This window comes from Dendropsophus ebraccatus, chromosome 14 (assembly GCF_027789765.1).
Source record: "Dendropsophus ebraccatus isolate aDenEbr1 chromosome 14, aDenEbr1.pat, whole genome shotgun sequence".
Taxonomy (NCBI): Eukaryota; Metazoa; Chordata; class Amphibia; order Anura; family Hylidae; genus Dendropsophus; species Dendropsophus ebraccatus.
In genome coordinates, this window is record NC_091467.1 from 4835221 (window position 1) to 4952545 (window position 117325).

Consider the following 117325-nt stretch of genomic DNA (forward strand, 5'->3'; position numbering starts at 1 on the left):
ACAACTCCCATCATACCCAGAGTGTAAAGATTAGTGTGATCTTTTTCAGCTGTTGCACTACAACTCCCATCATGCCCTGACATGGTTTGGCCACAGGTTGGAGGACACATGAAGTTCTGCCAATTTCTTACAGACGTAGTATCAGTTCTTCCCCCGGTCCCAGCTCTCCACTGCTGTCGCTGGTCACATGACCTTGGTGCCCTGACACTGTAGCTGTGAGGTGACAGCAGGCAGAAAGCTGCAGGACCTTAGAGGGGATGCTGGGGGTCGTCCTCCTCCCCCGGGGGCTGCTGGGTGTGAACGAGAACAGAGGCTGGGGTACAATATATAACTTTTTATTCCGGCATTGGATGCAAAATATAAGAAATTCACAAAATCTAAAAAAGTCTCTGTAAGAAATCTCTGTAGAAAAGTCCGGGCTTGCAGCAGATTGCGTCACTGTCCGCCCGCTCAGGGGCAACTATTGCATCATCTGCCCCCTGGAGGGGCAACTATTGCGTCACAAATCCAATAATATTATTAATAATATAATAACAATCAGTGAGAAGGTGCAGAGTGCAAAGATCAGCGGCCGACTGCGACTACCTGCCCGCCAGGTGCAGCGCCTACATTCTACCTGCTCCAGGGGGCCCCGGATAAGTGCACAATCCATGGGGGGAAGCAGTCTGTAAGTGCCCGGTCTATGGGGGGCCCGCAGTCTGTCAGTGTCCATGGGGGGGCCCCAGATAAGTGCACAATCCATGGGGGGCCCGCAGTCTGTAAGTGTTTATGGGGGGCCCCGCTGTAAGTGCCCGGTCCATGGGGGGGCCCTGCTGTAAGCGCCCGGTCCATGGGGGGGCCCCGCTGTAAGTGCCCGGTCCATGGGGGGGCCCTGCTGTAAGTGCCCGGTCCATGGGGGGGCCCGCAGTGTGTAAGTGTCTATGGGGGGCCCTGCTGTAAGTGCCCGGTCCATGGGGGGGCCCCGCTGTAAGCGCCCGGTCCATGGGGGGGCCCCGCTGTAAGCGCCCGGTCCATGGTGGGGGGCCCCGCTGTAAGCGCCCAGTCCATTGGGGGGCCCCGCTGTAAGCACCCGGTCCATGGTGGGGCCCCGCAGTGTGTAAGTGCCCATAGGGGGCCCCGCTGTAAGCGCCCGGTCCATGGGGGGGGCCCCGCAGTGTGTAAGTGTCCATAGGGGGCCCCGCTGTAAGTGCCCGGTCCATGGGGGCCCCGGTCTCTCTAGCACCTCCCCGTGGCCTCCGGCGGCAGCTGCTTGAAGAAATTCCGCAGGGTGTAAGTGTACGGTCCATGGGGGGGGGCCCCGCAGTGTGTAAGTGTCCATGGGGGGCCCCGCTGTAAGCGCCCGGTCCATGGGGGGGCCCCGCAGTGTGTAATTGTCTATGGGGGCCCCCGGTCTCTCTAGCACCTCCCCGTGGCCTCGGGCGGCAGCTGCTTGAAGAGGTTCCGCAGGGTCCCCAGCTCCCGGCTCAGCTGCTCCACCCGCTTCTGCAGCCGCTCGTTTTCCGCCGTCAGCTCGAGCACCTTGTGCTGCGTCTCCATGTTGCGGATTTTCGCCTTGTCGCGGCTTTTCCGCACGGCGATGTTGTTGCGCTCCCGCCGCTGCTTGTACTCGTCGCTGTGCTTGTCCAGCTGCTTCTTGTGCTTTCCGCCGGTGCCGGGGTGTGAGGAGCGGGGCGCCGGGCTCGGGGTCCCCGGGGGGCTGCACGAGGACGCGCTGCTCAGGTTGCCGCTGCTCCCGGACGGGACGGCATGGAAGGCGAGGAAGGAGCGCATGGCGGGGGGGTCGTCCTTGCCCGGGGGGTCCCGGTAGGTGTCCAGCGGGTGCAGCTCGGCTTTGGGCTCCCCGGGGTAGCGGTAGTGAGCGGCCCCCAGCTCGCACAGCAGCTCCCCGCACTCCGCCTCCAGGTACGGGCTGAAGTCTATGGCGCGCTCGTGCTCGGGCAGGGGCCCCCGGCGCTGCGCTTTGGCCCCCGGGCTCTCGTCGTAGTAGAAGTTGGCCGCATCCATGACTCTAATGGCCGCGCATCCCGGCGGGTCCCAGGGTGGCAGCAGGCGGTGCATCAGGCGGCAGGACGGCTGCTCCTCTCCCCGGCTGCTCGGGTCTGAGCGAGCGGCCGCCCGGAGCCGCCTTTATAGCTGACGTCCGGGAGTGTTAGCGGCCGGTTACCTGGCAACGTGACGTCACCGCCCAGCCGGCTGCAGAGGGAGGAAACCGCGGGGACACCACTACTGTCACTGCTCCTCCTCCTCCCGGGGGGCTGTGCTGCTACTACTACTCCTATCACCACTACTATTACTGCTCCTCCTCCTCCCGGGGGGCTGTGCTGCTGCTACTACTCCTATCACTGCTCCTCCTCCTCCCGGGGAGCTGTGCTGCTACTACTACTCCTATCACTGCTCCTCCTCCTGGGGGGCAGTGCTGCTACTACTACTCCTATCACTGCTCCTCCTCCTGGGGGGCTGTGCTGCTACTACTACTCCTATCAATGCTCCTCCTCCTCCTGGGGGGCTGTGCTGTTACTACTACTACTATCACTGCTCCTCCTCCTGGGGGGCAGTGCTGCTACTACTCCTATCACTGCTCCTCCTCCTCCCGGGGAGCTGTGCTGCTACTACTACTCCTATCACCACTACTATTACTGCTCCTCCTCCTCCCGGGGGGCTGTGCTGCTACTACTACTCCTATCACTGCTCCTCCTCCTCCCGGGGGGCTGTGCTGCTACTACTACTCCTATCACCACTACTATTACTGCTCCTCCTCCTCCCGGGGGGCTGTGCTGCTACTACTACTCCTATCACTGCTCCTCCTCCCGGGGAGCTGTGCTGCTACTACTACTCCTATCACTGCTCCTCCTCCTGGGGGGCTGTGCTGCTACTACTACTCCTATCACTGCTCCTCCTCCTGGGGGGCTGTGCTGCTACTACTACTCCTATCACTGCTCCTCCTCCCGGGGGGCTGTGCTGCTACTACTACTCCTATCACTGCTCCTCCTCCTGGGGGGCTGTGCTGCTACTACTACTCCTATCACTGCTCCTCCTCCTGGGGGGCTGTGCTGCTACTACTACTCCTATCACTGCTCCTCCTCCTCCTGGGGGGCTGTGCTGTTACTACTACTACTATCACTGCTCCTCCTCCTGGGGGGCAGTGCTGCTACTACTACTACTCCTATTACTGCTCCTCCTCCTCCTGGGGGGCAGTGCTGCTACTACTACTCCTATCACTGCTCCTCCTCCTCCCAGGGGGCTGTGCTGCTACTACTACTCCTATCACTGCTCCTCCTCCTGGGGGGCTGTGCTGCTACTACTACTCCTATCACTGCTCCTCCTCCTGGGGGGCAGTGCTGCTACTACTACTCCTATCACTGCTCCTCCTCCTGGGGGGGCTGTGCTGCTACTACTACTCCTATCACTGCTCCTCCTCCTCCCGGGGGGCTGTGCTGCTACTACTACTCCTATCACTGCTCCTCCTCCTCCTCCTGGGGGGCAGTGCTGCTACTACTCCTATCACTGCTCCTCCTCCTCCCGGGGGGCTGTGCTGCTACTACTCCTATCACTGCTCCTCCTCCTCCTGGGGGGCTGTGCTGCTACTACTCCTATCACTGCTCCTCCTCCTCCTGGGGGGCTGTGCTGCTACTACTACTCCTATCACCACTACTATCACTGCTCCTCCTCCTCCCGGGGGGGCTGTGCTGCTACTACTACTCCTATCACTGCTCCTCTTCCTGGGGGGCAGTGCTGCTATTACTCCTATCACTGCTCCTCCTCCTCCCGGGGGGCTGTGCTACTACTACTCATATCACTGCTCCTCCTCCTCCCGGGGGGCTGTGCTACTACTACTACTCCTATCACTGCTCCTCCTCCTGGGGGGCAGTGCTGCTACTACTCCTATCACTGCTCCTCCTCCTGGGGGGCAGTGCTGCTACTACTCATATCACTGCTCCTCCTCCTCCCGGGGGGCTGTGCTACTACTACTACTCCTATCACTGCTACTATAACTCCTCCCGGGGGGCTGTGCTACTACTACCCCTATCACTGCTCCTTCTCCCGGGGGGCTGTGCTACTACTACTCCTATCACTGCTCCTCCTCCTCCTCCCGGGGGGCTGTGCTACTACTACTACTCCTATCACTGCTACTATAACTCCTCCCGGGGGGCTGTGCTACTACTTCTACTCCTATCACTGCTCCTCCTCCTGGGGGGCTGTGCTGCTTCTACTACTACTATCACTGCGCCTCCTCCTCCTGGGGGGCTATGCTGCTAATACTACTCCTATCACTGCTCCTCCTCCTGGGGGGCAGTGCTGCTACTACTCCTATCACTGCTCCTCCTCCTGGGGGGCTGTGCTGCTACTACTACTCCTATCACTGCTCCTCCTCCTGGGGGGCTGTGCTGCTACTACTACTCCTATCACTGCTCCTCCTCCTCCTGGGGGGCTGTGCTGTTACTACTACTACTATCACTGCTCCTCCTCCTGGGGGGCAGTGCTGCTACTACTACTCCTTTCACTGCTCCTCCTCCTCCTGGGGGGCTGTGATACTACTACTACTAATACTCCTTTCACTGCTCCTCTTCCTCCCGGGGGGCTGTGATACTAATACTACTCCTATCACCACTACTATTACTGCTCCTCCTCCTCCTCCTCCCAGGGGGCTGTGCTGCTACTGCTACTCCTACCACTGCTCCTCCTCCTCCTCCCGGGGGGCTGTGCTGCTACTACTACTCCTATCACTGCTACTATAACTCCTCCTCCCGGGGGGCTGTGCTGCTACTACTACTACTATCACTACTACTCCTAGTGGGCTGTGATACTACTACTACTACTCCTAGCGGGCTGTGATACTACTACTACTCCTATCACTACTACTACTCCTCCTAGCGGGCTGTGATACTACTACTCCTATCACTGCTACTCCTCCTCCTAGCAGGCTGTGATACTACTACTACTCCTATCACTGCTACTATAACTACTACCCTTAGAGGGCTGTGATATTACTACTCCTCCTACTAGCGGGCTGTGATACTACTACTACTCCGCCTATCACTACTACTCCTAGCGGGCTGTGATACTACTACTACTACTCCTATCGGGCTGTGATACTACTACTACTCCGCCTATCACTACTACTCCTAGCGGGCTGTGATACTACTACTACTACTCCTATTGGGCTGTGATACTACTACTACTCCGCCTATCACTACTACTCCTAGCAGGCTGTGATACTACTACTACTACTCCTATCGGGCTGTGATACTACTACTACTCCGCCTATCACTACTACTCCTAGCGGGCTGTGATACTAGAAGCTCCAGCAGACTATTACACTACTACTCCCAGCGGGCTGTAATATTCAGGCTCTGTCCAAACAGATAAGAAACCCCCGAGCACCGTCACATCCTCCTTTCTGGAGAAGAAGAGATCTGTCTGATCATGTGTATAATGTCAGGAGAGAGACGATTCCAGGATCCACAGCGCAGGCAGTATACAGGTGGTCGAGGGGCAGAAGAGGAGAGCAGCAGAGGAGGCGAGGGGCAGAAGAGGCAGGCAGCAGAGAAGGTAAGGGGCAGCAGAGGAGACGAGGGGCAGAGGAGGCGGACAGCAGAGGAGGCGAGGGGCAGAAGAGGCGGGCAGCAGAGGTGGTGAGGGGCAGAAGAGGCGGACAGCAGAGGAGGCGAGGGGCAGAAGAGGCAGACAGCATAGGAGGAGAGGGGCAGAAGAGGCGGACAGCAGAGGAGGCGAGGGGCAGAAGAGGCGGACAGCAGAGGAGGCGAGGGGCAGAAGAGGCGGACAGCAGAGGAGGCGAGGGGCAGAAGAGGAGGGAAGCAGAGGTGGTGAGGGGCAGAAGAGGCGGGCAGCAGAGGAGGCGAGGGGCAGAAGAGGCGGACAGCAGAGGAGGCGAGGAGTAGAAGAGGCGGACAGCAGAGGAGGCGAGGGGCAGAAAAGGCGGACAGCAGAGGAGGCAGGCAGCGGAGAAGGCGAGAGGTAGAGGAAGCGAGGGGCAGAATAGGTGGGCAGGAACTTTCTTCCCTCTTCAGAATACATGTGTTCAGCGCTGAGCGTTCATATGTATAGGGGGGGGGGGGAGAGTATGGCTGATCACCATCTTAGGCCGGGTTCACACTGTTTGGGACATTTGTGTGCATCAGTTTTGATCAGTTTTTCCGTTAACTTCCACTATAAAAAAAAAAAAAAAAAGATCTGTGCATGCTCTGTCTATATTACCGGGGCTCAGGATGCACAAACTCTGCACCACAATAATAATAATAATAGTAATAAAAACCACTTCAGCTCTGCTACATAGAGAACTTAGTGTAGTTCTTGGTAGTACTGCAAATATCTCCTGAGCAATGCTGCCACCTGGTGGCTGACTGCAGTTGCTGCATGGTCTGGGGTTAGCTGTTGAGATTAGCGTATACTTTAACCCCTTCAGGACCCCGCCGCACGTGTTGACATTCAGATGTTTTTACCTAAGTGAATCCGTTTATTGGTGACAATTTGTTTTTTGTTTTATTCCATACATTATAGAGTGGAGGGGCCAAGTGGTCTTTTTCTGCAGTCTTCTATGATGGAGAAACCTCGTTCTCTCCTCTTTTTTTAGGATTTAGGATGAAGGTTAGCTGCAAATTCTGAGATGAACTTTCTGGCCTGTGTACCTCATATTATAAACCTACTTTGTAAAAAAACAAAACAAAAACCTGCACCCCATAAAGGATTCACAGCAGCGTGTAGGAACCTTTTTCACTCTTTAGGCTAAAGCAAGGCAGAGGTTGATAATTAAAAAAAAAAATCTGTAAGCACCTGGGCCCTCCCTGAGGTGCTGACAGTGTGCTGTAGCTGGCAGTCCCCTGGGGGCCCTACCTGAGGTGCTGACAGTGTGCTGTAGTCGGCAGCCCCCTAGTGTTACCTTTCGGGTAATTTTTCAGTGCAGTGGAATCTCAAGTCTCCTACTGTAATGAAGAGTCAATGAGGAGCTGTGGCTCAGCAAATGTGCTGCACTCTGGCACCACTCACTACTGCTTCCTCCTCCCTCTTCATCATGAATTATGTCTGCTGCTCGACGACCTTCTGCTCGCTCAGCTGTCAGCCAATGTCTCTGATTGCAGATCAGTCCTCTGTAGGCAGTTTATGTCTGAAAGAATCTCTCAGATATAGTAGAATCTCTTAGTGTTGGAGCCGTGGTCTAGGGGTAAATCACCTGTGTAGAGACCAACAACAGTTATCCCCCTTGGTTCAGTTTAGAAGGAAGCAGTGGTGAGATGTTCCAAAGTGTACCACAAATGCTGAACCACAGCTCCTCATTGACTCTTCATTACAGTAGGAGACGTGAGATTCCACTGCACTGAAAAATTACCGAAAGGTAACACTAGGGGGCTGGCAGCTACAGCACACTGTCAGCACCTCAGGGAGGGCCCGCAGGGGACTGCCAGCTACAACACACTGTCAGCACCTCAGGGATGGCCCGCAGGGGACTGCCAGCTACAACACACTGTCAGCACCTCAGGGATGGCCCGCAGGGGACTGCCAGCTACAACACACTGTCAGCACCTCAGGGAGGGCCAGGGAGCTGACAGATTCACTTTAACTCCTGTGGGGCCAGACGCTAAGCAGCAATCCGCTGTCTGACGGGGTAAAAGAAGAAGGAGACTAGCTGCTATGATGTCTCCATACACTATATACACAGAAGAGGGGGTCCTGCTCCCCTATATCTCTATAATACACCCTCAGAAGCAGGAGACTAGCTGCTATGTCTCCATACACTGTATATACAGAAGAGGGGGTCCTGCTCCCCTATATCTCTATAGTACACCCTCAGAAGCAGGAGACTAGCTGCTATGTCTCCATATACTGTATATACACAGAAGAGAGGGTCCTGCTCCCCTATATCTCTATAATACACCCTCAGAAGCAGGAGACTAGCTGCTATGTCTCCATACACTGTATATACAGAAGAGGGGGTCCTGCTCCCCTATATCTCTATAGTACACCCTCAGAAGCAGGAGACTAGCTGCTATGTCTCCATATACTGTATATACAGAAGAGGGGGTCCTGCTCCCCTATATCTCTATAGTACACCCTCAGAAGCAGGAGACTAGCTGCTATGTCTCCATACACTGTATACACAGAAGAGGGGGTCCTGCTCCCCTATATCTCTATAGTACACCCTCAGAAGCAGGAGACTAGCTGTTATGGTGTCTCCATACACTGTATATACACAGAAGAGGGGGTCCTGCCCCCCTATATCTCTATAGTACACCCTCAGAAGCAGGAGACTAGCTGTTATGGTGTCTCCATACACTGTATATACAGAAGAGGGGGTCCTGCTCCCCTATATCTCTGTAGCACATGCTGAGGCCATTATAGAGCATTACCGGGCAGTGTTACTTTCCCATTAGATGTACTTGTTCTGTAACAGGATAACAGAATCTGCATCTGTCCCGCCACCTGTCATCTACCAATAGTCATCGGGGAGCTGCCGCAGAGGGACTGGTCCCACAGACAGGAGGCGCACTAACAGCGAGTGACCACGCCACAGTTTGGGGATCATAGAATATTTTCCAGGAGTTGTTATAGAGGACCCGAGCCTCTTCCTTTAATGATGTAACATCAGAATACAACCAGGAATCGTGACAAGGTCACATGACCATAACAAACCAATCAGAGGAAGCCTTGTACACTGTCCAACTGCAGGGACCCGGACAGGACCTCGATGGCCTCCGTCTTGGATTTTGTTTTGGAGGAATAAACCACGAGATGCAGGGAGCTCTGAGACTCGGAGGTTCCTGCAGGACCCTTTACCAGACAGTGGTGCGCCGGCTGATTGGCATCTGTGGAATCCAAGGTACAGCATTGCTGGAAACTACTGCTACACCCAAAGGCGTCCACACAGCCCCGAGACGCGGAGAGCTTGGTCTGGTCTCTGGCATCACCCTGCACTCTCTTTTCCGACCTCTGGCAGCTGCAGCACCGCAACACGCACAACGCCCGGAACACGGACAAGTCCTTGGTTATTACAGTCAGGAAGTTCGGTTTCAGCAGCAAATACACCACAGGGTTGTAGAGGGTAGAGGACTTGGCAAAAGCCGCTGCCATGGCAAAAGCTACAGGCGGCACATCCCTGGCATCACCAAAGGCTGCCAACATGGCAACCACAGCGTACGGCGTCCAAGCCAAGAGGAAGCCGATGCAGACGGCAATGCTGAGCTGTGGAGAAAAGAGCAACGTGTTAGTGTCTGCAATATGGTGATCACATGACCGCAGGGAAGAGCTCAAAAAGTCAATGCAGACAGTGAACAAGCAGGGAAGAGCTCATAGAGTCCATAAAGACAATGAACAAGCAGAGAATAGCTCATAGAATCCATGCAGACACTGAACAAGCAGGAAAGAGCTCAGAGAGCAAGTGGAAACACTGAACAAGCAGGGAAAAGCTTAAAGAATACATGCAGACAATGAACAAGCAGGGAAGAGCTCATAGAATCCATAAAGACACTGAACAAACAGGGGAAAGCTCATAGAATCCGTGCAGGCACTGAACAAGCAGGGGAGCGCTCACAGAATTCATAAAGACACTGAACAAGCAGGGAAGAGCTTACAAAGTAAGCGCAGACAATGAACAAGCAGGGAAGAGCTGATAATACATATTACAGCTCTGGAGAATAATACAGGATGTAACTTAGGATCAGTACAGGATCAATAATCTAATGTATGTACACAGTGACCCCACCAGCAGAATAGTGAGTGCAGCTCTGGGGTATAATAAGGATGTAACTCAGAATCAGTAATATATATACACAGTGACCTCACCATCAGAATTGTGAGTGCAGCTCTGGAGTATAACCTAGGATAAGTTAATAGTAGCGCTGCTGATGATTTATCTTGTGTTCCGCGTCTCCTCAGTTTGACTCCTTTGTAACTTATAATTGAACGGCCGGTGATTATAACGCTCGCTTCACCGTCCAGATATCATTACAATTACAGCCAATATAATTATCCGTACAATGGTGTCTGCGATCTGCGTCCAGGAGATGTAACGGCCGTGCAGACAATTATAGGTTCTGCATTATGTCATGGAGGCGACAGCCGAGAAGCGGTCACAGTATTATATCCCCGGACGATTTAAGACAATCTTCACTCAGCCTTATGGGTCCTTCACTATTTAAGATCTCTGCTTGTCATTCAGTCACCTACTACATGGTTCCTGCTGCATTTGGACAGTACATGGACCATATTATATATATATATATATATATATATATATATATATATATATATATATATATATATATATATACACACACACACACACACACGCACACAGAGCTGCACTCACTATTCTGCTGGTGGGGTCACTGTGTACATACATTACATTACTGATCCTGTACTGATCCTGAGTTACATCCTGTATTATACTCCAGAGCTGCACTCACTGTTCTGCTGGTGGGGTCACTGTGTACATACATTACATTACTGATCCTATACTGATCCTGAGTTACATCCTGTATTATACTCCAGAGCTGCACTCACTATTCTGCTGGTGGGGTCACTGTGTACATATATTACTGATCCTGAGTTACATCCTGTATTATACTCCAGAGCTGCACTCACTATTCTGCTGGTGGGGTCACTGTGTACATACATTACATTACTAATCCTGTACTGATCCTGAGTTATATCCTGTAATATACTCCAGAGCTGCACTCACTATTCTGCTGGTGGGGTCACTGTGTACATAATTACATTATTGATCCTGTACTGATCCTGAGTTATATCCTGTAATATACTCCAGAGCTGCACTCACTATTCTGCTGGTGGGGTCACTGTGTACATACATTACTGATCCTGAGTTACATCCTGTATTATACTCAAGAGCTGCACTCACTATTCTGCTGGTGGGGTCACTGTGTACATACATTACTTATCCTGTTATACCCCAGAGCTGCGCTCAGTGTTCTGTTCTTTATAGCCCTGTTTTACCTTTATTATTAGGCTGTGGACGGCGCCCCCCTTGCTCTGCGGGGACAGGTGCTGCTGTACGGCTTTTCTCGCCCCATTCACGGTGAGGAGGATGAGGGTGTAGGAGATGAGGATCAGGGTGCAGGGGATGATGTAGCAGAACACAAAGAGTGAGACGATGTAGGAGACGGCCCGGTGCTCCTGATTGGCCGCCCTCCAGTCTATACAGCAGGCAGTCCCATACGGCTCTGGACCGTAACTCCCCCAGTCCGCCAGGGGCGCTGTGGCGAACACAAAGGCGTAAGCCCAGGTGCAGAGCAGCAGGACGCGGGAATGGGAGGAAGAGAATTTATTACCTGCAAACAGAGAAGGGAGAGATGTAGTCTGATCCCAGACGCCTCACAGCTGAGGGTTTGGTACCATTGTATCCAGTCCGGCCGGGACTCCAGACTAACACACTGTACCAAACCATCAGCAGAGACGTGCTGTCCATGTATATAGACTGGATACAATTGTAATAAATTGAGTATAGACGCCTCCCCCTGCGCCGTCACTTACCGTACAGTGGGTAACAGACCTTCATGCAGCAGACGGAGCTCAGCACGGTCAGGTTGGTCAGACTGCAAAGACCAAACAGGACTCCACAAAAGGCGTAATATTTACAGGTCAACCGGTCAAAGAGCCACCTGCGGAGAGGAAGAAGAGACTGTCAGGAGATGGGGAAGAAGAGACTGTGAGGAGAGGAGAAAGAGACTGTCAGAAAAGAACAAGGAAGAGACAGGCAGGAGGGGGAGAAAGAGAATGGTAAGAGAGGAGGAAGAAGAGACTGTGAGAAGAGGAAAAAGAGACTGTTAAGGGAAAAGGAAGATGGGACTGGCAGAAGAGGAAAAAGAGACTGTTAGGAGAGGAGAAAGAGACTGTTAGGAGAAGAGGAGATGGGCAGGTGAAGGTAGACCTCTAGTGGTGGCGAGAGGAGGAAGAGACTATCAGGAGAGGAGGAGGAAGAGACTGGCCAAAGAGGTGGAGGAAAAGATGGATAGGAGAGGAGGAAGAGACAGGCAGGTGAGGGGGACCTCTAGTGGTAGGGACAGGAGGACGAGACTGTCAGGAGAGGAGGAAGAAGAGATGGGTAGAAGAGGAGGAAGAGGCAGGCAGGTGAGGGGACCTCTAGTATTGGGCCAAGGAGGAAGAAACTGGTAGGAGAGGAGAAAGAGACAGGCCAGAAAGGAGGAAGAGGCTGGAGAGGAGGAAAAGACTTTCTCCCCTAGGTGGTGGAGCTGCCCCCGACTACTGACCTGTGAGCAAACAGTGAGGGGATGGCCAGAGGGAAGAGCGTGCCCGTCATGCCCAGGTCACTGATCGCCAGGTTTACAATGAAGAACTCGGCCGGTTTAAGGATGGAGCGCCTCCGATAGGCCACCAGCAGCAGCATGGAGTTCCCAGAGATCGAGAAGAGTCCTAGGAAGAGGAGACATGAGAGTCATTCATGCCCCTGCACATCACATGACTTAAAGGGATTGTATAGGAGAAAACCACGGCACTCGATGTTGCAAGAATAAGTGAGGGTTTTTATTAAGCAAATAGATACAAGGTATTTACTCCGACCGTACATAAGAAGTGTAAGAGATGAGACCAATAACATATAGTGCGACGTTTCGGTCCGCTATGGACCTTCCTCAGGCAATGGGGTCTCTCATGTGCTGTATGCAGGGAGAAGGGTCGGTGGAGTGACCTAGGGTTACAGAATTGTAGGGTTACAGAAAACATGGCTGTTAGAAATAGTGCCCACACATAACCTGAGAACAGGCGTGGCACTGTTTTTGGAGGTAAGCGGCCATATTTTTCCACTCTTGTGTAGCCCCTTAAAGTCCAGCTTTTAAGTCATGAATCCTTCACTTTTTGCTCCAGTCACCTCCAGAGCTGCAGTCACATATCCGTGTCCTGTTCTGTTTCTCTACTCCAGTCCTCATGGCCACCAACAGATGATATAATTATACTCCGCGTGTTCATCAGGTATTATCACAGGTGTTCTGCAGTAACCAGGGGCTGCTAGGTGTTTGTATTAGCAGTGGGCTAGGTGTTGGAGTGTACCAACCAGGCACTTGTAACAGTGACCAGAAGTGGTATGCTTACCCCCGGGTATACTGACCTACAACATTGAGGTATATACAGGCGGAGGTGTGTAACCGAGTATTCATAATGTCCAAGGTCTCAAACGGGTCAGAAGTTCTTTAGTACAATACCCCAAAATAGTGTCCGGAAATAAGGGGCAAAAATATCTATAAAACAATAGTCCTTTCTCCTGATGGACAACACGGACGGCTTAGACTGGGTACTTGAGGTATATACTGTGACTAAGAAATTCCCTGTGTACAAGCCGCTTTAGGGAATTAGGTGGAAGTGTAGGGAGACTTGACTCGTTATACTACACAGAACGTGATTTGTCTGACTGACTACTATACGTACAGACTGAAACGAGACGGAGTAGCTTGGTTGATGAAGCCATCACGGTGTAGAATTGATTGATTGGTACTATACGATATCTCTGGTTACAGCTAATAGACCGACTAAGGTTCTGGACTGTACTAGACAATTTCGACATAGGGAAAGAACATTAAATTTGGAAATATCTGTAAATATTGGTAAAGGTGTTACCTCAATAAATACTCCTCATTTAAGCATATCCTATCTTTGTTATTTTTGTCTGTAGTGCTAGGATTCTTGGCATCATATGGTACTTAGTGTTGCATACCACACTATTTGATATATTTTGAGGAGAGGGGTCTCCAGGCGGCTGGGGGGCCAGAAGGGGGTGTCACCGGGTGAGAACCAGACTAAATATTCTCTTCCAGTTTCCCAGATCTACATTCATCAGATGTGACAGGAGATCCTCTACACAAGAGGAGCCAATCACTGAGATACCTGATGCTTTTCCTGAAGATTGATCCCTAAAATAGTTTGGTCCTGATGGTCCCAGGATCAGGACAAAAACCGTGCATCCCTTTTGATCTGTATTTCCAATAATCAAAACATCAATTTTTTTAGCGTACACAAAATCATGGCTAAAAAAAGTATATGTTTTGATCCGTTGTTTGATCCTTTTTTTATAATCGACGTCAATGGAAAAACAGCTGAAAACTAAGGCACACAAATGCATAAAACAGAGGAAAAAACTAATTGCAAAAACGCTGTGTGAACCCGGCCTATTAGTTTAAAACAAAAAAAAAAGTTGTATAGTTTTGGTTTTTGAATCTGACGTCTCAGGTAGGACGTGCGCCTGCTTTTATGTTAGGGCTGGCTGTACTGTTCCCCAATAGTCGGTGACCTGCCGGGTTGTGATAGGTCTCTTGGGCTCCTGTCATGGTTGTCCAGAGTGGGGAGATGACCCACCCGGACTGTCGATACCACTACCCACAGAAAGGGGAAAATGACCCAAGGAGAATATAGTTTGTCATGGGAGTCCCAACCCAGGGTAGTAGTGTGCTCTGGTGAAACCTTGGAAAGAAGAATACTTGAGAGATACTTGAGAAATACTTGTGCCCGTGTTTCAATTGTACTGTCGCTGAACCACCTTCTGCCCTGAAGTGTCGGGGTACCCGTCCTATCAGGGGGACACAAGCCGCAGTCTTGGTTACTGCGAAATAGAGTACGTAGACCTTCGTTACGGTATCTTTGCTCTATCCGGGTCAGTACTAGGATACCACCCTGCACGGCGTGGGCTGGGATGACCTCCAACTTGTCCTCCTTTTGGGGTCAAACACTGCATAGTGTATTGAGTTATTTTATTTTTTTTTTCACAGCATTGCACACCTTTGGCATTCTAGCTATTAATCTGTTGGGGTAAGCTGGAGAAATTGCCCCCCACGCTTCTAGAAGCAGCTCCCACAAGTTGGATTGGTTGGATGGGCACTTCTGGCGTACCATACGGTCAAGCTGCTCCCACAACATCTCAATGGGGTTCAGATCTGGTGACTGCGCTGGCCACTCCATTACCTATGATAGAATACCAGCTGCTGCTTCTGCTGGAAATAGTTCTTGCACAATTTGGAGGTGTTTAGGGTCATTGTCCTGTTGTAGGATGAAATTGGCTCCAACCAAGCGCTGTCCACTGGGTATGGCATGGCGGTGCAGAGTGATGGCCTTCCTTATTCACAATCCCTTTTACCCTGTACAAATCTCCCACCTTACCAGCACCAACCCCAGACCATCACATGACCTCCACCATGTATAACAGATGGCGTCAGGAATTCTTCCAGCATCTTCTCATTTCTTCTGCGTCTCACAAACGTTCTTCTTTGTCATCCAAACACCTCAAACTTGGATTCATCCATCGTCCACAACACTTTTTTCCAGTCTTCCTCTGTCCAATGTCTGTGTTCTTTTGCCCATCTTAACCTTTTTTTTTTATTGGCCAGTCTCAGATATGGCTTTTTCTTTGCCACTCTGCCCTGAAGCCCAAAATCCGGCAGCCGCCTCTTCACTGTAGATGGTGACACTGGTGTTTTGCGGGTCCTTTTTAATGAAGATGCCAGTTGGGGACCTGTGAGGCGTCTGTTTCTCAAACTAGAGACTCTAATGTGCTTATCTTCTTGCTTAGTTGTGCAACGCGGCCTCCCACTTCTTTTTCTACTCTGGTTAGAGCCTGTTTGTGCTGTCCTCTGAAGGGAGTAGTACACACTGTTGTAGGAAATCTTCAATTTCTTAGCAATTTCTCGCATGGAATAGCCTTCATTTCTAAGAACAAGAATAGACTGTCGAGTTTCAGATGAAAGTTCTCTTTTTCTGGCCATTTTGAGCGTTTAATTGACCCCACAAATGTGATGCTCCAGAAACACAATCTGCTCAAAGGAAGGTCAGTTTTTTAGCTTCTGTAACGAGCTAGACTGTTTCCAGATGTGTGAACATGATTGCACAAGGGTTTTCTAATCATCAATTAGCCTTCTGAGCCAATGAGCAAACACATTGTACTATTAGAACACTGGAGTGATAGTTGCTGGAAATGGGCCTCTATACACCTATGTAGATATTGCACCAAAAACCAGACATTTGCAGCTAGAATCGTCATTTACCACATTAGCAATGTATAGAGGGGATTTGTTTAAAGTTAGGACTAGTTTAAAGTTATTTTCATTGAAAAGTACAGTGCTTTTCCTTAAAAAATAAGGACATTTCAATGTGACCCCAAACTTTTGAACGGTAGTGTGTGTATATATATATATATATACTTGCACTTCTTTGTATGTAACGATTTTATGAAACAATACCGGATTTTATTGAACTGCTGGAATATGTTTTTGTTTATCCATACTGCATAGTGTATATAGTTGTACTATAAGAAGTGAAAGCCTATGGTTGCTCCATACACGTGTGTCTTTACTCCACTAACACAGCTGGACTGTCCCAGACTAACCTACTGGCTTACTTCAGCAGGGATGCCTGGTCTGTGTGTGTCCCCCTCCCCAGCGAATCAGAAGGGAACTGACACTACACTTTCTCCCACCAAGTGACTACTTCCTACCAGGGTGTGTAAGAGCCCCTGTGAGTGGTGAAGTGTGTGCAAAGAAAGAAGTATACAGATAGGTATAAAGAAAAACGAAGTATCTCCATTTGTCCACAAGATCACATAAGATAAGAAAACAGTAACCCTGTGTTCACTACAGCTGCGCTACATATACACAGGCTCACATACAAAATACTGACATCTGGTGGTGAAACCACTAAAAATCTTCATCACCTCCTTACTTTTAAGCTGAGGGCTTTTGCAACAGGTGCCATAAAAGGAACACCCATGGTGGAATACCACAGCCACGATTGTAAGCTATAATTACATGTGACACAGGGGGTATGTGTGGACATTCCCTTAAAGTGACAGATAACGTGCTCTGTCCAAGTAATGGGTAATGGTTTGAGGTCTCAGCAGCTGGACCTCCACTAATCACAAGTGATGACACAGAAGCTTCCGGAACGTTTCCCAGCCTGCAGCTGTCAGGGTGTGCTGGTAGTTGTAGTTCTGCACCAGCTGGATTGCTGCAGGTTGGGGTATAGGGTCCAAAATAATAACTGAGCAGGGAATAAAGGGATGGGATACTGTACCGAACAGCGAGTACACCACTCCAAGGATGACGTCACTGGTTTTCGATATTGAGGAATGAAAGTCAGAGGCGTCGGATCCATTTTCCATCTGTAAAGAGAAGAATCCGATTAATCCTCATAATGTAAGGAGATGAGTGCGGGTGAGGAGACTGGATACAGGGCCAAAGCGGCGGATTACAGGAGAAAATCTGCTCCCCGCAGCAGTCGACTGACTGTATGATGTGTACTGATCACGTATAAGGACTTACTAAGGTGCATAGGACTACACCAGTGGAGGGACACCACATACTGATCACATATGAGGAGCGGGGCCCTGGCTGTGTGTACCGATAACATATGAGGAGCGGGGCCCCGGCTGTGTGTACCGATCACATATGAGGAGCGGGGCACCGGCTTAGTGTACTCATTACATATGAGAAGCGGGGCCCCGGGCTGTGTGTACTGATCGCGTATGAGGAGCAGGGCCCCGGCCCATGTGTACTGATCACGTATAAGGAGCGGGGCCCCCGGCTGTGTGTGTGAGTGCAGGTAGACAAGACAGAGTCTCGTGCGTTTAGTATAAAAATAGAACAGTTTACTGAACAAGGCTGGAGGTGAACAGTACACAGGTAGTACAATACAGGTAGTGCAAATCTTGACATTGAAAAGTAGTTGCTGACAGTAAGGTAAGAACAGTAGTAGGTGCTTTGTAGAAGTAAGTGCTTTGTTGAGGTAGGTGCTTTGCAAAGAGAAGGAAGAGTTGCCAGAGGAGCCCTGCCCAATGTAGTATATGTGCTCTGCCAGAACAAGAGTGTAAAAAAGATAAGTGTTACTTGTACTCATGTATAGACTGCCTTCTGCCACCTAGTTGCGTAGAACCCGCCCTTGGTGGATAGCATGAGCCCCAGTCGTCGTTATCTGGGTGTAGCAGGTTCCCGAGACTGCTAAGTCGTCCTGCGCTGCACAGTAGGCTACATAGACCTATTCCGGTAGCTTTGTCCTACTGGGGTCAGTTCCTCTAGTATCCGGAGACTGCCCTGCACGTTTTAGAAGGGTTCTTGGCGTGGGCTAGGGTTATCCTAGGTGGTTTCTCTCCCGTAAGGTGAGCTTAGCAATGCATAGTCAAAGTAGTTGCTTGCATAAAAGAAAGTCTGTTGTACAGAGCTAGTCTCTCACACATCTATCCACTTGGACCTCGACTACTAACTCCTGCACTTCCTTCCACAGGGAACTAACTCCTCCTACAGGGGTAAATCTAAACCCTCCTGTGAGTGGTGGGGCTGAGTGTGGGTGAGAGAGAAGGATAGGATAAGAAGGAAGAGCACCTGTGACTGGTCAGCATATAGCAGGTAATACAAAACAATTAACCCTAAACTCTACAGCTGTCCATATAAGACATAAAAACATAAAAAGTCGTGACACCTAGTGGGGACACTATGGTACTACATCTCCCACTTTGTTAACCTGAGAGAACGACTTACAAAGGTGCATAGGACTACACCAATGGAGGGACACCACATACCGATCACATATGAGGAGCGAGGCCCCGGCTGTGTGTACCGATCACATATGCGGAGCGGGCCCCTGGCTGCGTACTGATTACATATGAGGAGTGGGACCCTGGTTTGTGCAGTCAGTGCAGTGTGACAGCGTATGGCTCCACACACGACAATCATTGACCAGCGTCTGTTCTTACACTACACCCCACATTAACCCTTTCCTCTCCGGAGCTCACAGGATCAGTGCCATATTCGAGGTAATTTCCTGATTAACCTCTCGCTGACCGATCACTCCTCCTGATGACTTATTGATCTGCTCCCAACACCAATAAAACTGATCAGAACGTCCGGAGTGCAGGGCGCGACCTCTAACACCAAAGACAGAGGAAAGACAAAGCTCCCGAGGTCTGTCACCTTCCAGGAGCAGCCGCAGAGTGGGGCCAGAGAACACTACTGCCCAGCATTAGTGCCCTATAACAGTAATCCCCGGCATCAGTGCCCCCATAACACTAATCCTCAGCATTAATGCCCCCATAACACTACTTCCCAGCATCAGTGCCCCATAACACTACTCCTCAGCATTAGTGCCCCCATAACACTACTCCCCAGCATCAGTGCCCCCATAACACTACTTCCCAGCATCAGTGCCCCCATAACACTACTCCCCAGCATCAGTACCCCCATAACAGTACTCCTCAGCATTAGTGCCCCCATAACAGTACTCCTCAGCATTAGTGCCCCCATAACACTACTCCTCAGCATCAATGCCCCCATAACACTACTCCCCAGCATCAGTGCCCCCATAACACTACTCCTCAGCATTAGTGCCCCCATAACACTACTCCTCAGCATTAGTGCCCCATAACACTACTCCCCAGCATCAGTGCCCCCATAACACTACTCCCCAGCATCAGTACCCCCATAACAGTACTCCTCAGCATTAGTGCCCCATAACACTACTCCCCAGCATCAGTGCCCCCATAACACTACTCCCCAGCATCAGTGCCCCCATAACACTACTCCCCAGCATCAGTGCCCCCATAACACTACTCCTCAGCATTAGTGCCCCCATAACACTACTTCCCAGCATCAGTGCCCCCATAACAGTACTCCTCAGCATTAGTGCCCCCATAACACTACTCCTCAGCATCAATGCCCCCATAACACTACTCCCCAGCATCAGTGCCCTATAACACTACTCCCCAGCATCAGTGCCCCCATAACACTACTCCCCAGCATCAGTGCCCCCATAACACTACTCCCCAGCATTAGTGCCCCCATAACACTACTCCCCGGCATTGGTGTCCCCATAACACTACTTCTTGGCATCGGTGCCCCCATAACACTACTTCTTGGCATCGGTGCCCTCATAAAAAGACTTCTCGGCATCGGTGCCCCCATAACACTACTCCCCGGCATCAGTGCCCCTATAACACTATTCCCCCCCCCCCCCGGCATCAGTGCCCCCATAATGCAACCCCCCCCCCCACATCATGTATACCACCACATACAGACCTCTCCCTTGTGATGACTGATCTATAAGCTCTGTTATCTGCCGGAGAGCGCATGGTCCCCCCCATCACCCAGTGAGACCCCCTGACGGCGGAGGTGGAGGAGTCTTGCTGCTGCTGAGCATTGAGGCTATCTCCCCCCTTGTATAGCGGTGGATCAGCTGACAGCTGCAGCTCCCCCTTCCCCTCTGGTTTGGGATGGAGGGGTGCAGAGGCTTTGGGACCCCCCCTCGTCCCTGCAGGGTATAAATGGCCGTGACACATAACTGCTATGGAGGAGTCGCCATGCTCGGTGAAGGTGACCGCCGCTCACCACAAACAATAGTATCCCGGAGTTACCTTCTGGGGTGGTGGGAGCCGCAGCCTCACAACTTTAAGCCTCCATGGAGGAGCGGAGAGGGCTCGTCTGAGTGCGTCAGCGGCTGCGGGGGGAGGCGATGCTGCTCTTCATAGGGAGATCTGCAGCAGATCAGCACTGGGAGCCTCATCCTCCGCCGCTCCCGAGAACATCCATCCCCACCGTCAGCTGCTCATCCAGGAGGGAGGGGCTGCTGCAGAACCTCTTCCACATCCACCGACTGGACACAGGATGGAATCATCTACTGAAGATGTGATACAATGTAACAAGTTATATGGAGTGATGACTGCTGATCGGCTACAGTGTGATACTCCAGGCTCCACCCCACAACTCACAGCTGTATGGACAACCATGAAGGATGATCGGACACTCTCCGGGCATGCTGGGAGTTGTAGTTTTGCAAGAGCTGAGAAGCTGGAGGTTGTAGATCCCCACTTTATATGATATCCCCTTAAGGGTGCGTTCACACATACAGGATCTACAGCTTCAAATCTGTGAACGCAGCTTAAAGGAACAATCCATAACCCAGGACAATATAAAGGGAATCCAGGGATCAGCTGCACAATCTGTCCCAGCTCTATCAGATACCATACAGATGGCAGAGTGTATCACACACTGTATCTAAGGAATCTATGTGCAGTAGACTATAATGGATATCAATGATGCTAATGGTAACTAATAGGGGGAGGAGCCATCAGGAGTGCAGTCAGCAGGGAGGAGCCATCTGTACAGACAAGGGGGAGAAGCCACCAGGAGTGCAGACAGCAGGGAGGAGCCATAAGGGGTGCAGTCAGCAGGGAGGAGCCATTAGGAGTGCAGTCAGCAGGGAGGAGCCATCAGTACAGACAAGGTAGAGGAGCCATTAGGAGTGCAGACAGCAGGGAGGAGGCATCAGTACAGACAACGGGGAGGAGCCACCAGGAGTGCAGACAGCAGGGAGGAGGCATCAGCACAGACAACGGGGAGGAGCCACCAGGAGTGCAGACAGCAGGCATCAGTACAGACAGCAGGGAGGAGCCATCAGTACAGACAAGGTAGAGGAGCCATTAGGAGTGCAGACAGCCCAATAGAGAGGCCGGGGAGAGGAATGATACAGCTGTTTACATAACCAGGAAAAGTATTTTCCTGGGTTCTGTTATGTAATGAGATGTGTAATGACCTTCTCTGGCCCCGCCTCTCTGACTTGGTTGACAGCTCTGATGGTCTCCTAATAGGATGCAAAAGCTGTCAACCATAGCTGATGGGGCTCAATACAAGGAGCTCCAGCCCAGAACCAGAAGAGCCGCCTCCTGGACACTTGCTGTAGCAATTGCCTATACATTATGCAACATTATGTGACATCAGAAAATGGCAGCTCCCTGTGGAATGACCTCTTCAAAGGTCACAGAGCGCGCTCAGTAATGCTGCATATTCATCTCAAGGGGACAGTGCCTGTCTATTGCCGTCTATGTCCAGGCGTCTTGCTCTAACTTGCTGTCACTAAATATGACAATATGGCCGCCCTCATAACAACGTACAAAAAGTGACGTAGGAAAAAATTAAAGTTAGAAAACAGATTAGCATAAAAGAACAAGTTTTAGTGTCTGAATAGTGTCTATAGCACCTATACTGTAAACCAGAATATCATCATATCGTATACATTTACCACCACCATACACCGTACCAATAAATGATGTCACCATACAATACGTAATGTTACCATATGGCATACAGACATACAACCATCTGATTAGCAGTACTGCCATATAGCATACACATCCAGCCATCTAATACACATATAAATAATGCCGCCATACATCATACACAGACATATAACTTACTGAGGATCCCCGCTCAGCCCCTGACAGGAGGAACAGACTGAGGATTAATGCTCAGCCCCTGACAGGAGGAACAGACTGAGGATTAATGCTCAGCCCCTGACAGGAGGAACAGACTGAGGATCACCGCTCAGCCCCTGACTGGAGGAACTGACTGAGGATCACCGCTCAGCCCCTGACAGGAGGAACAGACTGAGAATTAATGCTCAGCCCCTGACAGGAGGAACAGACTGAGGATCATCGCTCAGCCCCTGACAGGAGGAACAGACTGAGGATCATCGCTCAGCCCCTGACAGGAGGAACAGACTGAGGATCACCGCTCAGCTCCTGACAGGAGGAACAGACTGAGAATTAATGCTCAGCCCCTGACAGGAGGAACAGACTGAGAATTAATGCTCAGCCCCTGACAGGAATAACAGACTGAGAAACACCGCTCAGCCCCTGACAGGAGGAACAGACTGAGGATCACCGCTAAGCTCCTGACAGGAGGAACAGACTGAGGATCACCGCTCAGCCCCTGACAGGAGGAACAGACTGAGGATCACCGCTCAGCTCCTGACAGGAGGAACAGACTGAGGATCACCGCTCAGCTCTTGACAGGAGGAACAGACTGAGGATGACAGCTCAGCTCCTGACAGGAGGAACAGACTGAGGATCACCGCTCAGCCCCTGACAGGAGGAACAGACTGAGGATCACCACTCAGCCCCTGACAGGAGGAACAGACTGAGGATCACCGCTCAGCCCCTGACAGGAGGAACAGACTGAGGATCATCGCTCAGCCCCTGACAGGAGGAACAGACTGAGGATCATCGCTCAGCCCCTGACAGGAGGAACAGACTGAGGATCATCGCTCAGCCCCTGACAGGAGGAACAGACTGAGAATTAATGCTCAGCCCCTGACAGGAGGAACAGACTGAGGATCACCGCTCAGCCCCTGACAGGAGGAACAGACTGAGGATCACCGCTAAGCTCCTGACAGGAGGAACAGACTGAGGATCACCGCTCAGCCCCTGACAGGAGGAACAGACTGAGGATCACCGATCAGCCCCTGACAGGAGGAACAGACTGAGGATCACCGCTCAGCCCCTGACAGGAGGAACAGACTGAGGATCACCGCTCAGCCCCTGACAGGAGGAACAGACTGAGGATCATCGCTCAGCCCCTGACAGGAGGAACAGACTGAGGATTAATGCTCAGCCCCTGACAGGAGGAACAGACTGAGAATTAATGCTCAGCCCCTGACAGGAGGAACAGACTGAGGATCACCGCTCAGCCCCTGACAGGAGGAACAGACTGAGGATTAATGCTCAGCCCCTGACAGGAGGAACAGACTGAGGATCACCGCTCAGCCCCTGACAGGAGGAACAGACTGAGGATTAATGCTCAGCCCCTGACAGGAGGAACAGACTGAGGATCACCGCTCAGCCCCTGACAGGAGGAACAGACTGAGGATCACCACTCAGCTCCTGACAGGAGGAACAGACTGAGGATCACCGCTCAGTACCTGACAGGAGGAACAGACTGAGGATCCCCGCTCAGCCCCTGACAGGAGGAACAGACTAAGGATCACCGCTCAGCCCCTGACAGGAGGAACAGACTGAGGATCACCGCTCAGCCCCTGACAGGAGGAACAGACTGAGGATCCCCGCTCAGCCCCTGACAGGAGGAACAGACTAAGGATCACCGCTCAGCCCCTGACAGGAGGAACAGACTGAGGATCACCGCTCAGCCCCTGACAGGAGGAACAGACTGAGGATCACCGATCAGCCCCTGACAGGAGGAACAGACTGAGGATCACCGCTCAGCCCCTGACAGGAGGAACAGACTGAGGATCATCGCTCAGCCCCTGACAGGAGGAACAGACTGAGGATTAATGCTCAGCCCCTGACAGGAGGAACAGACTGAGAATTAATGCTCAGCCCCTGACAGGAGGAACAGACTGAGAATTAATGCTCAGCCCCTGACAGGAGGAACAGACTGAGGATCACCGCTAAGCTCCTGACAGGAGGAACAGACTGAGAATTAATGCTCAGCCCCTGACAGTAGGAACAGAAGGAGGATCACCGCTCAGTACCTGACAGGAGGAACAGACTGAGGATTAATGCTCAGCCCCTGACAGGAGGAACAGACTGAGGATCACCACTCAGCCCCTGACAGGAGGAACAGACTGAGGATCACCGCTCAGCCCCTGACAGGAGGAACAGACTGAGGATCACCGCTCAGCCCCTGACAGGAGGAACAGACTGAGGATCACCGCTAAGCTCCTGACAGGAGGAACAGACTGAGGATCACCACTCAGTACCTGACAGGAGGAACAGACTGAGGATCACCGCTCAGCCCCTGACAGGAGGAACAGACTGAGGATCACTGCTCAGCACAGGGTCTACGGATCAGCACAGAGGTGATGGCCGTTGTAACCAGCTCGTGATCTGCAGACAAGGCATCAGTCATGCGGACGTTCCCAGTGACCGCTCTGCAGGATAATAGCAGGGATCACTCCGGTGACGTACCCCCTGTATTACCCGGCTGCACCCACTGCCAGCCCACCCCCGGGGGTCCTCACCATCCTAGGGGGGGGGGGCACATATGAAGTCATGGAAATCTGAGTTTTGTCTTTGAAGATTATTAAATTTTGAACAAACATCTGGATCCCCGCGGAGACGAGATCGCTGCCAGAATCTGATCCCTTCATCTATTATTATCCCGAACCGCTGATCCAGACAATAACAGGAACATCACTGCAACCCTGGGATTCTACTGCTACATTGTGTGTACAGAGAGGTAGTCACAGCCCCGCCCCTGCATATCATGTGTATAGAGAGATAGTCACAGCCCCGCCCCCTGTATATCATGTGTATTGGGAGGTAATCAAAGCCCCACCCCATGTATATCATGTGTATAGAGAGGTAGTCACAGCCCCGCCCCTGCATATCATGTGTATAGAGAGATAGTCACAGCCCCGCCCCCTGTATATCATGTGTATAGAGAGGTAGTCACAGCCCTGCCCCCTGTATACCTGTGTATAGAGAGATAGTCACAGCCCCGCCCCCTGTATATCATGTGTATAGAGAGGTAGTCACAGCCCTGCCCCCTGTATACCTGTGTATAGAGAAGTAGTCACAGCTCCGCCCCCTGTATATCCTGTGTATAGAGAGGTAGTAACTGCCCGGCCCCCAGTATATCTTGTGTATAGAGGTAGTCACAGCCCCGCCCCCTGTATATCCTGTGTATAGAGGTAGTCACAGCCCCGCCCCCAGTATATCTTGTGTATAGAGGTAGTCACAGCCCCGCCCCCTGTATATTATGTGTATAGAGAGGTAGTCACAGCCCCGCCCCCTGTATATCATGTGTATAGAGAGGTAGTCACAGCCTCGCCCCCTGTATATCCTGTGTATAGGGAGGTAGTCAAAGCCCCGTCCCCGGTATATCCTGTGTATAGAGAGGTAGTCAAAGCCCCGCCCCCTGTGTATCCTGTGTATAGATAGGTAGTCACAGCCCCGCCCCCTGTATATCCTGTGTATAGAGAGGTAGTCACAGCCCCGCCCCTGTATATCCTGTGCATAAAGAGGTAGTCACAGCCCCGCCCCCTGTATATCCTGTGTATAGAGAGGTAGACACAGCCCCACCCCCTGTATATCCTGTGTATAGAGAGGTAGTCACAGCCCCGCCCCCTGTATATCCTGTGTATAGAGGTAGTCACAGCCCCGCCCCCTGGATTCATGGTACAGTGTAGTATTTGTGTGTCAGATATAATAGCGCAGTGGTCGATGAGTGATCACCACAGGGCTGAATATTGTATCTTGGCAGAGGAAAGTAATAAGACGCCGGCCAAGTCCTAGCCCCCCCCCCCCCCCCCCCAGTGATAGCGGCGGCGGTGGCCATATCTCTGAGATTTCATTACCCAGAGGCCCCATGGTGACAGAAAGAAAATACTTTCCTTGCTATTCACAGGATCATAGTGTATCGGCTCCTCAAAGAAGCCTCAGCAACATACATATAGGATAATCTCTCCTCTCCTGACATCCTCTGTGCTGCTGTGACCTCTCCTATAAGATAAGCACACTCCTCTCCTGACATCCTCTGTGCTGCTGTGTCCTCTCCTATAAGATCAGCACCCTCCTCTCCTGACATCCTCTGTGCTGCTGTGTCCTCTCCTATAAGATCAGCACACTCCTCTCCAGACATCCTCTGTGCTGCTGGGACCTCTCCTATAAGATCAGCACCCTCCTCTCCTGACATCCTCTGTGCTGCTGAGACCTCTCCTATATGATCACCCTCCTCTCCTGACATCCTCTGTGCTGCTGTGTCCTCTCCTATATGATCAGTTCCCTCCTCTCCTGTCATCCTCTGTGATGCTGTGTCCTCTCCTATATGATCAGTTCCCTCCTCTCCTGTCATCCTCTGTGATGCTGTGACCTCTCCTATAGGATCAGCACCCTCCTCTCCTGACATCCTCTGTGCTGCTGTGACCCTCTCCTATAGGATCAGCACCCTCCTCTCCTGACATCTTCTGTGTTGCTGGGACCTCCCCTATATGATCAGCCCCCTCCTCTCCTGATATCCTCTGTGCTGCAGTGTGACCTCTCCTATAAGATCAGCCCCCTCTTCTCCTGACATCCTCTTTGCTGCTGTGACCTCCCCTATATGATCAGCCCCCTCCTCTCCTGACATCCTCTGTGCTGCTGTGACCTCCCCTATAGATTAGCACCCTCCTCTCCTGACATCCTCTGTGCTGCTGTGTGACCTCCCCTTTATGATCAGCTCCCTCCTCTCCTGACATCCTCTGTGCTGCTGTGACCTCTCCTATAAGATCAGCCATCGTCCTCCTCTCCTGACATCCTATGTGCTGCTGTAACCTCTCCTATAAGATCAGCACCCCCCTCTCCTGACATCCTCTGTGCTGCTGTGACCTCTCCTATAAGATCAGCACCCCCCTCTCCTGACATCCTCTGTGCTGCTGAGACATCCCCTATAAGATCAGCACCCTCCTCTCCTGACATCCTCTGTGCTGCTGTGTCCTCCACTATAAGATCAGCCCCCTCCTCTCCTGATATCCTCTGTGCTGCTGTGTCCCCTTCTATATGATCAGCCCCCTCTTCTCCTGACATCCTCTGTGCTGCTGAGACCTCCTCTATAGATCAGCACCCTCCTCTCCTGACATCCTCTGTGCTGCTGAGACCTCTCCTATAAGATCAGCCCCCTCCTCTCCTGACATTCTCTGTGCTGCTGTGTCCTCCCCTATAAGATCAGCACCCTCCTCTCCTGACATCCTCTGTGCTGCTGTGTGACGTCTCCTATGAGATCAGCCCCCTCCTCTCCTGACATCCTCTGTGCTGCTGTGTCCTCCCCTATATGATCAGCCCCCTCCTCTCCTGACATCCTCTGTGCTGCTGTGACCTCCCCTATAAGATCAGCACCCTCCTCTCCTGACATCCTCTGTGCTGCTGGGACCTCCCCTATAAGATCAGCCCCCTCCTCTCCTGACATCCTCTGTGCTGCTGTGACCTGACCTCCCCTATAAGATCAGCACCCTCCTCTCCTGACATCCTCTGTGCTGCTGTGTCCTCTCCTATAAGATCAGCACCCTCCTCTCCTGACATCCTCTGTGCTGCTGGGACCTCCCCTATATGATCAGCACCCTCCTCTCCTGACATCCTCTGTGCTGCTGGGACTTCTCCTATATCATCAGCCCCCTCCTCTCCTGACATCCTCTGTGCTGCTGTGTCCTCTCCTATAAGATCAGCACCCTCCTCTCCTGACATCCTCTGTGCTGCTGGGACCTCTCCTATAGTATCAGCCCCCTCCTCTCCTGACATCCTCTGTGCTGCTGTGACCTCCCCTATAGATCAGCACCCTCCTCTCCTGACATCCTCTGTGCTGCTGGGACCTCCCCTATAGATCAGCACCCTCCTCTCCTGACATCCTCTGTGCTGCTGAGACCTCTCCTATGTGATCAGCCCCCTCCTCTCCTGACATCCTCTATGCTGCTGTGTGACCTCTCCTATAAGATCAGCACCCTCCTCTCCTGACATCCTCTGTGCTGCTGAGACCTCTCCTATGTGATCAGCCCCCTCCTCTCCTGACATCCTCTATGCTGCTGTGTGACCTCTCCTATAAGATCAGCCCCCTCCTCTCCTGACATCCTCTGTGCTGCTGTGTGACCTCCCCTATAGATCAGCCTCCTCCTCTCCTTGAGAAAGAGGTCAGCACGACTTCGAAACGCGTTGTGTTTTAATAAATAGTTTTTTTATCTTCATTATTTATTTTTTGGCCTATCTTGGACCAGCGCCCGATCTTACCCAGTGGTTGGAGTGGAGGATATATGTTTTATGCAATTACCGGTTTGGTCTCTGGGAGTGGCTGCGGTCCACACACATGTGAGCATTGAGAGTTGTGCCTTGCATTTGCACAACCACACCAGGTGAGAGTCTTCCCTTTACTCCCCTGCACTTACCTAAGTCTTGCAGACCCCACACATTGAAGCGCTGTTCACATTTATCTCTCCTCCTCTCCTGACATCCTCTGTGCTGCTGTGTGACCTCTCCTATAAGATCAGCCTCCTCCTCTCCTGACATCCTCTGTGCTGCTGTGTGACATCTCCTATAAGATCAGCCTCCTCCTCTCCTGACATCCTCTGTGCTGCTGTGTGACATCTCCTATAAGATCAGCCTCCTCCTCTCCTGACATCCTCTGTGCTGCTGTGTGACATCTCCTATATGATCAGCTCCCTCCTCTCCTGACATCCTCTGTGCTGCTGAGACCTCTCCTATAAGATCAGCCCCCTCCTCTCCTGACATCCTCTGTGCTGCTGTGACCTCCCCTATATGATCAGCCCCCTCCTCTCCTGACATCCTCTGTGCTGCTGTGACCTCCCCTATATGATCAGCCCCCTCCTCTCCTGACATCCTCTGTGCTGCTGTGGAGGAGAACATACGTGTTGGACCTGGTGCGGTCTGCTCTATCTGTTCCTATGTGCGTCACGCACTACAATGCAGTAAAGTGACATCTGCTGCAACTTATGCAATAGTAAAGCCAAGTAATAAGCGGCGCCCCCCCCCCCGGACAGGGCTGGGGCTGCAGTGCATTGTGGGAACACTCTGTGTGTTCTTATAGAGAAGCTTTGTGTGTTCATTGTGTCTATATTTATAGGTCCTGAGTTACAATGAGAGAAGATCATTGACCTTATCGGCCCCAGGGAGTTGACGCTTGTTCACACGGACAAAGAACTTGGATAGAAGAGTAGCGCTGGCCTGAGGATTTCGCTGATCCCGAGTTACCCAGCGCAGCCTATACACAAAAACACAGCAATATTTCACCTCACCTTTATTTCATACAGAACTTTAAATCCACCTATTGTCGTCTACCGGAGAGTGTTGTGGGCATGCTCTATGATCTGTGCAGGGTTCAATGTGCAAGGAGGGAGAGAAGGTGAGCTGTGGCTATACCTTACATACTTCTACCGGAGAGTGTTGTGGGCATGCTCTATGATCTGTGCAGGGTTCAATGTGCAAGGAGGGAGAGAAGGTGAGCTGTGGCTATACCTTACATACTTCTAAAGGAGAGTGTTGTGGGCATGCTCTATGATCTGTGCAGCGATTAATGTGCAAGGATATAGTGAGCTGTGAGCATGCCCTATGAACTCTGCAGTGAGCTGTGGCTATACCTACATACTTCTACAGGAGAGTGTTGTGGGCATGCTCTATGAACTGTGCAGCGATTAATGTGCAAGGAAAGAGAGGCTGGAAGCTGTGGAATCCGTATTCAGGACATGTAGTGAGTGCGGTGCAGAGACTGCTGAGTGCCCGGCTGAATGTATACAGAGCCCCCCTTATGGTGGTGATATGTGCGGAGGGACGGCAACCAGGGGGCGGTAGAGAGTAACTAATGTACCGGCTACATCCACAGACATATAGAAACGCTGTACACTCACACTGTAGATATATATGTATATATATATGTATACACACACACACACACATACTGTATACTCACACTGTATGCATATATATATATATATATATATATATATATATATACAGGGCCGCCTATGGGTGTTCAGAGCGGAGCCGCTCGGCGGCCGTGCTCTGAACTGCCGCGGTCCCGGGTGCCGCTCGTAGCCCGGGGCTGCGGATATTAGCGGGCACGGTCCGATCGCCGTGCCCACTAATAAAGTAATCAGATTTCCTGATGCAGCCGTTCCCTGGTGTCTAGTGGGGTCCTGGAGGAGCGATCCACACGTCCGGCTCGGGCCGGGGTCTGCGCCGTAATGGCCCAGGGGGGAATAACCCTAACCCAAGGGGGGGAGAAGAACCCTAACACCAGGGGGGGAGAACCCTAAACCCAGGCGGGAAGAACCCTAACCCCAGGGGGGAAGAACCCTTACCCCAGGGGCAATAACCCTAACCCAGGGGGCAATAACCCTAACCCCAGGGGGAAATAACCCTAACCCCAGGGGGAATAACCCTAACCCCAGGGGGGGGAAGAACCCTAACCCCAGGGGGGAATAACCCTAACCCCAGATGGGAATAACCTTAACCCCAGATGGGAATAACCCTAACCCCAGGGGGGGAATAACCCTAACACCAGGGGGAAAAACCCTAACCCCAGGGGGGGAATAACCCTAACCCTAGGGGGGAATAACCCTAACCCCAGGGGGAATAACCCTAACCCCAGGGGGGGAATAACCCTAACACCAGGGGGAAAAACCCTAACCCCAGCGGGGCAATAACCCTAACCCCAGGGGGAATAACCCTAACCCTAGGGGGGGAAGAACCCTAACCCCAGGGGGGAATAACTCTAACCCCAGATGGGAATAACCCTAACCCCAGGGGGGTAATAACCCTAACCCCAGGGGGGGAATAACCCTAACACCAGGGGGAAAAACCCTAACCCCAGCGGGGCAATAACCCTAACTCCAGGGGGGAATAACCCTAACCCCAGGGAGAATAACCCTAACTCCAGGGGGGAATAACCCTAACCCCAGACGGGAATAACCCTAACCCCAGACGGGAATAACCCTAACCCCAGACGGGAATAACCCTAACCCCAGGGGGGCTTCTAGTATAAAATAAATAAATAAAAGTGTTGTTATTAGTAAGAATCCCCTCCTCTAATAAAAGTCTGAATCACCCCCCCCCCCTTTTCCCAGGTTTTAACCCCTTAAGGACAGAGCCTGAAATGGCCTTAATGACAGAGACAAATTTTATGAATATGACCAGTGTCACTTTAGTCATTAATAACTTCGGGATGCTTTTACCTATCCGGCTGATTCTGAGATTGTTTTCTCGTGACATATTGTTCTTTACATTTCTGGTAAATTGGAGTCGATACTCATAACAAATATTTATGAAAAAAAACCCAAATAATGTGAAAAAATGCATTTTTCCAACTTTGAAACTTTTTTGCGTATACAGAAAGTGGTTATACCACATAAATTATATATTAAATAGCATTAGCAACATGTCTACTTTATGTTGGCGGCATTTATTAAACTATCTTTCATTTTTTTTTAGACAATAGAAAGCTTAAAACATAAGCAGCAAATTTCCAAATTTTCAGTAAAATTTCAAAATCAGATATTTTTAGGGACCTGTTCAGGTATAGGCTCGGTTCACACGTTGTAAGAGTGCGGCTGTATTTGCGGCTGTAATTGTGCGGCGGTATTTTTGGTGGTTCGTGTGTATGCTGGGAAGTATAGGATATGCGGCTGCACAGTGCACACTATGTATGAATCTACGGCCCTATCGTAAACGGACCCGTAAAAAATGAACAAGACCATTATTTGCGGCTGGACATGCGGCCGTGGATTGACAGGCGGTCCGTACGGAGTACTTCAAAAATAGCCGGCAATGATGCCGAATGCCGATGCCTCTAATAGTTAATATATTAAATTAATCAAACACATTTTCTTTGTAATCAAGACACTTTCATTGATCAATAATTTATTTCTAACGAATCCATCATTTTGCAATTAAATATACTGTTAAAAAAAATAGATATATAAATAAATGTATATTTATCTATATATTTATTTTTTGACAGTAAATTTAATTGCACAATGATGGATTCGTTAGAATTAAATTATTGACCAACGAAACTGAATTTATTTAAACGAAAATGTGTTTTCTTAATTAAATATTAATTAGTACAGGAAGCTCCATAAGCCGGTAATTCATATTGCCGGTAATAGAGCATTCTGTACTAATCATCACTTTACTTTAATGAAAACATCAAATGTTTCTTCTAATTATGTTATCACAATAGCATTATTAGAAGAAACATTTAGAATTATATGTGCGCTCAGCTGATTGGCTGTTCGGCTGAGCGCACATATAATGAGCCGGTCCGCAGTACAGTGACTTCATTGTGCTGCGGACCAGCGAAGAGGACACATCGGGGTGAGTATAGAGCTCTCCCCACCCCCTCCCCAGCACTGCACCCCTCCCAGCAAGGAAGGGGGGTCACTTAACCCCTTCCTTACTGGGATGGGTGCAGTCTGACATCAGTCTGGCCCCCAAGGGGTTAAGGGGGATGCAATACATCCTCCCTTAACCCCTTGGGGGTCAGACTGTAAGCAGCAATCTGTAAAGATGCTGCATACTGTAAGGAGCACAACACCGCTCACAATGATGGGTGTTGTGCTCCTGTTTGTGTGTTTTTTGTGTGTTTCTCCCTTTTTGTTTTTCAGATATCGGTATCCTGGGGATTATGTCGGATTCCGTGGACTACGTCGATGACCAGCGGTTGTTCTTTGAATTTTTTTAATAAAATGGTCAATGAGGGGTGTGGGGGTGTTTTTATTTGAATAAAAAATATTTTATATTATATTATATAAATAGGAGCAGTATTATAGTAGTTATATTCCTGTATATAGGAGCAGTATTATAGTAGTTATATTCCTGTATATAGGAGCAGTATTATGGTAGTTATATCCCTGTATATAGGAGCAGTATTATAGTAGTTATATCCCTGTATATAGGAGCAGTATTATAGTAGTTATATTCCTGTATATAGGAGCAGTATTATGGTAGTTATATCCCTGTATATAGGAGCAGTATTATAGTAGTTATATCCCTGTATATAGGAACAGTATTATAGTAGTTATATTCCTGTATATAGGGGCAGTATTATAGTAGTTATATTCCTGTATATAGGGGCAGTATTATAGTAGTATATTCCTGTATATAGGAGCAGTATTATAGTAGTTATATTCCTGTATATAGGAGCAGTATTATAGTAGTTATATTCCTGTATATAGGGGGCAGTATTATAGTAGTTATATTCCTGTATATAGGGGGCAGTATTATAGTAGTTATATTCCTGTATATAGGGGGAAGTATTATAGTAGTTATATCCCTGTATATGGGAGCAGTATTATAGTAGTTATATTCCTGTATATAAGGGACAGTATTATAGTAGTTATATTCCTGTATATAGGAGCAGTATTATAGTAGTTATATTCCTGTATATAGGAGCAGTATTATAGTAGTATATCCCTGTATATGGGAGCAGTATTATAGTAGTTATATTCCTGTATATAAGGGACAGTATTATAGTAGTTATATTCCTGTATATAGGAGCAGTATTATAGTAGTTATATTCCTGTATATAGGAGCAGTATTATAGTAGTTATATTCCTATATATAGGAGCAGTATTATAGTAGTTATATTCCTGTATATAGGAGCAGTATTATAGTAGTTATATCCCTGTATATAGGGGCAGTATTATAGTAGTTACATTCCTGTATATTGGAGCTGTATTATAGTAGTTATATTCTTGTATATAGGAGCAGTATTATAGTAGTTATATTCTTGTATATAAGGGGCAGTATTATAGTAGTTATATTCTTGTATATAGCAGCAGTATTATAGTAGTTATATCCCTGTATATAGGGGGCAGTATTATAGTAGTTATATTCCTGTATATAGCAGTATTATAGTAGTTATATTCCTGTATATTGGAGCTGTATTATAGTACTATATTCCTGTATATAGGGGGCAGTATTATAGTAGTTATATTCTTGTATATAGCAGCAGTATTATAGTAGTTATATCCCTGTATATAGGAGCAGTATTATAGTAGTTATATCCCTGTATATAGGGGCAGTATTATAGTAGTTATATCCCTGTATATAGGAGCAGTATTATAGTAGTTATATCCCTGTATATAGGAGCAGTATTATAGTAGTTATATTCCTGTATATAGGGAGCAGTATTATAGTAGTTATATTCTTGTATATAGGGGCAGTATTATAGTAGTTATATTCTTGTATATAGGGAGCCGTATTATAGTAGTTATATCCCTGTATATAGGAGCAGTATTATAGTAGTTATATTCCTGTATATAGGAGCAGTATTATAGTAGTTATATTCCTGTATATAGAAGCAGTATTATAGTAGTTATATCCCTGTATATAGGGGGCAGTATTATAGTAGTTATATTCCTGTATATAGGAGCAGTATTATAGTAGTTATATTCCTGTATATTGGAGCTGTATTATAGTAGTATATTCCTGTATATAGGGGGCAGTATTATAGTAGTTATATTCTTGTATATAGCAGCAGTATTATAGTAGTTATCCGACATGGAGAGAGAGAAGCAGCTGCACATCACACCTATGGCTGATACTAATGCTGCTAAGCCTATTATTAAAAAAACCAACTTCAGGATGTTAGAATATGAATCGATCAAGCCATATCGCACCGTGTACCAACGTGCAGGTCTCCTGGTTCACAAGGGATAACTCCACACCGTGTCGGTCAGTGACTGCCAACCCCGCAAAGCGTGCACATGCAGGGAAGGGAGGCCATGGAATGGCCCTGCAACCCTGATGTCACAGGACCAAACCCAAAATGCCCCACCAAAACCCAGCCAGCACCACCGGCGGAGAAGGCTGCCCCCAAACAACATAAGTATAAATATGGTATTGCACTCACCAAAACTGCTGCAGACAGAATGGGAAAAACATGGAGGTACTGTCCTGTGAGCACAGTGTATGCTCTGCTGACTTGGGTCACATGGGTCTTATAAAGGGGATTGTATTTGTTTCTTTCTTTCTCCGTGTTTTGCACTCCTCCTGGCAAGACAACATGACCGCAATCAGCAGGAGACACCTGAGTGCACATGGTTTTAATCCCTCCTGTTTCCCATTCTGTCTGCAGCAGCTATGGTGAGTGTAATACCTTATCCAGACTTGTGCTGTTTGGGGGCAACCTTCTCCGCCGGTGGTGGCGGCTGGGTGTTTTTGGGGGGGCTTTTTTTGGGTCTGGTCCTGTGACGTGGGGGTTGCAGGGCCGTTCCATGGCCCCCCTTACCTGAGACTGTGCACACCTGGCGGGGGTGGTGGTCACTGACCGACACAGTGTGGACTAACTGTAGGGAGCCATGTGTATCAGAGACCTGCACGTTGGTACATGGGGCAGTGTGGCTTGATCAATTTACACACAAACTTCTGATGTTTTTTCTATATGCAGCTGAGAGGCACTAGTATCAGCCATAGGTGTGAGGTGCAGCGCTTCAGTCTCTCCTTGGATCGTATTATAGTAGTTATAGTCCTCTATATAGGAGCAGTATTATAGTAGTTATAGTCCTCTATAGGAGCAGTATTATAGTAGTTACATATTTGTATATAGGGGCAGTAAAGTCTTGCAGGATCCCCTCTGACCCTCTCTTCTTTCTCTGTATGGGTAGCATTACTATTACTCTGTAATGTAACATCTTCAATAACTGCAACCTACAGTTGCAAGCGCTTACCTACACCCCCCGTGTACACACGATAAAAAGGTGGTCTATAGATATTAAAAATAGCAAACTATCAAACAGAGTGTCCCATGTCACCACGTTAAGGTGTCCTCAGAGACAGTCTACTCTTCTTTTGTCTGTACTTAAGTAAAATGCAGCGTGCAACATGCAGTGTGAACAGAGGCATAGAGGTGCGGCCAGAGGATATCATGTACACCTATAGCCGTTCTCCCTGCTGTCCTCCGGGTTCACACTGCACATCCCATCTCCTGGTATCAGTTACCTACAGGTTATTTCCTCTGATATTTCTGTACTATTACATTGGTAGAGAGGGTGGTAGACATGCAGGGTATCGGCTCCTGGGCTCCATATGAATGTGTGTGGGATCCTGAACCTATGGAGATGATTCCGGAAACACTATTGCTTCTTCTCCCCCCATATAATAAGTGTGAGAAGCATGGAGCCCTGGGAGGAGCGGATCCCACAGGGAGCGTTATTACATTACACTGCGCTTTCATCCCACTTCCAGGATTTTATCTGAAAATGTCATCAAAGGAAAATCATAATTTACTGGAAAATTTTTTAAAGGAATTGTGCTGTGTGAACGGAGGGCGGTGACCCCTCAGTGAGGCTTAAGGGGGACCAGACATGTGGTGACCATGGAGGCTGCTTAGTGGACACAGCACTGAGATGTCTATAGTCTTATATGCAGATGGGGGCGGCTCAGGACCCTCCAGCAAACTCCATGTACATATAGGCCATACATTTCTATCCTAATCCTCACAGACACCTGTATGCTCAATGTAGCTGAACATGCATGTATTCTTAATGGGGGCAGAGCATAGGGCTGCTGCTAGACTCCTCTCTCCTGTCATCTTCTATCATCTCTGTCTCGACTCCTCTGTCCTGTCCTCTTCTATCTTCTCTGTCTCCAGACTCCTCTGTCCTATCCTCTTCTATCTTCTCTGTCTCCAGACTCCTCTGTCCTCTCCCATGTCTCCAGACTCCTCTGTCCTCTCCGGTCTTCTGTCTCCAGACTCCTCTGTCCTCTCCTGTCTTCTCTCATGTCTCCAAACTACTCTGTCCTCTCCGGTCTTCTGTCTCCAGACTCCTCTGTCCTCTCCTGTCTTCTCTCATGTCTCCAGACTCCTCTGTCCTCTCCTGTCTTCTCTCCCTCCAGACTCCTCCGTCCTCTCTCATGTCTCCAGACTCCTCTGTCCTCTCCTGTCTTCTCTCATGTCTCCAGACTCCTCTGTCCTCTCCGGTCTTCTGTCTCCAGACTCCTCTGTCCTCTCCTGTCTCCAGACTCCTCTGTCCTCTCCTGTCTTCTCTCCCTCCAGACTCCTCTGTCCTCTCTCATGTCTCCAGACTCCTCTGTCCTCTCCTGTCTTCTCTCCCTCCAGACTCCTCTGTCCTCTCCGGTCTTCTCTGCTTCCAGACTCCTCTGTCCTCTCCGGTCTTCTCTGCTTCCAGACTCCTCTGTCCTCTCCTGTCTTCTGTCTCCAGACTCCTCTGTCCTCTCCTGTCTTCTGTCTCCAGACTCCTCTGTCCTCTCCTGTCTTCTGTCTCCAGACTCCTCTGTCCTCTCCTGTCTTCTCTGCTTCCAGACTCCTCTGTCCTCTCTGGTGACATAAGCGGAGTATAAATACAAACTGTCCACCATCCAGGACTGCGTCTCAGCTCGGCCTCTCAGAATAATGATCAGCAGACGGATCAGCAGAAGGAAACTTGGCTCCGACCCTGAGGAAAGTTATTGAGCTCAAACCCAAATCTGATCAGATACTAAAGATGGAGATGAGAGCGAGACTGCGGCAGGATGAGGAGCAGAGCCAGGGGCCACAGGCAGGTCAGACAGGGGCCCCACTACACATCATCACTCGCTTCCTCTCCACATCAGCCTGTGTACTAGCGGCTTTAGATGGAGCCTGGAATGTGATTGTATCATTCAGATCTAGGTTGCAGTCCTTAAAGTGTCACTGTCATTAAAAATTTTTTTGCAGAAATCAATAGTCCAGGCGATTTTAAGAAACTTTGTAATTGGGGTTTATTAGCCAAAAAATGAATTTTTATCATGAGAAAGCAGTTTGAAGCTCTCCCCCCTGTCTTCATTGTTCTCCTATAGAAAGAGGGAAATGAGACACCAAAACAGGACAAAAAAAAAAAAGAGTTAATTTACAACTACGTGACTCGGCTATCTCCTCTGACAGTCAGCACTGACCTCTCTGACCTCTGAATACCACTGTCACCCAGCTTCATGCCTGTAATCCTTTGTTCTCTGCTGCTAATTCCCCCCCCCCCTCCCCTCTCTATAGAACAGACAGGGTTGTGTGTGATGCAACAAGTCACAATTTCCTGATATTTTGCAGTGGATGGAAAAGAAGGGGGGGGGGGGGGACCTGGGAAAAGGCTTTTTAAATGCAGATAATGGCAGATTTGCCTAATAAACCCAATTACAAAGTTTCTTAAAATCACCGGAACTATTGTTTTCTGCAAAAAATAAATAGAAAATACGACAGTGACTCTTTAAGCGTTCCCTTTATTTTTATGAGCAGTGTATATCTCTCCTTCTCTCTCACACACAAATAAATATATATATACACACGCACACACAGATTATATATATATATAAAATGACCTTATAGAGGAGAACTTGAGGATAATTCTAAGCTTCCACTCTGGTGCAGTCAGTAAAGGATTCCTGCCCTGCAGCGCCACCTAGTGATTGACTAATGGTAGCACAACAATGCTGGATACTGCAGACTGAGAGATGGGGTTGGGGGGTTCCCTTACTTGTCCTTAGCTGACCCTGACATTACAGCATCATCTCCTGAAGCCACAGAGGCCGGACCCCTCCACCTGCCTGAGTCCAGGTGATATGTGCAGGAATAGAGTCAGCAGTGACTGTAGGGGGCAGCTTATGGGGGGACCCCCATGTCCTATTAGGGTCAATATGGTGGTAATAGGGGGGCAGGGTTCCACAGTCTCTCAGCCCAGAGTATTAGAGTAGAGTATTATTGTGATAGGATATTACTGGCATACTATTAGTCATCCTACCCGTGTATGACCCCCGGTCACCTGTGCGCTGCGGGGGGCTCTGTGCTCATCCCTGCGGGGGGCTCTGTGCTCATCCCTGCAGACGCCATAAGCTGCTCACATCTTCATGGCTGGAGCTCTGTCTCCCCCTAGAGGACAATGAAGCTGCAACACAACTGACTGAGCTGAGGGCCACAGCTGCATACGGAGTCTATGAGGGACTACATAGCATAGAAAGGAGGGAGGAGAGAAGACCCCATCTACATTGCCCATCCCCCATAGGACAAGAAGCGTAATCACTATTTAAATTATGTACAATGTATCAGTCTGGAGCTCACAGAGCATTGTCTACACTAGATACACAGCAGGACTAGCTATGTACAATGTATCAGTCTGGAGCACACAGAGCATTGTCTACACTGGATACACAGCAGGACTAGCTATGTACAATGTATCAGTCCAGGGCTCACAGAGCATTGTCCACACTGGATACAGCTGGGAGCAGGACTAGCTATGTACAATGTATCAGTCTGGAGCTCACGGAGCATTGTCTACACTGGATACAGCTGAGAGCAGGACTAGCTATGTACAATGTATCAGTCTGGAGCTCACAGAGCATTGTCTACACTGGATACAGCTGAGAGCAGGACTAGCTATGTACAATGTATCAGTCTGGAGCTCACGGAGCATTGTCTACACTGGATACAGATGAGAGCAGGACTAGCTATGTACAATGTATCAGTCTGGAGCTCACGGAGCATTGTCTACACTGGATACAGCTGGGAGCACCCCTTTGTCTACTATGGACAGAATAAGTGTAAAGCAAGTCACGTGACTATACATCTGCCCCAGTGTGTATACAGGAGATCTGCCCCTGCACCCCAGTGTGTATACAGGAGATCTGCCCCTCTGCCCCAGTGTGTATACAGGAGATCTGCCCCTGCACCCCAGTGTGTATACAGGAGATCTGCCCCTGCACCCCAGTGTGTATACAGGAGATCTGCAGTTATTACACTTCACTTACATCCCAATAAATGTGACTTTACACTTTGCTGTCCTTCATGTGTATTGTGGAGCAGAGCCCATCGGCTTTGTCCAATAATGGTTCAGTCGCTGTCCAATCAGCCATAACTAGGAAGAGTATATACACTGTGTATACAGCATAGTTGGACGTTCCCCACAGATACAGGATATACTATTACACATGCTGTAGACACATGGAGACCTGGGGCTTGGACTATGTTACCATGTGGCAGATGATCTGCAGAACATTACTCCTCCTGAGTATCCCCAGTATGTGCGGAGTAATCTCCTCCATGTTCACATCACACTGCCTCCTACTGGATGCCCAGAACATCTTCCCTGCGATGTCATCAAGGAGGAAGGTCCTGGCAGGGCACCACATAGGAATCTCACACAACAAAACATAACACAAAGAAAGAAAAGAAAACCCAGAAGGCCCAGTTCTTAAAGGAAGTTTATATTTTCGATCTTTACGGCCATCACAGCAAACCCATACAACGAATATTCACAAAAATAGCATTGATATAACTGGCAGTTCACCACAGGTCATACGACTAGTCATTTGTATGGCACTAGATACGCACAGGAACGGCACGCTGCCCGAGCCGTGATCACAGGAGAGGATACGTGGCATCGCAGGCTCCGCTATGTAGTGCTGGGTGGTCCGCGGACGCTGGCATTGTCTATGGAGAACCGGCAGAAGTAACGTCACGTGATCAGTGCTGTACAGTCCCTCTTATAGTGACAGATTCCTTATATACATCTAATAAGAGCTCATCATTTGGTATTCACATTAGAAATGTACACGGGTGGAGGGAAAAGGGAGGTCGTCCGCTGCTGGTTTATAGTCATTGTGCACGCTCTGCGTCATAGAAAAAGACGCCGGATACGGGGTACGAGGAGGCCGGCGGCTGAGCAGCGTACACTGAGCCAACCTGAGCTCAGTGTCACCTTTTGATTGACTCTATGCATCCAGTTCTAGTATCTACGCTTGCTGTCAGTGACTGAAAAAATACAATTCCCATCATGCCTGGGCAGCTAAACCTTTGGCTGTCTAGGCATGATGGGAATTGTAGTTCAGCAGCAGCTGAAGGGTCACAGGTTAGACATTTCCTACCACTACATGTAGAAGAGAATGGCAGCGAGCAGAATCTGCAATCATAAAGGTATTGTTACCTCTACACATGGAGCACCACCACATCCCACCTCAGGGTTAGGGTAGTATTGGCACTTGTTCTAGGGGCCCCTATAAGATGGCCGAGCCTGTCATGGATAGATTGAGGCTCGACTGAGCATTACATGGCTCAGACATCGGGCTGAGGGGCGAATGATCTATGGCCACACCGCTCATCAGACACCATGCTGACGTCAGCCATACATCCCCCTATCACAGCGATGGGGAACCTATAGCTTTCCAGCTGTTTCTAAAATACAGCTTCCACCACGCCTAGACAGAAACATATGGCCGCCCAGGTATAATGGGAATTGTAGTCCTGTAACAGCTGGAGGACTATAAGTTCACCACATGGCCCTATCACCTGTATTGGTGGTCAACAAGCCCATAGGGTCCCCTGACAGTCCAGGCCATCTGCTTTCTAGCTCTATACATGTAGGTATACTAAGATGAGGCCTGTGACACCTCAGGTGATAAGCGGAGATTCTGGCCTCCCCGATAATATATATCATCTCAGTGTAGAGCGGCACAATGATGGCGCCAGGGGAGCGGTTATTGCAGCAGTGCCGTGACAGCGCTCAGCTCCTCCAGTAATACAGAGACCATAAACATGATACAGTTTATAATACGTCTTATATACAGTATATAATTCCTACAAGAAATATCTCTGAAAGTATTCGTACATGACGGCCGCATGACATTGTTCCTGTGTTTCTGGTAACACTGCATGGATTGTGGCTTATGTGTGAAACAATGGGACCCTTCAAGCTTATACAGGGAGAGGAGGAGATGTGGCACGCACCTGCACCTTGAGGAGCGCCATCTAGGGGTGAGGCAAGAGATCACAGGGGCTGCCATGGAGCAACACCAACATCTGCTGACCCGCCAAGTAATCCTACAAGATGCCAAACTGTGTAACTAAAGCCTCATGGAAAAGTCTGGATGGAGTCTAGTATTGCCAGCTCCTACACCCCTGAAGGAGGCCCTCATCACGTGGATATATACTGCTATGGTATATCACCTGGACAGCCACAGAAGTGTGATCAGAGGTGGCTGAAGAAGCTAAAACCATGCATCCACGGCAGAGAAGGAAGGCCGCTCTGATACATGCATCTAACTAGGAGAACGCTCAGCCGATTCTGCATCTCCACAGGAGACAGACACCGCCAATCCCAGGATAGCTAGTGGTCCTGGTGTTCCCAACCAGTCACTTTTATGGCCAATCTAACAAGACATGGTATAATTAGGATATGGTTGGAAACCCCTTTAACTTCTTTAAAGTGAATCGCCACCTGTTACCAAGATTCTTAGATCCAACATTTTTGTGCCAGAAACTTCCCAATATATCTAGAATGGTTACATTTCTCCAATGTTGCAGAACGACAATCCCCTCCATGCAGGATTAGGCTGCCACTCAGATCACAATGGGAGTTGTAGTTCTGCAACAGCCGGAGAGCCATAGTTTGGGGAACTCTAGTGTAGAATGGGAGCGTTTAAACCAATGTTAATGCAGCAGATGGGGAGCAATGTATCAGAAACATGAAGTGTCAATTAGTGTCAGGGTCACTATAAAGAAGCTGCACAGAACTAAAGAAGAAAAAAAAAATCTTTAAAATCAACCGGTGTCAGAAAGTTATATAGATTTGTAATTTCTATCTAAAAATCTCCAGTGTTCAGTACTTATCAGCTGCTGTATGACCTTCAGGAAGTGGTGTATTCTCTCCAGTCTGACACAGTGCTCTCTGCTGCCACCTCTGTCCATGTCAGGAACTGTCCAGAGCAGGAGAGGTTTTCTATGGGGATTTGCTGCTGCTCTGGACAGTTCCTGACATGGACAGAGGTGGCAGCAGAGAGCACTGTGTCAGGCTGGAGAGAATACACCACTTCCTGCAGGACATACAGCAGCTGATAAGTACTGGAAGACTAGAGATTTTTAAATAGAAATAAATTACATATCTATATAACTTTGACACCAGTTGATTTAATAAAAAATAAAAATAATAAAAAAAGGGATTTAAAGAAAATTTGCCAGAGTACCCCTTTAAGAATGGAGACAAAAAACAAAAGCGAACTGCATTCATAGGTAGATTCTCACTTTACCGTCTGCAAAACGGCAAACAAAACGCAACGAATAAAGAGGCGACTTAACACAATGAAGCACTTGGACAGAGGGGCGGCAGAACGCGTCGGTAAATAAATCTCAATCCACTTTTATTTCGGATTTTCATGGCATCAATAAACTTCTCTGTGGAACTAAAGAACCGAACACGACATGAACAAAACCGTTTTATAGAGGAATATGGAAATTCGCCGAGTGACAAACTTCCTGCATTTACTGAAAAAAAAAACAAACAGGATATAGTCTTTAATAACCCACTTACCTATAGTATAGACAGTAAAGTGCCAGAGGTCAGGGCGCGACCCTCTCAGGAACTTCAGAACAAGACACTGAATCTTAAATACCATTTGGCTGGGCCACTGCATGCAAACCAGACATTAACTACTAAGGAAAGTAACCAGGGTCAAGTAACCTTGTCACCATTCTGGCGGGTGGAGACGATCCATATAAACTGCGTCTGCTATAGAATTTAGCGTCGTTTCTGGCGACGTGTTTCGGAAGTGCGCACTTGCTATAGAAATTAACAGGTGGAGCAGAGCGGAGAGGGGGAGGGGTAAGCGCTTCTCATTCTGACGGGTCAATCAGAATCCAGACAATGGCTTTTTCTATATACAGGATATTCTTTCTGAACACATTACGTCTCCCGGATCTTAATTTAAACAGCAAGCCTAAGGATTTATTGCACCATGGTATAGCAGCAAGGTCTGTAAGAAACCACACAGCGCTGAGCGGGATCTCCTCCCTCAACCCTTCCTGCGGTTTGTGTTCTAGCGGTCAGTGGGATATTCCAGTTCACAGGTCCTGTCCTTTAGCCCTTTTATCAAAGAATGAAAAAAATAATAAAAATAAAAAACAAAAGGATGAAGAACAAAATGATGGGCGTTTATCTGTACACAAGGTGGGCCAGCTGGGAGGATTTATAATTTAGCTGATTGTTTGGTGCAAACTTGTGATATTCGCTTTTTCGGCAACAATATTCATGAGAGTAAGCCACCACGCAGGCATCGCACGAGACTTTGGAACAGACGGTGCAGGTGTTGGACGCTCCGGCTCGGTTGCAGAAGCCGCAGCGCATGGTGGAGGAGGAAGGCTTCATTTTGGCGTTGGGCTGAGATGCGCGGTCCTGGGACGACGTCCCGTATGAAGACTTCTCTCGCAGCGCCGAGCCCGAGAAGTAGTTGTCGTTTTGTACAGTAGTTTTGATGGACAGGTTGTTCTGTTTGAGCAACGGGCCGTCGGGTCTGTATATAAACATACTTTCACACTTTTGGCATAAGGGGCTGCCGGAGGATACGCCGCAGGTTTGGCACTTTACGTATACAGTCTCTTTGGCTACGTGCGAACGCTTGTGATAAGACGGGTTCATCTTGTTCTCGAACAGCCAAGAATCGGGCTTGGCCAGCTCCTGCCTCTTCACATTTAGTAATCTAGAATCCATGTCCGTGTACAAGTCTACGTCATCCTCGTTGGAGAAGTAGCCACATGTAGCGTTGGCTCGTATTAGCCCGTTGGGGTTGGAGGAAAGGTTTAGGAACTCATCGGAGCAGCCGTGCAAGGAGCTGGGCATGGCCAGCAGGGAGTGCGAGGGACGGATGATCTCGTCTTTCAGGTCGTCTTCGGCGTCTACCAGGATGGGCTCCCTGCGTAGGCTGAGGGAGGCGGTAAGCGGCGGCTTGTTTTTGCTGTCCCAGTAGCTGTCGTAGGTGTCCACAGATTTGGATGGTTTTGTTACCTTCTGCTTAAAGTAATCCTTGGATGGAGCCCTCTCGCTGGCTGATTTCTGAAGGACCATCCTGGCCATGGATATGTTTAAGGACTCCTTACACTCCACGCGTCTCTTCATTTCGTCTGTGCAGCCTCTGACGTCTTCATTGCTGTTCTTACGTTCGTTCACCACGTCCACCTCCAAGTAGCCTTTATCTTTTACTTGTAGGTAGATTTCCAATAAAAGTTCACATTCAACTCGGGCTAGAAAAAGTTCAAAGGAGACTCTCTTGACTTGCGTGGTGTCCACATGGTCCTTCAGTCTGTAGACAGCCCCCTGTTCCTGTACATAACCCATGTGGTTTAAGATGTGCCGGATGTCATCATCGATTAAAGCAGCTCTCACGTAATATACGAAGGGCCCAGTGTATGTCTGGGGAAGAAACAAACAAGAGTAAGAGCTGGACAGAAAGATCATGTGAGGAACAAGAGCAACACAACACAGTCTGACCAACCATCATGGAAAGGAAACACCCCAGAGCTGCACTCACTATTCTGCTGGTGGGATCACTGTGTACATACATTACTGATCCTGAGTTACATCCTGTATTATAATCCAGAGCTGCACTCACTATTGTGCTGGTGGGGTCACTGTGTACATACACTACTGATCCTGAGTTACATCCTGTATTATACCCCAGAGCTGCACTCACTATTCTGCTGGTGAGATCACTGTGTACATACATTACTGATCCTGAATTACATCCTGTATTATACCCCAGAGCTGCACTCACTATTCTGCTGGTGTGGTCACTGTGTACATACATTACATTACTGATCCTGAGTTACATCCTGTAATATACCCCAGAGCTGCACTCACTATTCTGCTGGTGTGGTCACTGTGTACATACATTACTGATCCTGAATTACATCCTGTATTATACCCCAGAGCTGCACTCACTATTCTGCTGGTGGGGTCACTGTGTACATACATTACATTACTGATCCTGAGTTACATCCTGTATTATACCCCAGAGCTGCACTCACTATTCTGCTGGTGTGGTCACTGTGTACATACATTACTGATCCTGAGTTACATCCTGTATTATACCCCAGAGCTGCACTCACTATTCTGCTGGTGAGATCACTGTGTACATACATTACTGATCCTGAATTACATCCTGTATTATAACCCAGAGCTGCACTCACTATTCTGCTGGTGGGGTCACTGTGTACATACACTACTGATCCTGAGTTACATCCTGTATTATAGCCCAGAGATGCACTCACTATTCTGCTGGTGAGGTCACTGTGTACATACATTACATTACTGATCCTGAGTTACATCCTGTATTATACCCCAGAGCTGCACTCACTATTCTGCTGGTGTGGTCACTGTGTACATACATTACATTACTGATCCTGAGTTACATCCTGTGTTATACATCCTGTGTACATACACTTGTGGGGTCCCGTGGCCGGTCCTCACCTTAATGTTCTTGTATTCTTTCTTCCAGGGATACAAGAAGAGGTTAATACCGATGGTCTCCAGCATAGCTGCCGCATTGTGGAGTGAGCGTAGATTGGACGTTCGCAGGGTTTTCAGAGAGTTCTCACAGACTTCATAAAACCTGATCAGCCGGAATCTATAAATGGGATCAATCTTCGGCAGGCTGAGTAAGGCCGAGGCGGCGGTGCGGAGGTACTCATCGCTGACAGCTCGCTGTTTACTATCGGAAGCTTCCAGTTTGGACTCATGGAACTGTACATATTTTCTGAAGAGATCTTCCTTGTACTTTGTATCCATTGAAATGTGGTTCTAGTGGCCAGTGTGCAGTTACCTCATCCCATCCATGTTGTCTCTATGGGGTCGGGATCCGCGAGGCGACCATCAGTCATTCCCCTGAACGTGAGGACTCTGCAAGACAGCGACAATCAGTGACGTCACCTATAAACTAATGTCACCATTAACACCAACAGGACTGAACAATTATTCTGTATGCTGTACATAGCAGCACAAGTAGTGCCGCCTACTTGTTTCTTTTCTATGCATTTCATAAAGCAGGATCAATATTATATATATATATATATATATATATATATATATATATATATATATATATATATACACATACACACACACACACACACACACACATACAGAATCTGACTACACTGAGATTGCTTGTAGTCTGTTGCCATGGAGACAAATCTGTGCAGGAGTTGGAGACACTATAAGAAAAGAGGAAGTTTAAAGGGGATGTAAACTAAAAATGTTTTTCTTTCTAACTGGTGCCAGGGATTTGTAATTTCCTTCTATTTAAAAAAAATCTGCAGTCCTTATCAGCTGCTGTATGTCCTGCAGGAAGTGGTGTATTCTCTCCAGTCTGACACAGTGCTCTCTGCTGCCACCTCTGTCCATGGCAGGAACTGTCCAGAGCAGGAGAGGTTTTCTATGGGGATTTGCTGCTGCTCTGGACAGTTCCTGACATGTAAAGAGGTGGCAGCAGAGAGCACTGTGTAAGACTGGAAAGAATACACCACTTCCTGCAGGACATACAGCAGCTGATAAGTACTGGAAGACTGGATTTTTTTTAAATAGAAGTAAATTACAAATCTCTGGCACCAGTTGATTTGAAAATTTTTTGGGTGAACCCTTTACTTTCAATAAAAAAAGAAAAATGGTTTTAAAAGTGAAGACAACACATAGGACATAACATTCCCAGCACGGGTAGGGGATCCCCACAGTAGGGATTAGCACTAAAGATACCCCCAGCATGTTACCCCAGAGAATGCTCCCATAACCAGGTACACCTTCCTCTGACGGCAGCCCATATCCCTTCATGTAAAAACACCGGACCCAGACACTAGAACACCCCCACCACAGAACAATGTGGTGTGTAAAGACTGTGTAAATCCCCTGAAAATCCTGCAGCTCGGACTCCCGGCATCCAATACAGCAAAAGCTTCTCCTTCTGTTACACCGGACGAATAATGACTGTTAGAACAATGTTCACATAGGAGCAGGCAATCCACCAAGGAACAATGGAGAATGCTGACTTATCGGCTGATCATATTGTCTATAACCAGAGCAGGAGACTATGCTATAACACTACACAGAGCCCTGCTTCATATACACACAGGAGACTATGCTATAACACTACCCAGAGCCCTGCTTCATATACACACACAGGAGACTATGCTATAACACTACCCAGAGCCCTGCTTCATATACACACACAGGAGACTATGCTATAACACTACCCAGAGCCCCTGCTTCATACACAGGAGACTATGCTATAACACTACCCAGAGCCCTGCTTCATATACAAACAGGAGACTATGCTATAACACTACCCAGAGCCCCTGCTTCATACACAGGAGACTATGCTATAACACTACCCAGAGCCCCTGCTTCATACACAGGACAGGAGACTATGCTATAACACTACCCAGAGCCCCAGCTTCATACACAGGACAGGAGACTATGCTATAACACTACCCAGAGCCCCTGCTTCATACACAGGACAGGAGACTATGCTATAACACTACCCAGAGCCTCTGCTTCATATACACACAGGAGACTATGCTATAACACTACCCAGAGCCATACTTCATACACAGGACAGGAGACTATGCTATAACACTACCCAGAGCCCCTGCTTCATATACACACACAGGAGACTATGCTATAACACTACCCAGAGCCTTTGCTTCATATACACACACGAGACTATGCTATAACACTACCCAGAGCCTTTGCTTCATATACACACAGGAGACTATGCTATAACACTACCCAGAGCCTTTGCTTCATACACACAGGAGACTATGCTATAACACTACCCAGAGCCTCTGCTTCATATACATACAGGAGACTATGCTATAACACTACCCAGAGCCCCTGCTTCATATACACAGGAGACTATGCTATAACACTACCCAGAGCCTCTGCTTCATATACACACAGGAGACTATGCTATAACACTACCCAGAGCCCCTGCTTTATACACAGGACAGGAGACTATGCTATAACACTACCCAGAGCCTCTGCTTCATATACACACAGGAGACTATGCTATTACACTACCCAGAGCCCCTGCTTCATACACAGGAGACTATGCTATAACACTACCCAGAGCCCCTGCTTCATACACAGGAGACTATGCTATAACACTACCCAGAGCCCCTGCTTCATACACAGGAGACTATGCTATAACACTACCCAGAGCCCCTGCTTCATATACACAGGAGACTATGCTATAACACTACCCAGAGCCTCTGCTTCATATACACACAGGAGACTATGCTATAACACTACCCAGAGCCTTTGCTTCATATACACACAGGAGACTATGCTATAACACTACCCAGAGCCCCTGCTTCATATACACAGGAGACTATGCTATAACACTACCCAGAGCCCCTGCTTCATATACACACAGGAGACTATGCTATAACACTACCCAGAGCCCCTGCTTCATACACAGGAGACTATGCTATAACACTACCCAGAGCCCTGCTTCATATACACACAGGACAGGAGACTATGCTATTACACTACCCAGAGCCCCTGCTTCATACACAGGAGACTATGCTATAACACTACCCAGAGCCCCTGCTTCATACACAGGACAGGAGACTATGCTATAACACTACCCAGAGCCCCTGCTTCATATACACAGAGGAGACAATGCTATAACACTACCCAGAGCCCTGCTTCATATACACACAGGACAGGAGACTATGCTATTACACTACCCAGAGCCCCTGCTTCATACACAGGAGACTATGCTATAACACTACCTCATACACAGGATACTATGCTATAACACTACCTCATACACAGGAGACTATGCTATATCACCAATGATCAGCCATATGTAGGGATCAGCCCCGACCAACACTCAGCTATGAGTCTGTAAGTCACATTAATACAAGAACTAGAATGACGGAAAACATATAAAGACAGACAGACAACACCGGACCCTGTATAATGTATAACCAATACAACTACTATACATAACACTGTACAACATATCACTCACATATATGAGACATACCCCTGACCCTGTATAATATATAATATCTATAACCCACCCTAGGACCACTGTCACTATGAGAGACGCGTCACCTGTATATAGCACATACACGACTCCAGATCACCACAACCCTCTGTCTATAAGGACCAAATAACAGAACAGAAACATCTGTATCTCCAGTATATACATCATTACCTATATACTAGAGCACAGTCTATAGAATACTATATACAGAGAATCCATATATCGAGTATATATCATTACCTATATACCAGAGCAGAGTCTATAGAATACTATATACAGAGAATCCATATATCCAGTATATATCATTACCTATATACTAGAGCACAGTCTATAGGATACTATATACAGAGAATCTATATATCCAGTATATATCATTTCCTATATACTAGAGCAGAGTCTATAGGATACTATATACAGAGAATCCATATATCCAGTATATATCATTACCTATATACTAGAGCAGAGTCTATAGAATACTATATACAGAGAATCCATATATCCAGTATATATCATTACCTATATACTAGAGCAGAGTCTATAGGATACTATATACAGAGAATCCATATATCGAGTATATATCATTACCTATATACCAGAGCCGAGTCTATAGGATACTATATACAGAGAATCCATATATCCAGTATATATCATTACCTATATACTAGAGCAGAGTCTATAGGATACTATATACAGAGAATCCATATATCCAGTATATATCATTACCTATATACCAGAGCCGAGTCTATAGGATACTATATACAGAGAATCCATATATCATTACCTATATACTAGAGCACAGTCTATAGAATACTATATACAGAGAATCCATATATGCAGTATATATCATTACCCATATACTAGAGCCGAGTCTATAGGATACTATATACAGAGACTCCATATATCCAGTATATATCATTACCTATATACCACAGCCAAGTCTATAGGATACTATATACAGAGAATCCATATATCCAGTATATATCATTACCTATATACCAGAGCCGAGTCTATAGGATACTATATACAGAGAATCCATATATCATTACCTATATACTAGAGCACAGTCTATAGAATACTATATACAGAGAATCCATATATCCAGTATATATCATTACCTATATACCACAGCCAAGTCTATAGGATACTATATACAGAGAATCCATATATCCAGTATATATCATTACCTATATACTAGAGCAGAGTCTATAGGATACTATATACAGAGAATCCATATATGCAGTATATATCATTACCTATATACCAGGGCCGAGTCTATAGGATACTATATACAGAGACTCCATATATCTGGCAGTAAATATCATTACCCATATACCAGAGACAAGTCTTTAGGATACAATGTACAGATAACCCATATATGCAGTATACAGCTGTGCTCAGAAGGTTACATGACGACCAAAACCGTCCAAATGACCCTGATCAGAAGTTTACATACCCCAGTACATAACCCATTAGTGACTGCTAATACGCCTTGTTTTTGGCCTGAGAAATGGGCCTTTTTCTGAGACATACGGCCTTTTTACTGGCTCATTTTTAATGAGATTACAAGCTCCACACTCTGGCTTGCTTCGTGGGTTTCCGGCTGGACGTTCTACTCAGCCACAAAGTGGCTGCGACGGGGAAGCGCAGCGATTGGCTGAGTGGGACGTCCGGGAGCAACTGAAGCAAGATAGATCATGGAGCAGGTAATGTATGTACCGGCCGGCGGGGGGTTAGGGGGCCGTCAATCCCGCTACGAGTAAGTAATCTCATTGAAAATGACCGGCAAGGGATCTGCAGGGGATCCGCTGTGGATTCAGTGTGTGTTTTTACCTTAAAACTTAAAAAAAAAAAACCCTATACGTTTGGTATTGGCACGTCCGTAACGACCCAAGCTATAAAATGCTAGTCAGAATTGCTTTATTTTGTCTGTCTGCCTCAGAAAAACATAAAAGAAATGATATATATGCGTAAAAAATTTGTATGAATAAAAACTATAAACCTTCCCACAAAAAAAATACAAACACTATAGATCTTACAATGTGGGACGGTTCGTCGTGTTCTTCAAGAAAATCGTTTCTACTGTGCCAAAGTAGTAATAGTTCAAATAAAAACGATGCAAATTTGGTATCGCTGCAATCGAAGTCACCCAGGGAATACATTATGTTACTTTTACCGCACGTTGAAGTGTACGTTTAAAAAAAAAAAAGTATAAAAATGGCTTGGTCATTAAGGCCCAAAATAGGCAGATCAGTAAGGGGTTAATACGGTGTATTGCCCCCTCTAACAACAATGACAGCTTGAAGTCTCTTGTGGTAGTTGTGGAGGAGGCTCCTTATTTTCTCAGATGGTAAAGCTGCCCGTTCTTCTTGGCACAAAGCCTCCAGTTCCGGTAAGTTCCTGGGCTGTCCTGCATGATCTGCACGCTGAGATCTCCCCAGAGTGGCTCAATGATCCTGAGGTCAGGAGATGGAGATGACCACTCCAGAACCTTCACTTTGTTCTGCTGTAGGCAATGACGGGTTGATCAGGACAACCAAAAACATGATAAACAGTTCACATACCCTGGTGATTTTGGCCTTATAACATGCACTGAAGTTGACACAAATCGAGAAATATTTTGGCCACAACTGCCTGGAAAATTGTTCGGGATGCCAAGAAAAACCCACAATCATCATCAGCTGAAACCTAGGACTCCCTCTAAAAAAAAAAAAAAAAACAGCAGCGTTGTTGCTTCAAGATGCAGAATAATGAGGCACATAAAGAAAAACGGGCTGCATGGTGGAGTAGTCAGAAGAAGCCATTACTGGGCAAATGCCACAAAGTATTTTGCCTACAATACACCAAACAGCACAGAGAAACAAGCCTTAAAACTTCTAGAACAAGGTCATTAGGAGTGATGAGAAAACTTGGTCAAAGATGAAGGAGAGATGAATGCAGTCAGTTATGAGAAAATACTGGAGGCAAACGTGCGCTCATCACCCAGGCGGCTGCGCATGGGGCATGCTTTGACGTTCCAGCATGACAACAAGTCAACCCGTCATTGCCTACAGCAGAACAAAGTGAAGGTTCTGGAGAGGTCATCTCCATCTCCTGACCTCAGTGTCATTGAGCCACTCTGGGGAGATCTCAGCGTGCAGATCATGCAGGTCAGACCAGAAATTTACAGGAACTGGAGGCTTTGTGCCAAGAAGAACGGCCAGCTTTACCATCTGAGAAAATAAGGAGCCTCCTCCACAACCACCACAAGAGACTTCAAGCGGTCCTTGGATGTTACAGGTGGCAATACACGCTACTAAGAACTTGGGGATGGAACTTTTGATCAGGGTCACTTGGATGCTTTTGGTTGTTATTATGATATAAGAAGAGAAAACACAGTAGTGTGACAATAAATGGAGTCACCCGACCACTAACCATAAGGGGAAGTTTTGTGTGTTATCCTTTATATTATCTGGAAAAAGGACAATAAAGCAAAAATTCTGCCGGGAGGTGTAAACTTCTGAGCACAACTATATATCACTATCTATATACCATATCTGAGTCCATAGGATACAACATACAGGTAATAATCCATACATTATTAACTATAAACCAGAGATGAGTCTATAGGATACAATTTACAGATAATCCATATATCTGCCAGTATATATCATTACCTATATACCAGAGCCTGGTCTGTAGGATACAGTGATGAAAAAATCCATATATACCAGAGCTGAGTGTATAGGATACAGGGTACAAATAACAATCCATATATCTGGCAGTATACATCGTTACCTATATACCAGAGTCTATAGGACACAACGCATAGTACAAATAATCCATATATAATTAGTATACATCATTACCTATATACCAGAGCTGAATATATAGGATACAACATACAGATAATCCATATATGTGGCAGTATATATCACTACCTATATACCAGAGCTAAGTCTATAATAATCCATACATCCAGTATACATCATTACCTATATACCAGATACACACCACGGCTGAGTCTGTAGGATACAAATTATATTATTATTAGATATAATCCATATATCATTACTACACACCAAGGATTGAAAAAGACTCAGGTTAGAGTCGAAACGTTGCTGTATGTGATTGGGTGAATAAATCATCACTTTACACTATTGGAGTGCCGTCCACTTCTCTACAAATTGGTTATCCAGTGAAGTTGGGGTCGACTTTCGTTGGGACGTGCACCCACCAGCTTGAAGCTATTTTGACTTGAAGCCAGCACAGTGTCGTCCATCCTTCTATTATTCTCTGTAGTGCCCTGTATATACATGTACTGTATAGATGGAGTAGGGGGTCCTGTATATACATGTACTGTATAGATGGAGTAGGGGGTCCTGTATATACATGTACTGTATAGATGGAGTAGGGGGTCCTGTATATACATGTACTGTATAGATGGAGTAGGGGGTCCTGTATATACATGTACTGTATAGATGGAGTAGGGGGTCCTGTATATACATGTACTGTATAGATGGAGTAGGGGGTCCTGTATATACATGTACTGTATAGATGGAGTAGGGGGTCCTGTATATACATGTACTGTATAGATGGAGTAGGGGGTCCTGTATATACATGTACTGTATAGATGGAGTAGGGGGTCCTGTATATACATGTACTGTATAGATGGAGTAGGGGGTCCTGTATATACATGTACTGTATAGATGGAGTAGGGGGTCCTGTACATACATGTACTGTATAGATGGAGTAGGGGGTCCTGTACATACATGTACTGTATAGATGGAGTAGGGGGTCCTGTATATACATGTACTGTATAGATGGAGTAGGGGGTCCTGTATATACATGTACTGTATAGATGGAGTAGGGGGTCCTGTATATACATGTACTGTATAGATGGAGTAGGGGGCCCTGTATATACATGTACTGTATAGATGGAGTAGGGGGTCCTGTATATACATGTACTGTATAGATGGAGTAGGGGGCCCTGTATATACATGTACTGTATAGATGGAGTAGGGGGCCCTGTATATACATGTACTGTATAGATGGAGTAGGGGGTCTATCAGTTATTACTGTGGATGTTGTGAGGCAGCTGCCCTAGCAACCATTCACATTCCAGCTCCCTGTGAAAATGAAAGCAGTAATCCTATTGGTTGCTAAGGCTCCCAACTGCCATTTCCTCTGGGCAGCTGCAGCTAATTATATCACCTGTGTGCAGTGTGGAGATTTTCCAATTCATCTCTATGGGGCGCAGCTCTTCCCCCTCCTCTCCTGTACATCTGGCAGGGACGGGACCTTCGCTAAAACCTTCCCGGGCACCCAATGTATCTGTGTGACAAATTTGGGGTCAAACGGTTCAGGCGTTTGGAAGTCTATATGGGACAGACAGAGAGACTTTCATTTTAATGATATAGATACCACAGCTGAGTCTATAGGATACAGTGTACAGTACAGATAATCCATGTCATTATTACCTATAAAGTGTCAGTGTGTATAGAGGGTCCTGTATACCTGTAGTGTAGAGTTGGTGGAGGTCTTGTATACCTGAAGTATATAGTTCGGGGGTCCTGTATACCTGTAGTGTATAGTTTGGGGTTCGGTATACCTGTAGTATAGAGTTGGTCGAGGTGCTGTGGCAGTGTTATCCAGTCACAGTATGGTGGTATTGGTCAGGTCTGGTATGACAGTGTGATCCAGTCACAGTATGGCGGTGTTATCCAGTCACAGTATGGTGGTATTGGTCAGGTCTGGCAGATTCATCTGTATGGCTTTATTGGTCAGGTCTGGTGTGGCGGTGTTATCCAGTCACAGTATGGCGGTGTTATCCAGTCACAGTATGGCGGTATTGGTTAGGTCTGGTATGGCGGTGTTATCAAGTCACAGTATGGCGGTATTGGTCAGGTCTGGTATAGCAGTGTTATCCAGTCACAATGTGGCGGTATTGGTCAGGTCTGGTGTGGCGGTCTTATTTGGTATGGTATGACAGTGTTATCCAGTCACAGTATGGCGGTATTGGTCAGGTCTGGTATGGCATTGTTATCCAGTCACAGTATGGTGGTATTGGTCAGGTCTGGTATGGAGTTGTTATCCAGTCACAGTTTGGCGGTATTGGTCAGGTCTGGTATGGAGTTGTAATTCAGTCACAGTATGGTGGTATTGGTCAGGTCTGGCAGTGTTATCCAGTCACAGTATGGCGGTATTGGTCAGGTCTGGTGTGGTGGTTTTGGTAAGGTCTGGTGTGGAGGTGTTAAATGTGACGTCTGAGCTATTACCTACCAGTCCTGATGCTAATTGATGAGTGAGGATGGGGCATCCTCAGGTTTAGTGCTTAGGGCAGCAGCAGCAGCTGGTAATACTGCCCTATATACCTGTATAGATGGAGTAGGGGGCCCTGTATATACATGTAGTGTATAGATGGAGTAGGGGGCCCTGTATATACATGTAGTGTATAGATGGAGTAGGGGGCCCTGTATATACATGTAGTGTATAGATGGAGTAGGGGGCCCTGTATATACATGTAGTGTATAGATGGAGTAGGGGGCCCTGTATATACATGTAGTGTATAGATGGAGTAGGGGGCCCTGTATATACATGTAGTGTATAGATGGAGTAGGGGGCCCTGTATATACATGTAGTGTATAGATGGAGTAGGGGGCCCTGTATATACATGTAGTGTATAGATGGAGTAGGGGGCCCTGTATATACATGTAGTGTATAGATGGAGTAGGGGGCCCTGTATATACATGTAGTGTATAGATGGAGTAGGGGGCCCTGTATATACATGTAGTGTATAGATGGAGTAGGGGGCCCTGTATATACATGTAGTGTATAGATGGAGTAGGGGGCCCTGTATATACATGTAGTGTATAGATGGAGTAGGGGGCCCTGTATATACATGTAGTGTATAGATGGAGTAGGGGGCCCTGTATATACATGTAGTGTATAGATGGAGTAGGGGGCCCTGTATATACATGTAGTGTATAGATGGAGTAGGGGGCCCTGTATATACATGTAGTGTATAGATGGAGTAGGGGGCCCTGTATATACATGTAGTGTATAGATGGAGTAGGGGGCCCTGTATATACATGTAGTGTATAGATGGAGTAGGGGGCCCTGTATATACATGTAGTGTATAGATGGAGTAGGGGGCCCTGTATATACATGTAGTGTATAGATGGAGTAGGGGGCCCTGTATATACATGTAGTGTATAGATGGAGTAGGGGGCCCTGTATATACATGTAGTGTATAGATGGAGTAGGGGGCCCTGTATATACATGTAGTGTATAGATGGAGTAGGGGGCCCTGTATATACATGTAGTGTATAGATGGAGTAGGGGGCCCTGTATATACATGTAGTGTATAGATGGAGTAGGGGGCCCTGTATATACATGTAGTGTATAGATGGAGTAGGGGGCCCTGTATATACATGTAGTGTATAGATGGAGTAGGGGGCCCTGTATATACATGTAGTGTATAGATGGAGTAGGGGGCCCTGTATATACATGTAGTGTATAGATGGAGTAGGGGGCCCTGTATATACATGTAGTGTATAGATGGAGTAGGGGGCCCTGTATATACATGTAGTGTATAGATGGAGTAGGGGGCCCTGTATATACATGTAGTGTATAGATGGAGTAGGGGGCCCTGTATATACATGTAGTGTATAGATGGAGTAGGGGGCCCTGTATATACATGTAGTGTATAGATGGAGTAGGGGGCCCTGTATATACACAGGGCTCCAGACTAAAAAATTTACCTAGGAGCCATTGGCTCCTAACCTGAAAAATTTAGGCGCCAAATAGAATATTTGGTCGCCAACATTTTAAACCATGTAAAATTAATGTTATGTTACATGGGACTTACTGTGTGCAGAGGCCACGGCAGCCTCCTCCTCCTTTAGATTCTTTCTTTTCTTAGTTTGAAAACGTTCAACATGGAAACTTGCAACTTGACAACCATATAGTCTGACTCAGTACTTCAGCCTCACTTGGCTAGCCTTTTAATGAGGCTTACTCTTCTGAACTTGAACTTAAAGGGAACCTGTCGACCCCCGTGCCGGGGTGACAGGCTCCCAACCCCCCGTTAGAGACCCCTATACTCACCTCATCTTCACCCCGCTTCTGAAGATGGTCGGGTCACGGAGATCTCAGCCGCTGCAGCCCGGCGTGCGCTGAGAGATGAGTCCAACGCTCAGAGAATGACAGGAGAGTCCAGCGCTCCGTCATTCTCTATGAGTGTTGGACTCATCTCTCAGTGTGCGCGCCGGGCTGCAGCGGCTTAGATCTCCGTGACCAGACCACCTCCAGAAGCGGGACCCGGCGCGATGAGGTGAGTATAGGGGGTTCTAACGGGGGGTTGGGAGCCTGTCACCCCGGCACGGGGGTCGACAGGTTCCCTTTAAAAGCTTGCAACAGTCTATACATACTGAGCTAGACTTATGACTGCAGCCATAGTGACCCCCCCACAAGATGTGTATATAGATAGATATATCTCTCACCTAGTGACTAATGCAAGTGACCCCCTACAATACAGACACCTGAGGGGCCCTGATAATAATAATTGTGCATATATCTATCTCCCAGTGTCTGCAGCCAGTTTGCCCTACACTTATAGATGGCCCCCTCCCCTTATAGATGACCCCCTCTACCCCCATTATAGATGCCCCCTCCTCCCCCCCATTATAGATGCCCCCTCTTCTCCCCCCCTTATAGATACCCCCTCCCCTTATAGATGACCCTCTCTACCCCCATTATAGATGCCCCCTCCTCCCCCCCATTATAGATGCCCCCTCTTTTCCCCCCCTTATAGATACCCCCTGCCCTTATAGATGCCCCCTCTCCCCCCCCATTATAGATGCCCCCTCTTCTCCCCCCCTTATAGATACCCCCTCCCCTTATAGATGCCCCCTCTCCCCCCCATTATAGATGCCCCCTCTTCTCCCCCCCTTATAGATACCCCCTCCCCTTATAGATGCCCCCTCTCCCCCCCCTTATAGATGCCCCCTCTTCTCCCCCCCTTATAGATACCCCCTCCCCTTATAGATGCCCCCTCTCCCCCCCATTATAGATGCCCCCTCTTCTCCCCCCCTTATAGATACCCCCTCCCCTTATAGATGGCCCCCTCTCCCCCCCTTGAAGATGGCCCCTCTTCTCCCCTCATTATAGATGCCCCCCCCCCCCTTTCCTCTATGCTAAGCAATATTTAAAAAAAAACAAACACACAAACTCACCTGACAACCCGCTCCCCCGGCGATCCTCTTCTTCTTCAGGCGCTGTCCCCGGCTGATGCGCGGCTGCCGGGGGTGTCCCGTCCTATCCCCGGCAGCGCGGCGCATCAGTGAGCTCCCTGTACGCCGGGGCTGTGACTTCTGACACAGGAAGCGTCTCTGACGCGCGCTTCCTGTGCCGGAAGTCAGGGCCCCAGGCAGCTCACTGATGCGCCGCGCTGCCGGGGATAGGACGGGACACCCCCGGCAGCCGCGCATCAGCCGCGCATCTTAAAGAGACAGCGCGCTGCCGCCGGGGCCAGTCGCAAATGGCGCCCAGATTAATAAATCTGGGCGCCATTTGCAAAACGTCAGTCGCATTGGCGACCATTTTGGTCGCCATCTGGAGCCCTGATACATGTAGTGTATAGATGGAGTAGGGGGCCCTGTATATACATGTAGTGTATAGATGGAGTAGGGGGCCCTGTATATACATGTAGTGTATAGATGGAGTAGGGGGCCCTGTATATACATGTAGTGTATAGATGGAGTAGGGGGCCCTGTATATACATGTAGTGTATAGATGGAGTAGGGGGCCCTGTATATACATGTAGTGTATAGATGGAGTAGGGGGCCCTGTATATACATGTAGTGTATAGATGGAGTAGGGGGCCCTGTATATACATGTAGTGTATAGATGGAGTAGGGGGCCCTGTATATACATGTAGTGTATAGATGGAGTAGGGGGCCCTGTATATACATGTCCTGTATAGATGGAGTAGGGGGCCCTGTATATACATGTAGTGTATAGATGGAGTAGGGGGCCCTGTATATACATGTCCTGTATAGATGGAGTAGGGGGCCCTGTATATACATGTCCTGTATAGATGGAGTAGGGGGCCCTGTATATACATGTCCTGTATAGATGGAGTAGGGGGCCCTGTATATACATATCCTGTATAGATGGAGTAGGGGGCCCTGTATATACATGTCCTGTATAGATGGAGTAGGGGGCCCTGTATATACATGTCCTGTATAGATGGAGTAGGGGGCCCTGTATATACATGTCCTGTATAGATGGAGTAGGGGGCCCTGTATATACATGTCCTGTATAGATGGAGTAGGGGGCCCTGTATATACATGTCCTGTATAGATGGAGTAGGGGGCCCTGTATATACATGTCCTGTATAGATGGAGTAGGGGGCCCTGTATATACATGTCCTGTATAGATGGAGTAGGGGGCCCTGTATATACATGTCCTGTATAGATGGAGTAGGGGGCCCTGTATATACATGTCCTGTATAGATGGAGTAGGGGGCCCTGTATATACATGTCCTGTATAGATGGAGTAGGGGGCCCTGTATATACATGTCCTGTATAGATGGAGTAGGGGGCCCTGTATATACATGTCCTGTATAGATGGAGTAGGGGGTCCTGTATACATGTACTGTATAGATGGAGTAGGGGGCACTGTATACATGTACTGTATAGAAGGAGTAGGGGGTCCTGTATAGATGGAGTAGGGGGTCCTGTATAGATGGAGTAGGGGGTCCTGTATAGATGGAGTAGGGGGTCCTGTATAGATGGAGTAGGGGGTCCTGTATAGATGGAGTAGGGGGTCCTGTATAGATGGAGTAGGGGGTCCTGTATAGATGGAGTAGGGGGTCCTGTATATACATGTACTGTATAGATGGAGTAGGGGGTCCTGTGTATACATGTACTGTATAGATGGAGTAGGGGGTCCTGTATATACATGTACTGTATAGATGGAGTAGGGGGTCCTGTATATACATGTACTGTATAGATGGAGTAGGGGGTCCTGTATATACATGTACTGTATAGATGGAGTAGGGGGTCCTGTATATACATGTACTGTATAGATGGAGTAGGGGGTCCTGTATATACATGTACTGTATAGATGGAGTAGGGGGTCCTGTATATACATGTACTGTATAGATGGAGTAGGGGGTCCTGTATATACATGTACTGTATAGATGGAGTAGGGGGTCCTGTATATACATGTACTGTATAGATGGAGTAGGGGGTCCTGTATATACATGTACTGTATAGATGGAGTAGGGGGTCCTGTATAGATGTACTGTATAGATGGAGTAGGGGGTCCTGTATATACATGTACTGTATAGATGGAGTAGGGGGTCCTGTATATACATGTACTGTATAGATTGAGTAGGGGGTCCTGTATATACATGTACTGTATAGATGGAGTAGGGGGTCCTGTATATACATGTACTGTATAGATGGAGTAGGGGGTCCTGTATATATATGTACTGTATAGATGGAGTAGGGGGCCCTGTATATACATGTACTGTATAGATGGAGTAGGGGGTCCTGTATATACATGTACTGTATAGATAGAGTAGGGGGTCCTGTATATACATGTACTGTATAGATGGAGTAGGGGGTCCTGTATATACATGTACAGTATAGATGGAGTAGGGGGTCCTGTATACATGTACTGTATAGATAGAGTAGGGGGCCCTGTATATACATGTACTGTATAGATGGAGTAGGGGGTCCTGTATATACATGTACTGTATAGATGGAGTAGGGGGTCCTGTATATATATGTACTGTATAGATGGAGTAGGGGGCCCTGTATATACATGTACTGTATAGATGGAGTAGGGGGTCCTGTATATACATGTACTGTATAGATAGAGTAGGGGGTCCTGTATATACATGTACTGTATAGATGGAGTAGGGGGTCCTGTATATACATGTACAGTATAGATGGAGTAGGGGGTCCTGTATACATGTACTGTATAGATAGAGTAGGGGGCCCTGTATATACATGTACTGTATAGATGGAGTAGGGGGTCCTGTATATACATGTACTGTATAGATGGAGTAGGGGGTCCTGTATATACATGTACTGTATAGATGGAGTAGGGGGTCCTGTATATACATGTACTGTATAGATGGAGTAGGGGGTCCTGTATATACATGTACTGTATAGATGGAGTAGGGGGCCCTGTATACATGTACTGTATAGATGGAGTAGGGGGTCCTGTATATACATGTACTGTATAGATGGAGTAGGGGGTCCTGTATATACATGTACTGTATAGATGGAGTAGGGGGTCCTGTATATACATGTACTGTATAGATGGAGTAGGGGGTCTACCACTTATTACTGTGGATGTTGTGAGGCAGCTTCCCTAGCAACCATTGCTCCCTGTGAAAATGAAAGCAGTAATCCTATTGGTTGCTAAGGCTCCAACTGCCGTGTCTGCTGCAGCTAATTATATCACCTGTGTTTGCAGTGTGGAGATTTTCCAATTCATCTCTATGGGGCGCCTCTCTTCCCCCTCCCCCTCCCCTCCTGTACATCTGGCGGGGACGGGACCTTCGCTAAAACCTTCCCGGGCACCCAATGTATCTGTGGGCCAAATTTGGGGTCAAACGGTTCAGGCGTTTGGAAGTCTATATGGGACAGACGGACAGACACTTTCATTTTTATGATATAGATATAATATATATACATACCACAGCTTAGTCTATAGGATACAATGTATAGTACAGATAATCCATATATCATTATTACCTATATACTAATATATATACACACACCACAGCTGAGTCTATAGGATACAGTGTATAGATAATCCATATATCATTATTACCTATATACTATATATATATATATATATATATATATATATATATATATATATACACACACACCACAGCTGAGTCTATAGGATACAGTGTATAGATAATCCATATATCATTATTACCTATATACTATATATATATATATATATATATATATATATATATATATATATATATACACACCACAGCTGAGTCTGTAGGATACAGTGTATAGATAATCCATATATCATTATTACCTATTATATATACACATACACCACAGCTGAGTCTATAGGATACAGTGTATAGATAATCCATATATCATTATTACCCATATACTATATATATATATACATACCACAGCTGAGTCTGTAGGATACAGTGTCCAGTACAGATAATCCATGTCATATATATGTATAATATATACACACACAAATCCAACAGCTGAGTCTATAGGATACAATGTATAGTACAGATAATCCATATATCATTATTACCTATATACTATATATATATATATATATATATACACCACAGCTGAGTCTATAGGATACAATGTATAGTACAGATAATCCATATATCATTATTACCTATATACTATATATATATATATATACACCACAGCTGAGTCTATAGGATACAGTGTATAGATAATCCATATATCATTATTACCTATATACTATATATATATATATACACACACACACCACAGCTGAGTCTGTAGGATACAGTGTATAGATAATCCATATATCATTATTACCTATATACTATATATATACACCACAGCTGAGTCTGTAGGATACAGTGTATAGATAATCCATATATCATTAGCGGTATTAGAGATATATATGTAGCAGAGCTGACTGGGACCATCTGTAGAGTAGACACTGCAGCATGTATGGGTCTGTACACACCAGTGCGGTACCTGTGCGCTATGTCACCACACACACCTCCCCCGGGGCAGTATTGCCGGTGTGCTCCCCGGGTCCAGTGCTGCCCCCTGCCCGGCTGCTGTCACCCTCCTCCCCCTGACAGGAGGTACTATACATCCGCCAGCTTCCCCCGTGGGCCCGGAGCTCAGAGCCCGCGCCTCCCGCTATACACACCCCGGCCGGGAGAGGCAGAGCCGGCAGCGCCCCCCGTCACATCCCGAGCCGCGGCTCCTCTCTCACCTCCGCCATTATGGAAGAACGCTTCACTTCCTCCTTCATGTGACGTCAGCACGCAGACACCGATGAGCGCGCGCGCGCTGCCGTGCACAGGCCTTCTAGCGCGCCCTCGACTGCCTGAGCTGAGTGCGCATGCGTTGTGGTGGCGGCTAAAAGGGCGCGCATTGGCCGTGGGTTTATGTTATTGGTTTTGTGACTTGTCTGACAGGAAAATTTCTCCTTGGGGCCAAACAACCGAGAAGAATGGTGTCAGGGGCCACGCATTGTCCTAGTATATTGTCACACTGTGGTTCTGTGGTGTTATAGAGACTGTTATACCTCACGTTTAGCTGGTTGTGGCTTTCAGATATCGGTTCTGATATTGTCTTACCCCAATAATGGCAGGACAAGGATCCTGAAGCGGCGTATGGTGTGAGCCGTATCGCCATAGAGAATTTTATTATTTCATACAAGAAAGTAATGTTTGGCGTCCGGCTTATATGTGGTGACCCCCGTGGGGTGTTATATGGGAGGAGCGGCCGGCTAGGTGTTGTAGTGTGACACCACTTCTAAGGTGGATGGCCGAGATACAGCCGGACCAGAAGATGTCACGTGACGCCAGTGCACACAGGTGTGCTAGTACGCCTGCTTATATTTTAGGGGGTCGACTGTACCCTTTTTCCCTTTCTTCAGTGTTGTGCCGGGTTATTACCAGGTCCCTTAGGATGATGTAGTCACGGATGGCCAAAGTGGTATAATGACCCTCCCGGATAGTAGGACCCGCCACCCACAGAAAGGGGAAGAGTCCCAAGGTTGTGCTGTGTGTACTGTGTGGGTGGTGACGAATAATCACAGACTCTTGAAATAAAGTTGAGTTGGTTTACTACTTGTATATGTGCAGCAGGTAATACACAAGGTCTCTGAGATACACTTGATAAGAGGACGACCAGACCCGTAGGATAAGTGCAGTGTAGGATATAGTCGTGTATGTTGAGTTGTGTGGAGTAAAACAAGAAGTAGAGTAGCAGGAGGATGCCGTCAGAGTCTCAACCCACGTAGTACTGTGCTCTGCTGGGATGTTGGAGGATGAGGTAGAATACTTGTAAGAAGAATATGAAGAACACCTGTGCCCATGTATTGACCTTTGACTTTAGTCTTCACACCACCTTATGCCCACTAAACTTGGCTGAACCTTCCTAATGGGTGACACAGGCCCTAGACCTTGTTACCGGAAGCGGAATGCTGAGGGTTCCCTGCTGACACCCGCGCTGCGAGACAGAGTTCATAGGCTCCTGCAACTTTGCTCTGTCCGGATCAGTTCCTGGCTCTGTATGGATACTGTCCTGCACTGTGATTTCTCCTTGTCCACGGTGTGTGTTGAGGTTATCTCTGGCTAGTTCTCTCTAAGAGGAGTTTAACAGTTCATAGTGCTTTAGAGTGTAACTAGTGAAGAAGTTGGTGGCAGTGTACTGTCTTGCGTCCTGAACTTAGGTACGGGGACCTGGCAGAGGGCCAGGGCCCAAATAGGACCCCTGTGCAGAGCTATCTAACGTGAGTTCTTCTTCCACAATGTCCAGAATGAAGAACTCATGCTCCTCCTCCACCTATGTGACTAACTTCCTCCCTAGCATGTAAGGTGCGCTGAGAGTGGGTGAAAGAGTGCAGCAGAAGAGGAAAGAAAGGAGATGATAGGAGAGAAGAAAGCAGAAATCCTACTGGTCTACAGAGTCTGGTGACTAATAAATAGAGAGACATACTGGATTTTCAAATTGTGCACACTAGCTCCGAATGATCTCAATAAGACCCTTGAGAGTATAAAATAAAAACTGGTATACATGTTCAGAATTAGTTACATATATTGTTATAGTCCTATATTGGTTATCTATATCTTTGTTGCATTGTAACTTTTATTACTTCAAGTTGTATTTATTAGGTACTGTCTCTTTACATTGAGCACCATCTTTGTTTTTGTGATGATGATGATACACATATACACTCCCCGGCCACTTTATTAGGTACACCATGCTAGTAACGGGTTGGACCCCCTTTTGCCTTCAGAACTGCCTCAATTTTTCGTGGCATAGATACAACAAGGTGCTGGAAGCTCCTCAGAGATTTTGGTCCATATTGACATGATGGTATCACACAGTTGCCGCAGATTTGTCGGCTGCACATCCATGATGCCAATCTCCCGTTCCACCACATCCCAAAGATGCTCTATTGGATTGAGATCTGGTGACTGTGGAGGCCATTGGAGTACAGTGAACTCATTGTCATGTTCAAGAAACCAGTCTGACATGATTCTAGCTTTATGACATGGCGCATTATCCTGCTGAAAGTAGCCATCAGATGTTGGGTCCATTGTGGTCATAAAGGGATGGACATGGTCAGCAACAATACTCAGGTAGGCTGTGGCGTTGCAACGATGCTCAATTGGTACCAAGGGGCCCAAAGAGTGCCAAGAAAATATTCCCCACACCATGACACCACCACCACCAGCCTGAAGCGTTGATACAAGGCAGGATGGATCCATGCTTTCATGTTGTTGACGCCAAATTCTGACCCTACCATCCGAATGTCGCAGCAGAAATCGAGACTCATCAGACCAGGCAACGTTTTTCCAATCTTCTACTGTCCAATTTCGATGAGCTTGTGCAAATTGTAGCCTCAGTTTCCTGTTCTTAGCTGAAAGGAGTGGCACCCGGTGTGGTCTTGTGCTGCTGTAGCCCATCTGCCTCAGAGTTGGCCGTACTGTGCGCTCAGAGATGCTCTTCGGCCTACCTTGGTTGTAACGGTTGGCTATTTGAGTCACTGTTGCCTTTCTATCAGCTGGAACCAGTCTGCCCATTCTCCTCTGACCTCTGGCATCAACAAGGCATTTCCGCCCACGAAACTGCCGCTCACTGGATGGTTTTTCTTTTTCGGACCATTCTCTGTAAACCCTAGAGATGGTTGTGCGTGAAAATCCCAGTAGATCAGCAGTTTCTGAAATACTCAGGCCAGCCCTTCTGGCACCAACAACCATGCCACGTTCAAAGGCCCTCAAATCACCTTTCTTCCCCATACTGATGCTCGGTTTGAACTGCAGGAGATTGTCTTGACCATGTCTACATGCCTAAATGCACTTAGTTGCCGCCATGTGATTGGCTGATAAGAAATTAAGTGGTAACGTGCAGTTGGACAGGTGTACCTAATAAAGTGGCCGGTGAGTGTATATAGAGTGTGATAGTTCAATACCCTCATGCACCTGAGAAGAGGCGGGTCAGCCTGGAAATGAGTTGTGCTTTTACCCTTTTATATATTTTACTGTTTTGCTTACTAAATTTTATAATATCTGTCCCTTGTGGTGGACGACCTGCGCCTACTCACCTGTGTTTTGGATTAAATGACCTGGAGGTGTGGTTGCTAGTGTATATATATATTAACCATACAGTGCCTGGTATATATATATATATATATATATATATATACATATAATAACCATACAGTGCCTGGTATATATATATATATATATATATATATATATATATATATATATATATAATAACCATACAGTGCCTGGTGTATATATATCTAATAAACATACAGTGCTTTCTATATATATAATAACCATACCAGGGGGTAGCTAGGGGTTCAGCTTAGGGGGGAAGGGGGGGGGGGGGGGGCTAGTGAGTCTCAGTGGGCCCTCAACCGATTATGTTACCCATAGAAAACCTCAGTGGATGACAATGCTTTCCTAATAATAAAGGGGATTTTCTACTACATTATTCATGGTGATCAGGGACTGAGAACAGTGGAAAAGACTTTCTACATCTCACATATATAACCATGTAAAAATGGTGATCTGTATGATGGTGATTATATTATCAGCAGTGATCTGTATGATGGTGATTATATTAGTGATCTGTATGATGGTGATTATATTAGTATTAGTGATCTGTGATCTGTATGATGGTGATTATATTATTAGTAGTGATCTGTATGATGGTGATTATATTACTATTAGTGATCTGTATGATGGTGATTATATTAGTGATCTGTATGATGGTGATTATATTAGTATTAGTTATATGTGATCTGTGTGATGGTGATTATATTAGTATTAGGTGATCAGTGATCTGTATGATGGTGATTATATTATTAGTAGTGATCTGTACAATGGTGATTATATTAGTATTAGTGATCTGTATGATGGTGATTATATTAGTGATCTGTGTGATGGTGATTATATTAGTATTAGGTGATCAGTGATCTGTATGATGGTGATTATATTATTAGTAGTGATCTGTACAATGGTGATTATATTAGTATTAGTGATCTGTATGATGGTGATTATATTAGTGATCTGTGTGATGGTGATTATATTAGTATTAGTGATCTGTATGATGGTGATTATATTAGTGATCTGTATGATGGTGATTATATTAGTGATCTGTATGATGGTGATTATATTATCAGCAGTGATCTGTATGATGGTGATTATATTAGTGATCTGTATGATGGTGATTATATTAGTATTAGTGATCTGTATGATGGTGATTATATTAGTGATCTGTATGATGGTGATTATATTAGTGATCTGTATGATGGTGATTATATTAGTATTAGGTGATCAGTGATCTGTATGATGGTGATTATATTAGTGATCTGTATGATGGTGATTATATTAGTATTAGGTGATCAGTGATCTGTATGATGGTGATTATATTAGTGATCTGTATGATGGTGATTATATTAGTATTAGGTGATCAGTGATCTGTATGATGGTGATTATATTAGTGATCTGTATGATGGTGATTATATTAGTGATCTGTATGATGGTGATTATATTAGTGATCTGTATGATGGTGATTATATTAGTGATCTCTATTATGGTGATTATATTATTAGTAGTGATCTGTATTATGACGTTGATTACACTAATGTGACTGATGACGTCGATCAGTAAGTTTTCTGCGTGAGGGAATCATGTGACTGGGAGCGGTCACGTGTGGCGGGGGCGGGCTCTGGATGTGTGACGTCAGAGAGTATACACGGAAGTGTCGGTGATGGCGGGGGAGCAGCGCTGGGCGAGGAGCTCCGGGGCGGCCCGGGATGTGGACCCCATGGATCGCTTCATCTGCCCCATCTGCCTGGAGGTGTACCTGGACCCGGTGCGGGTCACCTGCGGACACACGTGAGAGCCCCCCCCCCCCCCGGGATCAGCTGACCTGCCGCTACTGTGTGTGTGTGTGTGTGTGTGTGTGTGTGTGTCAGTCAGTGTGTGAGTCAGTCAGTCAGTCAGTGTCCATGCTGGGGGTCGTAGTGTTCCGGAGGGAGCGCCCCTCATCTCACCACACCGGCCCCGAGCATTTCCCGGAATATCCAGTGTCAGAGGAAAGTGAAAGTGACAGCTCCAGGGAGGAGGGCAGTCCTGTGTAAGAGAGACGGGGAGGAGGGCAGTCCTGTGTAAGAGAGACGGGGAGGAGGGCAGTCCTGTGTAAGAGAGACGGGGAGGAGGGCAGTCCTGTGTAAGAGAGACGGGGAGGAGGGCAGTCCCGTGTAAGAGAGACGGGGAGGAGGGCAGTCCCGTGTAAGAGAGACGGGGAGGAGGGCAGTCCCGTGTAAGAGAGACGGGGAGGAGGGCAGTCCCGTGTAAGAGAGACGGGGAGGAGGGCAGTCCCGTGTAAGAGAGACGGGGAGGAGGGCAGTCCCGTGTAAGAGAGACGGGGAGGAGGGCAGTCCCGTGTAAGAGAGACGGGGAGGAGGGCAGTCCCGTGTAAGAGAGACGGGGAGGAGGGCAGTCCCGTGTAAGAGAGACGGGGAGGAGGGCAGTCCCGTGTAAGAGAGACGGGGAGGAGGGCAGTCCCGTGTAAGAGAGACGGGGAGGAGGGCAGTCCCGTGTAAGAGAGACGGGGAGGAGGGCAGTCCCGTGTAAGAGAGACGGGGAGGAGGGCAGTCCCGTGTAAGAGAGACGGGGAGGAGGGCAGTCCCGTGTAAGAGAGACGGGGAGGAGGGCAGTCCCGTGTAAGAGAGACGGGGAGGAGGGCAGTCCCGTGTAAGAGAGACGGGGAGGAGGGCAGTCCCGTGTAAGAGAGACGGGGAGGAGGGCAGTCCCGTGTAAGAGAGACGGGGAGGAGGGCAGTCCTGTGTAAGAGAGACGGGGAGGAGGGCAGTCCAATTTGAGGGGGTTATCCAGTGCTACAAAAACATGGCCACTTCCCTCCAGAGACAGCACCAATAAGGTATACAGGAAGGGGGAGCAGCCCACAGTATATTGTCCTGGGGGCAGTCCCATGTAAGGCATACAGGGGGGGGGGGGGGGGAGTGTATGGAGTCTTTTCCGGGTCCATGTAAGACAGGGTTCGCCCTCCAACCCACTGATGAGCCTCGAGCTTGTGGTGTGCGGCTGTGTGCATGCTGGGAGTTGTAGTGTCAGAGCCTCATCTCTCGTCTCTCCGCAGGTTCTGCTCCACCTGCCTGCAGCAATGCATGAAGCAGAAGAGCCCCATCTGTGCGGTGTGCCGCTCCGCCCTCAGCCCCAGCAGGAAGGCCTCCGACCTGGAGAGGCAGATGCGGGATATCCCGGCCTCCTGTAAAGGCTGTCACTTACAGGTCAGTGAGTAGAGGCTGCTCTGGAGGTTGTGCCTGTCAGGGTTGTCATGGGGGCGTACGCGTCTCTAGGTTCCTCTTATCTCGGGACTTGCCTGTTGGTTCCTGGTTTGTTTAGCTTGTGCTCTGCCGCGGTGCATTGTGGGAGATAGACAGGCAGGTAAGTCCCGTGTGTCTGGCAGCAGCGCAGTGACCTCATACCCGGTGCTGGCAGCTGACTCCGCCTCTTATAACTCCTGGACTTTCCTCTCGCAGCAGGGCTTTTGGGGATTTCCAGCCATGTAGATCTCCTCTCGGCCGCTGACTGGTCACCTCGTCTGTTTCTTTACAGATGGCTCTGTCAAACATGCGCAGCCACTCCGCCACTTGTTCTAAGTACGAGAGCTACGTCATGGAGGGGATTAAGTCTGTGAAGAAGGAGCAGCCGCAGGTTGTCGGGTGAGTGTCATGTAAGATGCTGCCAAGCACCCCCATATCTGTATACCAGGTGTGTGTGCAGGGACCCCTATATCTGTATACTAGGTGTGTGTGCAGGGACCCCCATATCTGTATACCAGGTGTGTGTGCAGGGACCCCCATATCTGTATACCAGGTGTGTGTGCAGGGACCCCTATATCTGTATACCAGGTGTGTGCGCAGGGACCCCTATATCTGTATACCAGGTGTGTGATATGTATCACTATATCTGTATACCAGGTGTGTGATATGTATCACTATATCTGTATACCAGGTGTGTGATATGTATCACTATATCTGTATACCAGGTGTGTGATATGTATCACTATATCTGTATACCAGGTGTGTGATCTGTATCACTATATCTGTATACCAGGTGTGTGATCTGTATCACTATATCTGTATACCAGGTGTGTGATCTGTATCACTATATCTGTATACCAGGTGTGTGATATGTATCACTATATCTGTATACCAGGTGTGTGTGCAGGGACCCCTATATCTGTATACCAGGTGTGTGTGCAGGGACCCCTATATCTGTATACCAGGTGTGTGTGCAGGGACCCCCATATCTGTATACCAGGTGTGTGTGCAGGGACCCCTATATCTGTATACCAGGTGTGTGTGCAGGGACCCCCATATCTGTATACCAGGTGTGTGTGCAGGGACCCCCATATCTGTATACCAGGTGTGTGTGCAGGGACCCGTATATCTGTATACCAGGTGTGTGTGCAGGGACCCCCATATCTGTATACCAGGTGTGTGTGCAGGGACCCCCATATCTGTATACCAGGTGTGTGTGCAGGGACCCCCATATCTGTATACCAGGTGTGTGTGCAGGGACCCCCATATCTGTATACCAGGTGTGTGTGCAGGGACCCCTATATCTGTATCACTATATCTGTATACCAGGTGTGTGCAGGACCCCTATATCTGTATACCAGGTGTGTGTGCAGGGACCCCTATATCTGTATCACTATATCTGTATACCAGGTGTGTGCAGGACCCCTATATCTGTATACCAGGTGTGTGTGTGTGTGTGTGTGTGTGTGTGTGCGTGCGCGCAGGGACCCCTGTGTGTGATCTGTATCACTATATCTGTATACCAGGTGTGTGATATGTATCACTATATCTGTATACCAGGTGTGTGATCTGTATCACTATATCTGTATACCAGGTGTGTGATATGTATCACTATATCTGTATACCAGGTGTGTGATATGTATCACTATATCTGTATACCAGGTGTGTGATCTGTATCACTATATCTGTATACCAGGTGTGTGATCTGTATCACTATATCTGTATACCAGGTGTGTGCAGGACCACTATATCTGTATACCAGGTGTGTGCAGGACCCCTATATCTGTATACCAGGTGTGTGATCTCGATCACTATATCTGTATACCAGGTGTGTGATCTGTATCACTATATCTGTATACCAGGTGTGTGATCTGTATCACTATATCTGTATACCAGGTGTGTGATCTCGATCACTATATCTAGTTCCAGTGAAGGGAAATCCTAAAGTCTTCCTCCTGTCATTAGTTCCCCATCACGCGGTAGCCTGTACTCGGTGTGCATTCTCCCGCTAGTCTGGTGTTCCAGCCGGTAACACCGCGCACTAGCACAATAGTTCCTGACCCAGTCCTGAGTGTGGTCACTCTTCTTGGCTGTGGATCCTCTCGTTCAGTGGATCACCTTGGTCCGGGATTCTGTCAGGGAATCGCTCTGAAGCTATAGACCGCACGCGGAGTCCATCGAGCCGCGGCTCTCACCGGTAATTCCAGCATGACTTCTGCTGTGAGACAAGACGCATGCAGCGGATATTAGGTCGTCTGTTCTGGTATTTGCGTTTTCGTGTCTTATCTAGTGTGGAATGCCGGTTACCTGCCCTGATAGTTACAATATTAGACACGGCCAATCCTGCCGACTACTGATGTCTATGAGAGCGGCCATCGCTGTGTGACCATACGCTTTAGTCTATCTGCATGCACAGTATTCACCAATAGGCACATTACACCTGGACTATCCTTTGAAGCACTGGATGTAGTGTATATATCTAGGTATATATATCCACACTTTACTCTAGTACTTTACTATCTTGGGAGACAGACAGGCTTCTCCTTACATCTAGCTGCTGTCCTTTATATAGCACCAGTGTTGATGTCTTGTGCTCTTATTCTTCTTTCTATTTCAGCGATGTCCCAAACCGCTTCACCTTTGTGTGCCCTTACTGCCGGCAGCAGAACCTGGACCAGGAGGGTTTGGTGGAGCATTGCAATAAATTCCACTTCTCTGACACCACCCCCGTGGTAAGGCCTGAGCCTGCTGTCACCCTGTGCTCCCAGCGCCTGCCGGCTGCCGACTCACCCTCTTCTCTTTCCTAGGTCTGCCCTATCTGTGCCTCCATGCCCTGGGGAGACCCCGGCTACAGAAGCGCCAATTTCATGGAGCACATCCACCGCCGCCACAGGTTTTCATATGACACGTTTGTGGTTAGTATATATGAAGCCATGTAAAATGGGTACGGCTGACCACATGACCCATGTAACAGCCTCCATCTTGCTGACAGATCTGCAGGGGGACCATGGGTTGTTGTAGGATTCCCCAGTCTCATGGTATACTATGAGCTGTGTCCTTCAGGTATTGGGAATTATTACAGATGTGTCTTTCCTCTGGGTGTAGTGTCAGGATACTGTAGGACTCCCCAGTCACTGTATACAATGAGCAGTGTCCTGCATGTTTTATTATTATTATTATTATTATTATTATTATTATTATTATTATTATTATTACAGAAATGTCTTCCCCCTGGGTGTAGTGTCAGGATACTGTCGGACTCCCCAGTTACTGTATACAATATATAGTTACATAGTTACATAGTTAATACGGTTGAAAAAAGACACATGTCCATCAAGTTCAACCAAGGAGGGGATGGATACAGGGAAGGGGGAGGGGTGATATGTTCTATACATATGCATCTATATTATTTTGGTCTAAGAACTTGTCTAGCCCTGTTTTGAAGCCCTCTACTGTTTTTGCTGTGACCAGATCCTGTGGTAGACTGTTCCACAGATTCACAGTTCTCATGGTAAAGAAGGCTTGTCGCCTCCGGAGATTGAACCTTTTTTTCTCCAGGTAGAGGCAGCGCCCCCTTGTCTCTCCAGGTGGAGGCAGCGCCCCCTTGTCTCTCCAGGCGGAGGCAGTGCCCTCTTGTCTCTCCAGGCGGAGGCAGTGCCCTCTTGTCTCTCCAGGCGGAGGCAGTGCCCCCTTGTCTCTCCAGGCGGAGGCAGCGCCCTCTTGTCTCTCCAGGCGGAGGCAGCGCCCTCTTGTCTCTCCAGGCGGAGGCAGTGCCCCCTTGTCTCTCCAGGCGGAGGCAGCGCCCCCTTGTCTCTCCAGGCGGAGGCAGCGCTCCCTTGTCTCTCCAGGCGGAGGCAGCGCCCCCTTGTCTCTCCAGGCGGAGGCAGCGCCCCCTTGTCTCTCCAGGCGGAGGCAGCGCCCCCTTGTCTCTCCAGGCGGAGGCAGCGCCCCCTTGTCTCTCCAGGCGGAGGCAGCGCCCCCTTGTCTCTCCAGGCGGAGGCAGCGCCCTCTTGTCTCTCCAGGCGGAGGCAGCGCCCCCTTGTCTCTCCAGGCGGAGGCAGCGCCCTCTTGTCTCTCCAGGCGGAGGCAGCGCCCTCTTGTCTCTCCAGGCGGAGGCAGCGCCCCCTTGTCTCTCCAGGCGGAGGCAGTGCCCCCTTGTCTCTCCAGGCGGAGGCAGCGCCCCCTTGTCTCTCCAGGCGGAGGCAGTGCCCTCTTGTCCTTTGAGGGGGTTTAACCTGGAACATCTTTTCCCCATATCTCTTGTAGGGGCCATTTATATATATAAATAAATTAATCATATCTCCCCTTAAACGTCTCTTCTCCAGACTAAACAAATGTAATTCTTTTAATCTCTCCTCATAACTAAGATGCTCCATTCCCCTTATTAGTTTAGTTGCCCGTCTTTGTACCCTCTCCAGCTCTAGAACATCCTTTTTATGAATCGGGTTCCAAAACTGGACGGCATACTCCAGATGGGGCCGCACCAAAGCTTTATAGAGCGGTAATATTATATCCCTGTCCCGAGAGTCCATGCCTGTTTTAATGCATGACAATATCCTGCTGGCCTTAAATGAGCAGTGTCCTGCAGGTGGTATTATTACAGATGTGTCTTTCCTCTGGGTGTAGTGTCAGGATACTGTAGGACTCCCCAGTCACTGTATACAATGAGCAGTGTCCTGCATGTATTGGGAATTATTGCAGATATGTCTTCCCTCTGGGTGTAGTGTCAGGATGTAGTAGGATTCCCCAGTTACTGTATACAATGAGCTGTGTCCTGCAGGTATTATTATTACAGATATGTCTTCCCTCTGGGTAAGGTTGTAGGACTCCCCAGTCACTGTATGCGATGAGCAGTGTCCTGCAGGTATTAATATTACAGATATGTCTTCCCTCTGGGTGTAGTGTCAGGACATCATAGTGATCCCTTCTAGAGATTTTTCTGTGTTTGTGACATTTTTGCTGCTCTGTCGCCACCTGCTGGTGCTTATTAATATAACATTCATTTTACATCTCTGCTTCTTTCCATCTGTGTAGGATTACAGCGCTGATGAGGACGCCATGATGCGGGAAGCTCTGGTCCGATCTCTGACAGACAATTGAGGATAGGGGTGGCTGGAGAGTCTGTGTTGTCTGACTCCACATGTTCTGCTGATCCTCCTGTAGCCAGATCGTCCATATAGCAGATCGGCGGTGGAAGAGCAGAAAGCGACTGTTCTGTGTAGACATTGATCTTGGGTGTTTGTTCACGGCTCAGTTTGTCCAGGTGATAGATGTCTGTGTGTGTCAAATGTTTTCACCGTCCATCATGAGGACGACTATTTCAGCCATCACTTAATCTGACGCCCCCCACCCCCATATAATAACTGCATTGTACAGGTTTCTATGTGTATCTATCATGTATTTTGTAGGCCGGGAGAGATGTCTTTGTATAACGTATACAGCTAGATTTTATATCGGATTTATTATTACTTTCAGTTTCGTTTTTTTTTTTTTTTATTGATTTTCATTGATCCTGTAGGTGTGAACACACCATAAAGGGGTTATCCAGGATGAGAAAAGCACAGCTGTTTACTTTTTTTTTTTTTTCCCCCTGCAAAAACAGTGCCTTCCCTGTCCTCAGGTTGTGTGCAGTATTACAATTCGGCTCCATTCATGTCGATGTTGCAAACCCCCCACACCCGGCCTGAGGACAGGAGAGGCGCTGTGTCTGGAAGAAAACTGCCATGTTTTTTAATCCTGGAGAACCCCTTTAACTCTCCATAGGATGTGGTCTGAAGCCCAGCTCTTTGTATGTAACCCCAGGGCGACATATATTAAGGCTTTTACATTTTCCCTTCACATTTGCTGCTCTGTCATCTGTCCTGGGTTTTCTGTAGATGCGTAGATATAGCGTATGAGCAGTACATCATATGGATGGGGTTGTCACAGTGTCTGTCCCTGAGATCTATTAGGGTCCCCTCCTCTCTTAGTCCATTGCAGTGGTCCCCAACTTGGGGTTCTCCAGATGATGCACAACTACAACTTCTATCATGCCCAGACTGTGAGCTGGTAGCGTTATACAATACCCATCGTGCCCAGACTGTGAGCTGGTAGCATCCTACAATACCCATCATGCCCAGACTGTGAGCTGGTAGCGTTATACAATACCCATCGTGCCCAGACTGTGAGCTGGTAGCATCCTACAATACCCATCATGCCCAGACTGTCAGCTGGTAGCATCCTACAATACCCATCATGCCCAGACTGTCAGCTGGTTATATCCTACAATACCCATCATGCCCAGACTGTCAGCTGGTAGCGTTATACAATACCCATCATGCCCAGACTGTCAGCTGGTAGCATCCTACAATACCCATCATGCCCAGACTGTGAGCTGGTAGCGTTATACAATACCCATCATGCCCAGACTGTCAGCTGGTAGCGTTATACAATACCCATCATGCCCAGACTGTCAGCTGGTAGCGTTATACAATACCCATCATGCCCAGACTGTCAGCTGGTAGCGTTATACAATACCCATCATGCCCAGACTGTGAGCTGGTAGCATCCTACAATACCTATCATGCCCAGACTGTGAGCTGGTTGCATCCTACAATACCCATCATGCCCAGACTGTCAGCTGGTAGCGTTATACAATACCCATCATGCCCAGACTGTCAGCTGGTAGCGTTATACAATACCCATCATGCCCAGACTGTCAGCTGGTAGCGTTATACAATACCCATCATGCCCAGACTGTCAGCTGGTAGCATCCTACAATACCCATCATGCCCAGACTGTCAGCTGGTAGCATCCTACAATACCCATCATGCCCAGACTGTCAGCTGGTAGCATCCTACAATACCCATCATGCCCAGACTGTCAGCTGGTTATATCCTACAATACCCATCATGCCCAGATTGTCAGCTGGTAGCGTTATACAATACCCATCGTGCCCAGACTGTGAGCTGGTTGCATCCTACAATACCCATCATGCCCAGACTGTCAGCTGGTAGCGTTATACAATACCCATCATGCCCAGACTGTCAGCTGGTAGCGTTATACAATATCCATCATGCCCAGACTGTCAGCTGGTAGTATCCTACAATACCAATCATGCCCAGACTGTCAGCTGGTAGCGTTATACAATACCCATCGTGCCCAGACTGTCAGCTGGTAGTATCCTACAATACCAATCATGCCCAGACTGTCAGCTGGTAGCGTTATACAATACCCATCATGCCCAGACTGTGAGCTGGTAGCATCCTACAATACCCATCATGCCCAGACTGTCAGCTGGTAGCATCCTACAATACCCATCATGCCCAGACTGTCAGCTGGTAGCGTTATACAATACCCATCATGCCCAGACTGTCAGCTGGTAGCATCCTACAATACCCATCATGCCCAGACTGTCAGCTGGTTGCATCCTACAATACCCATCATGCCCAGACTGTCAGCTGGTAGCGTTATACAATACCCATCATGCCCAGACTGTGAGCTGGTAGCGTTATACAATACCCATCATGCCCAGACTGTCAGCTGGTAGCGTTATACAATACCCATCATGCCCAGACTGTCAGCTGGTAGCGTTATACAATACCCATCATGCCCAGACTGTCAGCTGGTAGCGTTATACAATACCCATCATGCCCAGACTGTCAGCTGGTAGCGTTATACAATACCCATCATGCCCAGACTGTGAGCTGGTAGCATCCTACAATACCTATCATGCCCAGACTGTCAGCTGGTAGCATCCTACAATACCCATCATGCCCAGACTGTCAGCTGGTAGCGTTATACAATACCCATCATGCCCAGACTGTCAGCTGGTTATATCCTACAATACCCATCATGCCCAGACTGTCAGCTGGTTATATCCTACAATACCCATCATGCCCAGACTGTCAGCTGGTAGCGTTATACAATACCCATCATGCCCAGACTGTCAGTTGGTAGCATCCTACAATACCCATCATGCCCAGACTGTCAGCTGGTAGCGTTATACAATACCCATCATGCCCAGACTGTCAGCTGGTAGCGTTATACAATACCCATCATGCCCAGACTGTAATTCCCATCATGCACTGACAGCCTTTGGCTGAGAGCCGTTGTAGTTCAGCAAGAGCTGGAGAGCCATAGGTTGGAGGCATTTTATTACTACCTGGTTGAAAAATTAGGGGCTTCATGGTGGATTTGTGGGGGTCTCGTTGGGCACAGTACTCCAGTATTGGTTATTCTAAGCTTCAGCAGCCAATCATAAGCATTTTAAGATGACCATACACATGCCAGATACGGCCTGACCATCTAAAGTGTATAGGGGTCTCCCCTACACGCGGGGCACAGAGGAGTCTGGCAGCAGCTTTCTTCCATCTCCCTCCTCAGAATCCAAGCTGAGTGTGCACTTGTTTATACCCACAGATGAGCTTTTCCGCAGCATTTCTGATATTTTATGTGTTTGTGTGAGGGGGGGGGGGTGTTCTTCCTCTTTGCTCCGCCTCCAGCGCCCCAGCAGACAGCGACTGACACCATCCCAGTGGTCTCTTTAGCAATACATACCTGTGATGTCAGCTCTATAGGTGAAGCTCCGCACCTCCTCTATATTCTTTGTAGCATCTTAGAATCTCTTGCAATAACTTTCTTTCCTGTTGGCTTGGTGCTGGGGCAGGTGGGGGAGGAGCTGGGGCAGGTGGGGGAGGAGCTGGGGCAGGTGGGGGAGGTGCTGGGGCAGGTGGGGGGGGCATGGTTTCTGGGTTTGCTGTCTCTCTTCTGTACAGTTTTGTCTGTATTCTTATTTCTTTCCTCCCCTTTTGCATTATACCCCTCAGTGACTTAGGACTCAGGGTCAATGTTTTGCTCTCAGGCAGAAACACACTGGTTTTCCTTAAAGAGGACCTGTCACCCCCCCCCCCCCCCCGTGCCGGGGTGACAGGCTCCTGACCCCCTGCTAGATCCCCTATACTCACCTAATCCCGCCGGGTCCCGCTCCCTGATGCGGTCGGGTCACGGAGATTTCAGCTCCCGAAGCCCGGCGCGCGCGCACACAGCAGAGTCCGACGCTCATAGAGAATGAATGGGGAGTCCGATGCTCCGTCATCGTCATTGGCATCGGACTCTCCTGTGACCGCGCGCGCCGGGCTTCGGGAGCTGAAATCTCAGTGACCCGACCGCATCAGGAAGCGGGACCTGGCGCGATTAGGTAAGTATAGGGCGCTCTAACGGGGAGTCGGGAGCCTGTCACCCCGGCATGGGGGGGAGATAGGTATCCTTTAAAGGGGTACTTCAGCGAAAAATGTAGTTTTTTAAATCAACTGATGTCTGAAAGTTATACAGATTTGTAAATTACTTCTATGTAAGAAAAAAAATCTCCAGTCTTCCAGTACTTATCAGCTGCTGTATGTCCTGCAGGAAGTGGTGTATTCTCTCCAGTCTGACACAGTTCTCTCTGCTGCCACCTCTGTCCATGTCAGGAACTGTCCAGAGCAGGAGAGGTTTTCTATGGAGATTTGCTGCTGCTCTGGACAGTTCCTGACATGGACAGAGGTGGCAGCAGAGAGCACTGTGTAAGATTGGAAAGAATACACCACTTCCTGCAGAACATACAGCAGCTAATAAGTTCTGGACAACTGGAGTTTTTAATATAGAAGTAATTTACAAATCTATATAACCAGGTGATTTGAAAGAAAAATGTTTTGCTGGAGTCCCCCTTCAAGGAAAAGGCAAGTCCATTTTTACTTCATATGTCTGTATCTCCTGTATGGTTGGGTCATTGGCTTTTGTGTTCCATCCAACCCAGGCAGCTGTGGGTCACTATGGCTCTCCAGCCGAGGCAGAACTACAACTACCATCATCCGTCTCATACCAGAATGGGGAGCGCTGCTCTGAAGCCTCCAGTGTATAATGGTTACTGAATCATCACTGTATAATGACCCATCCTGACACATTCTAGCAGAATTTGCGGGGAGGCATTCATCCTTTGCACAATTTCAACTGGAACAAAGGGGATGACAACCTGCAAATTGATGATGTGGTTTTTAATTCTTTAAATTTCAAGATTTAGCGGCTTTTTTAAAAAAAGTCACATATAATGAAGGTGTCTAAAGACCTTCAGCACTATGGGGCTATCCAGAATGAGAAACGCAGCTACTTTCCCGCAGAAACAGCGCCACCCTTGTCCTCAGGTTATATGTGGTATTACAAGTCGGCTTCATTCACATCAGTGCAACTGGGCTGCAATATCACACCCGACCTGAGGACAGGAGAGGCGCTGATTATGGAAGAAAGTCTGTAAGGTAAGCCCTAAAAACTTGTAATGACAACATGGTGCTTAGACTAGCCCCCATGCTGGCCAGCTGCCCCTCCAGGTCCTCAGCGTGTCTGTGAACGGAGCCTTTATCTCTTGCATCTATGTTCTTCACAGCTGAGTTTGTTTCAGTGTCTTAGCGCAGAAACGGAAGACACAAAGCTGCTGGGGATCTGTTCACATTATTCACTAAATAAAAGTCCTGCTCATATTATGATGATACCTCATACCCCGTTACCCCGACTCCGCATCACTGCCCCTGCGGGATGTCAGCTGTCCAAGCGCGGGTATGCATGCTAGCCACCGGTGCTGCTATCTGAGCTCTTGGAGGATATATTACGGTCACCCCCCCCCCCCCCCCTTAGTGATAACAGGTGACGCCATTGATATGTGCAGCACTACTCCCCCTTCCCCGGTGTTGATCACTTACAGGAGGCAATACACATCACAGTGGGCCGCACCCTCGCACATTTACGTTCCCCTCCCCCCATTTATTTTTGTTTGCACTCCCTCCCCACCGCCCCACCCCAAAAAGCTCCTCCCTCCTGTCACTTTATAATTTATGCAAATCAATGATTCTTAATGTATCAGACGATTTACGCAAATTTTACTAAAACCTTGTTTGTAATTTTGAGCAGCAATAAAGCACTTAAAGGAATCGGTGAGCCGTGTCCAATGCTTGTGTGTGCCGCCACCAACGCATCCGTACCAAGGAATCGCCGCCAGATCCTCATGTGTGCTGCCACCACCGTGCTCTGTACAGCAGCGTCTGTGACCGAGGAAACGCCGTCAGATCCTAGTGTGTTGCCACCAACGCGTCCGTACCAAGGAATCGCCGGCATATCCTTGTGTGTGCCGCCACCAACGCGTCCGTACCAAGGAATCGCCGCCAGATCCTTGTGTGTGCTGCCACCAACGTATCCGTACCAAGGAATCGCCGGCATATCCTTGTGTGTGCCGCCACCAACACGTCCGTACCAAGGAATCGCCGTCAGATCCTAGTGTGCCGCCACCAACACGTCCATACCAAGGAATCGCCGGCATATCCTTGTGTGTGCCGCCACCAACACGTCCGTACCAAGGAATCGCCGCCAGATCCTTGTGTGTGCTGCCACCAACGTATCCGTACCAAGGAATCGCCGGCATATCCTTGTGTGTGCCGCCACCAACGCGTCCGTACCAAGGAATCGCCGGCATATCCTTGTGTGTGCCGCCACCACCGCGTTCTGTACAACAGTGTCTGTATCCAGGAAACACTGCCAGATCCTTGTGTGTGCCGCCGCCACCGCGTTCTGTACAACAGTGTCTGTATCCAGGAAACACTGGCAGATCCTGGTGTGTGCCGCTGCCAACACGCTCCATAGGGGGACATGGGACCCCCTGCCTCAGGATCCCATTATTCCTGTACATAGTTCAGAGCAGCATACTGGAATAAACTTATTGTATTTAAAGGGGTACTCCATTTTATTTTTTCTTTTAAATCAACTGGTTTCTCAAAGTTATACAGATTTGTAATTTTGTTTCTGTTTAAAAATCTCCAGTCTTCCAGTACTATCAGCTGCTGTATGTCCTGCAGGAAGTGGTGTATTCTCTACAGCCTTCCAGTACTTATCAGCTGCTGTATGTCCTGCAGGAAGTGGTGTATTCTCTCCAGTCTGACACAGTGCTCTCTTCTGCCACCTCCATGCCAGGAACTGTCCAGAGAAGGAGAGGTTTTCTGTTTCAATCTTTTTATTACATTTTTATATAATGTCAGAATTATTATAATATAATAATAGGAGATATACATATCTCTAAAACAGTAAGCAGGAGAGGTTTAATATAGGGATTTGCTGCTGCTCTGGACAGTTCCTGACATGGACAGAGGTGGCAGCAGAGAGCACTGTGTCAGACTGGAGAGAATACACCACTTCCTGCAGGACATACAGCAGCTGATTAGTACCTGAAGAATAGAGATTTTTTTTTTTCTTAATAGAAGTAATTTACAAATCAATATAACTTTTTGAAAGCAGTTTATTTGAAAGGAAAAGATTTTTGCTGTAGTGCCCCTTGAACCATCTTTATATGGACCATCTATATGGCCGCCACACAGTCCCCCCCATCCATGGCCCAGACTCCTTGTGAGGTGGAGTGTCAGCAATACCCTGATCCACATTGACATTGTCTGTCATCTATGTATTGTGCCGGACCCCTCAGTCCAGACGTGGCCCCCTACACCTGTCCTGTATATTCCACCACAGGAAGCGGCTCCCGCCTCACTTTGCATCTCCTTATAGTGAGTCCTTTGTGCTGATCACCTGTGAGGTGTCGGGGTGATGTGTGAGCGGCGGCGGGGCCTGCACCTTGTGGATTCACCTCACTAATAAATGTGTCCATGTTGGGGAAAGTGACAAAAGCCTTAATGTGGTTTGTGGAGGGCGACAGGTGACGTCTGATGTGCCGCTTATCCTCTGCTGGGTGTGATGACACTGGGACTGGAGACCTGAGCCGCTTATCCTCTGCTGGGTGTGATGACACTGGGACTGGAGACCTGAGCCGCTTAACCTCTGCTGGGTGTGATGACACTGGGACTGGAGACCTGAGCCGCTTAACCTCTGCTGGGTGTGATGACACTGGGACTGGAGACCTGAGCCGCTTATCCTCTGCTGGGTGTGATGACACTGGGACTGGAGACCTGAGCCGCTTATCCTCTGCTGGGTGTGATGACACTGGGACTGGAGACCTGAGCCGCTTATCCTCTGCTGGGTGTGATGACACTGGGACTGGAGACCTGAGCCGCTTATCCTCTGCTGGGTGTGATGACACTGGGACTGGAGACCTGAGCCGCTTATCCTCTGCTGGGTGTGATGACACTGGGACTGGAGACCTGAGCCGCTTATCCTCTGCTGGGTGTGATGACACTGGGACTGGAGACCTGAGCCGCTTATCCTCTGCTGGGTGTGATGACACTGGGACTGGAGACCTGAGCCGCTTATCCTCTGCTGGGGGTGATGACACTGGGACTGGAGACCTGAGCCGCTTATCCTCTGCTGGATGTGATGACACTGGGACTGGAGACCTGAGCCGCTTATCCTCTACTGGGTGTGATGACACTGGGACTGGAGACCTGAGCCGCTTATCCTCTGCTGGATGTGATGACACTGGGACTGGAGACCTGAGCCGCTTATCCTCTGCTGGATGTGATGACACTGGGACTGGAGACCTGAGCCGCTTATCCTCTGCTGGATGTGATGACACTGGGACTGGAGACCTGAGCCGCTTATCCTCTGCTGGGGGTGATGACACTGGGACTGGAGACCTGAGCCGCTTATCCTCTGCTGGATGTGATGACACTGGGACTGGAGACCTGAGCCGCTTATCCTCTGCTGGGTGTGATGACACTGGGACTGGAGACCTGAGCCGCTTATCCTCTGCTGGGGGTGATGACACTGGGACTGGAGACCTGAGCCGCTTATCCTCTGCTGGATGTGATGACACTGGGACTGGAGACCTGAGCCGCTTATCCTCTGCTGGATGTGATGACACTGGGACTGGAGACCTGAGCCGCTTATCCTCTGCTGGGGGTGATGACACTGGGACTGGAGACCTGAGCCGCTTATCCTCTGCTGGGTGTGATGCCTGGTACCCCAGCTCTGAGAGGTAGAATCTGCGTGTAATAACCGTTGTCCTTCACCAGGGGGCAGTGTTGTCTGTAACATACTTTGGGAGTCAGAGGGATATTTAGAGTTGGGTGAATGTGAGAAATCCTATAAGCAAAGTAACTTCAGGGCTCCAGCTCAGGTACTGTGTGACGGTATAAGGACTGGGCCTGCACATACATGGCGGTGACCTGGAGCCATTCCAGATGGGGCGCTGAGTACAACAGGCTGGACCCACAGCATCTGGGGTCACATCCAGGGCCCATAGGCTACTTACATACATAGGTTACATCCAGGATAGTCACATGGGGCCTGAGAGACTGTCAGCAAGCAGCCTGCACATAGCCGACACCATAAAGAGGTCAAATATAAGGAAAAAAAACAGCAGAGGTGGTACGTATACAGCAATGGGTATAGTCCGCTCAGGGGGATGAATCAAGGCTCACCGGTGCACAGTCACCAGCACTATAATAGCAGGGAGTCAGGGGGGATATCCCCGCAGCTCCACACTTATCTATCCATAGGGACATGGAAACTAAGCAGGTGCAGGCTCTATATGCCGAAAAAGTCCAACCATGACGTGTTTCAAGGCTTCATCAGATTATAGAGAGGTGGCGCCATCTGATCCCTATAGAGATGTATACAGTACAGAGGTGGCGCCATCTGATCCCTATAGAGATGTATACAGTACAGAGAGGTGGTGCCATCTGATCCCTATAGAGATGTATACAGTACAGAGGTGGTGCCATCTAATCCCTATAGAGATGTGTACAGTACAGAGGTGGCTCCATCTGATCCCTATAGAGATGTATACAGTACAGAGGTGGCTCCATCTGATCCCTATATAGATGTATACAGTACAGAGGTGGCGCCATCTGATCCCTATAGAGATGTATACAGTACAGAGAGGTGGTGCCATCTGATCCCTATAGAGATGTATACAGTACAGAGGTGGTGCCATCTGATCCCTATAGTGATGTATACAGTACAGAGGTGGCGCCATCTGATCCCTATAGTGACGTGTACAGTACAGAGGTGGCTCCATCTGATCCCTATATAGATGTATACAGTACAGAGGTGGCTCCATCTGATCCCTATAGAGATGTATACAGTACAGAAATGTGGCTCCATCTGATCCCTATATAGATGTATACAGTACAGAGGTGGTGCCATCTGATCCCTATAGAGATGTATACAGTACAGAGGTGGCTCCATCTGATCCCTATAGAGATGTATACAGTACAGAGAGGTGGCTCCATCTGATCCCTATAGAGATGTATACAGGACAGAGGTGGCTTTATCTGATCCCTATAGAGATGTATACAGTACAGAGAGGTGGCTCCATCTGATCCCTATAGAGATGTATACAGTACAGAGGTGGCTCCATCTGATCCCTATAGAGATGTATACAGTACAGAGGTGGCTCCATCTGATCCCTATAGAGATGTATACAGTACAGAGAGGTGGCTCCATCTGATCCCTATAGAGATGTATACAGTACAGAGGTGGCTCCATCTGATCCCTATATAGATGTATACAGTACAGAGGTGGCGCCATCTGATCCCTATAGAGATGTATACAGTACAGAGAGGTGGCTCCATCTGATCCCTATAGAGATGTATACAGTACAGAGAGGTGGCTCCATCTGATCCCTATAGAGATGTATACAGTACAGAGGTGGCTCCATCTGATCCCTATATAGATGTATACAGTACAGAGGTGGCGCCATCTGATCCCTATAGAGATGTATACAGTACAGAGAGGTGGCTCCATCTGATCCCTATATAGATATATACAGTACAGAGGTGGCGCCATCTGATCCCTATAGAGATGTATACAGTACAGAGGTGGCGCCATCTGATCCCTATAGAGATGTATACAGTACAGAGAGGTGGCTCCATCTGATCCCTATAGAGATGTATACAGTACAGAGGTGGCTCCATCTGATCCCTATAGAGATGTATACAGTACAGAGAGGTGGCTCCATCTGATCCCTATAGAGATGTATACAGTACAGAGGTGGCTCCATCTGATCCCTATATAGATGTATACAGTACAGAGGTGGCGCCATCTGATCCCTATAGAGATGTATACAGTACAGAGGTGGCTCCATCTGATCCCTATATAGATGTATACAGGACAGAGGTGGCTCCATCTGATCCCTATAGAGATGTATACAGTACAGAGAGGTGGCTTTATCTGATCCCTATAGAGATGTATACAGTACAGAAATGTGGCTCCATCTGATCCCTATATAGATGTATACAGGACAGAGGTGGCTCCATCTGATCCCTATAGAGATGTATACAGTACAGAGAGGTGGTGCCATCTGATCCCTATAGAGATGTATACAGTACAGAGGTGGCTCCATCTGATCCCTATATAGATGTATACAGGACAGAGGTGGCTCCATCTGATCCCTATAGAGATGTATACAGTACAGAGGTGGCTCCATCTGATCCCTATAGAGATGTATACAGTACAGAGAGGTGGCTCCATCTGATCCCTATAGAGATGTATACAGTACAGAGGTGGCTCCATCTGATCCCTATAGAGATGTATACAGTACAGAGGTGGCTCCATCTGATCCCTATAGAGATGTATACAGTACAGAGAGGTGGCTCCATCTGATCCCTATAGAGATGTATACAGTACAGAGGTGGCTCCATCTGATCCCTATAGAGATGTATACAGTACAGAGGTGGCGCCATCTGATCCCTATAGAGATGTATACAGTACAGAGGTGGCTCCATCTGATCCCTATAGAGATGTATACAGGACAGAGGTGGCTTTATCTGATCCCTATAGAGATGTATACAGTACAGAGAGGTGGCTCCATCTGATCCCTATAGAGATGTTCACAGTACAGAGGTGGCTCCATCTGATCCCTATATAGATGTATACAGTACAGAGGTGGCGCCATCTGATCCCTATAGAGATGTATACAGTACAGAGAGGTGGCTCCATCTGATCCCTATATAGATGTATACAGTACAGAGGTGGCGCCATCTGATCCCTATAGAGATGTATACAGTACAGAGGTGGCTCCATCTGATCCCTATAGAGATGTATACAGTACAGAGAGGTGGCGCCATCTGATCCCTATAGAGATGTGTACAGTACAGAGGTGGCTCCATCTGATCCCTATAGAGATGTATACAGTACAGAGGTGGCTCCATCTGATCCCTATAGAGATGTATACAGTACAGAGAGGTGGCTCCATCTGATCCCTATAGAGATGTATACAGTACAGAGGTGGTGCCATCTGATCCCTATAGAGATGTATACAGTACAGAGGTGGCTCCATCTGATCCCTATAGAGATGTATACAGTACAGAGGTGGCTTTATCTGATCCCTATAGAGATGTATACAGTACAGAGGTGGCTTTATCTGATCCCTATAGAGATGTATACAGTACAGAGAGGTGGCTTTATCTGATCCCTATAGAGATGTATACAGTACAGAGGTGGCTCCATCTGATCCCTATAGAGATGTATACAGTACAGAGGTGGCTCCATCTGATCCCTATAGAGATGTATACAGTACAGAGGTGGCGCCATCTGATCCCTATAGAGATGTATACAGTACAGAGGTGGCTCCATCTGATCCCTATAGAGATGTATACAGTACAGAGGTGGCTCCATCTGATCCCTATAGAGATGTATACAGTACAGAGAGGTGGCTCCATCTGATCCCTATAGAGATGTATACAGTACAGAGAGGTGGCGCCATCTGATCCCTATAGAGATGTATACAGTACAGAGGTGGCGCCATCTGATCCCTATAGTGACGTGTACAGTACAGAGAGGTGGCTCCATCTGATCCCTATAGAGATGTATACAGTACAGAGGTGGCTCCATCTGATCCCTATAGAGATGTATACAGTACAGAGGTGGCTCCATCTGATCCCTATAGAGATGTATACAGTACAGAGAGGTGGCTCCATATAATCCCTATAGAGATGTATACAGTACAGAGAGGTGGCTCCATCTGATCCCTATAGAGATGTATACAGTACAGAGAGGTGGCGCCATCTGATCCCTATAGTGATGTATACAGTACAGAGGTGGCGCCATCTGATCCCTATAGAGATGTATATAGTTATATTCCAGATCAGTGTCTGACTGGGATATCGCCACCAATGAAGAACCAGTGAGAAACCACCAGTCAGAGTTGCAGGTTATAAAGCTGGGGGCCCTCTGGGGGATCCTCTTGTCCTGTGGGGGCAGTCCGACACTGCTGCAGATCATCTTCCATCTGCAGCAGATCAGTGGCTTTTCTCGGTGTTGTACCAGGGTTTGACCACTAGGCGGTGCCTCGCTCTGCGTCTCTATATGTAGCAGAGCTCTTTCGCCTCCTCAGGACTGATCTGTGCAGATTTGGTCTTTGTTCTGGAGTTTTTGTTCTATTCTGTTTGGGATGTAAATGTTATATATAATGTAATAGTCTAGGACTTCTCAGTGACTGTATGTGGTGTCAGTGCTGCCGGACCCTCCTATATACCCCACGGTGTGTGATCTGGAATGTTCCTCCTGGATCTGTACACCGTCCTCTCCCAGCCACCCATGGATAAGATGAGAGGCTGTGTGAGCGGCGGGGGCTGTCACCTGTCCATGGGCTCCCAGGAATGTGCTGGGGGCAGGTGGCATCTGGACGCCACGTGTCACCACTGTCACTGACTGTCCCAGCAGACCCCGAGCCCCCCACCACCTCACTATAGTTCCTATAACACTCCTGTAATCCAGAAATTCTGATAATCCGGTAAATGAAGGAGTGGGGATAACAGAAAAGTGGTATGGTAGGGGCCCCACCTCTGTGTACAGGCTCAGGAGGGGCTCCTGGGGTGCTGCTTGTTTTCCCCATTGAGCAGCACAGTGGGCTCAGCTTCATCTATCGCACAGTATTGTCCCAGTGTGAATACAGAGCAGAACACAAAACAACACAACTCAGGGGGAACAAGCTGTAAGGAGGGGAGAGCAGGAGGAGGGAGCTCGGCAGGGCCGCATTGTCTCCCGGAGCCGCCACAATGGGGATTGGTGACTGTGACAATGTGGGTAATTCCAATAGACTCCATGTGCTGCCCCCAAACCCGGCACCGCTACTAGTGATAGAGAGGGATAGTGGTACTAGTGCAGGGTGCACGACTACTAGTGATAGAGATAGTGATACTAGTGCAGGGTGCACCGCTACTAGTGATAGAGAGGGATAGTGATACTAGTGCAGGGTGCACCACTACTAGTGATAGGGATAGTGATACTAGTGCAGGGTGCACCGCTACTAGTGATAGAGAGGGATAGTGGTACTAGTGCAGGGTGCACCACTACTAGTGATAGGGATAGTGATACTAGTGCAGGGTGCACCGCTACTAGTGATAGAGAGGGATAGTGATACTAGTGCAGGGTGCACCACTACTAGTGATAGGGATAGTGATACTAGTGCAGGGTGCACCGCTACTAGTGATAGAGAGGGATAGTGGTACTAGTGCAGGGTGCACGACTACTAGTGATAGAGATAGTGATACTAGTTTAGGGTGCACCACTACTAGTGATAGGGATAGTGATACTAGTGCAGGGTGCACGACTACTAGTGATAGGGATAGTGATACTAGTGCAGGGTGCACCGCTACTAGTGATAGGGATAGTGATACTAGTGCAGGGTGCACGACTACTAGTGATAGGGATAGTGATACTAGTGCAGGGTGCACCGCTACTAGTGATAGGGATAGTGATACTAGTGCAGGGTGCACAGCTACTAGTGATAGGGATAGTGATACTAGTGCAGGGTGCACGACTACTAGTGATAGGGATAGTGATACTAGTGCAGGGTGCACGACTACTAGTGATAGAGGGATAGTGATACTAGTGCAGGGTGCACGACTACTAGTGATAGAGAGGGATAGTGGTACTAGTGCAGGGTGCACAGCTACTGGTGATAGAGAGGGATAGTGATACTAGTGCAGGGTGCACGACTACTAGTGATAGAGAGGGATAGTGGTACTAGTGCAGGGTGCACGACTACTAGTGATAGGGATATTGATACTACTGCAGGGTGCACAGCTACTGGTGATAGAGAGGGATAGTGATACTAGTGCAGGGTGCACGACTACTAGTGATAGGGATATTGATACTACTGCAGGGTGCACGACTACTAGTGATAGAGAGGGATAGTGGTACTAGTGCAGGGTGCACAGCTACTGGTGATAGAGATAGTGATACTAGTGCAGGGTGCACGACTACTAGTGATAGAGATAGTGATACTAGTGCAGGGTGCACGACTACTAGTGATAGAGAGGGATAGTGATACTAGTGCAGGGTGCACCGCTACTAGTGATAGGGATAGTGATACTAGTGCAGGGTGCACGACTACTAGTGATAGGGATAGTGATACTAGTGCAGGGTGCACGACTACTAGTGATAGAGGGATAGTGATACTAGTGCAGGGTGCACGACTACTAGTGATAGAGAGGGATAGTGGTACTAGTGCAGGGTGCACAGCTACTGGTGATAGAGATAGTGATACTAGTGCAGGGTGCACGACTACTAGTGATAGGGATAGTGATACTAGTGCAGGGTGCACGACTACTAGTGATAGAGAGGGATAGTGATACTACTGCAGGGTGCACGCTACTAGTGATAGGGATAGTGATACTAGTGCAGGGTGCACGACTACTAGTGATAGAGGGATAGTGATACTAGTGCAGGGTGCACGACTACTAGTGATAGAGAGGGATAGTGGTACTAGTGCAGGGTGCACAGCTACTGGTGATAGAGAGGGATAGTGATACTAGTGCAGGGTGCACGACTACTAGTGATAGAGAGGGATAGTGGTACTAGTGCAGGGTGCATCGCTACTAGTGATAGAGAGGGATAGTGATAGTAGTGCAGGGTGCACGACTACTAGTGATAGAGATAGGGATACTAGTGCAGGGTGCACGACTACTAGTGATAGAGAGGGATAGTGGTACTAGTGCAGGGTGCACGACTACTAGTGATAGAGAGGGATAGTGGTACTAGTGCAGGGTGCATCGCTACTAGTGATAGAGAGGGATAGTGATAGTAGTGCAGGGTGCACGACTACTAGTGATAGAGATAGGGATACTAGTGCAGGGTGCACGACTACTAGTGATAGAGAGGGATAGTGATACTACTGCAGGGTGCACGCTACTAGTGATAGGGATGGTGATACTAGTGCAGGGTGCACGACTACTAGTGATAGAGAGTGATAGTGGTACTAGTGCAGGGTGCACACTACTAGTGATAGAGAGGGATAGTGATACTAGTGCAGGGTGCACGACTACTAGTGATAGAGAGGGATAGTGGTACTAGTGCAGGGTGCACGACTACTAGTGATAGAGAGGGATAGTGATAGTAGTGCAGGGTGCACGACTACTAGTGATAGAGAGGGATAGTGGTACTAGTGCAGGGTGCACGACTACTAGTGATAGAGAGGGATAGTGATAGTAGTGCAGGGTGCACGACTACTAGTGATAGAGAGGGATAGTGATAGTAGTGCAGGGTGCACGACTACTAGTGATAGAGAGGGATAGTGGTACTAGTGCAGGGTGCACGACTACTAGTGATAGAGAGGGATAGTGATAGTAGTGCAGGGTGCACGACTACTAGTGATAGAGAGGGATAGTGATACTAGTGCAGGGTGCACCGCTACTAGTGATAGAGAGGGATAGTGGTACTAGTGCAGGGTGCACAGCTACTGGTGATAGAGAGGGATAGTGATACTAGTGCAGGGTGCACAGCTACTAGTGATAGGGATAGTGATACTAGTGCAGGGTGCACCGCTACCCCCCCCCCCCCCCCCCGTATGTGGCACTGTCCGCTCCCGCTTTCCCCGGTGTGTGGCACTGTCCGCTCCCGCTCCCCCAGTATGTGGTACTGTCCGCTCCCGCTCCCCCAGTATGTGGTACTGTCCGCTCCCGCTCCCCCAGTATGTGGTACTGTCCGCTCCCGCGGTATGTGGCATGGTCCGCTCCCCCCGGTATGTGGTACTGTCCGCTCCCCCCGGTATGTGGTACTGTCCGCTCCCCCCGGTATGTGGTACTGTCCGCTCCCGCACTCCCCGGTATGTGGTACTGTCCGCTCCCCCCGGTATGTGGTACTGTCCGCTCCCCCGGTATGTGGTACTGTCCGCTCCCCCGGTATGTGGTACTGTCCGCTCCCACCCGGTATGTGGTACTGTCCGCTCCCACCCGGTATGTGGTACTGTCCGCTCCCCCCCCCCCGGTATGTGGTACTGTCTGCTCCCTCCGGTATGTGGTATTGTCCGCTCCCGCTCCCCCCGGTATGTGGCACTGTCTGCTCCCGCTCCCCCAATATGTGGCACTGTCCGCTCCCGCTCCCCCCCGGTATGTGGTACTGTCCGCTCCCGCTCCCCCCGGTATGTGGCACTGTCCGCTCCCGCTCCCCCCGGTATGTGGTATTGTCCGCTCCCGCTCCGTCCGCTCCCGCTCCCCCCGGTATGTGGTATTGTCCGCTCCCGCTCCGTCCGCTCCCGCTCCCCCCGGTATGTGGCACTGTCCGCTCCCGCTCCCCCAATATGTGGCACTGTCCGCTCCCGCTCCCCCCCGGTATGTGGTACTGTCCGCTCCCGCACCCCCCCGGTATGTGGTACTGTCCGCTCCCCCCGGTATGTGGCACTGTCCGCTCCCGCTCCCCCCGGTATGTGGTACTGTCCGCTCCCCCCGGTATGTGGCACTGTCCGCTCCCGCTCCCCCCGGTATGTGGTACTGTCCGCTCCCGCTCCCCCCGGTATGTGGCACTGTCCGCTCCCGCTCCCCCCCGGTATGTGGTACTGTCCGCTCCCGCACCCCCCCGGTATGTGGTACTGTCCGCTCCCTCTCCCCCGGTATGTGGCACTGTCCACTCCCGCTCCCCCCGGTATGTGGCACTGTCCGCTCCCCCCGGTATGTGGCACTGTCCGCTCCCCCCGGTATGTGGCACTGTCCGCTCCCCCCGGTATGTGGCACTGTCCGCTCCCGCACCCCCCCCGGTATGTGGTACTGTCCGCTCCCGCACCCCCCCCGGTATGTGGTACTGTCCGCTCCCGCTCCCCCCCGGTATGTGGTACTGTCCGCTCCCGCACCCCCCGGTATGTGGTACTGTCCGCTCCCGCACCCCCCGGCTATGTTCTTTGGTTTCTTCGCGTTATTACAGGGTAAGTAGAAGTTAGCACAGAATCCAACGCTCCAGGCACCTGCTGTAAGAAGGAGGCGTGTCCGCCACGCCCCCTGCTCGCTGATTGGCCGGGAGTTGACAATGTTCTCGCAGAGGGGCGGTCCCGGGGCCGCAGGCAGTATATGAGTGGAGTCCGCGGCGGGCAGGACAGAGCGCAGAGTCCGCAGCCCCAGCACCACAATGCCGCGATCATTCCTGGTCAAGAAACACTTCACCACCACCAAGAAGCCGAACTACAGCGAGCTGGAGAGCCAGACAGGTAAGGAGGAGCACATAGCATGATGTATACAGCTGGTCCTCCATGTAGTGTGATGTAGCAGAGCTGGTGTGGTGCCTCCATGTAGTGTGATGTAGCAGAGCTGGTGTAGTGCCTCCATGTAGTGTGATGTAGCAGAGCTGGTGGGGTGCCTCCATATAGTGTGATGTAGCAGAGCTGGTGTGGTGCCTCCATATAGTGTGATGTAGCAGAGCTGGTGTGGTGCCTCCATATAGTGTGATGTAGCAGAGCTGGTGTGGTGCCTCCTTGTAGTGTGATGTAGCAGAGCTGGTGTAGTGCCTCCATGTAGTGTGATGTAGCAGAGCTGGTGTAGTGCCTCCATGTAGTGTGATGTAGCAGAGCTGGTGTAGTGCCTCCATGTAGTGTGATGTAGCAGAGCTGGTGTAGTGCCTCCATGTAGTGTGATGTAGCAGAGCTGGTGTAGTGCCCGGCACAGCAGCACACATAGCATGATATATTTACCTATTCCTCCATATAGTGTGATGTAGCAGAGCTGGTGGGGTGCCTCCATATAGTGTGATGTAGCAGAGCTGGTGGGGTGCCTCCATATAGTGTGATGTAGCAGAGCTGGTGGGGTGCCTCCATATAGTGTGATGTAGCAGAGCTGGTGGGGTGCCTCCATATAGTGTGATGTAGCAGAGCTGGTGGGGTGCCTCCATATAGTGTGATGTAGCAGAGCTGGTGGGGTGCCTCCATATAGTGTGATGTAGCAGAGCTGGTGGGGTGCCTCCATATAGTGTGATGTAGCAGAGCTGGTGGGGTGCCTCCATATAGTGTGATGTAGCAGAGCTGGTGTAGTGCCCGGCACAGCAGCCTCACTCCTTCCTCCTTCTCTCCACAGTCTACATTTCCCCTTTCCTCTATGACAAGTTCTCCATCCCTGTGATCCCCCAGCCGGACATCCTGAGCCCAGGAGCTTACTTCCCTCCTCTGGTCTGGGACACTGGCTTACTGACCACCTTCTTCAGCCCTGAGCCTGACTACAGCAAGTCCCCCATCTCCACCTCCAGCGATGACTCCAAACCCCTGGACCTCACCTCCTTCTCCAGTGAGGATGATGAGGGGAAGACCTCGGACCCCCCCAGCCCGGCCTCCTCCGCCACAGAAGCCGAGAAGTTCCACTGTAACCAATGCAGCAAGTCTTACTCCACCTTTGCCGGACTCTCTAAGCACAAGCAGCTGCACTGTGACTCGCAGACCAGAAAGTCTTTCAGCTGCAAATACTGCGAGAAGGAATATGTCAGTCTAGGGGCCCTGAAGATGCACATCAGGAGCCACACTCTGCCCTGCGTCTGTAAGATCTGCGGCAAGGCCTTCTCCAGACCGTGGCTGCTGCAGGGCCACATCCGCACACACACAGGTAAGCTCTCCTATCCTACTGTGCCCCTATGATAGCTCCTCTGGTCCCCTGCTGTCATGTGACTTGTGGCGTCCTATTTGGATCTGCAGATATAGCAGTGTGAATGACAATAGCTGCTGTATACGCTGGGTAGTGGCGCTGTGCTGCACCTGTTCCCCATGCCGGGGTTCCCCCCCTCCTCGCCCCCAGCTGCCACCCTGGCTCACGTTCCAAGCCCAGATCACATTCACTCCACACCTTGGTCCCCGCGCAGGGCCCGCTCTGATTGTTGTGTCTTCTATGGCTTTCATTTCACACCCTCTTCAAGTGCTAAAGACTTCAGGGCGGCAGTGATTGTGCGGCTCAATGGCCCCAAGACCCTCACCTGCCCCGCACATTAGCATCTCATACAAAGAGTGAATGACACCTTCATTAGCCTCTTTTCTTCCTAATGTAAATCTCCCGCCCCGTACACGCTGCCCCCCCCCCCCGTACACGCTGCCCCCGCCCCTCGTGTGGATCTTTTTCACATCTTGCTCATCATTAATCTGTGTTCTTCTTTCCCAGGTGAGAAGCCGTTCTCCTGCACACATTGTAACCGAGCCTTCGCCGACCGCTCCAATCTCCGCGCCCACCTGCAGACCCATTCCGATGTCAAGAAATATCAGTGCAGGACCTGCTCCAGGACTTTCTCCCGCATGTCCCTGCTCCACAAGCACGAGGAGTCGGGCTGCTCCGGGAACCACTGATCGCTCCTTGTGCACAAGTGACTGTAAAAGACGTTACAAAGGGCTATTGGGCCCCCCCTCCCCATACAAGTGCCTTGGCCGAGTGTAGCGGACACACTTGTGTGGTTTTTGGGGAATCTATGACACTTATCTAATGCTCTTAAGTGCTGAAAGTAGCCGCTACGTTCCAGTGCCTTACCGCCATATCCTGGTGCCTTACCGCCACATCACAGGACGCCCGTGATTGGCTGCAGCTTATAAACCTCGATGGACGCAGAAGGCGGCTATTTCCTCTCTCTTTATGAAGGACGGAGTCAAAGTGTTACGATGCCTTGGTATCTTTGTGATTGTATATAATTCTATGCCGAGAAGGTGTTACTATGCAATACTGATCTCCCGCTTACAGGGCAGCTGTCGGGCTGCAGCCTTAACAATGATCAGGAAGGGGCGAGCCGCTCGCGCCCCCCCCCCAAACAACCATTGTGTTTACAGAGCTCCTGAGCACCTGTTAATGCGCCTTTCATGAGATCTCGTATTAATAGCCGGCAGTTGTCAGCCACCTCAATGGCTGCCGGCCCGGACAGGTGGACGCCATAGAGATAGGTGTCGCCCCTTCCTTCCACATAACCCGTACAGATGAATGTTTACATTTCGATGGTACACTGGTATTTATATTTTTTTTATCTTCCACTTTTTGTACTGATGAAACTTTTATACTTAAACACAATCTATTTGATATTAAATAATAAAAAAACCCTTTAATTTATAAAACTTTTGTTTTGTCTTCTTCCTGTGTTTGGGGGTCTATTGTCAAGGTTTCAGGGGGGCGTCTGTATCCTCCTACTTCTTCTAGCCTTCCCTTATACAGATGGATGTAGGTGCAGCTCACCACATACAAGAGGGTGCAATAAAGGGGTTCACCCAGAGATTTGTAATTTACTTCTATAAAAAAAAAATCTCCAGTATTCCAGTACTTACCTGCTGATGTATGTCCTGCAGAAAGTGGTGTATTCTCTCCAGTCTGCAGAGCAGGAGAGGTTTTCTATGGGGATTTGCTGCTGCTCTGGACAGAGGTGGCAGCAGAGAGCACTGTCATACTGGAGAGAATGCACCACTTCCTGCAGGACATGCATCATCTGATAAGTACTGCAAGACTGGATTTTTTTTTTTTTTTTTGATTTTTTTTTTTAAATAGAAGTAAATTACAAATCTATATAACTTTCTGACATCAGTTGATTTTAAACGAATTTGAACATCCCCTTTAATGGGGTTGAACATAGAAGGAATCTGCCCTCTAGGTACTTGATAATACTAAGATGTGAATTAAAAGAACAATACACATGATTAATCATTTTAGGATTATCAGGTACCCGGAGGACGGCTTTTTGTTTTATGTGTTATATGTTTATCCCAGGTAGATTTAGCAGCCACATCTGCTGGAAGTTAGTTCCAGGCATCTACTACTTTTCTCTCATGATACATATTGCAGCTCCGGTGCTTTTTCTGTATAGGACCTGCTGTGATTTGTAGTCCCACAGCAGCTGGAGGACCCAGGTTGCCAACTCTGAAAACAATGGAGAGGTAAGGAAGTGGTGCAGAACAATCAGGTGTGTACAGGAGGAAGCACCTGCCGTCCCCGCACCTTGTGGACGATGCGAGGTGCAGCCGCTCAGCCTCTTATACTGGAGTGACAAAGGTTCCCATATTCCAAGTAGTTGTGGCTTCCCTCTACATAGGGGGTCACTGATACATGAGATGGACGGCGCCCATAACACAGGCACGGCCCAGAATTCCTCCTGCTTCAAGTTGTAACAAAGTTGTGTAAGTGCGGTGACATGCAGGAGCGACTCCATTGATGGATGACCCCAGAGGTGGGGAATCCCAGGACAGCCATTGCCTCTGACTGGACAGTCTCCATTTGGCTGAAATGTTAACAAGGCCGGGACCTGGTGACCTGGGGGGTCATTTGCCGCTGGGCAGGTTCCTTTAAGTGCTCAGTCTGTGCAGTGAATAGATGTTCCTGGCAGCTATTGTGTCAGCAGCCGTCCGTAAGGGCCGTGACGATTAGAACAAGATGTTCTGCAGCAGCTCACAATCTTGCAGTGTTTTGCATAGAATCGGTGTGCTGGCACTTTTTATCAGGGCTCCTGTGGCCCCTGGTGCTGGTCTGCAGGTGATAGGTAATGGGACTCAGGGCTCCTGTGGCCCCTGGTGCTGGTCTGTAGATGATAGGTGATGGGGTTTAGGACTCCTGTGGCCCTTGGTGCTGGTCTGTAGATGATAGGTAATGGGACTCAGGGCTCCTGTGGCCCCTGGTGCTGGTCTGCAGGTGATAGGTGATGGGGCTCAGGGCTCCTGTGGCCCCTGGTGCTGGTCTGCAGGTGATAGGTGATGGGCCCCTGGTGCTGGTCTGTAGATGATAGGTGATGGGGCTCAGGGCTCCTGTGGCCCCTGGTGCTGGTCTGTAGATGATAGGTGATGGGGTTTAGGACTCCTGTGGCCCTTGGTGCTGGTCTGTAGATGATAGGTGATGGGGCTCAGGGCTCCTGTGGCCCCTGGTGCTGGTCTGTAGATGATAGGTGATGGGGCTCAGGGCTCCTGTGGCCCCTGGTGCTGGTCTGTAGATGATAGGTGATGGGGCTCAGGGCTCCTGTGGCCCCTGGTGCTGGTCTGTAGATGATAGGTGATGGGGTTTAGGACTCCTGTGGCCCTTGGTGCTGGTCTGTAGATGATAGGTGATGGGGCTCAGGGCTCCTATGGCCCCTGGTGCTGGTCTGTAGATGATAGGTGATGGGGCTCAGGGCTCCTGTGGCCCCTGGTGCCGGTCTGTAGATGATAGGTGATGGGGTTTAGGACTCCTGTGGCCCTTGGTGCTGGTCTGTAGATGATAGGTGATGGGGTTTAGGACTCCTGTGGCCCCTGGTGCTGGTCTGCAGATGATGGGGCTCATCACTCTCTACACGGCCCCGGGCCCCTCCGCCTCCTCACAAGACAACACCAGAGGGGAGAAAGGTAAATTGGAGACTGAGAATAACTTCTCATCTCCTGCAGCCGGGGGTCCGGGGTCTCAGGATGGAGAAAGGTCTCACTGGTTACTGGAGAAGATTCCAGGATGTGGTTAGAACTACAAAGAAATAAAAGGGGTACAGGAAAGTGACACGCTGACACTCGGGGTACAGGATGGTGACACTTGGGGTACAAGATAGTGACACTGGGGGTACAGGATGGTGACACTTGGGGTACAGGATAGTGACACTTGGGGTACAGGGAAGAACGGAAAAACATGAACAGAGGGGCGCTCATATAGTGTAGTAGCTCAATGGAGTGGAATTTCCAATATAAAAAGCAAGTTGTAGACTAACCTCGGGTTGTGCGTACGATAGGCACAACACTAGCAAAGCCCAAATTCACACAGAAGTCCTCAGCCAGGCAAACAGTGGTAGTGGTCGGCCCCCATCTAGATGCCGATACTTGCCAAATGTGTATACAAGATAGACTGTAGATAGCTGATCTAGCCTCATCGCAGGATTTGCAAGACGTACTCTCCAGTATTATTCATAAAATTGGTTTAATGAGCAACGCGTTTCGGCGACGTACTGCCGCCTTTATCAACCTTCTTGATAAAGGCGGCAGTACGTCGCCGAAACGCGTTGCTCATTAAACCAATTTTATGAATAATACTGGAGAGTACGTCTTGCAAGTCCTGCACCAAGGCTAGATCAGCTATCTACAGTCTATCTTGTATACACTTGGGGTACAGAATAATGACACTTGGGGTACAGAATAATGACACTTGGGGTACAGGATAGTGACACGCTGACACTTGGGGTACAGGATAGTGACACGCTGACACTTGGGGTACAGGATAGTGACACGCTGACACTTGGGGTACAGGATAGTGACACGCTGACACTTGGGGTACAGGATAGTGACACGCTGACACTTGGGGTATAGGATAGTGACACGCTGACACTTGGGGTACAGGATAATGACACTTGGGGTACAGGATAGTGACTCCACTTGAAACTTCTGCTCATATCCCGTAGTGGGAACATACTCAGGGAAGCTTCACACGTATTGCAGCAGATTTGACTAAATGAATGAACAGCATTAATTCTGCACTGTCAAATCTGCTGCGGTCTCTGATACGGTACGTGTGAAGCTACCCTCAAAGTCTGTAATCTCCTGTGCAATACAGTTTTAGGCTATGTTCAGACTTTGTAAGACACCGGGTCACGAAATGGCTGGTGTCAGAGAAGATCAACCCCAGCCAGTACTGCAGTACTGGCCGCATGATCTTTACTGCCGCTGAATTCGAATGAGGGTGCATCCGTGCACGCCCGCATCAGAGTTCACCACTGCACACAATGGAGCATGCGGCAGGAGCTGCACGCTCCATTGTGTGAACTGACAGGGAAACTGACATGTCAGTTTCATTCTGCGCTGCTAGAGATCCCAGCCGGAGTGTATACCATGTATACCAACATCCGTGATTACTACCGAGCTTACGTTGTGTGAACATAGCCTTACTGTGTTTTTAAGGGATTCTCCGGGCGTAGAAAGCTTTCATCCAGAGACAGCGCCACCCTTGTCCCCAGTCTGGATGTGGTGCTGCAGGATAGTAATACCACACACAACCTGAGGACAGGGGTGGCGCTGTTTCTGCAAGAAAAGTAGCTGTGCTGCATTGAGTGCAGGTGGCCTGGTTCACACCCTGTATTTAGCATTGGAAAATGGTTGTTTTATGCCACAACTTATTAGTTTTTCCTAATTTCATAGGGAAATGACGGGCAGTGAAATACAGCCACAATAGTCACATAAAATAGAGCAAAAACACGTGACTAAGGTGGAGTAACCATGGTGACCCCCAGAATAATGGTGACACGCCTCACTGTACTGCTCCTATATGTTGTCCCAGAGTGTGTGACCCGATCCCTCCCGGGCTGCACTGCGGCACACTGTGAGGGAGGAGCACGGCGAGGGCTCTCCTGACAGGACGGGGCTACGCTGCGCGCCTTTTCCCCGCGCTCCTATTGGCGGAGAAGGGCAGTGACGTCACCCGCTGCTGTAGAGCCGGAGGAGTCACAAGATCCCTGAGGAGAAACAGGATGGCGGCGGACAGGTGAGCGAGAAAAGTAGTGTACCTGCCGTATGTATAGTCAGGGAGGCGTGTACCCGCCGTATGTATAGTCAGGGGGGCGTGTACCCGCCGTATGTATAGTCAGGGGGGCGTGTACCCGCCGTATGTATAGTCAGGGGGGCGTGTACCCGCCGTATGTATAGTCAGGGGGCGTGTACCCGCCGTATGTATAGTCAGGGGGGCGTGTACCCGCCGTATGTATAGTCAGGGGGCGTGTACCCGCCGTATGTATAGTCAGGAGGCGTGTACCCGCGGTATGTATAGTCAGGTGGGTGTGTACCCGCCGTATGTATAATCAGGGGGGCGTGTACCCGCGGTTTGTATAGTCAGGAGGCGTGTACCCGCCGTATGTATAGTAAGGGGGGCGTGTACCCGCCGTATGTATAGTCAGGAGGCGTGTACCCGCGGTATGTATAGTAAGGGGGGCGTGTACCTGCCGTATGTATAGTCAGTGGGGCGTGTACCCGCCGTATGTATAGTCAGGGGGGCGTGTACCCGCCGTATGTATAGTCAGGGGGGCGTGTACCCGCCGTATGTATAGTCAGGGGGGCGTGTACCCGCCGTATGTATAGTCAGGGGGGCGTGTACCCGCCGTATGTATAGTCAGGGGGCGTGTACCCGCCGTATGTATAGTCAGGGGGGCGTGTACCTGCCGTATGTATAGTCAGGGGGGCGTGTACCCGCCGTATGTATAGTCAGGAGGCGTGTACCCGCGGTATGTATAGTCAGGTGGGTGTGTACCCGCCGTATGTATAATCAGGGGGGCGTGTACCCGCGGTATGTATAGTCAGGAGGCGTGTACCCGCGGTATGTATAGTCAGGGGGGCGTGTACCTGCCGTATGTATAGTCAGGGGGGCGTGTACCCGCCGTATGTATAGTAAGGGGGGCGTGTACCCGCCGTATGTATAGTCAGGAGGCGTGTACCCGCGGTATGTATAGTAAGGGGGGCGTGTACCCGCGGTATGTATAGTCAGGGAGGCGTGTACCTGCCGTATGTATAGTCAGTGGGGCGTGTACCCGCCGTATGTATAGTCAGGGGGGCGTGTACCCGCCGTATGTGTAGTCAGGGGGCGTGTACCTGCCGTATGTATAGTCAGGGGGGGGGGGGTGTACCCAGTGGCGGTCTTTGGCACCAAGCACCCCAAGCGACAACATCTAGGGGGGCCCTCACGCTCCGCTCTTGTGCTCAAGATTGCTGGACAGGTCCGCTGCCCCGCTCGCTGCTGCCATCTGAACTGTAACTATGAGCACTCGTAATGAGCGCTCATAGTTACATTCAGCAGCACTGACAGGGCGGGAGACATTGGCCCCCTTCCTGTCAGTCACTCTTGGGCCGCAGGAGGGGTTTTCCCTGCGGTCACAAGTGGCAGCTTTGTCCTTGTGATGCCGGCGCTCCAGTGACATCACTGGCGCATCGGCGCCAGGACAAGGGGAGTGCGGCCTCTTGTGATCGCAGGGAAAATCCTTCCGGCGGCCACAAGAGTGAAGAGAAGAGGAGACGCCCGGATCCAGGTGAGTATAAGTGTTTGTTTTATTGTGTTATATACTATATGGGAGGGAAAGCACACAGGGGGTCTATATAAATGGGGGGAGCACACAGGGGGGCTATATAACAGGGGGAGCACACGGGGGCTATAGACTACTGGTGCTTCACAGAGGGGTCTATATACTACTGGGGGCAGCACACAGGGGGTCTACATACTACTTGGGGCAGCAGAATGGGGTCTATATACAACTTGGAGAGCACACAGGAGGTCTATATCCAAGTGGGGGAGCACACAGGGGGGGCTATATACTACTTGGGGAGCACACAGGGGTCTATATACTACTGGTGGGGCACACAGGGGGTCTATAGACTACTGGGGAACATACAGGGGGTCTACATACTACTTGTGAGGCACACAGGTGGTCTATATATAACTGGGGAAGCACACAGGGGTCTGTATACTACTGGGGCTGCACACAAGGGGTCTATATAATACTGGTGGGGCACACAGGGGGTCTATATACTACTGGGGGAACCACACAGGGGGTTTATATTCTACTGAAGGATCACACAGGAGGTCTTTATCCAAGTGGGGGAGCACACAGGGGGGCTAAATACCACTGAGGGAGCACACAGGGGGCATTTATACTAGTGGGGAGCACACAGGGGGTATATACAACTGGGGGCAGCACACAGGGGGTCTATATACAACTGGGGCAGCACACAGGAGGTCTATATACTTCTGGGGGAGCACACAGGGGGGCTATATATAACTGGGGTAACACACAGGGGTCTATATACTACTGGGGGAAGCAAACAAGGGGTACATACTACTGGGGGCAGGACACAAGGGATATATACTATTGGGGGGCGTGTACCCGCTGTATGTATAGTCAGGTCGGCGTGTACCCGCTGTATGTATAGTAAGGCGGGGCGTGTACCCGCTGTATGTATAGTCAGGGGGGGCGTGTACCCGCTGAATGTATAGTCAGGGGGTCGTGTTCCCGACGTATGTATAGTCAGGTGGGCGTGTACCCGCCGTATTTATAGTCAGGAGGGCGTGTACCCGCCGTATGTATAGTCAGATGGGCGTGTACCCGCCGTATGTATAGTCAGGAGGGCGTGTACCCACTGTATGTATAGTCAGGGAGGCGTGTACATGCTGTATGTATAGTCAGGTGGGCGTGTACCTGCTGTATGTATAGTCAGGTGGGCGTGTACCCGCTGTATGTATAGTCGGGGGGTGTACCCGCTGTATGTATAGTCAGGTGGGCGTGTACCCGCTGTATGTATAGTCAGGGAGGCGTGTACCCGCCGTATGTATAGTCAGGGAGCATTTACCCGCTGTATGTATAGTCAGGGGGCATGTACCCGCTGTATGTATAGTCAGGGGGCATGTACCCGCTGTATGTATAGTCAGGTGGGCGTGTACCCGCTGTATGTATAGTCAGGGGGCATGTACCCGCTGTATGTGTAGTCAGGGGGGCGTGTACACGCTGTATGTATAGTCAGGGGGGCGTGTACCCGCTTTATGTGTAGTCAGGTGGGTGTGTACCCCTCCAGCCATCAGAATACCACCCTGTAGTGGTCTCCAACCTGTGAACCCTCAGCTTTTGCAAAACTACAGCTTAGATGTCAGGGCATTCTGGGAGTTGTAGTTTTGCAGATTGGAGACCTCCCTATAGAGAGTATAAGACATTGAGGTTGTATACCTCTTGGGGGGGATATGTATACCTCTCTGGTGGGGTTATACCTCTCTGGGATTTGAGGTATACCTCTTGGGGGTGTGGATATGTAGGGGGGGGTATATATACCTCGTGGGTGTTACACCTCTTGGGATGGGGGTGTATACCTCTGTGTAAATCCCTTTGTGCAGACCACAGGCACATGGTTCATATGGACACGGCTCCCCGAACATGAGAAGTCCCTGATTTCTATCTTGACTGTTTTGGATCCATTTCTGAGTAATCCTGCGTACATTGTGGGGTTTGGGGCTGACGATAAGTGATGTTTCCTTGTTGGTGTAATTGCGGCTCATTATTATTTGGCACGCTCTCATTCACATGTTGCTTTATTTAGGATCTGACTTTGCTGCATTCCCTGCATAAAACATGAGGATCTCCGGACAGATCTGCCCAGACGTTACAGCGGGGCCGTGTATTATAATGGAGAGATGGAGCGATTAGCCGACTAATCATAAAGGAATCCAAACACAGAAAGCCGCAAATGGGAGCGTGTCATTGCTGTCAGAGCGGACGCCTCGGGTCCTCATATAGCGGCATGGAGGGAAAGGTATGATGGTAATGTGTAGTGAGTGCACAAGACTCCGCCACCGTGTCCTGCCCCGGCCTCAGATCTATTACCATAGACTTCATGTGGCTCCAGAGTGTTATGTGGCATCATCCATCCCATCCTGTAGGTGTAGCGGTGGTATTCTGCCCGATATCTTGGGTATACAACCTGTATACCTATATACTGCAACGTATTCTCCATGGTGGGGGATATGAGCCCTACAGCTGTTCATACAGTATAGTGCCAGCATATCGGGGTGCCAGCAGTGAGATCCCCACCAATCACAACTTTTAACATCTCATAGTTTATTATTATGGCAGGTAGACTTTACCGGAGAGATGGGGAACCTTCGGCCCCCCAGCTGTGGCCAAACTACAATTCCCATCATGCCTGGACAGCTTTTGGCTTTCAAGGCATGATGGGAAGTGTAGTTTTGCCACAGCTGGAGGGTCGAAAGTTCCTAATCTCTGCTTTACCGTGTATATTAGCAGATATCTAACCGAAATTACCAATATCCAATGGTGATTGATTGCGGTAAGTGAATGGGAGGTTTCAGGTCTGCAGCGTCGTCCTGTGCATTAGGCAACACCCACATAGAGGGAATTATCTGCGAGGTGTGAACGCGGCCTCACACCTCAATGCTATAAAATCATTATGTGCCCGGGACTGGTTGCTGGTTTCTATACGTTGTGCGTAATTGTTTTCTTGTATACAAATACAATAAGGAAAGGAGCGCACACCCATGAATGACCTGCTGGGACGCTGAGGCCTCTTTGGCCCTTGGGTGCAGTACGGGGCTCATTGACAGCATCAGAGTCCCCACTGTCCTCTGGGTATCTGTCAGGGATGTCATTGTGAAGCAGAATGTCTAATCATCATGTAGCGCTCAGGTATTACCTACCAGACAATTGAGCCCTGCTGATTCCTACAACATAAAAACCATCTTGGTTTTAGCCATTGTTCTCTAAGCTCTTCTACTTTCATCCGCACTTGAATCTCCCATTGTCACTTTCTTCCCGGCCGCTCGTCCTTTTGTCCCTGTTTCTTTTACTACCTGCTCCCCACCTGAGCAATTCACTGCACACCTGCTTAATGCCGTATTACCTGCACAGGCCCTATGTGCTTACAGACCTGCAGAAGTTGTATATGGAGCTGGGTGACATTGTGTGCACTCATTCACGGGGTTAATGTCTCCTCATCTGGCCCTGCTGGGGTCTGTGGGGTTAATCTCTCCTAATCTGGCTCTGCTGGGGTCCATGGGGTTAATGTCTCCTCATCTAGCCCATCTGGGGTCTATGGGGTTAATGTCACCTCATCTGATTGTATCCACAGGGTTATTTAGAAAACAAACAGAGCCCACATTCCTGGCCCAGCGGTGGGCTCCTGGTGGGCTCCTGGCTCCAGTATGATGGCCGGTGTCTCTGCTCTGATATTTATGGCCCATTACCAGCAGTGTTGTCATAGTCATCTGCTTCTTTCTTGTTGGTTCTTGGTATCTACAACTTAGGGTGAATGTGCAGACAGTATTAGTGGCATCAGCTCATAGAAACATAGAAGATTGTAGGCAGAAAAAGACCACTGGGTCCATCTAGTCGCCCTTTTAGTATTTCCCTTCTTATTAACTTAAGCCCCTATTCCACGGGTCGTTTAAAGGAGCAATATCATTCGTATTCGGCCGATATTGGCCGCTACGAACGATATTCGTCCCGTGGAATAGAGTGCAACGATCAGCCGACATCGTTCATGTCGGCTGATCGTTGCAGTCGCTTGTTTTTCAACATGTTGAAAAACAAGCGACTGATATAGCAGCGATCTGCTGCCGTCGCTCCGTTGAATAGGAGCATCGGCAGCAGATGCTGCTATATCCTATGGGCTGCCCGGACGATCAGCGATCCTCCGAGCAGCCCCTCCCGCACTCATCCGCTCGCTGCAGCCGCATTGAATAGCGGCAGCAGCGAGCGGGGAACGAGGAGCAAACGAGCGCTAATAGCGCTCGTTTGCTCCTCCAAACGACTCGTGGAATAGGGGCATTAGGATAGATATACAGGATGTTTATCCCAGGCAGGTTTAAATTCTATTATTGTAGATTTACTAACCACATCTGCTGGTAGTTTGTTCTATGTATCTACTACTCTTTCAGTTAAGTAACACTTTCGTCGCCGGCCGTAGGGAGGAGTGGGGGAACTGCGGAAGGGTCTGTCCGGATGATTTAAAGATCTTCCTGGTAGTCCATAGAAGATGGTGTCGGTCTGCTGCAGCCACTCCTATTACACGGAGTGATGGCCAGCAGACCGTCGCTATTGTTGTCCTTTTTGAACATCGTGCATGTCAGCTGATCGTTGCCTTTAAACATGAGCTAATACCCCCAATGATCATCGGCCAGAACGGTCAGAAATCGGCCAAATACAGCCGATATTCACTAGGTGTATTAGGGGCTTTAAGGAAAGTAACAAGTGTCAGATTTCTGGCTTATCTTCCAGGATAAAGGAATGGTAAGGCACCAGCTCTGAACTCCTCCAGTCCTTAATGTATTTAAGATAAGGACACTGGAAGATCTAATGAACCTTCTGCAGGAGAATTCCTCCCTGATCCTGAGATGACTGATAAGATAAATCTGTGCTTCTATGGAGGTGGCTGGTGTACTGGGCTGCTAAATGATGGCACATATATAAATGACGTATATGCACATGTGAATAAGGCCGTATATTGATGCACATGATGACGGAGGCCGTATATAGATGCACATGTAACACTGAGGCCGTATATAGATGCACGTGTAACACTGAGGCAGTATATAGATGCATGTGTAACACTGAGGCCGTATATAGATGCACGTGTAACACTGAGGCAGTATATAGATGCACATGTTAACACTGAGGCCGTGTATAGATGCATATGTAACACTGAGGCTGTATATAGATGCACATGTAACACTGAGGCAGTATATAGATGCACATGTAACACTGAGGCCGTATATAGATGCACGTGTAACACTGAGGCCGTATATAGATGCACGTGTAACACTGAGGCAGTATATAGATGCACGTGTAACACTGAGGCAGTATATAGATGCACGTGTAACACTGAAGCCGTGTATAGATGCACGTGTAACACTGAAGCCGTGTATAGATGCACATGTAACACTGAGGCCGTGTATAGATGCACGTGTAACACTGAGGCCGTGTATAGATGCACGTGTAACACTGAGGCCGTGTATAGATGCACATGTAACACTGAGGCTGTGTATAGATGCACGTGTAACACTGAGGCCGTGTATAGATGCACATGTAACACTGAGGCTGCCCTCTTCTGCCCACTGAGCTGCGGGAAGCTCTTTGTGTTTTTTATTAGGTTTTTTTCACCTTACGTGATCCTGTACATTGCAGCACAAAATGAAAACCAGATCTATTTGCAGAGAAATGTGAGAGTTGGCAAACAAGTCCTAATCACCAAATAATAGCGTCTCTTGTCGGCCTGCTCCGCAGATAAGCCAGTGACGACAGCGGGGAAATGACAGTGTTATTTAACTAGCCCACCACATGTAAGGCCCAGGACCCGGTGAGGTCATAGAACAGCCACACCACATCTGACACAGGACTTTATTAGTTCAGCGTGTCTGTCTAGGAGATTGTTCCAAGTACAAAAGGACTCGCATCTCAATCTATTAGCAGAGTCCAGGGGAAACAGCACTCTTTGGTAATAAGGATTTCATTGACTCGGTGAGTGTCTCGATGACTAATGAATGGCCGGACTAGGCAGGTCGCCGTGTTATCCCTTCAGTAAGGTCCTCCAGGTGGTAGTCGTACGGTGTAGCTTCTGCCCTTTGTAGATAACAGAGAAGGATCCAGAAGATTGCAGCAGGTATGAGGCTATAGGGTGCCCGTACACATGAAATCCACCACTGTATACCTGTCCCACCATCACAGTGCTCCAGGAAATAAGCTGTCATTCAGGGTAAATAGCTTCCCCCCCCGGACGCCATTGATGTCCCTCCATGTTGGTAGTCCAGGTAAAGTCTTCTCTGCAGGTAGTTCTTTCCCTCTTTATTTCCCAGGTAAGCCTGTGATTAGCGGCTCTGACAACGGGGGCCATTTGCTGACCACCTTGTGTGAACATCTGCAAGAGATTACAGTGTCAAGGCTAATAAATGCCCGGACTCAATCAGGACCCCTGAGCGGCCGCTCCACCAGGCAGGAGACCCCCGCACCCCTCTGAGAGCGTTCATTAGGCCTGTTGTTTCTCATTCAGAGGCCGCTCCAAATGGAGGTTTTATTTTGCATTTCCCCTTTGCACCTTTGTTCTCTCCTTTGATATTCGGAGCGACTCGGACGACGAGGTCTATTGAGATGTGATGTGAAAAGCAGGAGTTAGTTTAGCTAGTTACTGCAAATGTTATTTATGGCCCTGCCTGGTTCCTAGTCCCTACACAGCGGCCTCACACAGCTCCACCATCTTTATATCAACACATTTCTCTGAGTAGTGGTCAGTAATGGTCACCCGCAACAGGCGACAAATATATAGTAGATAAATGTATGAAGGGATGATGGAAGTACATGGGAGGAGATGTGATGGGGGTCAGGGGGTCTGGCCTTACATACGGGATCAGTGACATCGGGGGGAGTGATGGGGTCAGGTGATCTGGCCATACATACATGATCAGTGACATCAGGAGGAGTGATGGGGTCAGGTGATCTGGCCATACATACATGATCAGTGACATCGGGGGGAGTGATGGGGTCAGGGGGTCTGGCCATACATACATGATCAGTAAATCAGGAGGAGTGATGGGGTCAGGGGGTCTGGCCATACATACATGATCAGTGACATCAGTAGGAGTGATGGGGTCAGGTGATCTGGCCATACATACATGATCAGTAACATCAGGAGGAGTGATGGGGTCAGGTGATCTGGCCATACATACATGATCAGTGACATCACGGGGAGTGATGGGGTCAGGTGGTCTGGCCATACATACATGATCAGTGACATCAGGGGGAGTGATGGGGTCAGGTGGTCTGGCCATACATACATGATCAGTAAATCAGGAGGAGTGATGGGGTCAGGGGGTCTGGCCATACATACATGATCAGTAAATCAGGAGGAGTGATGGGGTCAGGTGATCTGGCCATACATACATGATCAGTAACATCAGGAGGAGTGATGGGGTCAGGTGATCTGGCCATACATACATGATCAGTAACATCAGGAGTGATGGGGTCAGGTGATCTGGCCATACATACATGATCAGTAACATCAGGAGGAGTGATGGGGTCAGGGGGTCTGGCCATACATACATGATCAGTAACATCAGGAGGAGTGATGGGGTCAGGGGGTGTGGCCATACATACATGATCAGTGACATCGGGAGGAGTGATGGGGTCAGGGGGTCTGGCCATACATACATGATCAGTAACATCAGTAGGAGTGATGGGGTCAGGGGGTCTGGCCATACATACATGATCAGTAACATCAGGAGGAGTGATGGGGTCAGGGGGTCTGGCCATACATACATGATCAGTAACATCAGGAGGAGTGATGGGGTCAGGGGGTGTGGCCATACATACATGATCAGTAACATCAGGAGGAGTGATGGGGTCAGGGGGTGTGGCCATACATACGTGATCAGTAACATCAGGAGGAGTGATGGGGTCAGGGGGTCTGGCCATACATACGTGATCAGTAACATCAGGAGGAGTGATGGGGTCAGGGGGTCTGGCCATACATACATGATCAGTAACATCAGGAGGAGTGATGGGGTCAGGGGGTCTGGCCATACATACGTGATCAGTAACATCAGGGGGAGTGATGGGGTCAGGGGGTGTGGCCATACATACGTGATCAGTAACATCAGGAGGAGTGATGGGGTCAGGGGGTGTGGCCATACATACGTGATCAGTGACATCGGGGGGAGTGAAGTGTTGGGATGATCGTCAATCCAATCTGTACTGTTATTGCAGTATAAATTTTGGAACCTCTGAATCCGTAAAAATGCAAATATGAGTGTATAGCTAGCTGTAGACAGGTACACTGAGCTCGGATGAGAGTGCATGCACTACTAATGCAGATAAAGTCGCTGACAGATTCCTCACAGAAGAAAATGATCTAAGAGTAGCTTCACACATTCTGTATCGGAGCCGATTTAATGGTGTGGATCCTCAGCAGATCTGCAGCAGATTTGATCTAAATAACTAAACACAGCATCAAATCTTCACCTTTAAATCTGCTGCGGATCCTGTACGTGTGAGAGTAGAAATCTGCCAGGCCTAATCCTTCTCTCCTGTGACAGTGGGGTCACCATATACATTAGAGGTGATGATTCAGCCAGCGCTGTGTGCTCATATGGCGGAGCTGCTGGAGTTCCTGTCGCACTAGTTCCTTCCTGCGTTATAGTGACTGTGATGTGGGTGTGATAAATCGCAGTGAGGGCAGAAGGGAAGCGGGTGTGTGTAGCAGTGATTGGTGAGTTACCAGTGTCCTGTTCACACTGTCATTTTGGACAGTGTTATATTCACTCCTGATATCTGAATATTCTATTGTGCGGGTGTCGTGGGGATTCAGTATCTCATTAGGAGTGTGACAGGAATTTTGTTTGCAAGTCTCTGGGTCTTAGGCACCGTTCACACCTGTCTAAAGTCCAGTCACAAGTGTGTTTAGTCTTCTCACTGCTGTCATTAGATTAAGTAGTGAACGACATGTGTATGCACACCTGCTGCCCCTATATATATGTGTGTATGAGGTCCTGATACCTGCTGCCCCTATATATATATGTGTGTATGAGGTCCAGATACCCGCTGCCCCCTATATATATGTGTGTATGAGGTCCAGATACCTGCTGCCACTATATATGTCCGTGTATGAGGTCCTGATACCTGCTGCCCCTATATATATATGTGTGTATGAGGTCCAGATACCCGCTGCCCCCTATATATGTGTGTGTATGAGGTCCAGATACCCGCTGCCCCTATATATATATATATGTGTATGAGGTCCAGATACCTGCTGCCCCCTATATATATGTGTGTGTGTATAAGGTCCAGATACCTGCTGCCCCCTATATATATATGTGTGTGTATGAGGTCCAGATACCTGCTGCCTCCTATATATATGTGTATGAGGTCCAGATACCTGCTGCCCCTATATATATATGTGTGTATGAGGTCCAGATACCTGCTGCCTCCTATATATATGTGTGTATGAGGTCCAGATACCTGCTGCCCCCTATATATATATATGTGTGTATGAGGTCCAGATACCCGCTGCCCCCTATATATATATATGTGTATGAGGTCCAGATACCCACTGCCCCCTATATATATATATATATATATATATATATATATGTGTATGAGGTCCAGATACCTGCTGCCCCTATATATGTGTGTGTATGAGGTCCAGATACCTGCTGCCTCCTGTATATATATGTGTATGAGGTCCAGATACCTGCTGCCCCCTATATATATATGTGTATGAGGTCCAGATACCTGCTGCCCCCTATATATATATGTGTGTATGAGGTCCAGATACCCGCTGCCCCCTATATATATATGTGTATGAGGTCCAGATACCTGCTGCCCCCTATATATATATGTGTGTATGAGGTCCAGATACCTGCTGCCCCCTATATATATGTGTGTGTATAAGGTCCAGATGCCTGCTGCCTCCTATATATATATATATGTGTATGAGGTCCAGATACCTGCTGCCCCCTATATATATATGTCCGTGTATGAGGTCCAGATACCTGCTGCCCCCTATATGTATGTGTGTATGAGGTCCAGATAGCTGCTGACTCCTATATATGTGTGTATGAGGTCCAGATACCCGCTGCCCCTATATATATGTGTGTGTATTAGGTCCAGATACCTGCTGCCCCCTATATATATATGTGTGTGTATGGGGTCTAGATACCTGCTGCCCCCTATATATATATATATATGTGTGTGTATAGGGTCCAGATACCTGCTGCCTCCTATATATATGTGTGTATGAGATCCAGATACCTGCTGCCCCCCCTATATATATGTGTGTATGAGGTCCAGATACCTGCTGCCTCTATATATATGTGTGTATGAGGTCCAGATACCTGCTGCCCCCTATATATATATGTGTGTATGAGGTCCAGATACCTGCTGCCCCCTATATATATATGTGTGTATGAGGTCCAGATACCTGCTGCCCCCTATATATATATGTGTGTATGAGGTCCAGATACCTGCTGCCCCCTATATATATATGTGTGTATGAGGTCCAGATACCTGCTGCCCCCTATATATATATGTGTGTATGAGGTCCAGATACCTGCTGCCCCCTATATATATATGTGTGTGTATGAGGTCCAGATACCTGCTGCCCCCTATATATATATGTGTATGAGGTCCAGATACCTGCTGCCCCCTATATATATGTGTGTGTATGAGGTCCAGATACCTGCTGCCCCCTATATATATGTGTGTGTATGAGGTCCAGATACCTGCTGCCCCCTATATATATATGTGTGTATGAGGTCCAGATACCTGCTGCCCCCTATATATATATGTGTATGAGGTCCAGATACCTGCTGCCCCCTATATATATATGTGTATGAGGTCCAGATACCTGCTGTCTCCTATATATATATGTGTGTGTATGAGGTCCAGATACCTGCTGCCTCCTATATATATATGTGTATGAGGTCCAGATACCTGCTGCCCCCTATATCTATGTGTGTGTATGAGGTCCAGATACCTGCTGCCCCTATATATGTGTGTGTATGAGGTCCAGATACCCGCTGCCCCTATATATATATGTGTATGAGGTCCAGATAGCTGCTGCCTCCTATATATATATGTGTATAAGGTCCAGATACCTGCTGCCCCCTATATATATGTGTATGAGGTCCAGATACCCGCTGCCCCCTATATATATATATGTGTGTATGAGGTCCAGATACCCGCTGCCCCCTATATAAATATATATGTGTATGAGGTCCAGATACCTGCTGCCCCCTATACATATATGTGTGTGTATGAGGTCCAGATACCTGCTGCCCCTATATATATATATATATATATATGTGTATGAGGTCCAGATACCCGCTGCCCCCTATATATATGTGTGTGTATGAGGTCCAGATACCTGCTGCATCCTATATATATATGTGTGTGTATGAGGTCCAGATACCTGCTGCCTCCTATATATATATGTGTATGAGGTCCAGATACCTGCTGCCTCCTATATATATATGTGTGTATGAGGTCCAGATACCTGCTGCCCCCTATATATATGTGTGTATGAAGTCCAGATACCTGCTGTCTCCTATATATATATATGTGTATGAGGTCCAGATACCTGCTGCCCCCTATATATATATGTGTATGAGGTCCAGATACCCGCTGCCCCCTATATATATATGTGTGTATGAGGTCTAGATACCCGCTGCCCCTATATATATGTGTGTGTATGAGGTCCAGATACCCGCTGCCCCCTATATAAATATATATGTGTATGAGGTCCAGATACCTGCTGCCCCCTATACATATATGTGTGTGTATGAGGTCCAGATACCTGCTGCCCCTATATATATATATATATATATATATATATATGTGTGTATGAGGTCCAGATACCTGCTGCCCCTATATATATATATATGTGTATGAGGTCCAGATACCCGCTGCCCCCTATATATATGTGTGTGTATGAGGTCCAGATACCTGCTGCATCCTATATATATGTGTGTGTATGAGGTCCAGATACCTGCTGCCCCTATATATATATATGTGTGTATGAGGTCCAGATACCTGCTGCCACTATATATATATGTGTATGAGGTCCAGATACCTGCTGCCCCTATATATATATATATATATATATATATATATATATATATATATATATGTGTGTATGAGGTCCAGATACCTGCTGCCTCCTATATATATGTGTGTGTATGAGGTCCAGATACCTGCTGCCTCCTATATATATATGTGTATGAGGTCCAGATACCTGATGCTTCCTATATATATATGTGTGTATGAGGTCCAGATACCTGCTGCCTCCTATATATATGTGTGTGTATGAGGTCCAGATACCTGCTGCCTCCTATATATATGTGTGTGTATGAGGTCCAGATACCTGCTGCCCCTATATATATGTGTGTATGAGGTCCAGATACCTGCTGCCCCCTATATATATATATATATATGTGTATGAGGTCCAGATACCTGCTGTCTCCTATATATATGTGTGTATGAGGTCCAGATACCTGCTGCCCCCTATATATATGTGTGTGTGTATGAGGTCCAGATACCTGCTGTCTCCTATATATATATGTGTGTATGAGGTCCAGATACCCGCTGCCCCCTATATATATGTGTGTATGAGGTCCAGATACCTGCTGCCCCCTATATATATATGTGTATGAGGTCCAGATACCTGCTGCCCCCTATATATATGTGTAAGAGGTCCAGATACCCGCTGCCCCCTATATATATGTGTGTGTATGAGGTCCAGATACCCGCTGCCCCCTATATATATGTGTGTGTATGAGGTCCAGATACCTGCTGCCCCCTATATATATATGTGTATGAGGTCCAGATACTCGCTGCCCCCTATATATATATTTGTGTATGAGGTCCAGATTCCCGCTGCCCCTATATTAATGTGTGTGTATGAGGTCCAGATACCCGCTGCCCCCTATATATATATATGTGTGTATGAGGTCCAGATACCTGCTGCCCCCTATATATATATATATATGTGTGTGTATGAGGTCCAGATACCTGCTGCCCCTATATATATATATATGTGTGTGTATGAGGTCCAGATACCCGCTGCCCCCTATATATATGTGTGTGTATGAGGTCCAGATACCTGCTGCCTCCTATATATATGTGTGTGTATGAGGTCCAGATACCTGCTGCCCCTATATATATGTGTGTATGAGGTCCAGATACCTGCTGCCCCCTATATATATGTGTGTATGAAGTCCAGATACCTGCTGCCTCCTATATATATGTGTGTGTATGAGGTCCAGATACCTGCTGTCTCCTATATATATATGTGTGTATGAGGTCCAGATACCTGCTGTCTCCTATATATATATATATGTGTATGAGGTCCAGATACCCGCTGCCCCCTATATATATGTGTGTATGAGGTCCAGATACCTGCTGCCCCCTATATATATGTGTGTGTATGAGGTCCAGATACCTGCTGCCCCCTATATATATATATGTGTGTATGAGGTCCAGATACCTGCTGTCTCCTATATATATATATGTGTGTATGAGGTCCAGATACCTGCTGTCTCCTATATATGTGTGTGTGTATGAGGTCCAGATACCCGCTGCCCCCTATATATATGTGTATGAGGTCCAGATACCTGCTGCCCCCTATATATATATGTGTGTGTGTATGAGGTCCAGATACCCGCTGCCCCCTATATATATGTGTATGAGGTCCAGATACCTGCTGCCTCCTATATATGTGTGTATGAGGTCCAGATACCTGCTGTCTCCTATATATATGTGTTTGTATGAGGTCCAGATACCCGCTGCCACTATATATATATGTGTGTATGAGGTCCAGATACCTGCTGCCCCCTATATATATGTGTGTATGAGGTCCAGATACCCGCTGCCCCTATATATATGTGTGTGTATTAGGTCCAGATACCTGCTGCCCCCTATATATATATGTGTGTGTATGGGGTCTAGATACCTGCTGCCCCCTATATATATATATATATGTGTGTATAGGGTCCAGATACCTGCTGCCTCCTATATATATGTGTGTATGAGATCCAGATACCTGCTGCCCCCCCTATATATATGTGTGTATGAGGTCCAGATACCTGCTGCCTCTATATATATGTGTGTATGAGGTCCAGATACCTGCTGCCCCCTATATATATATGTGTGTATGAGGTCCAGATACCTGCTGCCCCCTATATATATATGTGTGTATGAGGTCCAGATACCTGCTGCCCCCTATATATATATGTGTGTGTATGAGGTCCAGATACCTGCTGCCCCCTATATATATATGTGTGTGTATGAGGTCCAGATACCTGCTGCCCCCTATATATATATGTGTGTGTATGAGGTCCAGATACCTGCTGCCCCCTATATATATATGTGTGTGTATGAGGTCCAGATACCTGCTGCCCCCTATATATATATGTGTGTGTATGAGGTCCAGATACCTGCTGCCCCCTATATATATATGTGTATGAGGTCCAGATACCTGCTGCCCCCTATATATATGTGTGTGTATGAGGTCCAGATACCTGCTGCCCCCTATATATATGTGTGTGTATGAGGTCCAGATACCTG

At 48.5% G+C, this 117325-nt stretch overlaps 5 protein-coding genes and 1 long non-coding RNA gene across 11 annotated transcripts in view; 3 read left to right on the forward strand and 3 right to left on the reverse strand.

Moving 5' to 3' along the window:
• Positions 1-319: 319 nt before the first annotated feature.
• On the reverse strand, positions 320-2118 carry CEBPB (CCAAT enhancer binding protein beta). Its single transcript, XM_069953172.1, has one exon. It carries the CDS (start codon positions 2056-2058, stop codon positions 1396-1398), a length of 663 nt encoding a protein of 220 aa, XP_069809273.1. The 5' UTR covers positions 2059-2118; the 3' UTR covers positions 320-1395.
• Positions 2119-8614: 6496 nt separating this feature from the next.
• Positions 8615-18650, reverse strand: LOC138772147 (opsin-5-like). The gene is made up of 6 exons (XM_069952328.1): positions 18498-18650; positions 17038-17125; positions 12240-12402; positions 11503-11630; positions 10966-11300; positions 8615-9195 (listed from the first exon to the last, which is right to left on the reverse strand). Exons 1-6 carry the CDS (start codon positions 18534-18536, stop codon positions 8650-8652), a joined length of 1299 nt encoding a protein of 432 aa, XP_069808429.1. The 5' UTR covers positions 18537-18650; the 3' UTR covers positions 8615-8649.
• Positions 18651-20382: 1732 nt separating this feature from the next.
• Positions 20383-64122, reverse strand: SPATA2 (spermatogenesis associated 2). Of its 6 annotated transcripts, none has more exons than XR_011359716.1 (4): positions 63971-64058; positions 46486-46914; positions 43555-45429; positions 20383-20628 (listed from the first exon to the last, which is right to left on the reverse strand). XR_011359716.1 is itself a non-coding variant. In XM_069952326.1 (3 exons), the coding sequence occupies exons 2-3, from the start codon at positions 46801-46803 to the stop codon at positions 44176-44178; spliced, it is 1572 nt and encodes a 523-aa protein (XP_069808427.1). In that variant the 5' UTR covers positions 46804-46914; positions 64037-64122; the 3' UTR covers positions 43080-44175. The 6 variants fall into 6 exon arrangements, 4 of the variants coding, with proteins under 4 accessions (XP_069808427.1, XP_069808424.1, XP_069808425.1 ...); XR_011359715.1 differs by lacking the exon at positions 20383-20628 and adding an exon at positions 40441-40682; XM_069952326.1 differs by lacking the exon at positions 20383-20628 and having other exon boundaries at positions 43080-45429; positions 64037-64122.
• Positions 64123-68985: 4863 nt separating this feature from the next.
• On the forward strand, positions 68986-76150 carry RNF114 (ring finger protein 114). Its single transcript, XM_069953071.1, has 6 exons — positions 68986-69188; positions 70456-70606; positions 70935-71041; positions 73260-73374; positions 73450-73557; positions 75677-76150. The coding sequence occupies exons 1-6, from the start codon at positions 69061-69063 to the stop codon at positions 75740-75742; spliced, it is 675 nt and encodes a 224-aa protein (XP_069809172.1). The 5' UTR covers positions 68986-69060; the 3' UTR covers positions 75743-76150.
• Positions 76151-93673: 17523 nt separating this feature from the next.
• Positions 93674-96845, forward strand: SNAI1 (snail family transcriptional repressor 1). The gene is made up of 3 exons (XM_069952316.1): positions 93674-94010; positions 94870-95388; positions 95935-96845. The coding sequence occupies exons 1-3, from the start codon at positions 93932-93934 to the stop codon at positions 96114-96116; spliced, it is 780 nt and encodes a 259-aa protein (XP_069808417.1). The 5' UTR covers positions 93674-93931; the 3' UTR covers positions 96117-96845.
• Positions 96846-101116: 4271 nt separating this feature from the next.
• The window catches only part of LOC138772717 (uncharacterized), a 48236-nt gene continuing 32027 nt past the window's right edge, over positions 101117-117325 (forward strand). Inside the window, exons 1-2 of the long non-coding RNA XR_011359810.1 lie at positions 101117-101217; positions 104802-105014. This is a non-coding gene — a long non-coding RNA (uncharacterized lncRNA). The remainder of the gene's footprint in view (positions 101218-104801; positions 105015-117325) is intronic.

Bases quoted from the DNA above. Each gene is read 5' to 3' on its own strand.
- LOC138772147 (XM_069952328.1), bottom strand. From the start codon at position 18,536: ATGTGGTGTCCCTCCATTGGTGTAGTCCTATGCACCTTT. The intron at 12,403-17,037 runs GTACAGTATCCC...TCCTCTTCCTAG, and splicing joins AGTGGTGTACTCGCTGTTCG to GACTCTTCTCGATCTCTGGG. The intron at 11,301-11,502 runs GTAAGTGACGGC...CTCTGTTTGCAG, and splicing joins GGTCTGTTACCCACTGTACG to GTAATAAATTCTCTTCCTCC.
- RNF114 (XM_069953071.1), top strand. From the start codon at position 69,061: ATGGCGGGGGAGCAGCGCTGGGCGAGGAGCTCCGGGGCGGCCCGGGAT. The intron at 69,189-70,455 runs GTGAGAGCCCCC...GTCTCTCCGCAG, and splicing joins CGGGTCACCTGCGGACACAC to GTTCTGCTCCACCTGCCTGC. The intron at 70,607-70,934 runs GTCAGTGAGTAG...GTTTCTTTACAG, and splicing joins GTAAAGGCTGTCACTTACAG to ATGGCTCTGTCAAACATGCG.
- SNAI1 (XM_069952316.1), top strand. From the start codon at position 93,932: ATGCCGCGATCATTCCTGGTCAAGAAACACTTCACCACCACCAAGAAG. The intron at 94,011-94,869 runs GTAAGGAGGAGC...TTCTCTCCACAG, and splicing joins CGAGCTGGAGAGCCAGACAG to TCTACATTTCCCCTTTCCTC. The intron at 95,389-95,934 runs GTAAGCTCTCCT...CTTCTTTCCCAG, and splicing joins CCACATCCGCACACACACAG to GTGAGAAGCCGTTCTCCTGC.
- CEBPB (XM_069953172.1), bottom strand. From the start codon at position 2,058: ATGCACCGCCTGCTGCCACCCTGGGACCCGCCGGGATGCGCGGCCATT.
- SPATA2 (XM_069952326.1), bottom strand. From the start codon at position 46,803: ATGGATACAAAGTACAAGGAAGATCTCTTCAGAAAATATGTACAGTTC. The intron at 45,430-46,485 runs GTGAGGACCGGC...TTTCTTCCCCAG, and splicing joins AAGAATACAAGAACATTAAG to ACATACACTGGGCCCTTCGT.